The 143,097-nt window shown below is 45.1% G+C and overlaps 4 protein-coding genes, 1 long non-coding RNA gene and 1 other non-coding gene across 19 annotated transcripts; 2 read left to right on the plus strand and 4 right to left on the minus strand.

The window, feature by feature from the left end:
* Positions 1 to 7,799: 7,799 nt before the first annotated feature.
* On the minus strand, positions 7,800 to 37,610 carry HUS1 (HUS1 checkpoint clamp component). Its single transcript, XM_019939623.3, has 8 exons — positions 37,398 to 37,610; positions 36,655 to 36,782; positions 36,378 to 36,554; positions 27,748 to 27,855; positions 26,432 to 26,506; positions 22,122 to 22,221; positions 9,360 to 9,479; positions 7,800 to 8,190 (listed from the first exon to the last, which is right to left on the minus strand). Exons 1-8 carry the CDS (start codon positions 37,447 to 37,449, stop codon positions 8,108 to 8,110), a joined length of 843 nt encoding a protein of 280 aa, XP_019795182.1. The 5' UTR covers positions 37,450 to 37,610; the 3' UTR covers positions 7,800 to 8,107.
* Positions 37,611 to 43,185: 5,575 nt separating this feature from the next.
* On the minus strand, positions 43,186 to 83,311 carry SUN3 (Sad1 and UNC84 domain containing 3). The gene is made up of 10 exons (XM_073809476.1): positions 82,722 to 83,311; positions 78,907 to 78,968; positions 69,972 to 70,075; positions 65,873 to 65,913; positions 64,680 to 64,851; positions 63,306 to 63,390; positions 55,862 to 55,977; positions 54,636 to 54,803; positions 44,423 to 44,515; positions 43,186 to 43,437 (listed from the first exon to the last, which is right to left on the minus strand). Exons 1-10 carry the CDS (start codon positions 82,865 to 82,867, stop codon positions 43,318 to 43,320), a joined length of 1,107 nt encoding a protein of 368 aa, XP_073665577.1. The 5' UTR covers positions 82,868 to 83,311; the 3' UTR covers positions 43,186 to 43,317.
* On the minus strand, positions 68,491 to 68,597 carry LOC117313710 (U6 spliceosomal RNA). The gene has a single exon (XR_004528290.1). It is a non-coding gene; the product is annotated as a U6 spliceosomal RNA (small nuclear RNA).
* A 6,240-nt stretch (positions 83,312 to 89,551) lies between the features above and the next one.
* C9H7orf57 (chromosome 9 C7orf57 homolog) lies at positions 89,552 to 126,634 on the plus strand. Of its 10 annotated transcripts, none has more exons than XM_033862750.2 (11): positions 89,552 to 89,725; positions 89,935 to 90,126; positions 97,239 to 97,424; positions 99,170 to 99,278; positions 99,864 to 100,020; positions 101,063 to 101,160; positions 102,629 to 102,834; positions 103,711 to 103,725; positions 105,628 to 109,216; positions 118,419 to 118,482; positions 126,393 to 126,634. In XM_033862750.2, the coding sequence occupies exons 2-9, from the start codon at positions 90,072 to 90,074 to the stop codon at positions 105,672 to 105,674; spliced, it is 873 nt and encodes a 290-aa protein (XP_033718641.1). In that variant the 5' UTR covers positions 89,552 to 89,725; positions 89,935 to 90,071; the 3' UTR covers positions 105,675 to 109,216; positions 118,419 to 118,482; positions 126,393 to 126,634. The 10 variants fall into 10 exon arrangements, with proteins under 10 accessions (XP_033718641.1, XP_033718642.1, XP_033718639.1 ...); XM_033862751.2 differs by having other exon boundaries at positions 89,958 to 90,126; XM_033862748.2 differs by having other exon boundaries at positions 89,552 to 89,721.
* LOC141279496 (uncharacterized) lies at positions 103,539 to 105,064 on the minus strand. Its single transcript, XR_012333820.1, has 2 exons — positions 104,949 to 105,064; positions 103,539 to 104,008 (listed from the first exon to the last, which is right to left on the minus strand). It is a non-coding gene; the product is annotated as an uncharacterized lncRNA (long non-coding RNA).
* Positions 109,855 to 134,810, plus strand: UPP1 (uridine phosphorylase 1). 5 transcript variants are annotated; one of them, XM_033862755.2, is made up of 8 exons: positions 109,855 to 110,006; positions 118,419 to 118,482; positions 127,732 to 127,846; positions 129,445 to 129,603; positions 130,599 to 130,713; positions 133,311 to 133,520; positions 133,758 to 133,904; positions 134,607 to 134,810. In XM_033862755.2, the coding sequence occupies exons 2-8, from the start codon at positions 118,439 to 118,441 to the stop codon at positions 134,744 to 134,746; spliced, it is 930 nt and encodes a 309-aa protein (XP_033718646.1). In that variant the 5' UTR covers positions 109,855 to 110,006; positions 118,419 to 118,438; the 3' UTR covers positions 134,747 to 134,810. The 5 variants fall into 5 exon arrangements, with proteins under 5 accessions (XP_033718646.1, XP_033718647.1, XP_033718650.1 ...); XM_033862756.1 differs by lacking the exon at positions 109,855 to 110,006 and adding an exon at positions 116,145 to 116,163; XM_033862760.2 differs by lacking the exons at positions 109,855 to 110,006; positions 118,419 to 118,482 and adding an exon at positions 128,871 to 128,957.
* Positions 134,811 to 143,097: the final 8,287 nt, after the last annotated feature.

Here is a 143,097-nt window from a genome sequence, read left to right on the forward strand (position 1 = left end):
GCATGGAGTCTAAGCACACGGGTTTCAGTAGTTGTGGCTCGCAGGCTCTAGAGCACAGGCTCAGTAGTTGTGGCGCATGGGTTTAGTTGTTCTGAGGCATGTGGGATCTTCCCGGACCAGGGATCGAACTCATGTCCCCTGCTTTGGCAGGCGGATTCTCAACCACTGCACCACCAGGGAAGTCCCTCTTTCCATATTTTCATTTCCAGCCCTGATACCTCCATTCCCAGGTTGCTTCCTCTGAGGCTTTGCACATATGTCTTCCTCAGGCATTTCTCCTGAGGCTTCCATATGGGGGAAGGAGATAGGGGAAAGCTTGAAGCCATTTTTTATTGACTCTGAGTACTTTTCCACTCCTAGTCCTTCAACCTCAGCCTCTCCATTACCCTAGTGTCTATAAAGCTGCTGGGCCATATTTTGGGGGCCCCCCTCCACAATGAGATGGCCCTCATGTCTGTGCTGATCCATATGACCCTCAACTAGTGTGCTGTTCTAGGGGGCCAAACTAAATAGAAGCAGTTGGCATTTTCTGCATTTCTGTACTATTGATTACACATCAACAGTACACATCACAGTAGGCGATTAAAGGATTAACTCTTTCATTTTTGGCTTTTTCTTTTAATAAGCTACTGCAACAAAGTGTCCTTGAAGCAAAAGGACACTAAACAACCACACAAAAGCATAAGAAAGTATAAATTTTACTGGTAAATATATAGACAAATAAAAAACAATGCAATACTGTAATGGTAGTGCACAAATCACTTTTAACCCTAGTTAAATATTTAAAAGACAAAAGTATTAATAACTATAACTACAATCAATCATTAGTTTAAATTTAAATGGATTAAACTCACTAATCATGTTTTTTTAAATTTTTCTTAATAATTATTTTTTATTTTAATAACTTTATTTTATTTTACTTTATTTTCTTCCTTTCTTTCTTTCCTTGCTTCCCTCCTTTAGACAACAAATCATCACAAATTGAGGAGGTGGACTTTGAGAGCAAGATTTATGATTTTTTCCCCTTTTCCTCTTTTTGTGAGTGTGTATGTTCATGCTTCAGTGTGAGATTATGTCTGTATAGCTTTGCTTCCACCATTTGTCCTAGTGTTCTACCCCTCCGCTTTTTTTCTTAATAATTATTTTATTTTAATAACTCTATTATATTTTATCTTACTTTATTTTACTTTATCTTCTTTCTTTCTTTTTTTCCTTCCTTCCCTCCTTCCTTCCTTCCTCCCTCCCTCCCTTTCTTTCTTTCTTTCTTTCTACTTCTACTAATTCTTTCTTTCTACTTTTTCTCCCTTTTATTCTGAGCCATGTGGATGAAAGGCTCTTGGTGCTGCAGCCAGGAGTCAGTGCTGTGCCTCTGAGGTGGGAGAGCCAACTTCAGGACACTGGTCCACAAGAGACCTCTCAGCTCCACATAATATCAAACGGCAAAAATCTCCCAGAGATCTCCATCTCAACACCAGCACCCAGCTTCACTCAACAACCAGCAAGCTACAGCGCTGGACACCGTATGCCAAACAACTAGCAAAACAGGAACACAACCCCACCCATTAGCAGAGAGGCTGCCTAAAATCATATTAAGTCCACAGACACCCCAAAACACACCACCAGACGTGGACCTGCCCACCAGAAAGACAAGATCCTGCCTCATCCACCAGAACACAGGCACTAGTCCCCTCCACCAGGAAGCCTACACAACCCACTGAACCAACCTTAGCCACTGGGGACAGACACCAAAAACAATGGGAACTATGAACCTGAAGCGTGCAAAAAGGAGACCCCAAACACAGTAAGATAAGCAAAATGAGAAGGAATTAGAAAAACCAAATCCACATCTAAAGCCACACCAAATACATTATTTGATGTAACTAATATCATAAAATATGAATGAAATCATCTCTAGAAACCTTCGCATTTAAATCAATCTAACCATGTGATGCAAGTCAAACTCTGCGTTTGTCGTTTGTCGTGCAGACTCAGGATGCGGCCACGGTCCCCAGCAGGTGGCCGGAGCTGAAATCGAGCCATCGGTTTCCGGGTCACTTCAGACGCGCCCGGTGTGAAGGGAGGTCGGCCTGAGGCATTAGGAACACCCCACATCACGCTGAGCATGATGTTCTTGATTTGGGAGGTCCGCTTGCTGCAGAAACGGTGAAGCCCTGAGGCAGGGATGCTGCGGAAGCCTGCATAGAAGGGGCTCGGCCCCCTTGGTGAGGTGAGTGAGGCCCTGCACCCCGCCTCCTCCTGCCCCTCTGCCGGGTTTACTCAAGCAAGGAGGAAGGAACAGAAGAGAGCACAGCTCACGAGGGAGCCCCAGGCCCAGTCGGGGTGTCACTGTCTGCTCCTTGGCTTCTCTTCCACCCAGAAAGCCTGACCTGGGGTTCCTCACCCTAAGGAAGGTTTCCCTCCCTAAGGAAGGCTCCTAGGTGCTTTCCAAGCGCCTAAATGTTGAAGCCGTTTAAAACACAGGGCTGGGCAGCAGCAGACTGTCAGGAACAGTACCGTTTCTCGTGTTCTGACCAGATTCCCAGTTTAGAAAAGTGCCGAGAGCTGCACTTCCTCTACACGCCACCGGGGGGAGCGCGTCAGTCACTACTCCAGAGGCTGTTCTCTAGTAAGCCCAGGATGCGGATGCCGGGAAGGGCCGGCGTCTCCCCCAGGTCTGGGCTGTGGACACAGGGCTCCCTCTGCGCTGAGCATGGTCAGAACACGGCTCACTCCGGGGACAGCGACAGCGGAGAGTCCTGGCTCTCAGCAGGGCGGCTCCTATTCCCCTGCTATCCCTGGGGTCTTCTTTCATGTCATCAGGAGTCTGTCTCCCCAAATCCCCTGGCCTGGAACTTCTCCCCAAATCCCCTGGCCTGGAACTTGAACTGTCTTACAAAGACTTTCTTACATACACTGACTCAGCCTCATGCGTGATGGGCCCACGATAAGAGATTATTCTGTGAAGCGATCTTACCATATTGATCCAGACTCGGTATTTCAAACCCGTGGTAATTTCAACATGACAAACAAGTTTAGTTTTCTACTTGTGAATAAGGACGTGCCGCGAAAATTAAGTCTAAAGTCCAATATTAAGGAAACTGTAACTGCCAGTTGATTATGCACTGCATTCAAATAATAAATATTATTACTCAGTCCCTTAAAAATGTTTTTGTCACAAAGCAAATTTTTTTTTTTCAGTAAAAATTTGAGTCTTTTATTGCTGCTGTTACTAATGCTACCTTTTGTTGTTGTTGTTGTTGTTTTAACATCTTTATTGGGGTATAATTGCTTTACAATGGTGTGTTAGTTTCTGCTTTATAACAAAGTGAATCAGTTATACATATACATATGTTCCAACAAAGCAAATTATAAAGGTTTTAGAAAATACTTAATTTACAAAAATTGAAATAAAACATCCAGAAATAACCAAGTTTAACTACTGGTGCCTATCTCCCCAATCTTTTTCTCATACATACACATGTACATTAGTATTCTTCAAACTGGGATCAGATGGTACACACTAATGCCTGGTCTGCTTTTGTAACTTTAAGTCATAAACATTTTGCCATATCAGTATATTTTTTTCTGTAACATTACTTTTATTTTTTTGGTCACACTGCGTGGCATGTGGGATCTTAGTTCCCGACCGTGCATCAAGCCTATGTCCCCAGCATTGGACGTGCAGAGTCTTAACCATTGGACCACCAGGGAAGTCCCTGTAACATTACTTTCACAGTATGAAATAGAGACTGTTTAACCAATCACCTATTTCATGTTTTTTTCAGTATAAGAGTATAAAAAACACCTTTGAATATGTATGTAAATTCCTATAAGGAGTATTTAATGAGTATTTAATCAAACAGTACATACCATTTTAAGGCTTTCCATATATAGTAAATGCCAAACTGGACTCCAAAAAAAGTGCTATCAAGTCACACTCCCATAGCAGTGTCTGAGGGGACGACGTATCTCCCTGATCACCTCACAACAGGTGGTTCTTACCCCCTGCACTGAGAAGAAGCTGTAAAAACACAGAAACGCCCAAGCTTCCTTTCGAACCCCCACTAGAATCCACATAAAGGGACACAACCGCATCTCTTCAAAACGACGCTCTTGCTCATCGGACAGCAATCCGCCAAGGACACGAAGCCATCAAACACCTCCCGCTCCTGGGGCAGAGCCAGAATTCCAGCGCAGGACTGATGCTGAGGCCACATTCCAGGCCGCCTCCACCAGGCCCTGGGGATCACGGTGGGCAGGTGGGCCCCGCATGTAGGTGGATGAGGTGCTTGGATTCTTAGACATCCCGGACCCAATACAGGATGGCCCCCAAACTTAGCCCAGACATGTGCCCAAAGCAACGTGGGCCTGAGCAGGACCACCCAGGACAGCCCTCCACACAGCAGCTCCTTCCACAATCGCAGCCAGCCAAAGCATGTCTCTAAAACCCAGAGAGCAGGTTAAGAAGAGACCTCAACATCGGGAGATGTCAGTCTTGACATAAGTTAATTTCTCAAATTATATTCTTTCTTCTAAACGGACTAAACTGCTATTTCCTGACCTAGTGATATTCTGCCCTGGGATACTTGTTCTGTACAGCAGCACCGTTGTCTCCCCAGGTCGCCACGTCTGCTACCTCCCCCATGGGAGGAAGGGCCACCCTCACTCAGCAGCTCTGAGCAGCTCTGCGGGAGCAACGGCTGAGGCAGACACTGAGCTGCCAGACTTGCTGACAGTCAGAAGGAGACCCGGCTTTGCCACTCCAAGGAAGGCCCCCTTCGGCCACGTCCATGCAGAGAAAACCTAAGCCATCCATAAAACAGTCCAAATCAGGTCTCCCTAAATGAACACTATGCAGAGCTGAGGGAAATTATATCTGGTTTTATGACATTTTAAAAATTGCATGTAGGGCTTCCCTGGTGGCGCAGTGGTTGAGAGTCCGCTTGCCGATGCAGGGGACACGGGTTCGTGCCCCAGTCTGGGAGGATCCCACATGCCGCGGATAGGCTGGGCCCGTGAGCCATGGCCGCTGAGCCTGCGCGTCCGGAGCCTGTGCTCCGCAACGGGAGAGGCCACAGCAGTGAGAGGCCCACGTACCGCAAAAAAAAAAAAATTGCATGTAAACTTACTTTATCATAGCAGATTTAAAACTAAGACATTCTTCACTCTATGACATAAATCACAGCAAGATCCTTTTTGACCCACCTCCTAGAGAAATGGAAATAAAAACAAAAATAAACAAATGGGACCTAATGAAACTTAAAAGCTTTTGCCCAGCAAAGGCAACCATAAACAAGACAAAAAGACAACCCTCAAAATGGAAGAAAATATGTGCAAATGAACAACGGACAAAGGATTAATCTCCAAAATATACAAGCGGCTCATGCAGCTCAATATCAAAAAAACAAACAACCCAATCCAAAAATGGGCAGCTGACCTAAATGGACATTTCTCCAAAGAAGATATACAGACTGCCAACAAACACATGAAAGGATGCTCAACATCACTAATCATTAGAGAAATGCAAATCAAAGCTACAATGAGATGTCACCTCACACCAGTCAGAATGGCCATCATCAAAAAATCTAGAAACAATAAATGCTGAAGAGGGTGTGGAGAAAAGGGAACCCTCTTGCACTGTTGGTGGGAATGTAAATTGGTGCCGCCACTATAGAGAACAGTATGGAGGTTCCTTAAAAAACTAAAAATAGAACTACCATACGACCCAGCAATCCCACTATTGGGCATATACCCTGAGAAAACTATAATTCAAAAAGAGTCATGCACCAAAATGTTCATTGCAGCTCTATTTACAATGGCCAGGACATGGAAACTACCTAAGTGTCCATCAACAGATGAATGGATAAAGAAGATGTGGCACATATATACAATGGAATATTACTCAGCCATAAAAAGAAACGAAATTGAGTTATTTGTAGTGAGGTGGATGGACCTAGAGTCTGTCATACAGAGTGAAGTAAGTCAGAAAGAAAAACAAATATCATATGCTAACACATATATGTGGAATCTAAGAAAAAAAAGAAAGAAAAATGGTCATGAAGAACCTAGGGGCAAGATGGGAATAAAGACACACACCTACTAGAGCACGGACTTCAGGACACGGGGAGGGGGAAGGGTAAGCTGGGACAAAGTGAGAGAGTGGCATGGACATATATACACTACCAAACGTAAAACAGATAGCTAGTGGGAAGCAGCCGCATAGCACAGGGAGATCAGCTCAGTGCTTTGTGACCACCTAGAGGGGTGGGATAGGGAGGGTGGGAGGGAGACACAAGAATGAGGGGATATAGGGATATATGTATATGTATAGCTGATTCACTTTGTTATACAGCAGAAACTAACACAACAATGTAAAGCCATTATACTCCAATAAAGATGTTAAAAACAAAAGAAAAAAACTAAGACGTTCTTTCCAGATTCCCAAAATGGTTGGTTACTGTTAACTCTGAAACGTATTATTCTCTATTCTGGTCACGTAGCAGAAGCGAGGGAAAGGGAAATCAGAATCCCTGTGTTCGAATCCCACCCCTGCCACCAGCGGTGTGGCGCAGGGCAGGTCACTCGAGCTCCTCAGGGTCCATACTGCTCTGATCGGGACAGGTCCTGCCCACGCGTCCTCCTCAGGACCACCATATCTGACCCTGGACAGTGGGAGGCCAAAGGATGCATGTTAAATTCTTGAGAGACAAAACTTGAAGGCATGTTGTGTAATGCAGATGAGATGTGCTCCGTTATTATTAACTTACGCTAAAGAGTCCTAGATTATCTTCATTATACGTTATAAATCATCATTTAAACCATCAGAAATAGCGAGTTTTCCAGATTGGTGAGTCGCTACCACATTTTAACAGAAATCTACGTTTTATAAAACTACTTTCAAGTGTTGCTTCATTGTACGTAATGAGTTTTAAATTTTATCACCGCAACTGGAATTAGTTTGCTATAAGCCACAGAAAGGAGAGAGGCTTCAAAATTCAAATAATATCCTGATTCTGATTTTAAAGTGTTAGCTTAACAGAATATTACATCCCATTGGAACTAACATTAGTGAGCACTGGAAGTCATCCAAATACACTGGTTTTTACCAAACAATAGGAAAAACACATAAAATAATTTTTCAATTTTGCTGATGTTCCATTTCTTCCTCTTATCCTAAGCAACTGCCTCATTTCTCAGTTCTGCAGTGTGATGCTGAGATGGTGTTTATGATGTCCACCCACACAGGACAAGCGCAACTCAATCATGACAGGAATTATGATGCAGGATGCCTTTGGGAGGAGAAGAATGCAGGCCTGCCAGGACCTGCACCAGCTGTGACGTCCAAACACAAATGTGGGTCCTCACTGACTACTGACCCTGACCGAAGTCTCGTTTGCTTCTCCCCTTTCCAGAATGGCAGACTCAATGCACTGTGGAAGAAAGAACTGTGAGATGACAACTGAGACCACACCGGCCTCAGGGAGACACTGGGAGCTGGGGCAGCGGGACCACCTCACGGCACCACAGGGGCCAACTCCAGTGTCCATGGGCGTCATGACAAGGCCGCACCAAGTGCAGCCCGACCCCAAGATGCTCTGCGGGGTCCGCTCTGTGGGACAGAGGTGGCAGGAGGGCCGTCCTCACCTTCTTGAGCTCCAAGCACACGGAAACTTAAGTGCCCCAGGTCTGTTCCCACAGTGACATGCTGAGCTGGAGACAGTGCCTTGGGGAAAAGTGCCAGGCTCAGCAAACATTATCTTTGCCAGTTTTGATTACTACACCAATTTGAAACACAGGAGGATTTTTACAACTTTAATAAGAAAGTTTAAAGTATGAATAAATAAATTTTAACTTTTGTTTTCAACGTCTTAAAGGCAAAACAAAGCAGACATAATAAAGAAATAATATGAAGAAATGTTTATCCAACTGTGTTTCATTAATTCATTAATTCAATTTCTAGTTAAAATATTATAGAAGGGGAAAAAAAGTAAAAATACATAGGATTTCACTGCTGTTGGGACAGAGACAAATGACTTAGAACACATCACCCTACGGCCTCTTCAGGTCCAGACCAAAGTCCCTGAGCTCCCCGATCCCATAGGTGGGGTTACGACAACGCTGGGATGAAATACTGCAGGGAGACGTCTTCATGGAGCAGGTCAAAATGAACAATCTTGTTCTTCACAATATCTAGGCAGAGAGGAAATCCATTACCATCGAGACCCATTCCGCACACACACTTTCAACCCTGAACACTGTAGCAGTTTCTCCCCCAAGCCTCTCCTGGAGCACCCAGGCCCTCCCAAGGTGACTGGTCTCAACTGGCCCAGCCAATGCCAAACCAGGGGCCTGGCCCAGGCTGGCTCACCTGCTGCCGAGGAACAGGCCAAGGTCTCCAAGGAAAAACCCACAGGGCAGACTTCCCAGAAGCCACATGTACCCAAGTCACCATCCTTCCAGGAAAAAAGCAGCTTCCCATCAGCAGGTGCCCTGAGTGTGCTGAGAAGAGCCAAGCATGCAGGGCCTTGTTAGAGAGCAGAAGGCAGCCTGCAAGGGCAGGCACCATGCAGCCTAAGGTGAGCACCGAGGCATGGGGCCCAAGACCAAAAAGAGAAGCCAGACAAGAGGAAGAGGAGTGGCCGCAGCATGAAAGCAGCCCAGCTGCCAGGGCCATACCACCGAGGGCAGGAGCTGCAGGGGGAGCCATGGGGAAGGCCACACCTGAGGAAAGCTGGCTGAAGCTAGAACGAGCCAGGCAGCAGGAGAAAGGCAAACAAAGAGCACATGCCCAGGCTGCTGAGAGACCAGTCCCAAGAGAATGGGAGGTTGGGAAGGGACACAGGGGACCAGCAGAAGGACACTTCAGAAGACATGCTGCACACACAGAGGTGGTGGTGGAGACTGAGGGCGGCGGGGAGAGCTCCCCAGAGGCGGGCAGCAGAGCCAACCACTGTTAAAAGTCAGGAGTCAAGAGGAAGCACAGATGGCAAGACACTGGACTACTGCAACAAGTCAGGCTCAGACACAGGAAGGAAAGAAATGCTTTGAGATGGAAACTTAAATCCAAGCCCAGCGGTATCAGAGACTCCACATACGTAAGGTTAGAGGAACACAGCAAGACTGGGCTGGACGTCCCTGCCCACATGCAGCTTCTCTCCAGGTGCAGACTCACACATGATGCCAGGCAAAGCAGCCCACACCCATTGGCCGGGAAAACCCAAATACCCGACTACCCCAGAAAACTGGAGTCCACCAGTGACCGAGCTGTTCCCTGCATTTACGAAACTGCACACAACGCTTAAGACTACAGCTGATGAAAGTACTTGAAGTGTGAAAAACGAATCAAAATGCAAACTTACTGCATGTGGCCTTTGTAGGATTTACTTGTTGTCCAGCAAGGAACTGTAGGAGCTTCCTAATGTCTATGTGCACTTCAGCCATTTGCTCTGAGTTTCTATCTTGAGAAGCATTTTCAGAAGCTAAAATGACAGAATATTTTAAGATACAATTATCTTCAAGTGGAACAGGGAACCCAGAGATCGTACGATGACTGTTTATCAATAAATCATTTAAATAAATGATTTACATGACCACTCACTTTAGCAGCCTAGAGAAATACTGCATGATATAAATGCAATCACTCACTAAACAAACATTTATTAAGTACTGACTCTTTTAAGGAAGAGGAATTCCCTGGCGGTCCAGTGGTTAGGACTCCATGCTTTCACTGCTGAGGGCCAGGGTTCAATCCCTGGTCAGGGAACTAAGATCCCACAAGAGTCACAGCCCCACAAAAATACTACGCTAATGTAAAGGGAATCTTTGATTATAGGGACCTGAAATATGACCCAATCTCCTTCTTAAGGTCAAAGAAAACAGTTTCTCTTAGAAACATATACAGGACTTCCCAGGTGGTCCAGTGGTTAGGACTCTGCACTTTCACTGCTGAGGGCCCATGTTCAATCCCCGGTCAGGGAACTAAGATCTCGCATACCTCATGGCATGGCCAAATAAACCCCCCCCCCCCAAAAAAAAGACCATATACACCTAAAGCAAGGCCTCTCATTATAAAGTGGAATGAATGGGAAGAAAACATCCTTTCATCTCTGGGAAGGTATCAAAGACCCTCTTTGTTACTTACTAAAATAAACAAAATGAGGAACACCAAAATAAGTCATTTCATACAACTGTTGTCAAAGCTTTATTCACATGGATTTCACTTTGCTCCAGAAGCATGCCCATCACTATGAAGTAAAATTCCCTCACAATGGTAAGCTACAACGTGTCTCTAATAAGCAAACTTGTAGTAACGAATTTTAATTCTAAAAGTGGCAGGAGCCTTACTAGATCTACTTTGGAACACACGAGTGACTAAAACGGCCTTCACAGAGCGAGCACCGTCCCCAGGGCCTCTGCCTCGCTCCCTGCTGGAGCTTCCCTCCCACAGCCTGCCCACCACCGTGAGCTCCACAGCACAGGACTCTGATTCCTGAGCCAATCCGCTCAACCACCCCTCATCCACCGCTTGCTGAACTGATTCCTAGTCCCTTACCACCTTGTATGGGACAAGAAAGTTGATGACGCACGAAAAGCTAATATTTGCTAATATAGTTCTGTAAGTACCAAAGAGAGTAAAGTAGGAAAAGTGGGTGGGGTTGGAGACAAGATAGTGGAGTAGGACTTGAGCTCACCTCCTTACCTCCTCTCATGAAAACACCAAAATCACAACTAACTGCTGAAAAACCATCAACAGAAAAAGAATGGAACCTACCAAAATGATATTCTACATCCAAGGACAAAGAAAAAGCCGCAAGGAGATGGTAGGAGGGGCACATTCACAATACAATCAAATCCTACACCAGCTGGGTGGGTGACACACAAACTGGAAAATAACTATTATCGCAGAGGTTCTCCCAGAGGAGGGAGAATTCTGAGCCCCACATCAGGCTCCCCAGCCTGGGGGCCCAGCATCGGGAGGAGGAGCCCCCAGAGCACCTGGCTTTGAAGGCCAGCGGGGCTTGAGTGCAAGAGCTCCACAGGACTGGGGAAACAGAGACTCCATCCTTGAAGGGTGCACACATAGTCTCATGCACACCGGGACCCAGGGAAAACTGCAGTGACTTCATATCAGCCTGGGCCAGACCTACCCGCTGGTCTTGGAGGGTCTCCCGAGGAAGTGGGGGGTGGCTGTGGCTCACTTTTGTGAGCGAGAAAGAGAAAGAGAAAAGGACACTGGTGGCAGAGGTAACACTGAGTACTCATCGGCGTGAGCTCTCCTGGAGGCAGCCTTCTTGACACCAAGACCCGGCCCCACCCAACAGCCTTAGGCTCCAGTGCTGGGACACCTCAGCACAAACAAGCAACAGGATGGGGGGATGGCCCCGCCCATCAGCAGACAGGCTGCCTAGTCATCTTAAGTCAACAGCCGCCTCCAAACACGCCCCTCCACAAGTCCCTGCGCACCAGATGGACAAGACCCAGCTCCACTTGATAGTGGGCAAGCACCAATCCCTCCCACCAGGAAACCTGCACAAGCCTCTAGACCAGCTTCACCCACCAGGGGGCAGAAATCAGAAGCAAGAGGAACTACAATCCGCAGCCTGTGGGATCGCAAACACAAAAAGTTAGACAAAATGGGACAAGCAGAGGAATATGTTCCAGATGAAGGAACAAGATAAAACCCCAGAAGAACAACTACGTTAAGTGGAGATAGACAATCTACCTGAAAAAGAAATCAGAGTAGTGACAGTAAAGATGTTTCAAGATCTCTGAAAAAGAATGGCGGCACACACCGAGAAGAGACAAGAAATGTTTAACAAACAGCTAAAAAATATAAACAACAGAGTAGAACAATTCAATAACTGAAATGAAAAATACACTAGAAGGAACCAATAGCAGAATAAATGAGGCAGAAGAACAGATAAGTGAACTGGGAGACAGAATGGTGGGAAATCACTGCTGCACAAGAGAATAAAGAAAAAAGAATGAAAAGAAATGAGGACAATTTAAGAGACCTCTGGGACAACGTTAAAAACACCAACATTCCCATTATAAGTGTCCCAGAAGGAGAAGAGAGAGAGAAAGGGTCTGAGAAAGTATTTGAAGAGATAATAGCTGAAAACTTCCCTAACCTGGGAAAGGAAATAGTCACCCAAGTCCAGGAAGTGCAGAGTCTCATACAAGACAAACCCAAGGAGGAACTTGCTGAGACACACTGTAATCAAATTGACAGAAATAAAAGACAAAGAAAAAAATATTAAAAGCAATAAGGGAAAAGCAACAAATAACATACAAGGGAATCCCCATAAGGTTATCAGTTTATTTCTCACCAGAAACTCTGCAGCCCAGAAGGGAGTGGCACAATATATTTCAAGTGATGAAAAGGAAAACCTATAACCAAGAATACCCAGCAAGGCTCTTGTTCAGATTCAGTGGAGAAATCAAAAGCTTTACAGACAAGCAAAAGCTAAAAGAATTCAGCATCACCAAACCAGCTTTGCAACAAATGCTAAGTGAAGTTCTCTAGGCGAAAAAGAAAAGGTCACAACTAGAAACGAGAAAATGAGGAATGGTAAAGCTCGCTGGTAAAGGCAAGCATACAGTAAAAGTAGGAAATCATCCACACACAAATATGACATGAAAACCAGCAATCGTGAGAAGACAAGAGTACAGTTTTGTATATATGTAGCCTGCCATATCAAAACATCATGGGAACTGCAAACCAAAAATCTACAATACATATACACACAAAAAAGAAAAAGGAATCCAAACACAACACTAAGGGCAGCCATCAAATCACATAAGAACAAAAGAGGAAGGGAAGGAAAAAAACCTACAAAAACAAACACAAAACAATTAACAAAATGGCAATAGGAACATACATACCAGTAATTACCTTGAATGTAAATGGATTAAATGCTCCAATTAAAAGACTTAGACTGGCTGAATGGATATGAAAACAAGCAAATAGAGAAAGAACAAACAAAACCCAAAGTTAGTAGAAGGAAAGAAATCATAAAGATCACAGCACAAATAAATGAACTACAGATGAAGGAAGTAGAAAAGATCAATGAAACTAAAAGCTGGTTCTTTGAAAAGATAAACAAAAGTGATAAACCTTTAGCCAAACTCATCAAGAAAAAAAGGGAGAGGATCCAAATCAATAATATTAGAAATGGAAAAGGAGAAGTTACAACAGACACCAAAGAAATACAAAGGATCATAAGAGACTACTACAAGCAACTATACGCCAATAAAATGGACCACCTAGAAGAAATGGAAAAATTCTTAGAAAGGTACCATGTCCCAAGACTGAACCAGGAAGAAACAGAAAATATGAACAGACTAATCAGGAGTACTGAATTTGAAACTGTGACTAAAAATCTTCCAATGAACAAAAGTCCAGGACCACAGGTGTGTTCTATCAAACACAGAGAGGAGGAGAGTTAACACCTATTCTTCTGAAACTCTTCCAAAAATTTGCAAAGGAAGGAACACTCCCAAGCTCATTCTATGAGGCCACCATTACCCTGATAGCAAAACCAAAGATACCAAAAAAAGAAAATTACAGGCCAATATCACTGATGAACATAGACACAAAAATCCTCAGCAAAATACTAGCAAAAAGAATCCAAAAACACATTAAAAGGATCATACACTATGACCAAGTGGGATTTATCCCAGGGATGCAAAGAATTTTCAATATCCGCAAAACAATCAGTGTGATATACCACATTAACAAAAAATAAAGAAACCATATGACCATCCCAACATGCATCAACAGATGCAGAAAAAGCTTTTGACAAAATTCAACACCATTTATGATAAAAACTCTCCAGAAAGTGGGCACAGAGGAAACCTACCTTAACATAATAAAGGCCATATATGACAAACCCACAGCTAACATCATAGTCAACGGTGAAAAGCTGACAGCATTTCCTCTAAGATCAGGAACAAGATACGGATGTCCACTTCTGCCACGTTTTTTCAACATACTTTCGGAAGACCTAGCCAGAACAATCAGAGAAGAAAAAGAAATAAAAGGAATCCAAATTGGAAAAAAAGTAAAACTGTCACTGTTTGCATATGACATGATTCTATACATAGAAAATCCTAAAGATGCTACCAGAAAACTACTAGAGCTCATCAATGAATTCAGTAAAGTTGCAGGACACAAGATTTTTAATACACAGAAATCTGTTGCATTTCTACACATTAACAACGAAAGATCAGAAAGAAAAATTAAGGAAACAATCCCATTTATCATTGCATCAAAAAGAATAAAATACCTAGGAATAAACCTACCTAAGGAGGCAAAGACCTGCACTCCAAAAACTATAAGACGTTGATGAAAGAAATCAGAGATGACACAAACAGAAAAATATACCATGCTCCTGGACTGGAAGAACCAAAATGACTATACCACCTAAGGCAATCTACAGACTCAATGCAATCCCCATCAAATTACCAATGACATTTTTCACAGAACTAGAACAAAACATTTTAAAATTTGGATGGGAACAAATAAGACCCCAAATAGCCAAAGCAATCTTGAGAAAGAAAAATGGACCTGGCGGAATCAGGCTCTCTGACTTCAGACTATAGTACAAAGCTACAGTCATCAAAACAGTAAGGTACTGCCACAAAAACAGAAATACAGATCAATGGAAGAGGATGGAAAATCCAGAAATAAACCCACATACCTGTGGTTAATTAATCTTTTATAAAGAATCCCAAAATATACAATGGAGAAAAGACAGTCTCTTCGATAAGTGCTGCTGGGAAAACTGGACAACCACGTGTAAAAGAATGAAATTAGGACACTCCCTAAAACAGGAGTGAATAGGTGAAGGGGATGGATAAACCAGGAGTTTGGGATTAATGTATATAAACCAGTATATATAAAATAAATGACAAGGACCTACTGTATAGCAAGGAAACTACACTCAGTACTCTGTAATAACCCATATGGGAAAAGAATCAGAAAAAGAATATATGTGTGTGTGTGTGTGTGTGTATACACACACACACACACACACACACATATAACTGAATCACTCTGCCATACACCTGAAACTAACACAACATTGTAAGGCAACTATATTCCAACAATTAAAAAAAAAAATGAGAGGGCTCACGCCAAGGAGTACTTCCCAGAACTTCTCCTCTCAATGGCTTTGTCCCCACGGTGAGCCACAGCCACCCCCTGCCTCTGCAGGAGACCCTCCAACATTAGCAGGTGATTTGCTATTATAAATAATGTAACAGGGAGAGGACTGGGGTTGGCAGCGTGAACACAGCCTGCACAGGGTTAGTGCACCACGGCTAGCCCGGAGGGAGTCTGGGGAAAAGTCTGGATCTGCCAAAGAGACAAGAGACTTTTGCTTCCCTCTTTGTTTCCTGGTGTGTGAGGAGAGAGGATTAAGAGCGCTGCTTAAAGGAGCTCCAGAGAGGGGAGTGAACTGCAGCTAACAGCGCGGACCCCCGAGACGGGCATGAGACGCTAAGGCTGCTGCTGCCGCCACCAAGAAGCCTGTATGCGAGCACAGGTCACTATCCACACCTCCCTTCCGGGTAGCCTGTGCACCCCACCACTGCCAGGGTCCCAGGATCCAGGGACAACTTCCGGGGGATAATGCATGGCGCGCCTAAGGCTGGTACAACGTCAAGCCGGCCTCTGCCGCTACAGGCTCGCCCTGCATCATGTCCCTCCCATTCCCCGGCCTCAGTGAGCCACAGACCCTGAATCAGCTGCTCCTTTAACCCCGTCCTGTCTGAGCGAAGAACAGACGCCCTCTGGCAACCTACACGCAGAGGCGGGGCCAAATACAAAGCTGAGCCCCGGGAGCTGTGCAAACAAAGAAGAGAAAGGGAAATCTCTCCCAGCAGCCTCAGGAGCAGCTGATTAAATCTCCACAATCAACTTGATGTACCTGCATCTGTGGAATACCTGAACAGACAACGAATCATCCCAAATTGAGGAGGTGGACTTTGAGAGCAAGATTTATTATTATTTCCCCTTTTCCTCTTTTTGTGAGTGTGTATGTGTATGCTTCTGTGTGAGATTTTCTCTGTATACCTTTGCTTTCACCATCTGTCTTAGGGTTCTATCCGTCGGGGTTGTTTTTGCTTTGTTTTTATTTACTTTTTAAAAAAATTTTTTTCTTAATTTTTATTTTTTATTTTAATAACTTTATTTTATTTTATCCTACTTTATTTTATTGTCCCCTTCCTTCCTTCCTTCTTTCCTTCTTTCTTTCTACTTTTTCTCCCTTTTATTCTGAGCCATGTGGATGAAAGGCTCTTGGTGCTGCAGCCAGGAGTCAGTGCTGTTCCTCTGATGTGGGAGGGCCAACTTCAGGACACTGGTCCACAAAAGACCTCCCAGCTCCACGTAATATCAAATGGCAAAAATCTCCCAGAGATCTCCATCTCAACAACAACACCCAGCTTCACTCAACGACCAGCAAGCTACAGCGCTGGACACCCTATGCCAAACAACTAGCAAGACAGGAACACAACCCCACCCATTAGCAGAGAGGCTGCCTAAAATCATAATAAGTCCACAGACACCCCAAAACACACCACCAGACGTGGACCTGCCCACCAGAAAGACAAGATCCAGCCTCATCCAACAGAACACAGGTACTAGTCCCCTCCACCAGGAAGCCTACACAACCCACTGAACCAACTTTAGCCACTGGGGACAGACACCAAAAACAACGGAAACTACGAACCTGCAGCCTGCAAAAAGGAGACCCCAAACACAGTAAGATAAGCAAAATGAGGGACAGAAAAACACATAGCAGATGAAGGAGCAAGATAAAAACCCACCAGACCTAACAAAGGAAGAGGAAATAGGCAGTCTACCTGAAAAAGAATTCAGAATAATGATAGTAAAGATGATCCAAAATATTGGAAATAGAATGGAGAAAATGCAAGAAACATTTAACAAGGACATATAAGAACTAAAGATGAAACAAGCAACAATGAACAAGACAATAAAAGAAATAAAAAATACTCTGGAAGGGATCAATAGCAGAATAACTGAGGCAGAAGAACAGATAAGTGATCTGGAAGATAAAATAGTGGAAATAACTACTGCAGAGCAGAATAAAGAAAAAAGAATGAAAAGAACCGAGGACAGTCTCAGAGACCTCTGGGACAACATTAAACGTACCAACATTTGAATTATAGGGGTTCCAGAAGAAGAAGAGAAAAAGAAAGGGACTGAGAAAATATTTGAAGAGATTTTAGTTGAAAACTTCCCTAATATGGGAAAGGAAATAGTTAATCAAGTCTAAGAAGCATAGAGAGTCCCATATAGGATAAGTCTAAAAAGAAACACACCAAGACACATATTAATCAAACTGTCAAAAAGTAAATACAAAGAAAACATATTAAAAGCAGCAAGGGAAAAACAAATAACACACAAGGGAATACCCATAAGGTTAACAGCTGATCTTTCAGCAGAAACTCTGCAAGCCAGAAGGGACTGGCAGGACATATTTAAAGTGATGAAGGAGAAAAACCTACAACCAATATTACTCTACCCAGCAAGGATTTCATTCAGATTTGATGGAGAAATTAAAATCTTTACAGACAAGCAAAAGCTGAGAGTTCAGCACCACCAAACGAGATTTACAACAAATGCTAAAGGATCTTCTCTAGGCAAGAAACACAAGAGAAGGAAAAAGACCTACAATAACAAACCCAAAATAATTAAGAAAATGGGAATAGGAACGTACATATCGATAATTACCTTACATGTAAATGGATTAAATGCTCCCACCAAAAGACACAGACTGGCTGAATGTATACAAAAACAAGACCCATATATATGCTGTGTACAAGAGACACACGACAGACCTAGAGACACCTACAGACTGAAAGTGAGGGGATGGAAAAAGATATTCCATGCAAATGGAAACCAAAACAAAGCTGGAGTAGCAATTCTCATATCAGACAAAACAGACTTTAAAATAAAGACTATTAGAAGAGACACAGAAGGACACTACATAATGATCAAGGGATCGATCCAAGAAGAAGATAAAGCAACTGTAAATATTTATGCACCCAACATAGGAGCACCTCAATACATAAGAAAAATACTAACAGCCAAAAAAGGGGAAATCGACAGTAACACAATCATAGTAGGGGATTTTAACACCCCACTTTCACCAATGGACAGATCATCCAAAATGAAAATAAATAAGGAAACACAAGCTTTAAATGATACATTAAACAAGATGGACTTAATTGATATTTATAGGACATTCCATCCAAAAACAACAGAACACACATTTTTCTTAAGTGCTCATGGAACATTCTCCAGGATAGATCATATCTTGGGTCACAAATCAAGCCTTTGTAAATTTAAGAAAATTGAAATTGTATCAAGTATCTTTTCCGACCACAACGCTATGAGAATAGATATCAATTACAAGAAAAGATCTGTAAAAAATACAAACACACGGAGGCTAAACAATACACTACTTAATAACGAAGTGATCACTGAAGAAATCAAAAAATACCTAGAAACAAATGACAATGGAGACAGGATGAGCCAAAACCTATGGGATGCAGCAAAAGCAATTCTAAGAGGGAAGTGTATAGCAATACAATCCTACATTAAGAAACAGGAAACATCTTGAATAAACAACCTAACCTTGCAACTAAAGCAATTAGAGAAAGAAGAACAAAAAACACCCCCCAAAGTTAGCAGAAAGAAAGAAATCATAAAGATCAGATCAGAAATAAATGAAAAAGAAATGAAGGAAACAATAGCAAAGATCAATAAAACTAAAAGCTGGTTCCTTGAGAAGATAAACAAAATTGATAAAACATTAGCCAGACTCATCAAGAAAAAAAGGGAGAAGACAAATCAATAGAATTAGAAATGAAAAAGGAGAAGTAACAACTGACACTGCAGAAATACAAAGGATCGTGAGAGATTACTACAAGCAACTCTATGCCAATAAAATGGACAACCTGGAAGAAATGGACAAATTCTTAGAAATGCACAACGCTGCCAAGACTGAATCAGGAAGAAATAGAAAATACGAACAGACCAATCACAAGCACTGAAATTGCAACTATGATTAAAAATCTTCCAACAAACAAAAGCCCAGGACCACATGGCTTTACAGGCGAATTCTATCAAACATTTAGAGAAGAGCTAACACCTATCCTTCTCAAACTCTTCCAAAATATAGCAGAGGGAGGAACACTCCCAAACTCATTCTACCAGGCCACCATCACCCTGATACCAAAACCAGACAAGGATGTCACAAAGAAAGAAAATTACAGGCCAATATCACTGATGAACATAGATGCAAAAATCCTCAACAAAATACTAGCAAACAGAATCCCATAGCACATTAAGAGGATCATACACCATGATCAAGTGGGGTTTATTCCAGGAATGCAAGGATTTTTCAATATACGCAAATCAATCAATGTTATACACCATACTAACAAATTGAAGGAGAAAAACCATATGGTCATCTCAATAGATGCATAGAAAGCTTTCGACAAAATTCAACACCCATTTATGATAAAAACCCTCCAGAAAGTAGGCATAAAGGGAACTTTGCTCAACATAATAAAGGCCATACATGACAAAACCACAGCCAACATCGTCCTCAATGGTGAAAAATGGTGAAACCATTTCCTGTAAGATCAGGAACAAGAGACAAGGTTGCCCACTCTCACCACTCTTATTCAACATAGTTTTGGAAGTTATAGCCACAGCAATCAGAGAATAAAAGGAATTAAAAGGAATCCAAATCAGAAAAGAAGAAGTAAAGCTGTCACTGTTTGCAGATGACATGATACTATACACAGAGAATCCTAAAAATGCTACCAGAAAACTACTACAGCTAATCATTGAATTTGGTAAAGTAGCAGGATACAAAATTAATGCACAGAAATCTCTGGCATTCCTATACACTAATGATGAAAAATCTGAACGTGAAATCAAGAAAACACTCCCATTTACCACTGCAACAAAAACAATAAAATATCTAGGAATAAACTGACCTAAGGAGACAAAAGACCTGTATGCAGAAAATTATAAGACATTGATGAAAGAAATTCAAGATGATACAAATAGATGGAGAGATATACCATGTTCTTGGATTAGAAGAATGAACATTGTGAAAGTGACTCTACTACCCAAAGCAATGTACAGAGTCAATGCAATCCCTATCAAACTACCACTGGCATTTTTCACAAAACTAGAACAAAAAATTTCACAATTTGTATGGAAACACAACAAAACCCATATAGCCAAAGCAATCTTGAGAATGAAAAACGGAGCTGGAGGAATCAGGGTCCTTGACTTCAGACTATACTACAAAGCTACAGTAATCAAGACAGTATGGTACTGGCACAAAAACAGAAATATTGATCAACGGAACAGGATAGAAAGCCCAGAGATAAACCCACGCACATATTGTCACCTTATCGTTGATAAAGGAGGCCAAAATGTACAGTGGAGAAAGGACAGCCTCTTCAATAAGTGGTGCTGGGAAAACTGGACAGGTACATGTAAAAGTATGAGATTAGAACACTCCCTAACACCTTACACAAAAGTAAACTCAAAATGGATTAAAGACCTAAATTTAAGGCCAGAAACTATCAAACTCTTAGAGGAAAACATAGGCAGAACAGTCTATGACATAAATCACAGCAAGATCCTTTTTGACCCACCTCCTAGAGAAATGGAAGTAAAACAAAAATAAACAAATGGGACCTAATGAAACTTAAAAGCTTTTGCACAGCAAAGGAAACCATAAACAAGACCAAACGACAACCCTCAGAATGGGAGAAAATATTTGCAAATGAAGCAACGGACAAAGGATTAATCTCCAAAATTTACAAGCAGCTCATGCAGCTAAATAACAAAAAAGCAAACAACCCAATCCAAAAATGGGCAGAAGAACTAAATAGACATTTCTCCAAAGAAGATATTCAGATTGCCAACAAACATATGAAAGGATGCTCAACATCATTAATCATTAGAGAAATGTAAATCAAAACTACAATGAGATATCATCTCACACCGGTCAGAATAGCCATCATCAAAAAATATGGAAACAATAAATGCTGGAGAGGGTGTGGAGAAAAGGGAACACTCTTGCACTGCTGGTGGGAATGTGAATTGGTACAGCCACTATGGAGAACAGTATGGAAGTTCCTTAAAAAACTACAAATAGAACTATCATATGACCCAGCAATCCCACTACTGGGCATATACCCTGAGAAAACCATAATTCAAAAAGTGTCATGTACCAAAATGTTCATTGCAGCTCTATTTACAATAGCCAGGAGATGGAAACAACCTAAGTGTCCATCATCGGATGAATAAAAGAAGATGTGGCACATATACACAATGGAATATTACTCAGCCATAAAAAGAAATGAAACTGAGTTATTTGTAGTGAGGTGGATGGACGTAGAGTCTGTCATACAGAGTGAAGTAATAAGTCAGAAAGAGAAAAAGAAATACTGTATGCTAACACATATATATGGAATCTAAGAAAAAAAAAAGGTCATGAAGAACCTAGGGGTAAGATGGGAATAAAGACACAGACCTACTAGAGAATGGACTTGAGGATATGGGGAGGGGGAAGGGTAAGCTGTGACAAAGTGAGAGAGTGGCATGGACATATATACACTACCAAATGTAAAATGGATAGCTAGTGGGAAGCAGCCACATAGCACAGGGAGATCAGCTCGGTGCTTTGTGACCACCTAGAGGGGTGGGATAGGCAGGATGGGTGGGAGGGAGACTGAAGAGGGAAGAGATATGGGAACATATGTATATGTATAACTGATTCACTTTGTTATAAAGCAGAAACTAACACACCGTTGTAAAGCAATTATACTCCAATAAAGATGTAAAAAAAAAAATGAAAGAAAGAAAGAAAAACTTCTTACTTTTTAATACACACACAAGTAGGAGAAAATGAGTGTCATCTACATGTCTAACTCCACCCCATGTGAGAAACTACAATCTTTGGGAGAAGGCACAGGATGTGAAGAGCTGGAAGGGCTCTTGGAGACTGAGCCCAAGCCCAGGTTTTATGGATGAGGAAATAACCCAGCAGGAAACTTACCTAATGGAGGATTTCCAAGATCTTTAAAATGAGTTGTAACACATACTAGTTCAGTTTCTATTTTCAAGTTCAATTCTCCATTTAGGTTTGCTTCAATAATCTGCAAATTGAGTATTTTACAGTGTTAAGAAAAGGAAAAAGGAAATAAAAAAGTGAACATCAGCTTCCAACAAACCAGGTGACAAGGTAGCCCCCCCAGACGCAGGGCACTCCTGACAGCACCAAGCCCCACATGGCATCAGCAAGAAGACAAGGTCTGAGAGCCAGGGACTCAGAAATCCCCGGAGAGCAGCCCCTCCACGTGCAGAGCGCCGTGGGAAAACCTGAGAACAGGTGAGGCTGGGGGTCCCTGCTAGCAGCTCTGACAACACAGACACTGTGTGACTCCTGCAAAACAGAGGGAGGAGAACCGGAAGAGAACGTGAAGTTAGAAGCTCACCACCTGCCTTATTTATTTATTTTTTTTGCGGTATGTGGGCCTCTCACTGTTGTGGCCTCTCCCGTTGCGGGGCACAGGCTCCGGACACGCAGGCTCAGCAGCCATGGCTCATGGGCCCAGCCGCTCCGTGGCATGTGGGATCTTCCCGGACCGGGGCACGAACTCGCATCCCCTGCGTCAGCAGGCGGACTCTCAACCACTGCGCCACCAGGGAAGCCCCAGGGAAGCCCCACCTGCCTTATCTTTATAAATGGACCAAACCATCTATTACAACTGCCAATTCCACATAATCAGAAAGCCTTCAGAATATCAGGAGAACATAACCATCTACCTGAAAAATAAACTCAAACATTGGGAAGTGAGATTTCCAAATTCAGAAAGGCCCAAAGATGCCGTCAGGTGTCCAGGACTCCAACAAGCTGCGGGGCCCCGTGGCCGCTGGGCTTTCCGTACTCAGAGGACAGCTGGGCTTGGTGACCAATTGCCGTGGCCCCTACCGGCCACACCTCCCCCCGCCCCAACAGTGCCTGGAACTTCTCCCAAGATCAGAGGGGCCCTTTCCTTTCAAGCTCTGCCCTCCACCAACCAACAGGGTCTCTAAACGGGACAGAATCTAGAAATTAAGTTCATAGAAAGATACAGGTACCACGACATGATACAGGTACCAAGATTTGGGCAATCTGCCCAGGGCACGCTGCACTTCGCCTTTTACCATCGGTATCTGGCCATCTCTAAAGCCTGGCAGGTCTTCGGAAAGCCCGTGCAGCAGCATGCAAGCCAGCATTTTGCTCAACCAACAATGCAAGAGGCCACCGAGCCGCCACAGGTGATGGTGGTCGTCTGGCCGAGGAGCCATTCCAGAGGCGTGGCAAGAGGGGCAGAGGCCATGGGTGAGCGGAGCACGGCCTGCTCCGCAGGGCTCAGCTGCAGCTAAATCTCAGACAGATTTACTTTGGAGTGTCACCTAGCAGACCTTATTCTTGTTCCTTAAAATTAGTGAACTCTGAATAGTTTCCATCCTAGTAACAAAATCAAAAAATGTTTTTAACTTGAGTGAGCTCTCATTTCTAAGGCTTTGACATTACACAGAAAACAGCCTCTACATTTCCTTGCTGCATCATCTAGTAAACGTACCTCTGAATGAGAAGAATTCATTATTCTTTCACTACCCAGAAACACACGGTGATGTTTCTAAGCCCGCTCTCTTATCTGGACACAATACTTGACTGAAATATGTAAAACAATCCTTGTGCTTACCGGGACTCTAAAGCTAACACAGGCCCGTCTGCTTTGAGTAAGCACACACTCAGTATCTACCTGTAAATTCTCCCCGCTTTTGAAAAACAGGTTTTATATAAATACAGATTTATTCAAGAAGGCAGCTTGCAAGGTTCTAGATTCACTCCAGACTTCAAACACTCTCGCAACTTTCTTCACATCCCCACCGCCTGAGTGATCAAACAGTAGCTCCACACCTCTGACCACACCCGGTGCCTGGTGTGGGGCAGTGTTCAAACAGAACTTGCCAAGGGAGTTCACGAGCAACACTCTGAACACTGGTCGCCGTGTTTATTTTGTGAGCGATGGCCAGAGTATTAGCCACGTCAACATACTTTGCTTCTTAGGGACTTGGACAAAGTCTTACCTCTTTCGGAGATTCCCCAAATGATAATTACCCACCATTTACGGAAGAGTGGCTAAACGCACTGGGAACCTAACATAAATGATCTCGATTCACAAAAAGTCACAGAGCCACTGTGACAGTTAGGCTGCCATTCTCGTGCTGGATAACACCCAGCACCGGGGCGCACCGCTCAGCAGGGGGCCCAGGGTGGCTGCAAGGACTCGGCTCCTCTGAGGCTGAGACAACGTATAAGGTGTAAGCAACAGAGCACTGCTCCAACCACCAAGCACCGCCGACCCACGTGTCTACCACAGCAACAGCATCCCTGCGCGCCCGTCAGAAACTCAGCCTGACCCCACCGCAGACCTCCTGAACCAGAACTGGCATTTGGTTGGAGGGGAGCCCAATGCCTTAAAACCTGGCGGAGACTTCTGTCAGTCCATGCCTGTTTTTTCTGTTCCTACCTGAGTCGTACACGCAACCCACCCCCACTGGCCACGTCTCTCATTAAAGGAAGTAAGGTAAGGATGGCATCTCATCAAGGGCCGCTGGGGCATCTGACGGGATAGGGATATTTTTAATGTGTTAAGTCCTAGTCATTTTCCTTAGGTCTCTTGCCTGTAATCTTCAGACACAGAATTCTGGTTACTCAAGTAGATCTCGTTATGCATTTGGCTACTCCAGCTTTCCATATGCTTGATAACTTTCCCCTTAGTATTTCACGGTGCAGGAACCACTTCCACAAAATTCTGGCTTTTAAACACTCCAGGGAAGAGAAAAACACCTTTGATGATTTTATCTAAGCGACTTTGCTGACTCATTTCCCTTGGACCAAAAGAACAAACAATCGGATCCTTGACTTACTCGCCCTGCCTTTTCTCTCCTGGGCCTCTCGAACCTCTCTGGAGGTCCCCAGGGTATCCTCAGAGGAAGCTCCCAGCCTGACAACTGGATCAACATCAAGGCAGGCAGAGCAGAACACCCATGTCTGCCCAGGACACACTGCTTCATCTGAAGCCATCCTAAATTAAAGTGAAATCTATAAAGATGAAGTTATGGAAGAAAATTACTCTCAAGCGAGCACACCTGCGGTGATAAAACAGCCCATCAACGTTTTCTAGGCTTCAGGAAACTTTTGTAATTCCAAAGATCTCTTGAAACTAAGTTTCATTCCAGGTCCATGCACAAACACCTATTACCCACGTGCTGACTGGCAACCCCACAGTGGGTGGCTGTCACGCAGAGACGGTTAAGACAATTTCCCTTTTCAGGAAGCTGCCACTTTAGGAGGGGTTCCCAGGTGCTAGCAGGTAACTTATGTAGTGCTGAACAGAGCAGCTCGGCAGAGGAGGGGCTTACAGCCAGTGTGGTGGGAGAAGGTCTGGGAATTCTCATGAGCAGTGAGAAGGGCTAAGTGCTTTCCAGGGGACAACGGGAGAGAAGCAGCCAAGTGTGAACGGCAGAGACGGGGCCTGGGAAGAACCGGTGCTGTGGGGATGGACAAGAGTCTAGAGGAGTTCTGCAGGGAGGGGGCAGCCATGTGGCAGGTAACTGGCCTGCAGACACCGAAGAGCAAAGGTTTCACCAGGTGGACCGGGGTTTCTATAATGAAACATCCAGGGACACAATCGAATGAGTTTTGGGGGTGAGTGCAGAACTCAGGAGAACCCTGGGAGGGAAGGAGAATGACCCACACGATCCCCCAACACTGTCACTGTCACATATAGCGTTTCATGACATTGGCAGAAAACCTTCACAGAAGAAAACAGGGAAGTAAACATGACCCTCGAGCTGACCTAAGAGCTGCCTACAGGAAGAGGGGTGTGTCCTGGGGGATCTCCGTCCTGGGCTCACAGAGACATCTGGCAAGTAGAGAGGCCAGCATCAGTGATCATAAGAAAATATGTACATTATCAGATAAAACATAATATGCTGTCCAGAACATATGGAAAGAAAGCCAAAACTGTTGAATATATCCTTAACATACTATTAATATAGATATGAGGGACTAGGGCAAATGCGAGTGAGGAAAGTTGAGAAGACCTGAGCAGGTTGCTACAGGCACCTGTAAAACTGCAGGCTCTCAACAACCAGCCAGGCCCCCAGAGCCAGGGGGTGAGGGACGCCCCACGCGGACACCACATGGTGAATGGCAGGGCACCAAGACTCCATCAGACGAGGCTCCTCCCAGGACACGCAGCCAAAACCACACACTTGGGAGCTCTTTTCCAAGAAGTTAGGACTTACAAGGTGATTGCTGATGTTTTTCATCTTCTCCACAATGCTCTTCATAGTCTTCAAGACTGGTAAATAAATACTAACCTATAAAGCAAATGAGAAAAATCAGGAGTATTAACACATTGACATAACATAGTCAAGTACTGACAGGTGCTCATTACCTGTTCACAATGTGTGTACGCTTAAAAGCTCTGGAATCTTGTTTTTAAATTGCCTGAATACAGGTCCTTTTTAAAATATAAAAAGAAAAACAAGTTTACAACTTCACTCACTCATGCCTGCCTCTGGTGACATCAGTGACCATGTCCCTGCAGGCATTCCCTGCTTCCAAGACTGCAGCCCTGCAGCCAAGATGCCCTCTGCACGTGCCCCAGGGGACTAAGGCTCAGCACCGGGGGAGGCCGTCCTCCAGGGGTTCACACCCAGGCTCAAGGTCTGCCTCCTACCCTGTGCAGAAACACTGGGGGCCAGTCTCTGCAGCAGTGCCCAGACTGGGTTGCAGCAGTACTTGGTACGATGCTGGCTTTTTCCCAGCAAAGATGTCTTCTAGCAAAAGCCAAGTAAATATTCCATTCACTGTATTTTCACGGTCTCTTCTTCAATACATCGTGAGCAAGAGTTTGACCCTTGGGCATCATCTTTACTTCCAGTGGCTCTGGGACTCCTGTCAGGAGAACTAAAGCAGGCTCTCCCACACACCCTGGGCATCACTCCTTACGAGACAAAGGAAAAAACCACGTTCTGTGAAACCCAAGCTGGCGCCTAGGACCGCTACTCCCAATAAATGCGATGGTCCTCCAAAATACTACCTTAGTTTTACTTAAGCATTATTGGGCAAGACTTTCTCTCTCCTAACTGTAAAGAATGGGGCATTCCTATTATGTAAAACGCTACTTTAGGATGTTTTATGTGAACAACTAAAGACAAATACTGCAATTTTTTTTTTTTTTCTGGGAGTGTCCTTTAAAAATGACTATCTCTTGGGCTTCCCTGGTGGCGCAGTGGTTGAGAATCCGCCTGCCGATGCAGGGGACACGGGTTCGTGCCCCGGTCCGGGAAGATCCCACATGCCGCGGAGCGGCTGGGCCCATGAGCCATGGCCGCTGAGCCTGCGCATCCGGAGCCTGTGCTCCACAACGGGAGAGGCCGCAACAGTGAGAGGCCCGCGTACCGCAAAAAAAAAAAAAAAAAAAAAAAAGACTATCTCTTTTCAGGCACTATACAACTTTCAAATAAAACCTACGGCAAGACTTTATCTAAAGTCAGAGAATTCAAATCACACCATTTAATACGTGGTGAGTGACAGGACGCCAGGCATCACTCACATCAGCGTCCGGGACCGTCGGTTCTTGTAAGTCCTTCCACAGTTTTCGAGGAATAACCTTTACAGGGATGTCATGTGTCACAACACGACTACTGCTTGACACGGATAACTGCCAACAGAAAAATTAAAAATTATTTGTATCATCCCGTCAACACTTAAAAAAAAGAACTGAAAGACTAAAAAAGTTGATACCAAATCTAAGTGGAATGTTCTCAATTCAACAAATATTTATGGTGTGCGTATCCAGCTTGGGGTCCTGTTAGGAGCTGGGAAGTGTGGTGAACAAGAATAAGATAAGGTTCCCTCTGTTCCAGAGGTACAGGTGGGTAAGGAAGGAAACACAAACTATACAAGCTGGGTGCACTACATATAATCACTACAGATTTGAAGAAAGCAAAACAGCAACCAGGTGAGCGTGTGAGGAGGGTCTTAGAGTGGGAAGTCAGGAAAAGCTTCTCCGAGAGGTGACGTTTCAGATAGGACCAGAACAAGGATGAGCTGTCAGTCATGGGAAAATAGAGACGAGGGGGACAGTGTTCTCCCAGGCAGGGAGAAGAGCAGTGTAAAGTCGTGAAGCACAAGTGACTTGCTATGCAGAAAGGACCAAGAGACTGTTCTGTGTGCACAGGACACTCGTGTGCTGCTGGAAGGATAAAACTCGACCTGTCTATGTGCATGGGCTCCTCTGAGACTCCACAGCCCAACATATTCTGCACTTTAAGAAAGAAAAGCATGATATGTTACTCTCTTACTTTTCCCTAAGTAACTTTAGAACCACACCACACTTATATTGTGAGGTGAAATACAGATTAGCTCTGAGAACTGCGTGACTGCAAAGAGCTGAGAAAAAGGAAGAAAGGTTGAGGAAGAGAGTGATCAAGACAGTGGAGGAGCAGCATGCGGGCTCGCCACCTCCCACAGATGCATCAGAACTACATCCACATGCAGAACGGTGCTCACAGGACACCTACTGAAACCTGGCAGAAGACCTCAGGCTTCAGAAAGGGCGAGAAAACCTCCACGCAACTGGGTAGGACAAAAGAGAAAAGAACAAAACAGAGAGGGGAATTGGGATGGGGCCTGCACCCCAGGGAGGGAGCTGTGAAAGAGGAAAGGTGCCCACACCCTGGATGTCCCCTCACAGGCAGGGAGATCAGCCTGGACAGAGGGGGAGCTGTAGAACCTTGGAGGAGAATCCAGCAACCAGTTTACAGAAGGCAGAATGGAGAGAGACCTGCACACACGGGAGATGCCACCGCCCTGCACTGCCCAGCCTGAGACACGTGTCTGCCGGGGTGGGTGGGGGCTGGGTGCTGAAGCGCAGGCTTCGGAGCTCAGACCCAGGGAGAGGACTGGGGTGGGCTGCCTGAAGGGGCTGGAGTGTGGTGTGGCCATGACCAAGGGCGTACCTGGGCCCACCAGAGAGGCAACGTGCCACTGTTGGAGGACGTGTGAAGGGAGGGGCGGGGCCGCCACAGGAGCTTCCTTCCACGTGCACACGCACTTTCAGGCAACACAACACCACCTATATGAGTCCCTGGGGCGGGCGTGAGCCACCGCTGCCGCTGAGAGTGTCAGGAGTGGGCGCCAGCTGCCACTGCCATCGCAGGCTCCAGGAGCACGTGCAAACCGCTGCAGGCTCTGGGAAGACACATGAGCTTCTGTTGTGGGCTCTGGGTGGGCAGGTGCCAGCCGCCACCACCGCTGAGAACTCCAGGAGGGGGCACCAGCTGCCCTCACTGCTGCGGCTCCGGGAACATGCAAAAGCCGCCGCATCTGCACACTCCCCATCAAGGGGGTAGTGGCCAACACGTGCTGAGGAGCGGCAAAAGGCATCCATACTAAAGGCAGCCCTCACACCAAAAATATTAAACCTACACAAGCTACACAGGGACACTCCCGCATATAAATAGCCTTCTAAGACCACAGTTGGTAACTGTTTCTCCTAAGCTCAGAGAAAGAGAAATACAAATAAAATGAAGAAGCTGAGGAACCACTCCCAGTTAAAAGACCAAGAGAGAATTCCCCAAAGGAACAAACAATGAAACAGACTTCTTCAGTCTAACAGAGAAAAAGTTCAAAAAGGTGGTGATGATAATAGTGAAGGTATTAAGAAAGGCTTTTGACAGAAGTGCAGACAGAGTACTGTAAAAAAGAACTAGAGACAACAAGGAGGAGCCAAGAAAAATTACAAAATTAATTTGCCGAGATGAAAGCTGAGCTCAGGGCAACGAATAACAGAATGAATAACATAGAAGAATGAACAAGTGAGCTGGAAGACAGAATAATGGAAATCACTCAATCACAACAGACAGAAAGCCAAAAGAAAAAAAAAAATGAAAGCAAGATAAGAGATCTATGGGATAATATAAAGCATGCCAATCAATGCATAATACAGATTCCAGAAGGAGAAGAAAGAAAAGTGGATCAAAAATGTTTTGAAGAAATTATGGCTGAAAGCTTCCCAAACCTAAAGAAGGAAACATATATCCAGGTACAGGAAGTACAGAGGGTCCCAAGTAAGGTGAATCCAAACAGACGTGCACCAAGACACAATTAAAATGGCAAAAGTTGGGCTTCCCTGGTGGCACAGTGGTTGAGAGTCCACCTGCCGATGCAAGGGACACGGGTTCGTGCCCCGGTCTGGGAGGATCCCACATGCCGCATAGCGGCTGGGCCCTGTGAGCCATGGCCGCTGAGCCTGCGCATCTGGAGCCTGTGCTCTGCAACGGGAGAGGCCACAACTGAGAGGCCCGTGTACTGAAAAAAAAAAAAAAAAAAAAAAAAACTGGCAAAAGTTAAAGAGAGGATTCTAAAGACAGAAAGAGAAAAACAAGGAGTTAATTACAAGGGAACCCCCGTAAGGCTATCAGCTGATTTCACTATGGAAATGTTGCAGGCCAGAAGGGAGTGGCAAAATATATTCAAAGTCTTGAAAGGGAAAAAAATCTGCAACCTAGAATATTCTACCCAGCAAGATTATCATTTAGAATAGGAGGAGAAAATATTTCTCAGACAAGCAAAATCTAAAAGAATACAGTGATACTAAACCTAGCCTAAAAGAAATATTGAAAGGTCTTCTCTAAATAGAAAAGAAGCAACAAGCTATAGGAAAGAGGGAATAACAAATGGAAAGTAAATCACTTAAGCCAACATACAAATTAAAAAGAAAAAAAAATTTTTAAATCTATCTGTGAAAGCGATGATAACCACAACAAACTAAAAGAATAAACATGAAGATGTAAAGACATCAAATTCATAAAACGTAGGGGAGAATTAGAAAATGTAGATTTTTTTTTAAATGTGTTTGAGCCTACAATGACTATCAGTCTAAAGCAAGTAGATATAGAAAGGGGTTAACATACTTGAAAAACAGGGTAACCACAAACCAACAACATACGATAGATTCACAAAAAACAAAAAGAACAGAACACAAGCATAAAATAAAAGGAATCAAACCACAAAAAGAAAAACAAGAAGAGAAATAAAGGAACAAAGAAGAAACATAAAATCAATTGGAAAACAAGGTTTAAAATGGCAGTAAATACATATTTATCAATAATTTCCTCAAATGTCAATGGACTAAATGCTCCAATCAAAAGACAGAGTGGCGGACTGGATAAAAAAGAGCCTGCAATATGTTGCCTACAAGAGACCCACTTCAGGGACTTCCCTGGCAGTCCAGTGGTTAAGGCTCTGTGCTGCCACTACAGGGCACAGGTTCGATCCCTGGTTAGGAACTAAAATCCTGCACACAGCACAGCATGGTGTGGCCAAAAAAAAACACTAGAGACCCACTTCAGGGCAAAAGAAACACAAAGATTGAAAGTGAGGGAATGGAAAAAGATACTTCATGGAAACGGAATTGACAAGAAAGTAGCAGTTGCACCACTCGTATCAGACCAAACAGACTTTAAAACAAAGGCCATAAAGAAGGATAAATAAGGACAGTATATAATGATAAAAGGATCAATACAAGAGGAGGACTTTATACTCGTCAACATATATGCAACTAATATCAGAGCACCCAAATACATAAAACAAATACTAACAAACATAAAGGAAGAAACTGATAGGAATACAATAATAGTAGGAGACTTTAACACCTGACTTGCATCAGTGGACAGCTCTTTGAGACAGAAAATCAATAAGGCAACAGAGATCCTAAATGATACAACAGAACAGCTACACTTAATTGTTGTTTTGGGGACATTACATTAAAAATAAAAGAAAACACATTCTTTTCAAGTGCACATGGAACATTCTTTAGGACCGACAACATACTAGGGCACAAAACAAACCTCAACAAATTTAAGAGTACGGACATTATTTCAAGCATCTTTTCTGACCACAATGGCATGAAAATAGAAATCAACCACAGCAAAAGAAATGAGAAAAAAACAATTACATGGAGACTAAACAACATGCTACTACGAGACCAATGGGTCAAGAAGGAAATCAAGAATGAAATTTAAAAGTACCTTGTGACAAATGACAATGAAAACGCAACCATACAAAATCTAAGGATGCAGCAAAAGCAGTTCTTGGAAGTTCATAGCAATACAGGCCTTCCTCAAAAAAACAAGAGAAATCTCAAATAAACAACCTAACCTACTGCCTAGAAGAATCAAAAAAAGACCACCACCTATCAGAAGGAAGCAGAAGGAAGGAAATAATAAAGATCACAGGGGAAATAAATAAAATAGAGAGTAAAAAAATAGAAAAAATCAATAAAGCCAAGAGCTGGTTCTTTGAAAGGGTAAACAAAATTGACAAACGTCTGGCCAGGATCACCAAGAAGAAAACAGAGAGAAACCAAACAAAATAAGAAATGAAAAAGGAGAACTATCAACTGATACTGCAGGAAAAAACATAAGAGACTGCTATGAACAATTATATTTGAACAAATTGGACAACCTAGAGGAAATGGACAAGTTTCGGGAAACATACAGCCCACCAAAAGTCAAATCAAGAAGAAATCGATAATTTGAACAGACTGATCACTAGAAGTGAAATAAAATCTGTAATAAAAAAAAAAAATTCCCTACAAACAAAAGTCAAGGACCAGATGGCTTCACAGGCAAATTCTACAAAACATACAAAGAAGAACTTTTACAGATCCTTCTCAAACTCTTCCAAAAGACTGAAGAGGAGGGAACACTCCCAAAGACATTGTATTAAGCCACCATTGACCCAATACCAAAACCAGACAAAGATACCAGCAAAAATGAAAATTACAGGCCAATATCTTTGATGAACACAGATGCAAAAATTCTCAACAAAATATTAGCAAACCGAATCCAATAACATGTAAAAAAATCAGACACCATGACCAAGTGGGATTCATCCCAAGTTAACAAGAATGGTTCAACATACGCAAACTGATGTTATACACCACATCAACAAAAGAAAAGACTGGGACTTCCCTGGCGGTCCAGTGGTTAAGACTACATGCTTCCACTGTAGGGGCATGGGTTTGATCCTGGTCAGGGAACTAAGTACCGCATGCCACACAGCACAGCCAAAAAATAAAAAAAATTTAAAAATTTAAAAAAGAACAAAAGAAAAGACAAAAACCACATGATCATCTCAATGGATGCAGAAAAAGCATCTGACAAAATTCAACATCCATTCATAATAAAAACTCTTACCAAAGTGGGTATAGAGGGAACATACCTCAACATAACAAAAGCTATTTATGACACACCCATAGCCAATATAGTAACAATGAAAAGCTGAAAGCCTATCCACTAAAATATGGATAAATACAAGGATGCCCACTCTCACCACTTCTATTCAACATATTGCTGGAAGTGTTAGCCACAGCAATCAAACAAGAAAAAGAAATAAAAGGCATCCAAATTGGAAGGGAAAAGGCAAAACTGTCATTATATGTAGATGACATGATGCTACACATAGAAAATCCTAAAGACTTGACACAAAAACTACTAGAACTGATAAATGAATTCAGCAAGGTAGCAGGATACAAGATTAACATACAGAAATCTGTTGCATTTCTTTACACTAACAATGAAATATCAGAAAGAGAAAGTAAAAAAGAAAAAAAAAAAAAAAAAACTTTTAAAATTGCATCAAAGAAAAATACAATAAAATACTTAGGAATAAACCTTACCAAGGAGGTGAAAGACTTACATGCTGAGAACTATGAAACATTAATAAAGGTAATTAAAGATGATTCAAAGAAATGGAAAGATATCTCATGCTCTTGGATTGGAAGAATTAATATTGTTAAAATGGCCATACTAAGCAAAGCAATCTACAGATTTAATGCAATCCCTATCAAATTACCCATGACATTTTTCACAGAACTAGAATAAATAACCCTAAAATTCATATGGAACCATAAAAGACCCAGAATTCCCAAAGCAATCCTGAGGAAGAAGAATGAAACAGGAGGCATAACCCTCCCAGACTTCAGACAATACTACAAAGCTACAGTAATCAAAACAGCATGGTACTGACACAAAAAAACAGCCATATGGATCAATGGAACAGAACAGAGAGCCCAAAAATAAACCCACACACCTAGAGTCAATTAATCTTTGCAACAAAGGAGGCAAGAATATACCATGGGAAAAAGACAGCTCCTTCAGCAAGTGGTGCTGGGAAACTTGGACAGCTGCATGTAAATCAATGAAGTTAGAACACACCCTCACAGCATACACAAAAATAAACTCAAAATGGCTTAAAGACTTAGAAGTAAGACATTGACACCATAAAACTCCTAGGAAAGAGCATATGCAAAACATTCTCCGACATAAATCATAGCAACATTTTCTTAGGTCAGTCTCCCAAGGCAATAGAAATAGAAACAAAAACAAACAAATGGGATCTAATCAAACTTACAAGCTTTTGCACAGCAAAGGAAACCATAAATAAAACCAAAAGACAACCCACAGAATAGGATAAAATATATGAAAATGATGTGACCGACAAGGGATTAATTTTCAAAATATACTACAATGAGCTACCACCTCACACTAGTCAGAACGGCCATAATTTAAAAATCTACAAATAACAAATGCTGGAGAGGGTAGGAAGAAAAGGGAACCCTCCTCTACTGTTGGTGGGAATGTAAGTTTTGGTGCAGCCACTATGGAGAACAGTATGGAGGTTCCTCACAATACTAAAAATAGAATTACCATATGACCCAGCAATCCCACTGCCGAAAATATATCCAGACAAAACTATAATCCAAAAAGATGCATGCACCTATATGTTCATAGCAGCACTATTTACAATAGCCAGGACATGGAAACAACCTAAATGTCCATCGACAGATGAATGGATAAAGAACACGTGGTATATATAAACATACAATGTTATAATACTCGGCCATAAAAAAAGAATGAAATAATGCCATTGCAGCAGCATGGATGGACCTAGAGATTATCATACTAAGTGACTGAAGTCAGAAAGAGGAAGACAAATACCATATGGTATCACTTATATGTGGAATCTAAAACATAACACAAATGAACCTACCTTCAAAACAGAAACAGACTCACAGACATAGAGAACAGGCTTGTGGTTGCCAAGGGGGAGAGTGGGTGGGGTAGGGATGGACTGGGAGTTTGGGGTTAGCAGATGTCAACTATTACATACAGAATGCATAAACAACAAGGTCCTACTGTATAGCACAGGGAACCATATTCAATACCCTGAGATAAACCATAGTGGAAAAGAATATTAAAAAAAAAGAATGCATACATATGTATAACTGAGTCACTTTGCTTTACAGCAGAAATTAACACAACATTGTAAATCAACTATACTTCAATTAAAAAAAAAAGTTGAGAAATCCTCTTCCATAAAGAGCATTAAACTGAATACAACACTCACCGAAAAATAAAGTCCACAAATCACAAGGAGGAGAGGTGCCAGGATGAGGGAAGGCCAGGGAGGAGGCAGCACTGGCGCTAAAGGAAGTTAAGGCTTCAAAGAGTAAGAGGAGAGACTCCAAGGAGAAGACCCAGCATCCCCAAAGCCTGGGAGTTGGGAAAGAACGGGACACACCTGGGGAACCACTCAGAGGGCAGGTGTTTGCAATTTGGCTCTACAATGGGTTGGGCCACATGTCAAAGGCTTCAGACAGTAAGTTGGAAAAGTGAACTTCATTCTGTGAGCAGTGACAGCCTGTGGGGTACATGTGTCCTGAAGAGAGCTGCGCGTTGGATTCATCTGGTAGTAGCGTGGAAGAAAGATGTATTCCTCAAGAACCAGAGGTCATTTTAAAGGTGTCAGCAACAGAGGCGTGGGATAGGGGAGGGACACACAAATGCTTCAAAAGTGAAAATGGAGAGAAACCATGGTTTCTAGACTAGGTGACAAAACCAGTAAAAGAAATGGAGATGCTGGGATTACGCAGATAGAGAAGAAAGACGCAGAAGTGTTATTTCATAGGAAAAGGAGTATCCTCGTTGAATATTATGGGATCATAATGCTATTTAAACATGAGGAGGACATGACTCCAAGGGAAAACAAATACTGACGTGCAGATCTTTCATTTTAATAAAACCAATTAGCTTTCCACATACTGTTAGAAAGCCTAGGCTTATAACTACTTTTGAATCCTCTGGGAAGTTTCAGAAACGCTCCCGTCGTACTCACCAGCTCTATAGAAACTGTGAGGCAGGGAAAGTGTTTATTAGTCAGCTTGATCTTCAAGACTCGGGCATTCTGGGCAGTTTTCAAGGCTCGAGATAAATTTTCCGATGTTAGCTCTAAATAAATCGCATTGTTTTCTGCGGAGACACCTTCCATTTGAAATTCGCTGAAGAAGTTCTCCTAAGGGAAGAAAAAGGGGGGACATCTGTGCTCTTTCCGGCGGCATTCGTGGCGGGCGAGGGTGGGGGCGGTTTGCAGGCCTCAGAGAGCCTCCGCTCACCTGCTCCAGTTCACACCACATGCTCACCCCTCCATTGGCCACCTTGTCAGAGAGGATGAAATTCAACTTATCCGGGCTGATACGCAGAGTGCAGGTTTTGGCAAGCTTGGCTATCATGTTACTAACTCCTACAGCGAAGGATTCGAGTAAGGAATTACTAAGAAGCACGCCAAGTATCCCAGACGCTAACTTAGCTCGCAGAACTCCCAGTTCGGCCCGACGAGCTTGCCGGTGGGAAAATCACGTTTACGCTGGTACCCACCGGGAAGCCTTTAATGCCGCTGAGGTCACGCCAGCCTCCCACCAACCCTGCGCCGTTCACATCACCAGCCATCAGGGCTGGAATAAGGAAACCGCGATATTCGGAAGTGAACTGGCGCCTACCGGCCGCCTTCAGCCCTCCCACGTCCACTCGGGGCCGCCGGGTGCTGCAGGGATCGGGGCAGGGCCAGGCGCCGCAAGGGGCGGGGGAACCAACGGGGCCGGGCTGTGAAGGGCGGTCTGCGCCAGATAAAGGTGTCTGTGCCGCCAGCGGCCGGGTTAAGAAAAGACACGAGATAGGACTCAATCTGCAGGGACAACCCTCGGCACCTGCGCCCGCCCCATCCTCCAGCGGCCCGCCAGCCCAGCGCGCCCCCATCCTCCTCGCGGGGCCCCGGCCGCTTGCACTGCCCCTTCCGGGCCTCCCGCCCTCCCCTCTGCCCTCCTCCCCGCCGCCCTGGGCCGACGCGGCCCCCACTCACGCGTGAAGTTGTTCAGACAGGCCGCATCCACGAGCTTAGCCCGAAACTTCATGGCGGGACGCAGCCCGTGCGGGGCGCCCGTAGGCGGCCGACTCCAGGGACCCCAGCCTTACGCTGCCCGCCAGAAACGCCACCGCTGGCCTGTGTTCCGCCTGGCTCAGCCTGACGCCAGCCGCTGAGGGGAGGAGGGCTTTCGGGTCGCGCCCCTGGGTGAAGCGACCTCTGCCGGAAGTGACGCGTCCTCCGCCCGCAGGTACCGGAAGTGGTCCTGACGATTTGAAGTTTGACCTCCGTGATCCCTATTTCCAATTCTTTTTTACAACATGAGAAATAAAATCAATCCCTTGTTTATAAAATATTGAGTAGAGTTACCGCTTAAATACACACCTCTCTAGGGTAGGGGGGTTTTAGAACCTCCCTCGGCTCAGACGTTCGCACTAGTACCCCAGCGGTGCGGGACCACGTTGGATGATGCTGTGAAATTGTTTCAAATTTAAACTTTTAAACTGTGCAAAACGCAGGATGTTTAAAGAACACTGATGTTAAGTGGTAATTTTGTAGTCTTATCTCAAGATGAACTTCACTAGAGCCTGTTAAAAAAATCGCACAGCAGAGGGGCTTTCCTGGTGGCGCAGTGGTTAAGAATCCGCCTGCCAATGCAGGGGCCATGGGTTCGAGCCCTAGTCCGGGAAGATCCCACATGCCATAGGGCAACTAAGCCTGTGCATCACAACTACTGAGCCTGCGCTCTAGAGCCTGCGAGCCACAACTACTGAGCCCACGCACCTGGAGCCCATTGCGCTGCAACTACTGAGCCCGCGTGCCACAACTACTGAAGCCCCCACACCTAGAGCTGGTGCTCCGCAACAAGAGAAGCCACCACAGTGAGAAGCCCCCATGCAGCAAGAAAGACCCAACACAGCCACAAATTAATTAATTAATTTTAAAAAATCTCACAGCACAAATGATATAAATAATGTGGTAGAATTTTGAAAAACAAAATGAGAAATAGAACAATTGTCTCCAACTTGGTTTTTCAGAGACAAGATTGTCCCTGTTAAGAATGTTTTATTTTTAATGTGCTTTGCAAATAGAAACCTACAACCTTGTTTTTATCTTGGTGTATAGAATCAAGATATGATAAACAGTAATAACAGATCCTTTTAAAAATGCAAAATACGAAAATTATAAGCAGTTCTGCCTATTTTAAGACTATAGCACAAGGTAGACTCCAATCTACATTGTTACAAGTGTTTGCCAAGCCAAACGTGATTAATGTCACATTTAAATTTTTTAGTAACAAAACATGCTTTTTAGTACTTCACAAGTTAATTTTAAAATAGATAAATCATTAAATGAGGTGGTTGCTATGGAGGTCATGAATATGATTAAATGCTAAGTAAGCTTTGTAAACAATGTTTCATAATATATTGATATTTACTTCAAATCACTTATTTTTTTGCCATAAAATAAAAAACCCGATTTGTTTAGTCATAACAACATCAATGGTGTTGGGTGTTGTGGGGAAAATTGTCTAACCATGGATGATGAGTTGTTTTGTTCAAGAGGAAAAAAATTAAAGCTCTTTGGCAATATTAACCAAAAAAAAGATTTTTTTTAAACTTCCTAAGAAGATACGTCAGTATACATTCTGCACAAAGGCCCAAATAATATAGGGAATTTTGACCCAACAAATATAAAATTAAGTTGAAATGATCTTTTCTTGAAAGATAATAGGAATCTTATGTTTTCTTGCAGTTTTCCTAAATAGGTTTGGCAAATTAATAATTCAGGCTAAGCCTGTCGTTAGGACTCAAGTGCTATTGTTACTTGGTTCCCATTCTTGAAAGAGTAGCAAAGATTGGTGGTCCAGAAACTAGATAATAGTCTTTGGTACAGGGAGAATTGGCAAGCTTAAAGCATTTGAAATGATTATAAATGTATTTGGATCAATTTTACCAAAGTAAACTAATTTATATTTTGATATCTCTCTAAGTATAGGTATTAGTTGATAATCAATACATACTTAATGAACTGAGTTGAATTTCATTACACTAATGAGGCTGTGTCTTGCTTCAATCTTTTGGACCTTTTTGCTGTGGTTTGCTCTGTGCCATACCATCTCTCAGAGAGGCATGCCATCCTGGATCCATCTTTATTTATGAAGGTCATAATCCATACGATAATATTATAAATCAATAAAAATGGACTTTTTGCATGCTTCTTAGAAAAAATAATTCAATAATTTCAGTATTGATAATTAAATATATTGACACTACTTCCTTACATTTCTTCCAAACGTTTTGAAGGCAAGGAATGAGGTCACCAGAGCTCTCTAGAAGCCTGTGTGGTACTGAGTTTTCTAATGCAATGTGTAGTCATATTGTTGTCTGTCTAGCTAATACATAGTTTTCTAATGTATATGATTATAAGATCCGGGGAGCAGTGTTGATGTTATTCATTATGTTTGTTTATTGTGCAAGGAAATGCCCTCATCTTGAAAACGGAAATACAATGAGTGAAGCATACAAAACATCAGTCAGGGTGTGGAGCTGGAAGTAAGGAACTAACCTTTTTATAGCTGCAGAGATGGTAAACTCCACCTAGATAAGTATCATGCATTTAGTAGCTGTCACCCAAAGCTGCATCTGCCAGTGTCTGTCAGGTGCCTGCTTCCCCCTGCAGTCCCAGGGGAAGGCTATTTGCAGTCCTATTGTTACCAGTTAATGTTGGAAAAATTACCCAAGGGGAAAGATACTGGCATAGCTCAGAGATTCTACATCAGTCCTGATGGGCAATATTTGTCTTTTTTTTTTCTTTTACATGGGAAAACTGTAAAATGAGGGAAAGCATACTGCAGGGGTGGCATGAGTGAATCTCTTTCGAGAATTATACTGGTTTAAGGGTGGGTTTTACTTAAACAATTCTTCAAAGACTCTTGTCATCTTTTAGATGTTAAAGGAAAAATACTTCAATACATTTCATAATTTTAAAAAATTGACATCTGTGGAGCCTGTTAGAAGTGTCAGGTACAGTGCTTGGGGCTCGTGCTCCGAGGAGGGGGCTCCTCCACCCAGGAGGGGGAAGACAGACGTTTGTTGGGTGACTCTGTGTTTCGTTTTGATGTAGTAGAACTTTTTTTTTTTCTTTTGTGACATATTCAGAAAGGTGTTCTGAGTCATATTCAGAAAGGTGTTCTGAAGTCTGAGTCATATTCAGAAAGGTGTTCCTCTATCCAATGCCATACGGGAGTTTTCCAAGTTTTCTTGTTATATTTTTATTTTTTTCTATGTTTTTTTTACACCTGTAAATCTTTTCTGAGTCATATTCAGAAAGGTGTCATATTCAGAAGTCTGAGTCATATTCAGAAAGGTGTTCCTCTATCCAATGCCATACGGGAGTTTTCCAAATTTTCTTGTTATATTTTTATTTTTTTCTATGTTTTTTTTACACCTGTAAATCTTTTCCCATATTGGGAATTCATCATGTTTCAAACTGAGAAGTATGGATGCAATGTTCTTTTCTTAATGAGGAGATAATTGTTCCAAGCCATTTGTTTTTTCCCATCCCTTTTGAGATGCCATCTTTATCATATATACTATGTTCCAACATAGATATTAATCTATTTCTGAATATCAGAAACAGAATTTTTTGTTTGTTCCATTGGTCTGTCAATGTTCCAGTGTCACACAGTTTAAATTATTTATATCTATGTCATTAATAATTCTGGGACACCAATTCCAATGTGTGGGGCTTTTTCCCCCACCCCAAGAAATTCTCCAAGACCAGCTGGGTGTCCTATGATTCAAGTCTGACACTACCTACCTGGAGATAGCATCAGACCCCACAGGTCCCACAAGACTGCCCCCCCATTCAGATGACAGTCACAGTCCAGATGTCATCTGTGCTTCTGATCAACTGGCTGTAAATTGGGGTACCATGATCCCCTCCTTGGATTTGAATGTTTTGCCAGAGCCACTCACAGAACTCAAGAGAATCATTACTAGTTACATTACTTACTAGTTACAAGAGAAACATTTTACTCACTGGTTTATTGTAAAAGGATATAACTCGGGAACAGCCAAATGGAAGCAATGAATAGAGCAAGGCATGATGAAGGGGCTCAAAGCTTCCCTACTGCCTCAGAGCTGGCCATTGTTCCCTAATCTCCATGGGTTCACCAAACCGGAAGCTCTCCAAACCCCATCCTTTTGGATTTTTATGAAGGTGTCTTACATAAGCGTGATTGATTTGATTTAATCACTGGCCTTCGGCATTTGATTCAGCATCCAGCTCCTCTCCTGTCCCCAGATGTCGAGGGTTGAGACTGAAATTTCCAACTCTCTAATCAGTGGTTGGTTCTCCTGGCAACCAGCCCCCATCCTTCCCCAAAGTCACCTCACTGACACAACAAAGACGCCTTGATCACTCTTATGCTCAGGAAATTCCAAGGGTTTTAGGAGCTCTGCACCATAAACTGGGGAGAAAAACAAATGTATATTTCTTACTGTAAATCACAGTATAACAGTCTTAGAGCTATTTCCCTTTGTTGATTGTCTTAATTTCAGGGGTTTCCTAGCTTCTCACTAAGTTTATATTTCCATGGAAACTTTAGAGTCAGTTTGGTTGAAAACACAACCCTTTGGTTTCTTATGCATATGTGTTTTAATCTTTTTAAACCTTTCTAAAACTGAAAATGTCAAACATATATACATGTAGACAGAATAGTATTAAGTGAAACCTTGTGGACCAACACCTGACTGCAATGATCATTTCATGACCAATCTTTTTCATTGATCCTCCCACCCATTTCCTCCTATATTATTTTGAAACATATCCCAGGTATATCATTTCATTTGTAAATTTTAAAACATATATTATAAATCTAAGTGATAAGAATTCTTTGTTGTAACAAAATCATAATACCATAATAACCTATTGTTTTTAAAAACAATTCCTTAATATTCCATAATTGTCTCGTAAATACCATACTTTTTTCCTGGCTTTTAATTGAGATCAAATTGAGTTTGTAGATCAATTTAGAGAGAACTGACTTCTTGACAGTGAAGTTTTTGCATCCACAGATGAGTTATGTCTTTCCATTTATTGAAGTCTTTTTTTCATTATCCACTTCTCTTTCATTGGCTCTTCATACAGTTTAATTCTTTCATTTGATTTTTTTAAATCTTTGTTGTGGCGTTTGTAAATTATATCCTCTTACTGGTTGTGGTTTGCATTTATGAATGATTTTGATTTATATATGATAATTTTGTCTCCATCTGTGTTTGTAATGTATTTTTTAATCGAATTTATTGCATTTCAAGGAATTCATCAAGTCATCTGCAAATTAGTCATGGTCGGACTTCCTCACTAATTTTTACCTCTAATTTTATTAGCTTCTCTAATTGCACTGACAGTGTATCCAGATCAGTGTTAAATAACAGTTTTAACAGCAAACATCCATTCCCGGTATGGATGAATAATAAATGAAGGCAAAGATGCTATTATGTGAAAGACTGTTGAAAAATACCATCTTCTTCTAAATGCAAACTCATTTTTCAGTGCTTCAACAACATGATTCATCCTCAGAAGCTACACTAACATGGGACCTCCCTGGCGGTCCAGTGGTTAAGACTCTGAGCTTCCTCTGCAGGGGGTGTGGGTTTGATCCCTGGTTGGGGAGCTAAGATCCCACATGCCCTGTGGCTAAAAATTTTTAAAAAACACAGTAATGCAGAGAGATTGAATTTACTTTTTTATTTTTTTATTAGTAAAATTCATTCACTTTTTACTGGCAGGTAGGAACCACTTGGAGGTTTCTTTCTCACTTCTGATTTTTGATTCCTATAGGTGTGGTGTAAACTAAGGGAATCACTTGAATATTTTGGACATGTGGTCATGGGCTTCTGCACCAGTTCTTCTAGGTGTCATCTCTTGGGGTGCCATGAACCCTGAATCTATATAAACAAGTATACTTCGGGTGTCCCCAATTGCTAAAGATTTTAAGTTTCATACATAATAAGAATTCAGGAACTTCATGCTGAAAATACAGAAAAGATTGAAATTAATGTCTTATAAAATAAACCTTCTCAAAGAACCCTGAGTCATGCTGATGTAATAAAAAATTAAAACACTGTCTTTCCTTCTAAGTCAAGTGCTTTCAAGTACCAGTCTAATGGATGATGTAATGAGCTACTGTAAGTAAAGAGCTCATAAAAAGGCAAATACAGGGGAGGGAGATAACATGGTGGTCTATACTTCGAGGCCTCTCACTGCCTTGTCCAGCCTCCATGGTGCTCCTTGTTGGCTGCCCCAGGGAGGGATGTGGGTAAACAACTGAATGTGAAACTCTACAAGTACGTTCATTTCTGACACATATACTGCTTTCAGCTTAGATTTTCTCACCATTGGCCGAGAAGTGTAGTAACACACTTGTTTTTACATGGTTTGAGATGCCTTCTGCATCTCTTCATTACTTCCTGTGACTAATGAGAAATGATTAAATATATTTCATATGCCTTAATGACTTTCAAGGGTTTCTAAGTTACCAGTTGGTATTCTTTCCCCATTGAGTTAGGGTGAGAAGTGTTACTTATATTATTTGGTATTAAATATTTATTCTCTCCAAGTTCCTCTCTGCCCCCAACCATCTCATTTTGTACCATCATCATCCCCATCCCTTTTACGGAAGGAAGATGATAGTGACCATCACACCTAATCTTATCAAGGGAATCTAATAAGTAAGATAAGGATGAGAAAGAGAATATATATATATATATATATATATAAGTGATAGCAAATGATGACGAATTTGGCTTAGAAATAAATTTTATATTTGCCTATTTTTTGCATTAAAACTTATGTACATGATTGGAGCTAAGAATTTAAATTCAGACAAGCTTTGCTTATCGCATACTTTTGTCAGAATTATTCTCACACACACCACTTTGCATCAAGCAATCCCAACAAATCCCTCCCTGGGATGGAGTCACTGATACCCTATCTTTTCCCAAGGGTCTCATTACCTGGAGCGCAAATGTTTGAACGGTGGTTCCTGTTTTATTATATATAAACTGACCTAGGAAAATTTCTTCTCCTTCACATTGTTTCGAGACGCCCTGTAAAGAAAACAACAGACACAGAGGTTGTAATGAATGGGTGTTCAGTTACAGTAAACGGAGGCAAGTGTCTGTTCAAGTAGCAACTATTCTCCAGACATCTTTGGGTGTCCTCCGGGGCACAGCGCTATGCTAGCTGCCAGTACTGCCCTATAAACCCAAAAGGTGTTTAACTCTGGTGGGGGAGCCCTTAGGCAAGAAACAGGCTAATCAAAGGGCCGAATAGATTCAGATAGAGAGATAAACAAAGAGGTGAGAAAGAGAGATGACAGAGCAAATTCCAAAATTGACTTTGGCCTCATAAATGTATTTGCTATACTTTGAATAAAATAACACCAAATGAGTCCCCATATTGACCCAATATGCGTGAAACTTAACCAGTTTGCCAAACTTTGATCACACAAATAGCTCCATCCAAAAAGTAAGCTTTTGTTAATTTGTGTATGCAATTACCCTTGTGCTTTTGACCTTCCTTCTCTAACCTTTATTTATTTTTTTCCACTATCAAATATTTTTTTTCTTATTTGTCATCCATTTAATACACATCAGTGTATACATGTCAATCCCAATTGCCCAATTCATCACACCACCACCCCCACCCCACTGACGCTTTCCCCCCTTGGTGTCCATATGTTTTTCCTCTACTTCTGTGTCTCAATTTCTGCTTGGCAAACTGGTTCATCTGTACCATTTCTAGGTTCCACATATATGCGTTAATCTATGATATGTGTTTTTCTCTTTCTGACTTAATTCACTCTGTATGACAGTCTCCAGATCCATCCACATCTCTACAAGTGACCCACTTTCGTTCCTTTTTATGGCTGAGTAATATTCCATTGTATATATGTACCACACTTCTTTATCCATTCGTCTGTTGATGGGCATTTAGGTTGACTCCATGACCTGGCTATTGTAAATAGTGCTGCAATGAACATTGGGGTGCATGTGTCTTTTTGAATTATGGTTTTCTCAGGTTATATGCACAGTAGTGGGATTGCTGGGACATATGGTAATTCTATTTTTAATTCTTTAAGGAACCTCCGTACTGTTCTCCATAGTGGCTGTATCAATTTACATTCCCACCAACAGTGCAAGAGGGTTGCTGTTTCTTCGCACCCTCTCCAGCACCTGTTGCTTCTAGATTTTCTGATGCTGCCCATTCTAACTGGTGTGAGGTGATACCTCATTGTAGTTTTGATTTGCATTTCTCTAATAATTAGTGATGAGCGGCTTTTCATGTGCTTCTTGGCCATCTGTATGTCTTCTTTGGAGAAATGTCTATTTAGGTCCTCTGCCCATTTTTGGATTGGGTTGTTTATTTTTTTAATATTGAGCCATATGACCTGTCTATATATTTTGGAGATTAATCCTTTGTCCGATGATTCATTTGCAAATATTTTCTCCCATTCTGAGGGTTGTCTTTTCGTCTTGTTTATGGTTTCCTTTGCTATGCAAAAGCTTTGAAGTTTCATTAGGTCCCATTTGTTTATTTCGGTTTTTATTCCCATTACTCTAGGAGGTGGATCAAAAAATATCTTGCTGTGATTTACCTCAAAGAGTGTTCTTCCTACTCTAAGAGTTTTATGGTGTCCAGTCTTACATTTAGGTATCTAATCCATTTTGAGTTTATTTTTGTGTATGGTGTTAGGGAGTGTTCTAATTTCATTCTTTTACATGTAGCTGTCCAGTTTTCCCAGCACCACTTATTGGAAAGACTGTCTTTTCTACATTGTATATCCTTGCCTCCTTTGTCATAGATTAGTTGACCATAGGTACGTGGGTTTATCTCTGGGCTTTCTGTCCTGTTCCATTGATCTATATTTCTGTTTTTGTACCAGTACCATATTGTCTTGATTACTGTAGCTTTGTAGTATAGTCTGAAGTCAGGGAGCCTGATTCCTCCAGCTCCATTTTTGTCCCTTAAGACCGCTTTGGCTATTCAGGGTCTTTTGTGTCTCCATACAAATTTTAAGACATTTTGTTCCAGTTCTGTAAAAAAATGCCATTGGTAATTTGATAGGGATTGCATTGAATCTGCAGATTGCTTTCTGTAGTACAGTCATTTTCACAGTATTGATTCTTCCAACCCAAGAACATGGTATATCTCTCCATCTCTTGGTATCATCTTTAATTTCTTTCATCAGTGTCTTATAGTTTTCTGCATACAGGTCTTTTGTCTCCTTAGGTAGGTTTATTCCTAGGTATTTTTTTCTTTTTGTTGCAATGTTAAATTGGAGAGTCCTTAATTTCTCTTTCAGATTTTTCATCATTAGTATATAGAACTGCAAGAGATTTCTGTGCATTAATTTTGTATCCTGCAGCAATGCCGAATTCATTGATTAGCTCTAGTAGTTTTCTGTTGGCATCTTTAGGATTCTCTATGTATGGTATCATGTCATCTGCAAACAGTGACAGTTTTACTTCTTCTTTTCCAAATTGTATTCCTTTTATTTCTTTTTCTTCTCTGATTGCTGTGTCTAGGACTACCAAAACTATGTTGAATAATATTGGTGAGAGGGGACATCCTTGCCTTGTTCCTGATCTTAGATGAAATGCTTTCAGTTTTTCACCATTGAGAATGACGTTTGCTGTGGGTTTGTCATATATGGCCTTTATTATTTTGAAGTACCTTCCCTCTATGCCCACTTTCTGGAGAGTTTTTTTTTATAAATGGTTGTTGAATTTGTCAAAAGCTTTTTCTGCATCTATTGACATGATCATATGGTTTTTATTCTTCAGTTTGTTAATACGGTGTATCACATTGATTGCATATATTGAAGAATCCTTGCATCTCTGGGATAAATTCCACTTGATCATGGTGTATGCTCTTTTTAATGTGTGGTTGGATTCTGTTTGCTTGTATTTTGTTGAGGATTTTTGCATATATATTCATCAGTGATATTGGTCTGTAATTTTCTTTTTTTGTAGTATCTTTGTCTGGTTTTGGTATCAGGGTGATGGTGGCCTCATAGAATGAGTTTGGGAGTGTTCCTTCCTCTGCAGTTTTTTGGAAGAGTTTGAGAAGGATGGGTGTTAGCTCTTCTCTAAATGTTTGACAGAATTCACCTGTGTAGCCATCTGATTCTGGACTTTGGTTTGTTGGAAGATTTTTAATCACAGTTTCAATTTCATTACTTGTGATTGGTCTGTTCATATTTTCTATTTCTTCCTGGTTCAGTCTTGGAAGGTTATACCTTTCTAAGAATTTGTCCATTTCTTCCAGGTTGTCCATTTTATTGGCATAGAGTTGCTTGTAGTAGTCTCTTAGAATGCTTTGTATTTCTGTGGTGTCTGTTGTAACTTCTCCTTTTTCATTTCTAATTTTATTGATTTGAGTCTCCTCCCTCTTTTTCTTGATGAGTCTGGCTAATGGTTTATCAATTTTGCTTATCTTCTCAAAGAACCAGCTTTTAGTTTTATTGATCTTTGCTATTGTTTTCTTTGTTTCTATTTCATTTATTTCTGCTCTGATCTTTATGATTTATTTCCTTCTGCTAACTTTGAATTTTGTTTGTTCTCCTTTCTCTAGTTCCTCTAGGTGTAAGGTTAGATTGTTTATTTGAGATTTTTTTTGTTTCTTGAGATCAGCTTGTATAGCTATAAACTTCCCTCTTAGAAAGGTTTTTGCTGCATCCCATAGGTTTTGGATCATCATGTTTTCATTGTCATTTGTCTCTAGGTATTTTTTGATTTCCTCTTTGATTTCTTCAGTGATCTCTTGGTTATTTAGTAATGTATTGTTTAGCCTCCATGTGTTTGTGGGTTTTTTTTGTTGTTGTTGTTTTTTGTTTTTGTGGTATGCGGGCCTCTCACTGCGGTGGCCTCTCCCGTTGTGGAGCACAGGCTCCGGACATGCAGGCTCGGTGGCCATGGCTCACGGGCCCAGCTGCTCTGTGGCATGTGGGATCTTTCCAGACCGGGGCACGAACTCGTGTCCCCTGCATCAGCAGGTGGACTCTCAACCACTGCACTACCAGGGAAGCCCTGTTTGTGTTTTTTACATTTTTTTCCCTGTAATTCATTTCTAATCTCATAGCATTGTGGACAGAAAAGATGCTTGATATGACTTCAATTTTCTTAAATTTACTGAGGCTTGATTTGTGACCCAAGATGTGATCTATCCTGGAGACTGTTTTGTACACACTTGAGAAGAAAGTGTAATCTGCTGTTTTCAGATGGAATGTCCTATAAATATAAATTAAATCTATCTGGTCTATTGTGTCATTTAAAGCTTCTGTTTCCTTACTTATTTTCATTTTGGATGATCTGTCCATTGGTGTAAGTGAGGTGTTAAAGTCCCCCACTATTATTGTGTTACTGTTGATTTCCTCTTTTATAGCTGTTAGCAGTGCCTTATGTATTGAGGTGCTCCTATGTTGGCTGCATACATATTTTTAATTGTCATATCTTCTTCTTGGATTGATACCTTGATCATTGTGTAGTGTCCTTCCTTGTCTCTTGTAACATTCTTTATTTTAAAGGCTATTTTATCTGATATGAGTATTGCTACTCCAGCTTTCTTTTGATTTCCATTTGCATGGAATATCTTTTTCCATCCACTCTCTTTCAGTCTGTATGTATCCCTAGGTCTGAAGTGGGTCTCTTGTAGACAGCATATATATGGGTCTTGTTTCTGTATCCATTCAGCAAGCCTGTGTCTCTTGGTTGGAGCATTTAATCCATTCATGTTTAAGGTAATTATCGATATGTATGTTCCTTTGACCATTTTCTTAATTGTTTTGCGTTTGTTTTTGTAGGTCCTTTTCTTCTCTTGTGTTTCCCACTTAGAGAAGTTCCTTTAGCATTTGTTGTAGAGCTGGTTTGGTGGTGCTGAATTCTCTTAGTTTTTGCTTGTCTGTAAAGCTTTTGATTTCTCCATGGAATCTGAATGAGATCCTTGCCAGGTAGAGTACTCTTGGTTGTAAGTTCTTCCCTTTCATCACTTTAAGTATATCATGCCACTCCCTTCTGGCTTGTAGAGTTTCTGCTGAGAAATCAGCTGTTAACCTTATGGGAGTTCGCTTGTGTGTTATTTGTCATGTTTCCCTTGCTGCTTTCAATAATTTTTCTTTGTCTTTATTTTTTGCCAGTTTGATTACTATGTGTCTCGGCGTGTTTCTCCTTGGGTTTATCCTGTATGGGGCTCACTGCGCTTCCTGGACTTGGGTGGCTATTTCCTTTCCTATGTTAGGGAAGTTTTTGGTTATAATCTCTTCAAATATTTTCTCTGGTCCTTTCTTGCTCTCTTCTCCTTCTGCGACCCCTATAATGCAAATGTTGTTGTGTTTAATGTTGTCCCAGAGGTCTCTTAGGCTGTCTTCATTTATTTTCATTCTTTTTTCTTTATTCTGTTCCACAGCAGTGAATTCCACCATTCTGCCTTCCAGGTCACTTATCCATTCTTCTGCCTCAGTTATTCTGCTATTGATTCCTTCTAGTGTAGTTTTCATTTCAGTTATTTTATTGTTCATCTCTGTTTCTTTGTTCTTTAATTCTTCTAGGTCTTTGTTAAACATTTCTTGAGTCTTCACGATCTTTGCCTCCATTCTTTTTCTGAGGTCCTGGATCATCTTCACTATCATTATTCTGAATTCTTTTTCTGGAAGGTTGCCTATCTCCACTTCATTAAATTGTTTTTCTGGGGTTTTATCTTGTTCCTTCATCTGTTACATAGCCTTCTGCCTTTTCATCTTGTCTATTTCTCTGTGAATGTGGTTTTTGTTCCATAGGCTGCAGGATTGTAGCTCTTCTTGCTTCTCTCTACCCTTTAAAATTGAAGATTTTTGAGAGGAGAGCACACTGGTGGAAGTTAATTTACCCTGTAAATCTAAAGTTTATTGTTAGGTTCCTTGAATCATAGTAACACAACAAAATAAAGATTTCATGAGTTCAGTCATTTTATTCAATATAATGAAAATCATAATATCAACATTTAAACTATTTATAAATTAATTTATTAAAAGAATTGGATACATCATGACTAAATAATGCACTCACAATTTTATATAATATATATTATATATTCAATTATTTCTAATATATATTATATTCAATTATATATAATATATTCAATTATATATATTATATATAATATACACATTCATCTATATATTGACATATCAATATACATATTTCACATTTTATATATATATATAAAGTCTCATATATTTCCTGTAGCCTGTTTAGAGGCATGCTACTTTTATTTCCACCTTCTTTATCATTCTATTTTAATTTCACTTGGTTCATAAATTCACTAATATTAGAGAAAAACAATGAGAAGTAATTTTTCTTACTAAAGGATTCTTGCCTGAAGTATTCATCCATAAAATCCCTCCATAATGAGCAACTGTGCACACTTTTGTGAGACAGGGTTTGATCTGCTCAAATCCAACATAGCTCAACCATAGGTGTCTGCAGACACTGACTGTGGATGGCATCAGGCTTGCATCAAAGGAGAGTAGTCTCTGTGTTTTATAACTCCAGGACCATGGCATTTAATGGTTTGAATGACACACAAGGCAGGCTGAGCACCCTTGTTTAACTCTGAGCCCTCCTTTGGATAGGAACACGAAGGGATTGAAGTAAGGCATAAACCTCTGAGGAAAACATGGGAGCAGACACTGAGAGAAAAACATCTGGAGATGGCCAAATGGTGACTGGTACAGTGGCCTGGAAAAAACCCACGCTACCCTGGCTGTAGGGGGAACCAACAGCATGCTGGTGCTGATGTTTACTGCAAGGGCCCAGAAAGGGCCAGAGCTGGGGCCGTGCAATGGGGCCCAGCATGAGGTTGAGGGGTCCCCACATCTGAGAGTGGGCTAACTGTCTTTTTAAGAAGCAGTTATACCCTGGTCATCACCCCTGCCCTTGTCCAGAAAAGGATTATCTTTTTCCCCCCAGCTCTACGAAAGTTGACCTCAGGAGCACCCTGCAAAACTAAGAGGTGGAGGTATAACCTCTGCATGAATGGTGGGCTGTGCACCTCCACACCCAGCACATTGGCCAAGCTGAAACCCCCTGGGCACAAGGTTGCAGGATTCCTGGGGTCAAACTTCTGGATACCACACTCTGCAGTCTCCAACCAGACCATCTAGCTGTGAAGCTCACTGTTGACTTGACTCTCATGTGTGCAGCAAAAGCCAGCCACCAGACACATGTGGAAAGCAACTAACAAGAAACATGGAGCCCCTGTTAACAAATAGGAAAGGGGGTACTTGGGAGTAAAGATGTGAGGGAGCTAAAAACATGGAACAAAACTGTAATTGCATCCAGTAATATAGGAAAACATATACACTCTAGAAAAAGGAGTATTTATAGAAAAAGAGTCTTAGAATAATCATGACAGCAGAAATGAAAAATTTAGCATAGGGTTTAAAATATAAATTGATAAAATATTCCAGAAGGTGGAACAGAAAACAAAGAAGAAAAATAAGGTAGAAAAGATTTTTTAAAAAGTAGATTAGACAAAACTACAATGAGGTATCACCTCACACCAGTCAGAATGTCCATCATCAAAAAATCTACAAACAATAAATGCTGGAGAGGGTGTGGAGAAAAGGGAACCCTCTTGCACTGTTGGTGGGAATGTAAATTGATACAGCCACTATGGAGAACAGTATGGAGGTTCCTTAAAAAACTAAAAATAGAACTACCATATGACCCAGCAATCCCATTAGTGGGCATATACCCTGAGAAAAACATAATTCAAAAAGAGTCATGTACCACAATGTTCATTGCAGCTCTATTTACAATAGCCAGGACATGGAAGCAACCTAAGTGTCCATCTGCAGATGAATGGATAAAGATGTGGCACATATATACAATGGAATATTACTCAGCCATAAAAATAAATGAAATTGAGTTATTTGTAGTGAGGTGGGTGGACCTAGAGTCTGTCATACAGAGTGAAGTAAGTCAGAAAGAGAAAAACAAATATCTTATGCTAACACATATATATGGAATCTAAAAAAAGTTTTTTTAAATGGTCATGAAGAACCTAGGGGCAAGACAGGAATAAAGACACAGACCTCCTAGATAATGGACTTGAGGATATGGGGAGAGGGAAGGGGAAGTTGGGGCAAAGTGAGAGAGTGGCATGGACACATATACACTACCAAAGGTAAAATAGATAGCTAGTGGGAAGCAGTCTCATAGCACAGAGAGATCAGCTCCGTGCTTTGCGACCACCTAGAGGGGTGGGATAGGGAGGGTGGGAGGGAGGTAGACGCAAGCGGGAAGAGATATGGGGACATAGGTATATGTATAACTGATTCACTTTGTTATAAAGCAGAAACTAACACACCATTGTAAAGCAATTATACTCCAATAAAGATGTTAAAAAAAATAGATTAGATAAGTCAAATCCCCAGGATGTGGACATGAAACCCCCTGACAACAATTGTGCATTAGGCCTGGCCAGCAACCAGGTTGGAGCAGATGAGCAGTGCTCCAGAGGATATCTTTAAAAAATAAAAAAGAAATTATTTATAAAGTATCTGACATGAATGGGCAGAATGGGAGGATATTTACACATCTGAAGAAGAGGTTGGAAATGTTTTCATGATAGAAATATAGATAACTAAGCAAATTAAATTAAAATGAGGCAATTATCCTCAAGAACATCAAAATTTTCATGTAAAGAAAATAGTATTCCAGTGCATTGTATGACTCAACTAAAACAATATTGTTCACAGAGTCACAGTGAAAATGTTGGCTATGGATTGAAACTGAGATAAGCCGTCTGGCAGTGTCTCACACATGAAACACGGATTCATCATGTGATCTAGCAATTCCGCTCTGTGGCACAAACCCAAGATAAATGAAGCCTGAGGTCCACAGAAAACCTTGTACACAGCTCCTCACAGCAGATTTATTCATAATAGTCAAATGGGTGGGAACCATTCAAATGTCCAGCAACTGATGAACGGATCAATAAAAGGGGTCAATCCATATAAGAAAATATTATCCAGCAATTAAAAATATGAAGTACTGACACATTATAACATACATGAACCTTGGAAACATGCTGAGTGAAAAAAGCCATTCACAAAAGACCAGTACTTCCCTGGTGGCGCAGTGGTTAGGAATCTGCCTGCCAGTGCAGGGGACACAGGTTCGAGCCCTGGTCTGGGAAGACCCCACATGCCACGGAGCAACTGGGCCTGTGCGCCACAACTACTGAGGCTGCACTCTAGAGCCCGCAAGCCACAACTACTGAGGTCTGTGTGCCTAGAGCCCACGGTCTGCAACAAAGAGAAGCCACCACTCGCTGCAACTAGAGAAAGCCTGTGCACAGCAACGGAGACCAAAAGCAGCCAAAAATTAATTAATTAATTAAAAAAAAACAAAAGACCACGTATTATATGATTCCATTTTATGCAAAATATCCAAAATAGGGAAAGCTACAGGTACAAAGTAGATTAGTGGTTGTCCGCAGCTGGGGGAGTGAGGTGGGGGATGGGAAGTGACAGCTAAGGGGTGCAGGCTTTCTTTGGAGAATAGTAAAAATATTCTAAAATTGATCATGTTGATAGTTACACAACTCTAAGTTGTGTACTAAGTGTACACTTTACATGACTGAATCACCAGAGTGTGAATTATACCTCAATAAACCTGTTTGGTTTTTTTTTAAGTTAAGACATAAACATTTTGGGAGAATGGGAGAGGCATGGAAGAGAACTAATCTCCATTTTCCATTAGAGGAAGTCAGTAGATAATAATCAAAACTGAAAAATCAAGCAATAACAGTAAAAACAAACATGAAGTCAGTAATGACATAAGCATCTAAGACTGTTGCAAGTGGAAGCTTCCAGAGAGTAAAAATTGGGGTGGGAGAAGTGGGACAAGGGAAAATCATGTTTCCTTATAAACATGGAAATGTTTCTTTTTAAATTACACTCGTATAACTTTGATAAAAGTAAACAATAGAATTAAGTAATAGTAATCATCTGGTCCAACCCTCTTACTTTGTAGATGACAAAACAGAGATCCAGGAAGTAAGTGATTTTCTCACAGTGATACAAATGGTTAGCTGCACAGTTCAGATGAGATCCCAGCTCCCAATTCCTAACCAATCATCTACTATAACCCCTTCTGAATGAAGATTTAGACAGCTTCTCACATAGACAGAAAATTCCTTGGGTGCGCTGGAGATGTTTCCTGAGGGAGACACCTTCTCTGAGATGTGCTCCATGGTGACAGCAGTTGGTATGATCTTCCTGGCAAGCTTGATTAGGGCATGACCCTGGGAACCTGGAAAGGCCCAGCACTTCCCAGGGTGGACATCCGGCTGGAAAGAAAACACTGCATTAATCTTTTATCTGCTTATATAAATCCACTCCTACAATGTTGGCCAGCTAATCACTATTGACCAAAGAACTTGCTTATGCCTATAATATGAAGGCACTGTGTGGGATGTATCAAACAGGAAAGCTTCCATGATACCCATAGTTTTGGTTGTGCTGATGTCAATCAGAGCCTTTTATTGTGTGAGTATGTTTTCTTTCATTGCTCTAACTAGACTGTAAGTTGCTACAGGCAGCTAGTTGGTATGAGTGGTGAAGGCACTGGTGAAGACAGTGCTGGTGGTGGTAATGAAGAGGATGGTGGCAGTCACTGTGGTGACAATGATGGCAGGTGATGATGGTGATGGTGGTGGTGATGGTAGTAGTGGTGATGATAATGGTGGTGATAGCGAAGCTGGCTATACTGGTGGTAAGGAAGAAAGATGATGTCTACCATTTTCTAGATCTAGACTGTACTCTGGAGTGAGATCTATACATTTGCCACTGAAGGTATTTCTAAACTGGAAATAAATTCAGGTGTGTAGTTATAGTTAAGAAGAACTGTACTGTCAGTTGTGTCTAATGCCTTTTGAATTGAACTGAAATGATGGTGAAAATCTTACTTGGAAATTTCTCCTATTATAATTGGACTTTATAAAAACGTGTTGGCCTGAACAGCACATAGCACAGTACTTGCACTTGGGGGTCATGCATCTTCAACAAGTGTTTGTTGAGTGACTGAAGTTTTCAGTGGAAAAGGAAGACCACAGAATCAACTTAAAGAAAAGATATGGAATGTGTATGTTTTATTTGAGAAGTACATACTGTAGTTCAGTGATCTTAGAATAATAAATAATTATTAATTAATTAATTAATCATAGTTCATTGCCCATAAGTAGGAAATATTTCACGTACTTTGATGACTGTAAAAATGCAAGAGTACAGTTTCAGTTTCCCTGACAAGTTCAGAGGTGTTGCCATTTCAGACATTAAAATTTTTCCTGATAAGTGATAGGAACAGAATCCTAAAATATAAACAGGTTATTTTAAATCTAGCTTTTACCTGGAGAATGATATCTGGAGGCGTTTCATAATTTAAGAAGCCAATCCCATGCCAGTAGAGTTTTGCTTTATTATTTTTGTAACTTTCTGAGGTCCCAGCTTCAAGAACAGAGGCTCCTGAAATTATAAAATAATTTTTAAAATTAAAAAATCACACAATTCAAAACACCATTTAGATTTTAATGTTGTTGGGAAACTAGTACTGGGCAACTTACAAATAAGGTAAAATTCATACCAGGAAACTGATAAGAAAAGTATGACTTTCAGCTTTCACTACCACTGAAATTTTGTCACTTTGAGAAAACCATTCTTACTCTGTGTGGTTTCACAAAACTTCTGGAACTGATATTACAATAAAAAATTGAAATCTGGAGCAATTGATTTAGACATGGAAATATTATGTGTACTGTATTTATTAGCTAAGGAGACATATGGATCCCCATATTTCAACAAGTCATGTGATAAATAAGCCCAATTCAATCAAAAACAAAGGCAGAATGACCAGCAATGTCATAAATGTACTAACAAGTTGTATTCATAACAGCCATTCTGCAGATTTATTGAGCTTCCATTTTAATCAAAGAAATATAAAATATACTCATCAAATATTATCTCTTCAGGTTACTTCATTTTAGAAGCAAAATGTATCTGATACGTAAGAAATAAAGAAAATGCAAATCACTTCCTTAAATTCCATCTGGATGTCACAATACAACATTAAAAAGACACATACGTGGTGAATATCAGATCATCAGTGCCTAAGATGGTAGGATTTGAAATAGTGAATGTACCCAGGGATGCAGGACTTAGCAAGTAGAAACACAAGATTCCCAGTTAAATTTTAATTTTACATAAACTATGAATAATCTTTTAGTACAGTTACGTCCCATACAATATCTGGGACATATACTAAAAAATTGTTCGCTGTTTACCTGAAACTCAAATTTCACGGAGCATCCTTTATTTTACCTGGCAACCCTGTGAGTACCTTGTTTTTGAGTGCTGATACGGTCTGCTTGGTCAATGAATTTTCCTGCTGGACTGACTGGTTGGACGGGAATTAAACTTCCACATACTGATGTGAGGACTGACCCCACCCCAGCCATAATCTAGTTCAGAAAACGCTAATTGTGGCAGGTAGGGTTTTTAAGTAATTCAAATTCACTTTTCTCATTCTCATTTTTTAAGTTTCTATTCAGCTTTATTGAGATATACATACTACCCAATTTACTCATTTAAAGTGTACAATTCAGTGGTTTTTAGCATATTCACAGAGTTGCACAACCATGACCGCAATCAACATTAGAACACTTTCAATCAGCACCCAAAGAAACCCTATTGCACTCAGCGGTCACTCCCCCGAACCCCACCTCATCCCTAGGCAATCACTGACCTACTTGCTATCTACATTTGCCTATTCTGGACCTTCTCTCTTGCTGTCTCTTCGTAGTCAATCACAGTAGTAGCCTTTTGAATATGGCTACTTTCACTTAGCACAATTGATACATTTGAGCTTCCTGGCAGGTATAATGAATGTGTTCCTTCTTATTGCTGAGTAACATTCCACCATATGGATACATCACAACTAGCTATTCCTTCATCTATTTCCAGTTTTGGTGATAATGAATAAAGTTGCTATAGACATTCTCAGACAGGTTTTATTGTGAACATAAGTTTAAACTTCTCTTAGGTAAATATTGATACATAGAGGTGGAATTGCTGGCTCATACGTGTTATGTTTAACTTCATAAGAAATTGTCAAATGTCATACCCTAGTGAAGTAAGTCAGACAGAGAAAGACAATTATTGTATGTTTTCACTTATATGTGGAATCTAAATAATAAAACGAGTGAGTGACTATAACAAAACAGAAACAGACTCATTGATACAAAAGAGCAAACTAGTGGTTACCAAAGGGGAGAGGGCTGGGGGGAGGGGCAAGATAGGGGAAGGGGATTAAGAAATGCAGACTACGAGGTATAAAATAAATAAGATACAAGGATATAATGCACAGCACTGGGAATATAACCAATATTTTATATGTAATGACTTTAAATGGAGTATAAGCTATAAAAATATTGAATGACTGTGTTGTATACCTGAAACTAATGCAACATTGTAAATCAACTATATTTCAATTTAAAAAAAAAAGAAAGAAAGAAATTGGCAAATGGTTTTCCAAAAATGGCTGTACCACCGTTACATTCTCTCCAGCCCCGTGTAAGAGTTCTGCTTGCTTTCCATTGCTGCCGCCATTTCACGTGTCAGGTTTTGTTTGTTTGCTGTTCTAATGGGTATATCTACATTTCACTCATGGATACTAATGATGAGCATTTTTTCATGTGCTTTTTTGACATGTATATATCTTCTTTGATGAGGTGGCTTTCAAATCGTTTGCTCACTTTTTATTGGATTGGCTGTTTTCTTACCATTGAAATTTGAGTGTTTATAAATTGTGGGTATAAGTCCTTTGTCAAGTATTTGGTCTGCAATCCTGTCTCCCAGCCTGTGAATTGTCTTTTCATTCTCTTCAATGGCTTTTTCCAAGCAGAAGTTTTAAATTTAGATGAAGTCCAAATTATCCATTCTTTTCTTTTTCCGGATCACATTTTGGGTATTGTGTCTAAGAAATCTTTTCCCAACTCAAAGTCACAAAAACTTTCTCTTATTTTTTCTTCTAGAAGTTTTATAGTTTTAAGCTTTATATTTAGATCATACTTTTTACATTTAACGCATTTTGAGTTAACTTTTGTAAGGTGTGAGCCAAGGTTTATTTTTGCATACGAATGTCCAACTCTTCCAGCACCATCAACTTGCTTTTTCTCCTTTGTCAAAAGTTAATTAGTGTGGGACTATTTCTGGACTTTTTATTATGTTTCATTAATTTAATCGACATCACATTCTCTCATTACTGTAACTTTATAGTAAGCTTTCAAATCAGTGTGAGTCCTCCAAATTTGTTCTTCTTTTCAAAACTGTTTTGGCTATTTTAGAAAGAGCTTGTAGATTTCTACAAACAATCATGCTGAGATTTTGACTGGGATTGTGTTGAATCAATAGACTGGTTAGGAAGAATTGCCAGCTTACCAATAATGGTGCCTCTAATACACAAACTTGGAAGATCTGTCCACTTTTTTAGGTCTTCTGTTATTTCTTTCATTAGTGGTTTTTTGGGTTTTTTTTTTTTTTTGCTTTTAGCATGTTTTTCATGTTTTTCACTGCTGTTGTGAATAAGACTGTTTTTAAAATTTATTTTTCCAATTTCTTATTACTAGCATCTAAAAATTATATATATACAGTTGAACTTACTAACTTCACTTATTAGTTCTAGTAGATTTTTTGATGATTCTCTACATAAATCATCATGTTGTCTGTGAATACAGAGTTTTTTATGTCTTCCTCTCCAATTTGCTTGCTTCTTTCTTCTTTCCCTCTCTTCCCCTCCCCACCCCCACTCTTCCCTCCCCTTCTCTCTCTGATTCTTGTCTTAATTTACTGTTAGGAATTCTAGTACAGTGTTGACTAGGACAGAGTATAGTTCTTTCATCTTCTTAGTTAAATTTATTCCTAGGCATTTTATTCTTTCTGGTGCAATTGTAAATGGAGTTGTTTTCTTTATTTCTGTTTCTGATCATTTGTTATTAGTGTATAGAAATGCAGCAGATTTTTATGTATTAATTTTGTATCCTGCAACTTTACTGAATTCATTTATTGGTTGTAATAGTTTTTTGGTAGAGTCTTTATGGTTCTCTGTATATGGTATCATGTCATCTGCAAATAGCGACAGTTTTATTTCTTTTTCTCCCATTTGGATACCTTTTACTTCTTTTTCTTCTCTGATTGCTGTGGCTGGGACTACCAATACTACATTGAACAAAAATGGTGAGAGTAGGCATCTTTGTCTAGATCCTGATCTTAGAGGAAAGTGCTCAGCTTTTCACTGTTGAGTATGACGTTAGCTCTGAGTTTGTCACATATGGCTTTATTATGTTGAGGTGTGTTCCCTCTGTACATACTTTGTCTTTTTTTAGTGGTTGCTCTGGCAATCTTAATACACATAACTAACCTTTCAAAGTCAATTTAGAGCTAATATTTTACCAAGAGGTCCCTTTAACTTCACCTATTGACCTTTCCTTAAGAGTTGTCCATCTACATATATTAAAACCCCATCAGCTAATGTTATAATTTTTCTTTTCAACAGTCATACCTATTTTAAAGAACTTAAGAAAATTGTCTCATAGTTATAGATATTTGTCTTATCTGTTGTTCTTTCTTCTTTCCTGAAGTTCCAAGTTTCATTTTGGTGTCATTTCCCTTAGCCCTGAAGAACTTCCTTTAGCAGATCTGTTGACAAAGAAGTCCCTTGGTTTCCCTTCATCTAAGAATGACTTCATTTCACCCTCATTCTCTTTTTGTTTTTTTTTTAATTTGGTTGCACTGGGTCTTGGTTGTGGCAGGTGGGCTCCTTAGTTGCAGCACACTGGCTCCTTAGTTGTGGCATGTGAACTCTTAGTTGCAGCATGCATGTGGGATCTAGTTCCCTGACCAGGGATTGAACCTGGGCCCCCTGAATCGGGAGCATGGAGTCTTAACCACTGCGCCACCAGGGAAGTCCCTCATCCTCATTCTTAAAGGATATTTTTACTGGATCTGCATTGGCATTTCCTTTATTTCAGTGCTTTACAGTGTAGTTCCCCTCTCTTCTGGTCTCCTTGGTTTTCGATAAGAAATCTGCAGTCATTTGTATCATTATTCTCCCATATTAATGTGTGTGTTTTGTTCCTCTAGCTGCTTTCAAGACTTCCTCATCTTTGGTTTTGTGAAATTTATGATGTGTCTGGATATAGTTTTCCTTGACTTTATCTTGTTTCTGGTTTCCTCAGTTTCTTGACTCTATAAATTTACTTTTTTGACAAAATTTGGGATGTTTTCAGCTATTATTTCTTCAAATAAATTATTTTTCTGCATTTATCTCTTATTTGCTTCTGAGACTACAAGGATGAGAACGTTAGACCTTTTCATATATGTCCCATAGGTTTCTGAAGCTGTTTCATTTTTTCAAAATTGTTTCCATTTTTTCCCACTTCTTCAGATTGGATAATTTCTACCGATCTTCAGTTTCACTAATTCTTTTCTCTTGTCATTGTCCTATTATTAAGCCCATATAATGAATTTTTTTCAGGTGTTGTATTTTCATTTCTCAAATTTTCATCTGGTTATTTTCTATAGTTTCTCTGTCTTGGCTGAGAGATCATATCTTTTCATTCATTTTAGCTGTACTTACCTTTACCACGTGAAGCCTAGTTACACTACCTGCCTTCAGAGTCTCTGTGTGATAATCCAACATCTGTGTCCTGATGGAGTGGGTTGGCATCTGCTGGTTCTCCTTCCCCTTGCAAATTGGTCACATTTGCCTAGGTCTTGGTATGTCGACTAATTTTGAACTGTATCCTAGACATACTGAATATTATATTGTGAGACTCTGGGTGCTTTTGTTTGTTTCATCACACAATCAACCAGAAATGTTCAGACCATAAATGCCCCTCCTTTTCTATGGGAGGTGGTAACAATCTCAGTTCCATTTTCAGAGCCTTTACAATAGGCATGTTCTGCCCATGTGCCCCTCAGTGGACAGTCTAAGACCCGAGCTGTGGCTAAATCTTTGTCAAAATCTCAGAGCCGCTGCTGTGCTGCCGTGGGTCCATCTCCGTGAAAGAGAAGCAATGAGGCAAGCTGGCAGCAGGCCACACACATGAGGTCAGGGCGTCTGCTCTCCTGTCCGGCCTTCTCAAGCCTTCCTCCTACACTCTCTGGCCAACAGGACTATTTTGTTCTGGTTCTTTCTAGAACGGTGGAGTTTCTCTCATAATTTTAGTCACCCACTGCACTGTCACCACCTTGCGGCTCTGTCACTGCAGCTCAAGCCTCAGCTCAAGCTTTGAGAGAAAAGAAAAACAGTAAACTCACCCCCGCATGGGCCACATTTCCAGTCTTTTACTTCCCTCCACAATCTGCCTTCTTTTGTTTACTTTTCATCATACTCAGGTAGCTGCTTTTTATATTTTGTCCAACTCTTTTAGTTGTATGTCATCAGCAGGGAAGAAAGGCTACCCTGGGCTTTTCTCCATCTCATCCTAACCAGAAGCTGGCTGTGCATCATGCTAACATTTATTCAGAAGCCATAACATTTTCTGCCATTCCTTGTTTTACACAGGGTATCTACGGACCTTTGTCATTATGGTTTTTCCAAATGGAATTGCAAGTATATTTAACAGAATAGGAAGAAGGCATCAAAAGGCTGTATCAGAATGCTAAGACTCGGACTTCCCTGGTGGTGCAGTGGTTAAGAATCCGCCTGCCAACACAGGGGCCACAGGTTCGAGCCCTGGTCCAGGAGGATCCCACATGCCACGGAGCAACTAAGCTCATGCACCATAACAACTGAGCCTGAGCTCTAGAGCCCGTTAACCACAACTACTGAGCCCATGTGCCACAACTACTGAAGCCCACGCACCTAGAGCCCATGCTCCACAACAAGAGAAGCCACCGCAATGAGAAGCCCGCACACCGCAACGAAGAGTAGACCCCGCTCGCCGCAACTAGAGAAAACCTGTGCACAGCAATGAAGACCCAATGCAGCCAAAAATAAATAAATAAATTTATGCCCAAGGAAACAAACAAAAAAAGCATTCTGTGAGTTACCTTCCCACCTTATTTAAGCTCATGCCTCTCAGGCTTCAGGGAATTCAAAGTCAGACGTCTGTCCTCTTGCTCTGTCTCTCAACACACACACACACGCACACACACACACACACATGACTAATAATCATGCTGGTTCAAATGTTCTCTGCTCCATGCAGGACACAAATTTATTTCCGCAATATTAGTTTGGCTTTTGTCACTTGATAAAAATTAGCGCTCCTCTGTGTGCTTTGTATTTCCCCCCTCTTTCTCTTGCATGCTTTCCCCCTCCTCCCTCCCACCCCCACCCCAATGCTTCACTGAGCACATGGTCATACACTGCCACAGGCAGGGGCTTCTAGGCAATATTAAGATTAACGATTCACAGTCTAAGCACTTAAGAATATATTTTTGGAGGATACTAAGAACATTATATACAGTCTTGAGACACTATCACTTAATCGCTAATACTGCATTTAGATTAGTCATTAGTCGTCGTTTTAGTATACAGAGGATAGACTGTTATAATGCTTGTGACGCATCCCCAGCCTCCCTGTGCAGGCGCACCTTCTCTGCGGTGCTTTTGCCTACACATCTGCACTCACCCACAACCATTTCTATTCTCCTCTTTATTGTCTAGGTTTGTTAGTTTTTCCTCCCTCTCCAGTTACCAGATAGATAAACACCAGATAAAGAAACACAGAGCACATAGATGCTTTTGAAGCCTCGACTTTTTATACTGGCCTTGTCACTCCTTTACTCACCTGCAGACTTAAGGGCGTAATCGGCCATCTGGACTTGATCTCCTCTCAACTTTTTAAGTACATAATTTACCAAGTTTGACATTTCCTGTACAAATTTTAAAAAGAGTTTCCTGTTAACAATCTCTGTCAACTGCTTGAGTTTTGACAATTTACTTTGTTGATTTGGACCCAAATTCCCTAACCTGCAAAATGATAACAACACTGAACATTGACCAAGCTGCAGATGGAGCCCAGCACCGCATACAGATTCTTAACATCACCTTCCCAGGTCAGTGGGCTCGGTGTTTCTCAGGCAGCTGAGTTATCCAACCTGTGATGTTCGGCCGTTCACCAAGGCCACAGAGCAAGGCTGGACTCAAGCCCCTTCTGAAGGCCTGACAACTACTCCATCATGCTGTCACGGTGGGGCAGTCAAATGCGGATGCGTGTGACCTGCTGGGTGCCCCTTATAGTGTCTCTGCTTAATAATAAAGACTTGAATGTTCTGTAAATATTTGGTTAAATATATATATATATATATATTTTTTTTTTTTTTTTTTTTTTTTTTTTGAAGCTTGTGGGATCTTAGTTCCCCAACCCAGGATCGAACCTGTGCCCCCTGCAGTGGAAGTGCAGATTCCTAACCACTGGACCGCCAGGGAACTCCCTGTAGGTATTTGGGGATCAAGGCAGTTTACATAGAGTACGTGATTGCTTGTGTGAGAAATTATTCATCATTTGGATTAATATTGAGTTCTTGAGGATGTTCTGAGTCTAGAAAAGCAAGTGTCCTGAGAGAACATAACAGTCTGATTCTAACTGAGGAAGCACTTTGTCCCAGGGCCGTGGCAGTGGGGGCCTTGAGGCAGTGGTGGTCAGTGTCAGCTTTCTGTGTCTTTCAAAAAGCAGAACCTAAGGAAAGGAAAGAAGCTAGTGCTAATAAGGGGGGAGAAGAGGCAAAACCAATCTCATTGGTCTTCATCATAATGTTGCCCGACCTGGTGCTAAGTAGGTCAAATACACGAGCTTTAGGTCCCTGAATAAAAATATTTTACTATTTGAGTATTTGTGTATGGACTTTCAGAGACTGTCATTTCTGAACGAGCTTTTGTTTGTCTTCTTTTGTTTTTAACTGCAAAATAAGACAGAATCAGTTACTTATTTGGGTGGGAAGTCAGTTTTCTTGAAATACAAAATCTTCCCTGTGACACAGCAATTATGAAAAAGTGTGTTTCCAGGGGCAAGCTTTAGTGAATGTAAGCTACTGCCGGGGAAGAATTTTCAAGAGGACACAGACCACACCCCAGCTGTCACCCCATTCCCCACTCACGTAAGCTGTGGATGTGACAACTGAAGTTCGGACGAGCCCCGCCTCCCTGCCAATGCCCACATCACCTCGTCCACAACTTCAGTGTGGTCCCAGCCTTCAGCGGAGTCTCCATCTGCAGTCCAGCTGTAACTGTGCAGACCATCCCGTATATCTCTAAGTAAGGCCTTCAGAACATCTATTTCTTCAATTAAAAATAGAATTTCACGTAAGTTGTTTTCCAAAGTCTGGCTTTCCTTCCTGTGAATGGAGACCCTCACTGTGAAAGGAGGAAGCGGTGGGCTCCCTGCTGCCCCCCAGGGCTGGGCTTCAGGGCCAGCAAAACAAAGAGATGCTTTACGTTGCAGAAGAGAGAAACCCCAAGTGAGGGGCGCTCAGGAGATGCCCCTTCGTCTAAAGCACTGCCCTTCCCTACATGTGAAAAGCAAAGGCTTTCAGGGAAGCTGTCCTGAGGACATCCCAGGGCTTGGGGCGTGCTCTGTGTAGGCACGTCCCATCCCTCCCTTGGTGAGTGCAGCCACCCTGACCTGAGCTGGGTGATCTCACAGTGTGGATCTTAAATCCCCCTCTCACCTCCTTAGGATGGGGAACACCTTGTACTTTGAGTGGGGTACAGAGCTGGAGATTCCCAGACAAGCCCTGAGACTCTGTGGACCAGCCTCGGGCGGGCGAGGCGGGGGGCTGGAGGATCCAGCCATGGGTGGAGGTGGGGGGCAGCTGCCTTTCACCAGCTCCAGGGTGCAAGATTTTACTTTCCAAGTATGGACTCTGCTACTTGTACAGTTTGAAACTTATTAGAAAGGATAAGAAAATGTCAAGCCAATAGGTATTTCTTTATGCTGAAAAAAAATGGAAGCACTACTTATCTAGTATTTTCTCCCAATTTGTGAAACAATATAAAATTTTGAAGAAATAAAAACTTAAATTTTGGTGTGTTTGTAACAGTTTTTATTCCATGCAAAAACATTGTTACAAAATAATTTTGTGTCCCACTGCACTTCCCAGATCAGTAAACATATTTTAGAATTATTTTAATGGCTTCATAATTCTCCATTCCACATGTTTAACCTTCGACCTGTTTTTCTCATCTTGGTTGTTTCCTTTTTTAAAAAAATAATAAATAATATTGAAAGCACCTCCCAGTGTATATTTCCTTAAAGAATGATCCACAGAAGTAGGAATTAGTTTTATAATTTTACAAAAGCATTTCAGTGTTTGGACCCACACCAGAAAGTCCCACACATGAGAACATCTCACTCACTTTAAAAGTTCCAGTTGCTCTTTTGGCATTCGAAGCCTGGCCTGAAAAAAACAAAACAAAACAAAACAAAATCATTCCAAATCCTGCCTACTCAGGTGGAGTTATTTTTCCTATTTGTAAAGGGGAAGGAAATCACACTGCCACCCTCGATAGAGACGTGTGGCAAGTGGGACCCACAGCCTCTAAGACACCTGCATCTTCCTGCAAATAGTTATATTTAGAGGAGATGCGGAGGCATCCAGACCTGGGGTTTGTTCCTGTAAACAGTGAGGGGCATCCCCTTTCTCTGTAAGGAAGCCGATGACTGGATTCCATTAGCATGCCATCAAACACATTGCAGGCCCTTACCTCATGCCGGCAGGGTGTCCCAACAGGACCGTCTCACGTTTGAACAGGGGGTGCCCAGCCAGGCTGACGACGTTGCTGCCGTTTAGGATGCACATGGGGCGTGGCAGAGGAGGTCCACATGGGACAGCGGACAGAGGGTCTGCTCCCAGGCTGCAGCCCCTGCCCACCCAGCTTCCTTCTGCCAGCTCCTCTGTGTGCGAAGTTCCACGAACCTCGTGGGTTCCAGGCTCCCCCACCAATGGCTGAAAACCCAGCAGCTTAAAATGACAGAAGTGGATTCTCTTACAGCCCTAGAGGCCAGAAGTCCGAGATCAGGGTGTCAGCAGGGCCGCACTTTCCTCTGAGGCTCAAAAGAGATTCCATTTCTTGCTTCCTCCACCTTCTGGAGGCTCCCGGGCTTGCTGTGGCTGCACTGTCCCCACACGCCCTTCTCCCCTAGGTGCTTCTCCTCTGTGTGTCTCTTATCAGCTGTGTGACACGTGTCAATGGGTGTAGGGCCCATCTGGGAAATCCAGGATGACTTCATCTCAGGAGCCCTAATTACATCTGCAGAGACTCTTTTTTCCAAATAAAGGTTCCATGCACAGGTTCTGGGGGTCAGGCCATGAAATAGCTTCTTGGGGGTCACTTTCAACCCACTGCAGTGACCAACCATGAGTTATCTGGGAAATAGTTCCATCCTTCTCAACGGACAAGTTTGCTTTTTTGTTTCAAAGACTCTGACTTCCCATCAGTTTGCTCTGCCCAAATGGTGCAAGGCAGGAGGGACATCTCATCCACACTGTTGTGTGACAATGGAGTGGAGTGGAACACAGCACGCCACACAGTAAGCAGTTACCTCGCTTTTGTTTTTCTGCTGAGCAATTTAATTTTAAAAAATATTTTATTGGAGTATTGTTGTTTTACAATGTTGTGTTAGTTTCTGCTGTGCAGCAAAGTGAATCAAATTATACATATACATATATCCCCTCTTTTTTGGATTTCCTTCCCATTTAGGTCACCACAGAGCACTGAGTAGAGATTCCTGTGCTAAACGGTAGGTTCTCATTAGTGGACAATTTAATTTCTTACAGGCTCTCCTCAACATTTTTATTTTGATGTGGATGTGGATGTGGGAGCTTATTTTTGGTAGGGAGAAATTCTTATTTCTAGTTTTTCAGTTTCTGTTTGAATAGGTTTCCTGTCGGTAGAGGAAGTGTGTTGCACTTCTGTTACTTTTTTTCTGTTCTAACCTTAAAAGAACATACAGAAAATATGCCTTCATTAATTTGCTGATAAATAAATTTGAGAGTTCTTTGAAAGCTAACATATTCCGGATTTTTAAAAGCATTTTTATTTGCCTCATTTCCAAAAGGATTTTAGGTGGCTTCCACTATAGGAGCAAATATAGTATAAAAAGCCATCAGACCAGGGCTTCCCTGGTGGCACAGTGGTTAAGAATCTGCCTGCCAATGCAGGGGACACGGGTTCCAGCCCTGGTCTGGGAAGATCCCACATGCCGCAGAGCAACTAAGCCTGTGTGCCACAGCTACTGAGCCTGCACGCTAGAGCCCACGAGCCACAACTACTGAGCCTACACTCTAGAGCCCATGAGCCACAACTACTAAGCCCGTGTGCCACAACTACCGAGCCTGTGCTCTAGAACTCGTGCTCCACAACAAGAGAAGCCAACACAATGAGAAGCCTGCACACTGGAACGAAGAGTAGCCCCCACTTGCCGCAACTAGAGAAAGCCTGTGCACAGCAACAAAGACCCAACACAGCCAAAAATAAATAAAGTAATAAATTAAAAAATAAAAAGCCATCAGACCAAAAAAAAGTAAGGAAATGAACGTGAAGAGAAAAGAAGGACTGGGAAAGGAAGATAACACGTGAAAGATGGGTTGGCATCCACAGGGAAAAATGAAAACCTCAAAGATGCAGCAGAGGCTGCTTTGGGTACGGCTGGTGATCCATCCCTTCCACGAGGGTCCTGTGATAAGAATGGTGCTGGGGCTCCTAAGAACCTTTCTGGAGCTTCCTTCCAGGCAGGTGTACACAGCCCCATGGAAGGTTAGGACAGATGTCCAGTGCCTTCAGTAGGACTGCACAGCATCTCCAACAGATCTCCTGATGAAACACCTGCTGCCTGACCCAAAACATTCCCATTGAAGGAGGACCAGTTGGCATCTGCAGTCAACTGGACAGGTGTGGAATCAACAGCCTCCTGAGAAATGACAGCTGTGGGCAGGGCCACAGCCTTGTTAGTCATTGTTAACTATTTTACTCTTAAAAATACGGAAGCCTTCATGAATCTGCTAGTCATCCTTGCTCAGGGGCCGTGCTGATCTTCTCTGTACTGGTCCACTTTTTGTATGTGCACTGCCTCGGTGAGCACTGTTTTGTTTTTACAGGTAATGTCGACAGAGACCCAAAGCTTTATGCCTTAGAATGTGGCTCCAATACTTCGAGCTGTGACAAATTGGATGCAAGTGTTCACAAATGCCTCACGTGGCCAGTACTTTTTTTTTTTATAACAAAACTGCCACAAGTTATCTAATTTTAAACCTTATAACTTCCAGGGAAGAGGGCACCAGCTCAGGTCCAAGGTCACTGACTGGATGGAGTTCATTGGTCTGTCCCTTCTTTCTGTGGAGCAGTGGTTGACTTGACCGAAGCTCCTGTCCTTCCTCCTTTCTCTCATCTTCAGAGGCCAAAGCATAGGACAGACAAGGTAACATCTGGAGTGCTGGGGTGCACCAGAGAGAGGACACCAGTGTCTGGTCTCAGGCTCAGTCCCTTTTGCTCTAACTAGCTTCAGGACAGATGGGAGGCCATTCTGTCCACAGCTCCAGGCAGTGGTTAACTGAAGTGTTAGTTGCCATTTTCCATGTGCTGAAGCTTCCCTTGGGGTGCTGGCTTAGTTTGTTCAGGCTGCTCCAGAATACCAGAGACTGGTTGGCTTATAAATAACAGTTTATTTCTCACAGTTGTGGAGACAGAAATTCAAGATCAAGGCACCAGCAGATTTGGTATCTGGTGAGAACCGCTTCCTGTTCATAGACAGTGTCTCCTCCTGTGTCCTCACATGGCAGAGAGAGGGCAGGGAACCCTCTGGGGTATCTTTTTTTATTTTTATTTTTTGGCCACACCATGTGCCATGCAGGATCTTAGTTTCCCGACCAGGGATCGAACCCACACACCCTGCAGTGGGACTGTGGAGTCTTAACCACTGGACTGCCAGGGAAGTCCCTGGGCTATCTTTTTTATAACGGACGCTAATCCCAATCATGGGGGTTCCACCCTCATGACTTAATCACTTCTCAAAGACCCCACCTCCTAATACCTGGGGTTAGGTTTCAACATATGAATGGGGGGGGGGACATAAATATTCAGCCTATGACATTCTAACCCTGGCCCCCCAAATTAATGTCCTTCTTGCATACAAAATACATCCATTTTATCCCAACAGCTCAAAAGTCTTTGTTCATTCCAGCATCAACTTAAAAGTCTAAAGTCCAAATCCTCAACTAAATATCATCCAAGTCAGATATGGATGAGACCCCAGGTACAATTCATCCTGAAGCAAATTCCCCTCCAGCTATGAGGCTGTGAAATCAAACACATTAACTGCTTTCAAACATAGCAGCATAGGATAGACATTGCCATTGCAAAAGGGAGAAACAGGGAAGAAAGAAAGGGTAATGAATCACAAATCTAGTGTATTAGATTTTAAATGAGTGACATACAAAATGATTTAACAAAACATCACCTGGTAATTGTAAAGCTGTGAACCATATTCTGCAATTACAGCATAAAATTGTCTGGATTTTTGAGGAAACTCTTTTTCTTTAAGCCTCATGTGATTTCTAAATCCTGTTAAGGAAAAGATTGACTTTGATTAAATAGTTTATCTGGAAACAGTTATAAGATATTTTACATTGATGAAACAAAATGTATATTTTCAGGCAGGACAAAAAAAAATTTAAGTTCTTTCTCGGTGTCCATTTGGGCCTCCTCCCTCCCTCCCTAATATGCAGTGTGCATCTGCATTACACATTAACCAGGGCTCCTCAAAGACGGGCGTGAACTTTATATAAATATCAGCATGTCATTTTGACGTATGAGCTTTTGTCTCAAAAATGTATATGTGCCTTCGACTTCTAACAGGTGGAACAGTTCTCAGAACTACTGAGAGTCTGTCTCCTGAGATATAATCCTCAGTTTGCCTTGAATAAAATTCCTCTTTTTCCTTCTTAACCTGATTGTTAATTGAATTTTTGTGGACAACATATATTAATAGAGATTTCTCTAAGTAGGGAAGCTATATCAGATTCTTGGGTGACAATAATTTTAAATGGCAGCATAAGGGGCTCAAAAACTTGTTCCTTCATTGAAACAATCATAAGCTTGCAAAGACTAACAGGACCAACTTTATTGGAATTCTGAAATCTAATGTCAAACTTACAGCAACCAGAGGACTGAAGAAAAGGGCAGATTAGTTTTGGAAAGAGAACAGTGCGGCATTATTGCTCACCTGCCCTACCATCTCCCACTCCCCAGAATGGTGGCAGTGGCTGTGCAGTTGGCAGCCGATGTTTCTGGTGCAGATGTTGTGCCAGGGGTCTAATACAGACATTGTTCTTCAACTAGTGTGACTCTGAGTTTTGACCTGCCTAGTGTTCCCCTGATTAGCTGGTGCAGAGGCTGACCTTTGTTTCTACCCACTCCCTTGGGCTAGAACAGTTTTCTGGGAGGCTGCAATGTCTGTTGAAAGATTTCAAGACATAAACTGGCCATGACATCTCTGAGGAAGCCCAAACATTGGGCTAACTAGACAAAAACTTTATAACCCATCTGTCTTAAATATGCTCAAAAACTAAAGGAAACCATGGACAAAGAACTAAAGAAAACCAAAGAAATGAAGTATGAATAAAATGATAATACCAATAGAAAAATTATAAAAGGAACCAAATACAAATTCTGGAGCTGAAAAGTACAATAACTGAAATGAAAAAATTCACTGAAAGGGCTCAACAGCAGATGTGAGTAGGCAAAAGAGAGAATCAATGAACTCAGAGACAGAACAATTGAAATTATCAAGTATGATGATGAGGAGGAGAAAGAATAAAGAAAGTACACAGGGCTTGAGAGACCTGCAAAACAGCCTCAAACTTATCAATTACACTATGGGAGTCCCAGAAGAAGACAGAGCAAAAGATATCTGAATAAATAATAGCTGAAAACTTCCCAATTTGATGAAAAGCATAAATCTACACATCCAAGAAGCTCAACAAACTCTAACTAGGATAAACTTAAGGAGACTTATACTAAGACACACTATAATCAGTCAGTCAAAAGTCAAAGACAGATAATTTTTTTTATTTTTTTACATCTTCATTGGAGTATAATTGCTTTATAATGTTGTGTTAGTTTCTACTGTACAACAAAGTAAATCAGCTATATGTATACATATATCCCCATATCCCCTCCCTCTTGAGCCTCCCTCCCACCCTTGGTAGTGTATATATGTCATTGCTACTCTCTCACTTCATCCCAGCTTCCCCTTCTCCACTGTGTCCTCAAGTCCAAAGACAGAGAATCTTGAAAAGAGCAAGATAAATACCACTTGTCAAGTACAAGGAATCCTTAATAAGAATATTATCAGATCTCTGAATATTATCAGAAACTATGGAAGCCAGAAGTTGGTGGGATGACATATTTAACATGCTGAAAGGAAGAAAAACAAAACATGCCAACCAAGAATTCTATATCCACCCAAATTATCCTTCAAAATGAAGAGGAAATTAAGACATTCCCAGAAAACAAAAACTGAAGAAGTTATTGCCAGAATACCTGCCCTACAGTAAATGCTAAAGGGACTCCTTCAGGCTGAAGTGAAAGGGCACTAGAGAGTCAATGTCATCTGGAGAAAATCAATATCTCCAGTAAAGGCAACTATAAGTTTTAATAAGTAAATATAAAAGCCAGTATTATTGTATTTTTGCTTTGTAACTCTTTATATTTCCTGCATGATTAAAAAGACAAATGCATAAAAATAATTATAGATCTATGTTAGTGGATACAAAATATGAGGGCACAATCACCCTGATATGAAAAACAGACAAAGATGTCACAAAGAAAGAAAATTACATCCAATATCACTGATGAACATAGATGCAAAAATCCTCAACAAAATACTAGCAAACAGAATCCAACAGCACATTAAAAGGATCATACACCATGATCAAGTGGAGTTTATTCCAGAAATGCAAGGATTCTTCAATAAATGCAAATCAATCAATGTGATACACCATATTAACAAATTGAAGGAGAAAAACCATATGGTCATCTCAATAGATGCAGAGAAAGCTTTCGACAAAATTCAACACCCATTTATGATAAAAACCCTCCAGAAAGTAGGCAAAGAGGGAACTTTCCTCAACATAATAAAGGCCATACATGACAAAACCACAGCCAACATCGTCCTCAATGGTGAAAAATGGTGAAACCATTTCCTGTAAGATCAGGAACAAGACAAGGTTACCCACTCTCACAAATCTTATTCAACATAGTTTTGGAAGTTTTAGCCACAGCAATCAGAGAAGAAAAGGAAATAAAAGGAATCCAAATTGGAAAAGAAGAAGTAAAGCTGTCACTGTTTGCAGATGACATGATACTATACATAGAGAATCCAAAAGATGCTACCAGAAAACTACTAGAGCTAATCAATGAATTTGGTAAAGTAGCAGAATATAAAATTAATGCACAGAAATCTCTGGCATTCCTATAAACTAATGATGAAAAATCTGAAAATGAAATTAAGAAAACTCTCTCATTTACCACTGCAACAAAAAGAATAAAATATCTAGGAATAAACCTACCTAAGGAGACAAAAGACCTGCATGAAGAAAATTATAAGACACTGATGAAAGAAATTAAAGATAATACAAATAGATGGAGAGATATACAATGTTCTTGGATTGGAAGAATCAACATTGTGAAAGTGACTCTACTACCCAAAGCAATCTACAGATTCAATGCAATCCCTATCAAACTACCACTGGCATTTTTCACAGAACTAGAACAAAAAATTTCACAATTTGTATGGAAACACAAAAGACCCCGAATAGCCAAAGCAATCTTGAGAACAAAAAATGGAGTTGGAGGAATCAGGGTCCCTGACTTCAGACTATACTACAAAGCTACAGTAATCAAGACAGTATGGTACTGGCACAAAAATAGAAATATAGCTCAATGGAACAGGATAGAAAGCCCAGAGATAAACACACGCACCTATGGTCACCTTATCTTTGATAAAGGAGGCAAGAATATACAGTGGAGAAAAGACAGCCTCTTCAATAAGTGGTGCTGGGAAAACTGGACAGGTACATGTAAAAGTATGAGATTAGAACACTCCCTAACACCATACACAAAAATAAGCTCAAAATGGATTAAAGATCTAAATGTAAGGCCAGAAACTATCAAACTCTTAGAGGAAACCATAGGCAGAACACTCTATGACATAAATCACAGCAAGATCCTTTTTGACCCACCTCCTAGAGAAATGGAAATAAAAACAAAAATAAACAAATGGGACCTAATGAAACTTAAAAGCTTTTGTGCAGCAAAGGAAACCATAAACAAGACCAAAAGACAACCCTCAGAATGGGAGAAAATATTTGCAAATGAAGCAACTGACAAAGGATTAATCTCCAAAATTTACCAGCAGCTCATGCAGCTCAATAACAAAAAAACAAACAACCCAATCCAAAAATGGGCAGAAGACCTAAATAGACATTTCTCCAAAGAAGATATACAGATTGCCAACAAACACATGAAAGAATGCTCAACATCATTAATCATTAGAGAAATGCAAATCAAAACTACAATGAGATATCATCTCACACCAGTCAGAATGGCCATCATCAAAAAAATCTAGAAACAATAAATGCTGGAGAGGGTGTGGAGAAAAGGCAACACTCTTGCACTGCTGGTGGGAATGTAAAGTGATACAGCCACTATGGAAAACAGTATGGAGGTTCCTTAAAAAACTACAAATAGAACTACCATAAGACCCAGCAATCCCACTACTGGGCATATACCCTGAGAAAACCATAATTCAAAAAGAGTCATGTACCAAAATGTTCATTGCAGCTCTATTTACAATAACCAGGAGATGGAAGCAACCTAAGAGTCCCTCATTGGATGAATGGATAAAGAAGATGTGGCAAATATATACAATTTAATATTACTCAGCCATAAAAAGAAATGAAATTGAGTTATTTGTAGTGAGGTGGATGGATCTAGAGTCTGTCATACAGAGTGAAGTAAGTCAGAAAGAGAAAAAGAAATACCGTATGCTAACACATATATATGGAATCTAAGGGAAAAAAAAAAAGATCATGAAGAACCTAGGTGTAAGATGTGACACATACCTACTAGAGAATGGACTTCAGGATATGGGGAGGGGTAAGGGTAAGCTGTGACAAAGTGAGACAGTGGCATGGACATATATACACTACCAAATGTAAAATAGATAGCTAGTGGGAAGCAACCTCATGGCACAGGGAGATCAGCTCCGTGCTTTGTGACCACCTAGAGGGGTGGGATCGGGAGGGTGGGAAGGAGTGAGATACAAGAGCGAAGAGATATGGGAAAATATGTATATGTATAACTGATTCACTTTGTTATAAAGCAGAAACTAACACACCATTGTAAAGCAATTATACTCCAATAAAGGTGTTAAAAAAAGGGTGTAATTTTTGACAACAGCATAAAAGAGGAAGGGATGTAGCTGTATAGGAGCAGAGTATTTATATGCTGTTGAAGTTATGTTGGTACCAATTCAGGCTATATTTTATGAATTCAGAGTGTTAGTTGTAATCTCCCTGGTAGTCACCATGAAAACTTCTAAAACATATCCACAAAATGAGAAGAAAATCAAAACAGTACACTACAGGGACGTCCCTGGTGGTCCAGTGGTTAAGACTGTGTGCTTCCATTGCATGGGGTGCAGGTTTGATCCCTTATCAGGGAACTAGGATCCCACATGCTGTGCGGCACAGTCAAGAAAAAAAAAACACAAAAAATAATTAAACACAAAAGGCAATAATGAATAAAATAAGGACCAAACAAGGTATAAGACAGAGAAAACAATAGGAAAATGGCGGAATTCTTTTCTTATCAGTAATTACTTTACATGTAAATGGATTAAACTCTCCAATCAAAATAAAGACTGCCAGAATGGATTAAAAAAACATGATCCAACTATATGTTGCCTACAGGAGACACATTTTACAACCTAGACAGAAAACTATAAAAGAATGCTGAAAGGTATTTTTTAAAGCTGTAAATAAATCAGGATGCTTACTATTGTTAAGATGACAATACTACCTGAAACTGTCTATAGATTCCAAGCAATCCCCGTCAAATTCCAACAATGTGGTCCAGGCATAGAGATAGACATATAGATCAATGGGATAGAATTTCACATCCAGAAATAAGCCCATACATCTATGGCTGATTGAAGTTTTTGACAAGGGTGTCAAGACCATTCAATGGGGAAAATAGTCTTTTCAACAAATGATGCTGAGATAACTGGATGTCCATTTGCTAAAAAATGAAGTTGGATCCCTACTTCATGCTATATACAAAAATTAACTCAAAATGGATCAATGAGCTAAATATAAGAGTGAAAATCATACAACTCTCAGAAAAGACATAGAAGTAAGTTGTCATGACCGAAAATTTAGTAATGGATTCTTAGATATGACACCATTAAAATTAAAACATTTTGTGCATCAAAGGACATTACTCAAAAAGTGAAAGGGCAACCTACTGAATGAAAGAAAATATCTGCAAATTATATATCTGAGAAGGGTCTAATATCCAGAATATATTAATATAAAGGACTCTTACAAGTCTAACCACAAAAAGACAAAAGCCCAATCAAATGGGCAAAGGACTAGAAGAGACTTTCTCCAAAGAAGATATATAGATGTCAAACAAGCACATAAAAAGTGGCTCAATATTAGTCAATATCAATCATTAGGGAAATGCAAATCAAAACCACAATGAGATGGCACTTCACATCCACCAGGATGGCTACAATCCTAAAAAATGGAGAATAACAAGTGTCGGTGAGGATGTGTGGAAACTGGGACCATCATACATTGCTGGTGGGAAAGTGAAATGGTGCAGCTTCTCTGGAAAAGAGTTTGGCAATTCCTCCCTAGCAACTTGCTAGTAGGAATATAACACAAAGAATTGAAAAGAGGTACAGTAATTCCACTACATGTGAACGAGTTCTGTTCTGAGAGCTAGTTCATAAGTCCAATTTTTTCATAAGTCCAAATACTTATAATACTTTTCCCACAAATAATACATAAAAAACAAACACAAAAAATAAAGAAAACATTTAAAATTCTACAGTATAGTGCTTTGAAAAGTACAGTAGTACAGTACAACAGCTGGCATACAGGGGCTGGCATCGAGTGAACAGGCAAGAAATAAAGATACTGTCCTACAGTACTCTATACAGTACTGTATAGTACACAAAAGCACAACCACTTATAGAGGATGCACACACATGACAATGTACACCAGACATGTGAACTAAGTTATGTGATTGGACATGTGAACGTACATTCAAATCTTTGGAAGTCCACAACGTGAAGGCTCGTATGTAGAGGACTTACCGTATTCAAACAAGTACATGTATACGCATGTTCATAGAAGCACTATTCAAACAGCCGAAAGGTGGAAGCAGTGGATGCCCATCCAGAGTTGACTGGATAAACAAGTTGTGGTCTATTCATACAATGGAATATTATTCATCCACAGAAAGGAATGAAGCACTTATTCATCTACAACACGGGTGAGCCTCAAAAACATGATGCTTAGTGAAAGAAGCCAGACAAAAATGGCCATCCATTGTATGGTTCCGTTTATATGACACATTCAGAGCATGTTAATCCTTAGAAACAGAAGCAGATTGGTGGTTGCCAGGGGATAGGGGAGGGGCAATGGGGAGTGACTGATTAATGGGTGTGGGGTTTCTTTTGGGGTTGATGAAAATGTTTCGGAATTAGAAGTGGTAGTTGTACAACACTGTGAATGCACTCAATGCCACTAAACTGTTCACTTCTAAATGGTTAATTTTATATTATGTGGATTTCACCCCAGTAGATAAAAAAAAGGGATCTGAGGGGCTTCCCTGGTGGCGCAGTGGTTAAGAATCCGCCTGCCAATGCAGGGGACACAGGTTCCAGCCCTGGTCCGGGAAGATCCCACATGCCGCAGAGCAACTAAGCCTGTGCGCCACAACTACTGAGCCTGTGCTCTAGAGCCCATAAGCCACAACTACTGAGCCCGTGTGCCACAACTATTGAGGCTGCGCTCTAGAGCCGGTGCTCCACAACAAGAAAAGCCACTGCAATGAGAAACCTGCACACCGCAACGAAGAGTAGCCCCTGCTTGCTGCAACTAGAGAAAGCCCGTGCACAGCAACGAAGACCCAATGCAGCCGAAAATAAATTAAAAAAAAAAAAAGGGTCTGAGTCCACTTTAATTCCATTGAAATCATTCACACATCAGTGGTGTCTAAAATGGATCTGGCCCCTTTGTGGGCAAGTGGGCAAGCTTACAGTGGGGAAAGACAAAGAAGAAGTTTGCATGCACTGTGAAGAGGTATCTTAAAAGATATCAAAGGAATATAGGGTATTCATTTCCAAAACAAGGAAAATCCTGAGCACAAATAGTTCTACCGTTCACATGGCGTGTTCCTGACACAGGCAGGGAGGTGGAGCCTAAGAAGAGCAGACGTGGATCACTGTACAAGGGGCTAGGGTGGAGCTGTGGGAAATCTCATCACAGAGGGTTCATGAGTCAGGGGCGGGCAGCAGCAAGGGGTCAGGGGTGCGGGGGCGGCCCCCTGAGGTTCACAGACTGAAATCAGCAGACATGAAGACCAGACAGCTGGAAGCAGCAGAGCCAGGCAGCATGCAGTTCTCGGTAGGAACTGGAATATTCAAAGTCTAGTCTAGAGGTCTGCTGAGATGGGGTGGGTGCTCAGGGCACTAAGATGCAGCTAAAGGAAGGCTGGTGCAAGCTTCACAGAGCCCTCGGTCCAGGTATCTGCATGCAGTCCCACCTAAATAGCCCCCAGTACCATGTAAAACAGCATTTCGTGGTGGAACTGGGTGGAACTCTTTCATGGGCAGTCTACACTTCAGGTTGTCTGCATACCACAGAGCAGGTTTCCGGTGTGCTAGGGTTTGTGATGGGTGATATTTACAGTCAGAAAACTGCAAACGGCATGCTCCATCATTTCTTCAAGAATCCTATGATAAGCCAGAGCCTTTGGTTGTCAAAATCCCATAAGATGAGTCACCCAGATTTAGAAAAGGTCAATTGTATGTGTTTGCAATAAAAATATAAAGGATTCTTAACTTCACAGCAACTTCTTTCATTTTAAACTGTGATTCTAAGAGAAATAAAGTACTTGCTAAGTTTTCACAAAGATGCCCATATTACTTTTACGATCAGAAATAAAAGACAAAAAAAAAAAGGAATGGTTCAAGAGCGTGCAGTCGCTTCCAGGCTCCTGTGGCTTTTATTACAAATGTGAGTCATTCCACTGTGATGTCTCTCACCACACACATCCTGTGAAATGGCTTCAAGGATCATTATTTAGGAGGACTCACCTAGAAGAAGAAATGTCAGTATAAACACCACACTCGTGACAGTCTTCCATGATCGAGTTAACCTAAAAAGAAGAAGAAGAACAGCAAAAAGAATTTAACAACACGCCACCCTTAACCTTTAATTTGAACTTTAACCTCTACAACCAAGTCAAGAAACAGGACTAGGCTGAGTATGTGAGTTAATTTAATTCCTAATCCACTATCTGTGAAATTGAGGGAAAACAGTATTCAGGCTGGTGTATATACATATTCACACATACACACACACCCCTCTCTTTCACACACATTACTGTCATGCTGTTGCATGTTTTTATGCTTATAAATGCTTATAAAGAAGAAAACAGAGGTCTGTTTTCTTAGAGGTCTGCAATGTAGCGTGAGCCAAAGAGAAAAAAGAAAAGTCAGAGTCTGATTTTGTGGAAATTCGGTATTCAGCTAAAGAACTACGACAATGAGCAACTATCTGATAAAATTCTTGAAAGCAATCCTAACCTTCTTTCCCGCTTTTTATTGAAGTACAACATACACACAGAAAAGAGCACAAACCATCACACAGCTCAGTGGACCTTCACAAAATGAACGTATCCATGTAACTTCACCCAGAACAAGGAAAGAGCACGGCGGCTGGTCAGCAGCCCCTCTGGGCCCCCATCAGACCCTGCATTTCCCGCCCCTGAAGGGCACCTCTCGCCCAGGCTCTGTGCCCACTGAGTAGGCTTCCTGGTTGGGAAGAATCGTAAACGGAACATATGTGTGGCTGATCCTCTGAATGTTTGCGAGCCATCCATGGCCTCACACTGCGTGGCTGGAGCCCCTTCATTCTTATCACTGCAGAGTACCCCACTGTGTGAGTGCACAGACGGGTACCATCCTAACGCTGGTGGGCATTAGGGGCCGTGATGCACAACACCGTTGCAGTCTTACAAACGATGCTGCTGTGAGCGCTCTTGTGTGTGGCTTTTGATGAACGCACCGTGTGTATTTCATTTAGGTGAACTCCCAAGAGAGGAACTGCTGGGTGGTAGAGTCTGTGCACAGTCAGTCTCAGTAGATTTTTTCCAAAGAGTTTTACAATGTGATCCCAGTTATAACCTTTTCACATCCAACTTTAAAGATTGTTTAAAAAGAAAAAAGAAGACAATGGCTAAAATAGGCTAATCACGTTAAGACAGAAGGCTAGGAGCTTTGGGACAAAGTACCCTAAGGTGGCAGACTGAAATTTCTATTTAAAACCCCAGAACTGCCTGAAGCCTTTCAGCAAAGCCCTTTGGTAGGAAAGGTGGGGGATGGGCGTGGTTGGTTGCTGCAGGCTTCTTGGCGTCAGAGCCTTTGTTCTCGCAGCTGTCCGGGAAGGTCAGGTCACGATGTCCCTATAAACCTCCATCAAAACAAATGTTATCCTCTGTCCTGCAAGTTTTTATCTAAAGGTGTAATGCTCTTAAAGGTCGTAGACAAGAAAGAGAAAGACAGGCATTAAATTCCTTCTCCATGCGCCCTTGCGGCATCATCACCCCACATCTTACTTGTTCAGGTCCCATGTCTTGACTTTCGCCCTCCGAGGTCCAGGCCATGGCTGAGGGGACGGGGGTCCCTGTGCGGGCCGGTCACCCTGCCAGGGGGCGCTCATCCAGCACACAGTCTGGGTCTTCCTGCCAGTGCCCAGGCCCCGCTGAGGAATCTCAGCTGGCAGTGCCCTCAGGGCCAGGTTCCCAGACCTGCCCAACCATCATCACTGAGGGAGCCAGGTGCCCAGGACCCAGCCGGCCCTCAGCCTCCTCAGGCCACGCAAATGGGGACCAGGTCCCTCGGACCCTTGGAGACGGACGTGTGCCCACAGTCTGGCGACAACGGCCTGCTGCCCGCCCCGCCCCTATGGCACTGCTGGGCCTGAGTTTCAGCAAGTCCCTTGAGCAGTTTGAGTTTGGGGTTTTGACCTGTTATGAGCTAGTTTCCATCAACAGAAAGGCAGAATTCCCTGCTCCAGGCGAATGAAGAATGGCTGAGCAAGGGACCTCAAGTCTGGAAGCTGCTTCATTCATAGTGCTGCACCCTGCTCACGAGAGAGACCGGGCAAGAGGCCACTGACGAATGACCCGAGAGGCTGCAGTTTACAGTCATAATTTCACACTGCTGCCGAAGTGCACTTTTTAAAAAAGAATGTCTTTCTCTTTCAGAACCCTTGTCCCCCACTTGCTGTAATTAACCTAAAACCCCAGGCCACAGAAAGTAACATTGCTGTTTAACATTATGCGAACCAGACAGGAAACAGATTTCCTGAATTCGTTTGAGCTAGTTGACCAAATGGACAGATTTACTCCCTCAGGGATCTGCTCCTGAGCTGGACTGTCCATTGGGCTTGTAACCTGACAGCTCCCGAAGCAGCTCAAACCCCGCGGGGAGTATAGACTCAGGACTGTCAGGGAGGAAAACATTTTCCTCTCCCCTCCTAGGTTCCTCTGGCTGGTCTAAGAATTAAATGGACCTGAGACAGATTAAGCAAACACAAGTTTTATAACAGGTACGTGTGAGGGAAGCCAGGAAAACGAAGTCGCTCGCCCAGATGGCTGAGACCCTCACCTCAAATACCATCTTCAGCTAAAGGCAGAAGAGGAGGTCAGGGTTGGGACTTCAGAGGGGAGGGAGGCAGTTCACATGGGGATGCAAAAGCAAGTGTCTGGTACATAAAAGCGGAGACAGTGGGACACAGAGTGGACTGTGATGTCTGGGCCCTGCCGGTCCCCACCCCTTGCCCCAAGTCTTTGCAGACATCCCTCCCTGCTGATAGCTCTGTTCCAGGGATGGTCCCTTTATCTCAGTTCTTTACACAGCTAAGGGGAAGGTAAAAAGAACCTCCTGAGTCTTCTGTTTCTTCAAAATAATCGGCCTAAATGAACCCTCATGCCAAAGAGACATATTTTATGGGGGGGGGGAATTTTGTTCCTCTACAGAATGAGCCACCTAATTCCCCCCATATAGAATCTTTAAGTGGCTTATCCATCTACAAAAAGCAATCCTGTCTATTGTCCATCCAGGGTGGTGAGAATGTGCTAAAAGCAAGAGAGGAAGGTCTTCCCAGCCCTCTTCTCCGAACGTGCAGTCTTAAAACCACCTCGAAATCTCACTGGTCACCTGGGGGATCCACTGCCTAAAGAGAGTTACTCAGGTCATGGACCCCTCCCGAGGGACTGGCTTAGTGAAAATCACCACATACCTCATTAACCAAAGGTTAACTAAGCTTTTTGATTAAACCTTAGCTGTTACCATGGGGACGGTTACTTCATTGCTCTTTGTTTTGTTTTCCCAGCAGGCAGCTCCAAGGGGGCAGGTGAAGGGTCTTGGGTCTTTGGGCCACCCAAGTGGCCGGGGCTTTCCTGCTGTCTCCTCACGTGCTCTAACTAGAGGAGACAGTTATTAGCTCAAAATGTGTACCCACTAACAGCCTGTGTAGTCAATTCTCACCCAAGGACATAACAAATGCCCTCTGTGTCCAGAGTCGTAAAGCTCAGCGCTGGACCCTGCACACGACAGAGACCGGGCAAGAGGCCACTGACGAATGACCGGAGATGCTGCAGGTTACAATCACATAATTTCACACTGCTGCCAAAGTGACATTAAGAAAGAATGTCTTATTTTTTATAACCCTTGTCTCCCACTTGCTGTAATTCACCTAAAAACCCTGCCATAGAAAGAAGACAGCAGTCCACAGAAAGTACTGGGATTCAGAGAAACTTCAGACGCTTTCTCTATAAAGGAGGGTTATTTTCCAGGTGAACAGAGCACATAGGACACATGACACATATACCACCAGATCTTACCGAATCCCCCCTGCAAGTATGTACCCGCTGGCGTCAGGGTTTTCCTGCTCGGAGAGCACAGTGCTCCTGCCTGGGCCGCTGCTGTCTTCCTCAGAAGGAGCCCTGAAGAGCCAGGCGCTCCACCTCGACCTGGGACTTCCACTCATTTTCCCCACGAGGAACAAATTGCTGGTAGATGGAATACCGTCCGCTGTCTCTTTGCTACTTGATAGAAAACATGATGCGATCCATAATGCGCTTTGTGTTGGTTTGGGTTTTGTCTTCTTACTTCTCAGGTGGTTGTCCTTCGAGGAGGAAACCTAGTGAACAAACCTTGAGATGCCTCGGGCTCTTCTGTTGCATCACCTTCTGTGACGCATCACAATGGCCCAGCCCCACGCAGCGGGTGCACGCGGCCCCCTCCACCAGCCAGCACACGTCCTGAGTGTACATCGCATTGCTTTACGGCAGCAGCTCCCAAACATACCAGGAAATGCCAGGGTATCCGTACCCACTGTTCTCAATTTTTTTAAATTTTTTTTTTCTTTTGGCCATGCCTCACGGCATGTAGGATCTTCATTCCCCAACCAAGGATCGAACCTGTGCCCCCTGCAGTGGAAATGCAGAGTCTTAACCACTGGACTGCCAGGGAAGTCGCCGTACCCGCTATTCTGCTACAACAAATCAATGTTTCACTGTGTTTGCTTCAGTACTTTTTAAAATTTATTTTTGCTGTGTTGGGTCTTCGTTGCTGCTTGAGGGCTTTCTCTAGTTGTGTCGAGCAGGGACTACTCTTCGTTGTGGTGTGCAGGCTTCTCATTACGGTGGCCTCTTTTGTTGCTGAGCATGGGCTCTAGGCGCTTGGGCTTCAGTAGTTGTGACATGCAGGCTCAGTAGTTGTGGCTCGCGGGTTCTAGGCACACGGGCTCAGTAGTTGTGGTGCACGGGCTTAGTTGCTCCGCGGCATGTGTGATCTTCTCGGACCAGGGCTGGAACCCGTGTCCCCTGCATTGGCAGGCGGATTCCTAACCACTGCCCCACCAGGGAAGCCCTTCAGTACTTTTTTAAAAAAAATAAAATACTAGGGACTTCCCTGGTGGTAAGGGATCTGCACCTCAGCTATCTAGGGCCAGTGTCCTGCTTTTCTCCATCCCAGATCCTCTCCGCAGTAGCCTGATGGTGCGGCAATATTCTTTGTTTACTGCAATGGCTGGCAACATTTTTTGTCCACACATCACAATTCACTCGCCCATTTTTTTTTTTTTTTTTTTTTTTTGCCCTACGTGGGCCTCTCACTGTTGTGGCCTCTCCCGTTGCGGAGCACAGGCTCTGGACGCGCAGGCTCAGCGGCCATGGCTCACGGGTCCAGCTGCTCTGCGGCATGTGGGATCTTACCAGACCAGGGCATGAACCCGTGTCCCCTGCATTGGCAGGCGGACTCTCAACCACTGAGCCACCAGGGAAGCCCTATTCCGCCATCTTGAAGCTCCTCCTCTGTGGCTCTTTTCTTATGATGGCCCACCTGCTGACATTTGTGACTTCCTATTGTTTTATTCTCCATAGCGCTCGACTGTCCCTTCGTACTTGTTTTTGATTTTTTTCTCTTTTTTGGTTTTTCTGTCTTTGCTATGCTGATTTCAGGGTAAATTTGTAAGTGCTACTATATAACTCACTGATTTTCTTTTTTTTGGTTAATTTTTTTGATGTGGACTGTTTTTAGTCTTTATTGAATTTGCTACAATATTGCTACTTTTTAAAATGTGTTTTGGTTTTTTAGCCATGAGGCACATGGAATCTTAACTCCTGGACCAGGGATCGAACCTACACCCTCTGCCTTGGAAGGCAAAGTCTTTACCACTGGACCTCCAGGGAAGTCCCACTAATTTTCTTTTTAACTCTGTGAAGTATAGACCTATCCCAAGAAATCCCAAGATTCCTGATTTTTTACCTAATGGTCCCAAATTCAAAAGATACAAACTAATACATAGCAAAGTGTTGCCTTATTTAACCCACTTCTGCTTTGTAGTTATCAGTTCTCCACCCTCCTTGCATCCACGGGACCATTTTCTTTTCTTTTCTTTCAAAGATATGATATTCATGTACAAATACATATGTAAAATACATATACTTATGTACAAATATATGTGTGTATATATATGTGTGTATTCATCTCTCTCCATCTATCTGTCTATTCATCTCTTCACTTTGTTGAAAGTAAATGGTAGCTTGCTAGGAACCATGCTCTGCATCTTGCTTTTTTCACGTAAAGATATATCTTTGTGACCATGATAATGGTGGTGGTGATGAAAAAAGAAGAAACGTAAATAATAGCTTTGATTTTAGGGTAGTAACTTTTCTCTCTCAGTAAATGGTTTATGAAAGTTCCAAAGAGTCTTTAATCTTTTAAAAATGTATTCTAAAATCTGCCAAGTATAATAAATTAATTCATACTAGGAAAAAATATATCTTGGAAGTTTTTCTGACTCACTTTGAGATGATCTTCCTCATTCTTTCATGTCTTCCTAGGAATTCATTGTACGAATGTGCACTGAACAGTTTACCCTGATGACCATCTTTATACTGAAAACAGTGTTCAATAAATAAGCACATGCTGAAGTTATTCTGAGTGTACGAGTACATCTGCAAGAATGCACAGCCAGAGGAAGAACTGCTAGGTCAAAGTCTCTGTGTGTTTGTAATTTTGTTAAATGTTGCCTTTGTCCTCTGCGGAGACTCTACCAGTTAAGTTTCCACTAGGAATTTATGAGATTTTCTCCTGTTCGCCAACATGGTGTTTTATCAACCTTTTTATCTTTGCCAGTTGAATGGCTTTTAAAAAACTGTACCTCAGGATAGTTTCCTTTTGCATTCTGATGAGTGAGTTTGAGCTTTCTTTTTCCCACATGATTAAGACCCAAATTCTCCTGGGTTCTGCTTTTTTTGTTTTGTTGACCTGTCTTTTCTTTGTTTCTTTTGCTTGGAAATTTATTTTTAAAATCATTATCATTCTTTCATTTATGTCTTTAAGTGTATACTTATTTCTTTAAGTGTGTACTCATTTTAAAACCCTTTTCAAACAACTGGATTAAAAATAAAATCTGGCTGGAGATCATTCATTTCCTGATTAGTCACCATCTTTCCATGGCCTGTTTCCTCAGTGACTTAGAGTTTTGGATGGCAGACTTATTTTGAGTGGGGAGTTTCCTAGTTTCACTCCCATCTCTGATCTTCCGTGTTTATTGGCACCCCATGACTTCCAGACTTGTTAAATTTTTTCTATTTGTATTTTGTCTATTGTTGTTATAAATTTGGAATAAGGAGGTACTTGAGACCACAACCCCAAATCTGATATTTTTCAGAAGACCCCAACATATACATATATATATATATATATATATATATATATATATATTTTTTTTTTTTTTTTTCGGTACGCGGGCCTCTCACTGTTGCGGGCTCTCCCATTGGGGAGCACAGGCTCCGGACGCGCAGGCTCAGCAGCCATGGCTCACGGGCCCAGCAGCTCTGCGGCATGTGGGATCTTCCCGGACCCGGGCACGAACCCGTGTCCCCTGCATTGGCAGGTGGACTCACAACCACTGCGCCACCAGGGAAGCCCCCCAACATATTTTTAAAAGCAGTATTGTGACACAGACCTTTCAGCCTCCTACCTGAAACTGGGTTTCCTTTCTTCTATGGAAACAAGTCAGAAAAACCTCATTTTAAATGGAATCAGAAAACTCCTGAAGGGGGAGCTCTCATGAAGTTGCCGGGAGGAAAAAGAGAGGTAAGAATTGCTGTAACAAGGCCTGTTAGTGTAGAATTGTCTTGGTCTCAACTTCTTATCCATGATAATAAGAACATTACTTTTCTTCTGGCACAAGGAGGGCATTCTTCAACATGGGAATTTCTTCTCCTGATTTTAAGGGAAGGAAGATCCCTCCCCACCCCAGTAACAATGCACTAACCACAACTTGCAGCCAACAAGAAACTGCCACAACCTGGAACTCTTGTTCTTTTCTAATGAACTTTTATTCAAAACAACCCTCCCCAATTTCCACCCAAAACCTAATAAAAACTGACCTTCCCTTTGTCTATTGGGACTTGCCTATGGTTCACCACAGTGTGGACAAAGAATGTCTCCTGCCATGTCAGTAAACAGGACATGTGGCCCTCAAAAGCCATCAGCCGCTGCAGTCTCATGCACTGTGCACCCTGAGGGGATCCAGAACAGAGAAAATCTGGACACTGGCCCTAGACAGCTGAGGTGCACATCAAAGGAATGATTTCAGGGAGCCCAGACTCTTGTATCCTCCAATACATACAAAAGTGCTAAATTCATTAACCTGAGATATCTGGTTTTCTTTAATTAACAGTAATCTTTCCATGTTCTGACTACCTGGTCTTTGTTGCAAAAACTCCTACATATTCTGGCTCCCCCCTTACCTTTTTTGGAGCAGTCCCTCAGAGCGATCTGAGAGGCTATCTTCTCTGCTTAAGTCCTCAGCAAGTCCACTGAATAAAACATAAATTTCGACTTTTAGGTTGTGCTTTTTTTTTTTTTCCAGTCGACAATAGCTTGTTTGTCCCAGATTGCAATTCCTCTGCTATTCCCAAATAAACTCAACCCTGCTTTTATAATTTGTCAATTATTTTATTTAAGATTACAGTTTCTTTGGTTCAGAAGGAATTCTGATTGGCCATAATCTATATTAACATTTCTCTTCCCCAGCCCTGCTTGGGCTGTGCCCTCTGAGACCCTTTCTTTTCAGGACCTTCCCAGCCCAGTTACTAGCTGTTCCCAGCTGAGCCAGGAGCAAGAGAAATATGCCATCCCTGCTAAAAGTTGGTGAGTGTTGAGGCTGGAAGTAAAAATTTGGGAGTCATCTCATATGGGGGGGGGTGGAGCTGGAGGAGATTGAATAACCAGTGAGTATGGATAGCACACAGAGATAGATGTCCAAAGACTGAGGTCTATGGCACTCCAAAATATAGATGCCAGGAAGAAATGTAGGATCCAGCGATGAAGACTAGCTTGCAGAATTAGCTTGCGAGTTATAGTGAAAACAGCAGAGTCCCAGGTCTTGGAAGGCAAGTAAAGAAGGTGTGCGGGACCACTTATCCAAGCAGTTGTAACTGTTAGTCTCCAGGTGCAACAGTTTCAAAGCTGTGAAAGCTATGGGAACTTCTGGTTCAGATGAATGATCCAAACATAGTTCTAAAAGCCAGTTCCTCCTGAAATCCTAAACATGATGCAAAGCCTTTGTCTTAGGCCATGATGAAGGCCACAGACTGGGTAATTTATAAACAGCAGGAATGCACTTCTCCCAGTTCTGGAGGCTGCAGCAGGTCTGGTGAGAACCTACTCCTGGTTCCCAGACACCATCCTCTCACTAACCCTAATCCCTGGGCAAACAATGCTGTGACTTATACAAAAGGAAGCCCTGTTATTCTTAGTGACAGTCTACGTGCCTCTACCTGCAGTGGAACAAACATTTGACATTGAAAAACAAAGTCTTGATTACTTTCAAGACTGGGCCAGCTGAGGATCCTGAAAATATTACATGAGAGCTGGATAAACCTCAGTTAGGGTTAATTCCCATCACAAGAGTTATCCTCTCGTTACCCAATTCATACATCACCTGTCTTCTGCTAGATTTCTAGGGCTTTACCTGTGTAGCAGAAGCAGCACCTTGTTTAATTCAAGTTGCCAAATGACCACCTTTAAAGACATTTTGATTTTTCTTTTTACTGCTAAAGAAAACCTTAGCTCCATACTACTGCCCGGGTGGTGGGAACCACAGGGTCTCCAGCGGCTAGTCCTCTCCATCATTCTGTCCGATGACCACGTTGTGGCCCCTGCTGCGGCCTCTGGGCTCACGGAGCAGAGTGGGGAGCACGACTCACAACAGAGACCGAATCCAGGTGGGACAAAAGTTCGCACTGAAGTCAAGCGTTGGGACTTTGAACACTGTTCCGAGGAAACACTACCAAAGACTTTTTTTTAAAGGATCTCTCAATTTCCAAACCAGAAATACTGAAAAAATAAAGTGTGTGGAAGACGTTTACATGGTAATTTTACTACTGATACACAGTTGGCAGAAATGGCTGTGTGCTGAGTTTTCCCAGGTACTTATTTGTCCTTTTTAAAAAATAATTAATATTTATTTTTGGCTGCGTTGGGTTTTCATTGCTGCGCATGGGCTTTCTCTAGTTGCAGCGTGGGCTTTCTCTAGTTGCAGAGGGCAGGGCTACTCTTCGTTGGGGTGCACGGGCTTCTCATTGCAGTGGCTTCTCTTGTTGTGGACCAGGGGCTCTAGGCATGCGGTCGTCAGTAGTTGTGGCTCGCGGGCTCTAGCGCGCAGGCTCAGTAGTTGTGACGCATGGGCTTAGTTGCTCCGCGGCATGTGGCATCTTCCTGGACCGGGGCTCGAACCCGTGTCCCCTGCATTGGCAGATGGCTTCTTAACCACTGCGCCACCAGGGAAGCCCTGTCCTCTTTTTTCTTAATGCATTAAATGAATGGGAGGTTGACAAGAAAATCTCTGTCGAATTTCTTGGACGTCAGGGAGGGGAAGGCGCACCAGAACTCTGAGGCCGGCCTCGTCCCCAGCACGCCCCATGCCTCGCCCCGCCAGCAGCGCGGCCTAGCCCAGGCCAGCACCGAGGCAACGCCTCTGTCAGCAGCGCAGTCACGTCCCCGCCACGCCCTGAGGCCTCGCCCGGCCAGCAGCGCGGCCACGCCCAGGCCAGCACCGAGGTGACGCACCGGCGCCGGGCAGTTGGTAGTAGGAGCCCGAGTTCTGCCCCTGGAGCTGACTGGCTGGCTGCGGCCCCTCACACTGCCCCGATTGGCTGCCGCTGCTCCCGCTGTGACCGCCGGTTGGCCCAGGCCGTTGCCCCGGCGACGCGGGTTGCTGTGGTTCCGCGCCGCGCTGGGAGTTTGGGGTTGGTCCCAGCCGCCCGCTGGAACAGAGTGGCCTCGGACGCTGCAGGTGGCAATCACCCAGACCCTAGGCCGGTAGGTGAGCGGGGTCAGACGGCCAGTGGGGTCCGGGCAGGGAGGGGGCCACCCGTCATCCGGGCCGGGGGCGGGGTACCTCGGGACCTGCTGTCTACTCGGCGTGTGTGTGCCCCTGCTGTATACCCTGCCTGGACGTGTCCCTGCTGTATACCCGTGTGGATGTGCCCCTGATGTATACCCTGCCTGGACTTGACCGCATGTCCCGAATAGTGAGACGCCTGCATACCTGTCAGGTGGAGGAGGACAGACAGAGCAGGAACGGGGACCCGGCCTCTGCAGCTCAACCCCCGCGTCGGTTCCTGGTTCACCCGAGAACAGAGAACAGCCGGTCCAGCGTGTCTCCCGGCATGAGGAACACGAGCAAGGAGCTGCACGGCGCCGCAAGCCGCTATGCTCCCTGCGGTGAGTGACCCGAAGAGAGGAAACCCGCGTTTGCTCTGCGGTTGGACTGGCTCGGCTGGACTGGCTCACACCAGCGGGGGCTGCCGGGAGGGGACAGGACAACACGGGGTACCCTCAGAGAAAGCTGCGCACTGCCCCTATGCCCCAGTGTGGAAGCAAGGCTTAAAGCGTAGCATGGGGGGGGGGGGGAAACTAGGTTTGTTAGTTTGCTTGTTTGTTTTTTTCCCTATATTCAACAAAAGAAAGCCAGGCTACCCACTGCTGTTGGAGCGCCTCAGTTTTTGGAGCAATAGCTTCTCTGAAAATTTCTCTGTAACAGCAACCCTGTGTGAGTCTCACAGGGGTCTCCCTGTATGTTGGCTTGGGCACTTTCATTTTCAGCTGCATCCCCATGTATTTCATTGATCACCTATCTCTTGCTCCTAATTTAGACCCCAACCAGGGTAACTATGTCTCCTGCTTTAAGCAGTGGGACACAGGAAACAAGCCTCTGGTGGAGGCTCCCACGGCACTGGGCTTCTCACTGTGAAACTGGCAGAAGGGAAGGAGGAAGACCTGGGTGCTGGAGTCTGATTTTGCCTTGATTTTTATGCTGCCCCATCTGGAGAAGGGCTGGAGAAGGAGGGAGGAGAAGAGAGCCCCAGAGCTCGGCTGGGAAAGGCAGGGTGAGGGCTGGCAGGGGGGCTGCGGGCAGAGGGACCAAGTGTGGTCTTCTTCACAGTCTCAACATGCTTCTTGCCTGGAGCTCTGCTGTGGCCACTATGGGTGGGTCCGTGGCTGTGCTGGGAATGGGGCAGGGGACAGGAGGCCTGGGTGTCCGTCTCCACGGTGGGCTCTCAGCCTGGGTCTGACGTCTCAGTGCCTTAGTGTGTGGCCTCTCCGTGTGAGCAGCGCAGAAGACGGCGACACTCGCCAGGTGCTCTGCTAAACACTGTCACACTAACACTGAACTTCAGAACAACCTGCCGAGGGGCCCTTAGCCCTGGTTTATAGGTGAGGAAGCCGAGGCTCAGAGTTTCAGGAGGCTGCCCTGTTCTCCAAGGCTGCGGCGGCCCAAAGGCAGGGCTCCAGAGCCCCGTGGGATGTGCCCTCAGACACCAGAGAGCTGCGGGGCTGAGTCCCTTTGCGGTCTCTCTGAGCCTGGCTCCTTATGGATGAAGCAAGCACGCGAGGGGGCAAGGGAGCCCGTAAAGGAATCTACATGGTAGTTAAGTGATCTGGCGCTGTACAAGTACTGATAATGTTTGAGGACAAGACAGTTCTCGTTCCTTTAACCCTGTGTGTGTGTGTGTGTGTGTGTGTGTGTGTGTGTGGTGACAGTTGGTTCACAGTGACTCGTGTGCTGGCTCTCTGAGCAGGGCACGCAGTGATAAACAGCAAGCTAGGTTAGAGCTCAGTGCCCGCCCAAAACTCCCAGTAATGAGAAGTAGAAGCCACTCTGTTCTCTGTGGATTAATTAGTAATCAAAACACAGAGAGGAAAAATAAAGCTGGAACCGAATGCCTTCCCTCTAAAGGAAAATATTTGAGCTGAATACAATCAGATAAGATGGTCCTACCCATCCTCCTAGCTCTTAAATTTCTTCTCTGTGAGCTTGGGCACACTTCTTTAAAGCTTTCCCAGGGGGTGGTTTCTCATTTTCAAAACTATAGTGTTTCCCCTATACTGTTCATCTAATTACTGTTCTTTAGATATATGAAAGATTTCCCATGAACGTTCATTGTTATGCAGTGAAGTAGCTTTAGTTCCAAGTACAGACTGGGTGGCTAACTTTTAGCTTCAGAGGACGGTGACTTCTTGTTCCTGGGATCCATGTGTGCTTGTGTAAAGGGTCTATTCAGCGCCGCCTTCCTGTGCTCCTACTGTACCAGTCGGGGTTCTCCGTAGCCCAGCGATGTGTGTGTGTGTGTGTGTGTGTGTGTGTGTGTGTGTGTGTGTGTGTGTGTGTGTGTGTGTGTGTGGAGAGAGAGAGAGAGAGAGAGGGAGGGAGATTGACTGGGAGATTCATTTATTTTAAGGAATTGACTCACACAGTTGTATAGCAGGCGGGTCCAAAATCTGCAGGCCGGAGACCCAGGGAAGGGCTGATGCTGCAGTCCTGAGTCCAAAGGCTGTCTGAGGGCTGAATTCCTTCCTCTTCAGGAGACCTCAGTCTTTTCTCCTAAATCATTGAACTGATGGCATCAGGCCCACCGACGTTAGGGAGACTTACCTGCTTTAGTCAGAGTCTATTGATTTGACTGTTAATCTCCTCTAAAAAGCACCTTCACAGTAACGTGCCGGACTAAACATCTGGGAACTGTGGCCTAGCTAAGGCGACACATAAAATTACCTTCACACCTGCCAGGAGCCAGTCCTATGTTAGACCCTGAATGCCATGCTTTCTTTTTTTTTTTTTCCTTTTTGGCAACGACGCACAGCTTGTGGGATTTTAGTTCCCCGACCAGGGATTGAACCTGGGCCCTCGTCAATGAGAGTTCAGAGTCCTAACCACTGGACTGCCAGGGAATTCCCTGAACGCCATGCATTTTTGACAGCTGGTTCCAGTAAGCTCGTAAATGCAAGAGTTACTTGTGCTATGATAGTGGCATCTTTCTTATCTCACACTCCTGGATTTTGTGTCCAAAGTTTTCAATCAGCTGGGATATTTGTTCTTATATTTGGACATGCGGTTAATCAGTTTCTGACACAAAGAGTCACCAGCACACCAAGAGCCCGAGTGTCCCAGGGTCTTCTCTCTGTGGAGCCATAAGTGGGCCTGATCACTACAGGTCCCTGGGCTTCTGCCCACACCTCTCGCTCCTGGCAGGGACCCTCACAGGTGGTCACAAAGCAGCCTGCAGGGCTGTGACTTGGGTGCCCACTGAGGGGGCCTCAGGGCTCTGACAAGGCCAGTTCAGCTCACACACACACCGCCACCCCCCCCCCCCCCCCCCGTGGCCACGCTGGGTGGGGCGGGGGATTCAGATCGATGGGGACGGAGGGCAGGGAGCAAGCTTGCCTTCATTCACCACCCCCGTTTGTCCTCCCACCCTCCTCTTCACGGGACCCTCTCCCCTAGAAATCCCACAGCTTTATCTACACTCACCGCGCTTCACCCTTGTGGGACCAGACTTGATGTTTCCATGGAAGCCACGCGCAGCCCACCCCTGCCAATCTGCGGCCCCAGACGCTTCCCACAGCATGAGGATGCCCGGGACAAAGCCCCGCCCCCCCTGCCCCGCCCCGTTCAGCCACCCTCCTGAGTGCTGCTCTCCTTTCCTGTCTGGTGACTCGTCCCGCTTTGGCCTCAAGCAAAAGGAAAGCGGTGGGGTTCAGATAACATTGTTTGCCAGTGAAGCCTCCCTGATGGCGGCACGCAGTCCTGCATCTTTCTGCTCCTGTCAAATTAGCAAACCTGTTCAGTTAGGCTCTTACTTCTGGTTCAGTGTTTGTTTGTTTTTCCAATTGGAGTATAGTTGATCCACAATATTGTGTTAGTTTCTGGTGTACAGCAAAGTGATTCACTTATAAATATATATCTATTCTTTTTCATATTCTTTTCCATTATAGGTAAATATTTAGTAGAGTTCCCTGTGCTATACAGTAGGTCATGATAGATTATCTATTTTATATATAGTAATGTATATATGTGAATCTCAACCGCCTAATTTATCCCTCCCACCCACCTTTCCTCTTTGGTAACCATAAGTTTGTTTTCTATGTTTGTGAGTCTATTTCTGTTTTGTAAATAAGCTCATTTGTATCTTTTTTTTAGATTCCACATATAAGTGATATATGTGGTATTTGTCTTTCTCTGTCTGACTCTGACTTACTTCACTTCATATGATAATCTCTAGGTCCATCCATGTTGCTGCAGATGGCATTATTTCATTCTTTTTTATGGCTGAGTAATATTCCATTGTATATATGTGCCACATCTTCTTTATCCATTCATCTGTTGATGGACATTTAGGTTGCTTCCATGTCCTGGCTATTGTAAATAGTGCTGCTTATGAACATAGGGGTGCCTGTATCTTTTTGAATTAGAGTTTTCATCTTTTCCGGATACATGCCCAAGAGTGGGATTGCAGGATCATATGGTAGCTCTATTTTAATTCTTTTAAGGAAACTCCATAGTGTTCTCCATAGTGGCTACACCAATATACATTCCCACCAACAGTGTAGATGGGTTCCCTTTTCTCCACACCCTCTCCAGCATTTATTATTTTTTAAATTAATTAATTAATTAATTTTTGGCTGCATTGGGTCTTTGTTGCTGTGCGTGGGCTTTCTCTAGTTTTGGTGAGCAGAGGCTACTCTTCGTTGTGGTATGTGGGCTTCTCATTGCAGTGGCTTCTCTTGTTGCAGAGCGCGGCTTCAGTAGTTGTGGCACGAGGGCTCAGTGGTTGTGGCTTGTGGGCTCTAGAACACAGGCTCAATAGTTGTGGCACATTGGCTTAGTTGTGGGATCTTCCTGGACCAGGGCTCGAACCCGTGTCCTCTGCACTGACAGGTGGATTCTTAACCACTGCACCACGAGGGCAGTCCCCAGCATTTATTATTTGTAGACTTTTTGATGATGGCTATTCTGACTGTTGTGAGGTGATAACTCATTGTAGTTTTGATTTGCATTTCTCTAATAATTAGTGATGTTGAGCATCTTTTCATTTGCCTGTTGGCCACCTGTGTGTCTTCTAAATGTTTATTTAGGTTTTCTGCCCATGTTTTGATTGGATTGTTTAGATTTTTGTTATTGAGTTGTATGAGCTGTTTGTATATTTTGGACATTAAGCCCTTGTCCATCACACAGTTTGCAAATATTTTCTCCCAGTCCATAGGTTGTCTTTTCGTTTTGCTTAGATTTCCTTTTCTATTCAAAAGCTTATAAGTTTGATTAGGTCCTGCTTGTTTATTTTCGCTTTTATTTCTATTGCCCTGGGAGACTGACGTAAGAAAATGTTGCTACGATTTATGTCAGAGAATGTTTTGCCTATGTTCTCTTCTAGGAGTTTTATGGCATCATGTCTTATATTTAAGTCTTTAAGCCATTTTGAGTTTATTTTTGTGTGTGTGAGAGAGAGTGTTCTAACTTCATTGATTTACATGTGGCTGTCCAACTTTCCCAACACCACTTGCTAAAGAGACTGTCTTTTCCTCATTGTATATTCTTGCCTCCTTTGTCACAGATTAATTGACCCTAGGTGTGTGGGTTTATTTCTGGGCTCTTTATTCTGTTCCACTGATCTGTAGGTCTGGTTTTGTGCCAATACCACACTGTTTTGATTACTGTAGCTTTGTAGTTTCGTCTGAAGTCTGGAACAGTTATGTCTCCAGCTTTTTCTTTTTCCTCAGGATTGCTTTGGCAATTCTGGGTCTTTTGTGGTCCTATATAAATTTTAGGATTATTTGTTCTAGTTCTGTGAAAAATGTCATGGGTAATTTGATAGGCATCATGTTAAAGCTGTAGATTGCTTTGGGTAGTATGGCCATTTTAACAATACAGTAAGTCCCCTACATACAAACAAGTTCCGTTCTGAGAGTCCAATTTGTTCATAAGTCCAACAAAGTTCGCCTATGTACCCAAATAACACAATCGGCTATACAGTACTGTATTGTAATAGGTTTATAATACTTTTAACACAAATAATACATAAAAAACAAACAAAAAGTAAAGAAAATATTTTTAATCATACAGTACAGTACCTTGAAAAGTACAGTACAACAGCTGGCATCCAGGGGCTGGCATCCAGTTAACAGGCAAGAAGAATTACTGACTGGAGGATGGAGAGGAGGTGGGAGATGGTAGAGCTGAAGGATCATGAGCAATAGGAGTTGGAGGGCAAGCTGCAATTTCACTCATGCCTGATGTTGATGGCACAGGTTCTGGTTCCTTGCTGGAACCAGATGCATGTTCACATCTTTGAAAGTGTGCAACTTAAAGGTTCATATGTAGGGAACTTACTGTATTAATTTTTCCAACCCAAGAGCATGGGATATCTTTCCATTTCTTTGAATCATCTTCAGTTTTCTTTATCAATGTTTTATAGTTCTCAGCATATAAGTCTTTTGCCTCCTTGGTCAGGTTTATTCCTAAGTTTTTTTTTTTTTTTGTCTTTTTGATGTGATTTTAAAAGGGATTTTTTTTTTTTTTTTACTTTCCCTTTCTGATATTTCATTGTTACTGTAAAGAAATGCAACAGATTTCTGTAATCTTGTATCCTGCTACCTGGTTGAATTCATTTATCAGTTCTAGTAGTTTTTGTGTGGTGTCTTTAGGGTTTTCTATATATAGTATCATTTCATCTGCATATAATGACAATTTTACTTCTTCCCTACCAATTTGAAAACTTTTTATTTCTTTTTCTTGTCTGATTGCTGTGGCTAGGACTTCTAATACTATGTTGAATAGAAGTGGTGAGAGTGGGCATCCTTGTCTTGTTCCAGAGTTTAGTGGGAAGGCTTTCAGCTTTTTACCATTGAGTATCATGCTGGCTGTGGGTTTGTCATAAATAGCTTTTATTATGTTGAGATATGGTCCCTCTGTGCCCACTTTGGTAAGAGTTTTTATCAAGATATCTCAGTGTTTTTAAAGTTCTAAGTTGATCAAATCTTGGCTAACATTTGGTCACATAGTCCAGAGGCTTGCCCACGTTTTAAGTGCTTTGGGATCTTTCAGGAATGTGTACTCCCGGAAATGCAGTCTAGTCCCAATTTATGGAGGATTGAAGGAGAAGAGAGAGAGAGCTGCACATGTAGGGAATTTGGATACCTCACTGGGAGGCTAAAAACCCCAGGGAAGGGCTCTGCTCTCACTGCTTTGGGACAGAGGGGCAGCCAGCAGCAGAGGGGCCAGCAGGCCTTCTAGAAGGTGCTTGTCATCTGCTGGGCGCCGTGGCTGCTGCTCGTGGCCTTTAGGGACTGTTAACTACATGACTGGCAGGGTTATGCCTCGGGTGACAGGCATTTACAAGAGGGCAGTTTCACCTGTGCTGATGCCCCATGTTGATGTCCTCTTCTGGTGTCCTGGGAGGGTGTGACGCCCTCCCTGGTGTAGTTATCTTCTGAGCAGTGGACCAAACCAGCCTGGATTCCGTAAGTAATGACCTGACCCTTGGCCTCCTCTTCCCTAGATTGGTATTACCACCTTCCTGTGAAGCAGTCTGAGAAAGCCGTGGATGCCCCGCCAGCGTCCCAGATCCCAGGCCTCAGTGACCTGAGGGCAGCCCCCAGTGGGCACACGCCCGGGGCACGAAGGTGCTTGGTGAAGGAAACGGACTCAGAGTACGTGAAGCTGGCGAAGCAAGGTGGCCAGCCCGGTAAGCACTGCAGGCTTGTGCTTTGTGGCAGGAGTGACACGGTCGTCTGGTCATTGTGTCCTCCCTGTAAAAATATGTGAAGTGTATGAGCTTTGCCCAAGGCCGTAGGAAGTCCAGGTCAATGGATACAGTTCAGGGTGCAGACTCTTCAGGGGCGTGCTGCCGTTTATGGGAAAGACCTACTAGGCTGTGAGTTCACCGAGCTGGGATTTTCCTTCTGAGTGACACCCCTGTGGTGACTCCCTGTCTAGCTGCAGTCTCTGTCTCTGCACTGCAGTCGCCCAGCTCAGGGCCACCCCTTCCCCAGTCGCCTGTGAAGCATCTTTGTTCCTGTTGCTCTGTCTCATCATCCCTCATCCTGTGTATTAATATCTTCTTGGTAATGGGAGGCCAGGGATGAGTGTCCATGGTGATGTTTATGAACACCACACTTTTACCCATGATGTAACTGAGAAAGGCCTGTTCAGCTGTGCTAATTAAAGTTGCTGGTCAAGTTAGGAGTCACAGCTATCTAGCACACCTTCTGGCTGGCCTTTGTGGTGAACGAGCCTGAGAAACGCTGACCTTTCTCTCTTTCTGACACCTGTTCCTGCTGTGGAGATTGTCACGGGGAGAGTGGGCGACATGGCAGAGGGCAGCACCTGGCTTTAATGGTCAAAAGCCCGGAACAGACCATGTGATTCACTGCGTGTAAAGCACAGAAGGTCCACCACCTCCCCACTCCCCAGCCACCAGTTAGGACATTAGTGGGACTGCTGGCAGAATCTGAACAAGATCTGTAAACTGGATAAAAGGATTGCATCACACTAATTTCCTGATTTTGATCACTACACTGTGATTATGTCATAACTGTCTCTGGAAGCCTCCCAAACGGTCCCCCAAACAGCAATGACAGTGACAATACTAATGGGGGGGGGGGAGAGAGAGAGAGAGAAAGAGCAATAAAGCAAATGGGAAACGAAACGCAGCATTTGAGGAATCTGGGTGAAGGGTTTAGGGGAATTCATACCATTTTTTGGACCTTTTGTCTAAGTCTGAAATATTTAAAAATGGAAAGTTCAAAAAAGAAAAAAGTTATACATGTCTTTCTAATAGTAAGAACAGTCGAACAGTCGATGCTGGCCGTCGCGCCCGCTTAGCAGGCAAGACTAGTCGCTCCTGCTTCCCCGCCTGACTGACCCCTGCCTGGGAAAAGCCCTCAAGCCGGGGGAGGGGGACGAAGACCTGGCAGCAAGTCGGGGGGTCGGCGGGAGCTAGAGCCTGAGCGCGTCTCTGACCCTCTCAGCCTGGCTCCAAGCGGGGCACCGGTTAACACTCCCCCTGCCCCCAGGATTTAGAGGGGCCGGTGCCCCGCTTCCCACCGGAAACCTGGAGGGGGCGGCTCACCCCAGAACTGCCGCGTGGGGGGTGGAGAGCAGACTGTCCTGGCCAGAGAGAGGAGCCAGGGCACAGCCCCCCGGGGGGCCCGAGGAGTTCTGTCCCCGCAGATACCGCCCTGGGGCAAGGACCCCTCCCCCTCCCCCCCAGAGACAGGGAGGAGGTGGCCTGCGGCGGGGCAGGGGTACAGGAGGGATGTCCTCTGGGGACCAGGCAGCACGAGCACTGGCGGGTGAGGACACCGCGGACACCCCGGCGTGCTGTCCCCGGCCCAGTGGAGTCCAGGAGGAGAGCCGGTCCCCTCGTCGCTGCGACCTGCCTGCTGGTAATGCGCAGGCCGCTCACAGCCGTGTCTTTTTGGCCTCGAGATCTGTTGAAGCACTTTGCCCCCGGGACCAGTAAGGGCTCCCCCGTGGCCTACTCCTTGCCAGACTGGTACGTCCACCACAGCCAGCCGCCGACGGCCGACCGGAGGCAGTGAGTATCCTGACCCCCGCGTTGCGGCCCCGCCCAGGCCTGCGTCCCCAGCCTCTGACCTCCGCGCCCGGCCTCTCCGCCCGCCGCCTACCTGCAGCCCACTGTCTCCGGGAGGCTGGGCGCCCTCTTCCGTCCCGTCCTTGCTGGGGGTCGGCTGGTTGCCCAGCTTCTCCCCGCCGCTGCATCCCGGAGGGCCCTTCCCTCTCCCCTCCCCTCCCCTCCCCCCTCCTCCCCCCTCCCCCTCCCCTCCCCTCCCCTCCCTCTCCCCCTCCCCCTCCCTCTCCCCCTCCCCTCCCCTCCCTCTCCCCTCCCCTCCCCTCCCTCTCCCCCTCCCCTCCCCTCCCTCTCCCCCTCCCCCTCCCCTCCCTCTCCCCCTCCCCCTTCCCCTCCCCCTCTTCTAAGGGCCTGGACTTTATCCTAGCAGAACCAGGAGCCCAGAAAGTGAGGGGGGTGTGGGTGGGCGGGGACTGGAGAAGGTCAGAGCTAGGTGCTGGGGCGGGGGGAGGGGGAAGGAGGGAGGCAGAGAGGGGAGGTCAGGAGGTGGCCCTAAGCCGCGGGCCGGGGCCCTTCCGTCCGTTTCTGCAGGGTCCCCGCTGCGTCCATACCGGATTACATGGTTTATGAAGAGTCTAACCGCGATCACGCCAGTGGCAACTACGAGTCCAGAAGGGGGCCCTTCGACTTTGACATGAAGACGGTTTGGCAAAGAGAGGCAGAGGAACTGGTAAAGGAGAAAAAAAAGGTGACTGGAGCCCCACTAGATGGCATGGTTTTGCTTGCCGCCCGGAGCACGCCCCGCGATGTGCTTGTCGGCAGGGTGTGTCCCGTGGCCCCGGGATCTGCATCTTAAGTTCGATCTGCTAAAAGGCCAGAGGCCACGGGAAATTAGCTTCCTTCTTCTCCTTATGAATGCGATCCTTGAGGTAAGATTGCCTTTTACTGAGTGTGTTTTAACCAGCTGACACTCATCTCTGGGAAAGTTGGCTGTCACTTCTCATCTGCCCAGATAGAAAGGACATTATCCAGTTTCTGAACAAGCCCGTTCTGTTTAAGGGTTTAAGTTAAAATTCCCCGGAATACTCTGTACGGACAAGAAGGGAAGAGGAGACGCTGCTTTTCTTCTGTGCAAACCCTGGGTATTTCTATTTGACCTTGAAGGAGCACGGACTGCAGGGCACACACTTTCAAGGCATTTCTGTTTCAAAGGCACCCTGTGAAGGCCATCTCGGGTCAGTGGCTTTCTGGTGGCGGTGTCTCGGTTCATGGGGCTGGCGTGGCTCCTGGGACGTGGGGATCTGTGGGTGAACTGGTGACGTTCATGTTAAAACCGGCAGTGGGTCCTGACGATGAGCAAGGTTGGCCGCCCTCCCCCCGCACGACAGGGGAGCGGCCTCGCTGGCTGGCAGGTTCCTCGCCTGACCCCAGCCCGCTTCGCAGTGTCTGCTTGGAAGAGAAACCCTGGAAGTTTATTCCGGGGCTCGCAGAGTTGAGCACTGTGCAGTGTCAGCTGCGTGCAGCGGGCCGGCTGTCTGTCCTCAAGACACCCTGTCCCAGCCCTGAGCCTGGCTCTGGGGGGTTGGCATGTTCAGTGAACGGGCTGCTCCTGGTGACACTTCCCAGCAATAAACAGAGGCTTCGGATGCTAACCAGGGTCACGGTGTCCATGCCCTATAAAAGGCTGGATGCTGTACTGCCGCCAAACCATTGACAGAGCCATGCAGGGGCTGAGAAAGTGCAGGGAACAAACCCTTCTAAGTCAGGGTATCGTGTGTCTCTCTGTACAGGTGAGGCTACCAGCCATCAAGTCCAAGTATCCGAGCAAAGCCGGGACCCCGCTTGGCCCCAAAGACCCTGCAGGAAGCAAACTATCCTTTCCCCCCATGTAAGTGCACAGGCTGCGCCAGCGTGGTCTGGATTCGGTTTGGGTTTGGTCTTTGGTCCAAGTGACAACAGTGACAACCATGGCTCCAATACACGATGCTGATGCCGGCCTAACAGTATTCGCTTCCCAGCAGCAGGTTGTGGTGATGTGACTTCAATGGCACAGCTTCCCATGGCCTGGCCCTGTCTACTGGCCTCCTCTTCCATTTTCCCTTCCCTCTGGGTGCCCCCTGGGCCCCTGTGGACCCATCCTCCCCCGCCCTGAGCGCTGAGCTGAGCTCTCTCCTCTGTCAGCCTGTGTCACCCAAGCTCACCCTATAAACTTGGGGCCACACGTGTGTGCTACTCAGTCCTGACATTCTCTGTCCCCAAGGCCTGGACCCTGGGGTCTGCGCCTGGTGAGTCCTTGGCTCTGCATTCAGCTGGAACATCTGTCAGGCGCCCTGACACTTCATTACTCGCCCAGCTGGAGCGGGGGTCCCCGAGGCCTTCTGTTTCTCTTCCCGTCCCCAGAATCTCACTGTAGTGCTAGAATTAATGCCGTTAATTGTCTGACTACTTCTTACAATTGCTTCTCCTCTAGTGAGGCTGGGGGAGGAGCAATCAATCAGTTACATTGTGTGACAAATGCCATGAAAGCACCACACTCAGACTGGGAGGGCAAAAAAATTATATCTATCTATCATCCATCATCTATCTATCTATCTATCTATATCTGTATACCTCTATGTCTTTCTATCTATATCCATCTATATTTCTATATCTACCTATCTATCTATATCTATATATCTATATCTATCTATCTATCTATCTATCTATATATATATAGAGAGAGAGAGAGAGCCCGCCAGAGCCATTAGGAAGACTCTTGACAACAGAGTGATTTACAAGTAAGAAACCCAAAGGTTGGAGGGCACAGGTGATATGCGTCACCTGTTTTACATCTGATCTCCCCGCCTCTCCTAATGGAGGTTATGATAAGGTCTGCAACGATGTAAATGACAGAAGACAGAAGTGTGTAAAGAAGCAGCAGATAATCTTTAACATGAACAGGGAAGAACTAATTAAGAAAGTAACAATTTGTTTGAAAGTGGTAGAGTCTGAGTCACTCACCCCTCCCCAGGGAAGGGGCAGTTCTTTCAGAAGAAGGCATCCCTGGAAAATGCTGGAATTCTTCTTCTCTTTGGCTGTTCTGAAGAAAGGTTTTGGAAACTGAACTAAGTGTGCGCTCACTGTGTACAAGGATGCTTGGAGGTTACTTCCTTATGCTTAAAAGTGGAGAGAGATTGAGAAAGAGAGATAGAGGGAGAGAGGGAGAAGCATCTCTGTTGTGTCTTCAGGGACAGTAACGCATCTAATTTACCATCAGTATGTTCGCTGAGAACGCTTCTGGATTACCCTTTGTACTTAAGTACTTAATTTTTTCTTAATCACCTTTGTACTTAAGTACTTAATTTTTTCTTTTTGAGGCCTGGTCAAAAAAACAGTTCACCCACAAACGTTTCCAAACTTATTAGCAATGGATATAACGCTGAGTGGTTACAGCAGCAAGCAGACCGAGACAAGAGGACCCTGCAGACATCCAAGGCCTCTGCTTCGTCTCTGTCCCAGTCTCCGTGGGACGCCGAGCCGCCCCCAGACCCGGAGGCTCTGGAAGGCGCCAAGGAAGGCCCAGGTGAAGTGCACGGCCCCTGAGACCCCTTGTCTCATTACCTATATCATAATGAGTGATCTAAAAACCGCATAAAAATCCTGCAGAGTTATTGAGGTTACAGTTACACATGAGGATAATATATATTGTGCTTCTTTCCTCTTTATTCAGATGAATAGCAAAAGTCATTATTTCTGTGGCTTTACATTTTCTTCTAGTTGTCAAAAATTCTGATGCTTTATGTGTTGTCCCACACACATGATATCAGTTTTAGTCTCCTGGGTCCAAAAGATTCTGATCCCTGCAATGCTTGGTCCTCTCTGAGGCAGCTTCAGATAAAGCCCCAGTTCCTGAAAAGAACTCACAGTTCAAGCTTGTTCCATTATCAGCATTTCTTAAACTTTGTCATTAAACTTTGAATAGCTGAGACATTTCCGTGAAATTAGCTGTTCAAAAAGTTTATTAGTTTGATTTTCAACAGTCACTGTCACAGGGACAATTAGTCTTATTTTGGGCCATGTCCATCTTAAGGTCTATCGAGTATGATATTTAGTTTCTGTAGCTCTAGAACTTATTGACCATTTGCCTTTAGGAAACTTATTTTCACTCCGAGGCTCCATTTCTCTGATTAAGGAGGAAGGAGCTGTGTTGTGTCTCTTCAAGCATCTCAAGTGTTTTATGTGATGTTTTGTAAACATGAGCTCTGCCCGTCTTCCAGGCCAGTGGGCACCACACTGGCCTGGCCAGTGTCTTAATGATACCCTCTCTCCATTGTCATCATGATGCCATTTTAAGTCATACAAACTTTTACTGATTTTTAAGGAATTATTGAGAGTAATTCTTTTAAAATTAGCCTCTTTTATTAAATTGAACAACTAATGCACTTGTCCTTTATTACAGAGTCTTCTCCTCCAAGTGAGTATTTATAGAGAAACTGACCTGCAACCAAGTATAAAAAGTGTCTCAGACACAAAAACAATTGGTGGACATAGTTCTTCAATCTGGAGATGATGCATCTCAGAAGCCTGTGAGGTCCCTCTCCAAACCACCCGTGTTCTAACTACAAAAGCTGGTGATATCTATGTCTTTAAAAAGTCAGAGTTCTAGGACTTCCCTGGCGGTCCAGTGGTTAAGACTCCGCGCTTCCATTGCAGGGGGCACAAGTTCCATCCCTGGTCAGGGAACTAAGATCGGCATGCTGCGCAGGGGGGCCAAAAAAAAAAAGAAAAGAAAAGAAAAAAAAAGTCAGACTTCTAGAAACACAGTTTGGGGACAGCAAAAGAAGGACCACTTACATTATTACAACAGAATTATTCTTTTATGCATATCACACAAGATAAAGCATATTTCAGTTTACTTCAGAGGCATACAGTTTATTAGACACTACGTGAGAAATGTGGGTTTAAATAATGGTAAAGAAGTGAAAGGCCAGGAGAGGCCTCTAATTTAAATACAGGTGCCCCTATATACACTACCAAACGTAAAATAGATAGCTAGCGGGAAGCAGCCGCATAGCACAGGGAGATCAGCTTGGTGCTTTTGGCCACCTAGAGGGGTGGGATAGGAAGGGTGGGAGGGAGGGAGACGCAAGAGGGAGGGGATATGGGGATATATGTATATGTATAGCTGATTCACTTTGTTATACAGCAGAAACTAACACAACATTGTAAAGCAATTATACTCCAATAAAGATGTTAAAAAATATAAATAAATAAATACAGATGCCCCAGGCACAGAGACCCACCTGCACAGGGTCTCTGAGGGTTTTTAGTATTGTTTTTCTGCATGGTCTTAAGTAGATAGAATTTACCTCACCACCACCAAAATATCTGATCTGGTCTAGGAACTGTCGTTGGACATTAAGGTGATACTACTGGGAAATAAATCACTGCAGTGCTATATACTCCACGTGTTTAAATTAGCAGCAAGACCCTCTTAATCTCAGAGGAAATTTTTAACAGCTCAAAATCAGTGGAAGACTAAGTAGGCTTGGTAAAGCCCCTGTAACCTGGAAGAATCACCGTCTGGCTGAGCAGACCTGCCTCTGCGCATGTTCTGGGTCGCCGAGGTGTCACTGCCCGGGTGCCGCCCCGCCCTCCCCAGAACTTCAGATCCGGCCGCGGCGCGCTGGGGCTGACCTCGGCCACTCGCTGCCCTCTGTCTCCCGTTCCTCCTCCTCTGTCCATCCTGGATTTTAACGTGATGAACAGCAATCGCCCACCGGAGCTTGCCTTTTCCGACCCGAGCCGGCCGCTGCAAGTGTCCGGACCTCATCAAGGCTTCTTTAGTGTGTTTTCCCTCCACCTGTCGCAGGATTGTCATTTTTCACTGCAATTTTTGCAGCCGCTCGAGGTGTTTCTGACACGCCAGATAGCTAGCTGGCCTTTTAGATGAGTGGCACCGTTAACGCGGGTGCGCAGGGTGCGGTGTCGGGGTGCACGGTGGGGGCCGGGCAGCATCCCCTGGGGCCGCAACAGCCCGGTGGAGCTGAGCCGCCCCCCTGCCCAGTCCGCGCCCCACTGCGCGTTTAGCTCCGCCCTCCTGTGTCAGCAGAACCTCCCCGGCACTTGCAGGCTTGACTCAGCGATCACCAGCCGCCTGCAAGTTGGAGGCTGATGTTTCCGACGTGCGATTTGTGGCTGCGGGTAGGACCGTGCACTAGACTTTTGTGTAGACTTCAGTAACAATCCTTATAAATAGGTGCAGAGGTACATGTTTTCTTTTAGTTAAAATTAATAGGTTCAATTTTTTAATTTATAAAACGCGCCATCTTTTGTCTCTTTGCCCTTAAAGTGTTATCTCTATTTTGCACTGCAGGTCCAGTAGCACCTCCAACTGCCTCAGCGCCCGCGGAGCGCAGATAAACCCCGCTGTGATGTGCAGCTAGGACCTATGTAACAGCTATAGTTATAAGGCTCCTGTTACAGTTTGTTAACATAGATTCTCACGAAATGATCCATCTTAGAACAGATTTGACGTCGCTGCTGCGTAGATGGTGCCAGTGTTGGGTTTTGTTTCTTGCATCCCTCTGGGACGCCAGGCGCATGGGCTTTGCGCCACTGCGCCTCGCTGGCCTGGGAAGTCCCAGGGTCTCGGAACAGGCCACTTCCTTCCCACCCTCGGCCGACGTCACCACCCGCGTGTGAGCCTCTACTGGCACTACTTCTGTTGAAATCTACGGTTTAGACTCTTAACCGGAAATAACTCACCCAAAAGCTTTTTCACTATTTGGTCCTGTAATCTTTGTAGGAATAATTTTTCTGTTACAAAAAGTATTTAATTCCAGAATATTGTGCAATAGTTTATATTAAGAAACAGATTAATTTATTACGCCTTGAAATTTTAAACATTTAGTATGAAAACATTGTAGCATTTGCTAGTTTTAAATGTTTGAAAATATTTTTGGCATAAACTGAAATCCATAATAGTGAACATTTATTATTTTGTATTAAGTAAAAATATGTTTAATTTAAATATTTAATTTAGTAGTCTTAACAAAAATGTTTTACTACTCAGACAATTCTCTCAGTTTATAAATTTCATTGCTATTTATATGTAATTAGCATAAAAATGTAGTTTTATATTTTGTACATTTAATTCACTCATAAAATAATAATATTCTGCTGGAAGATTTTCAGAGAGGCAAGTAAGTTCAGAGATGTTTTAGCTTCTTTCCCAGAATAAACTTATCATGCATTTGCTCACGTAAAATCTAAACGTTTTCAATTAATTCTTTAAACGATATACTGAACTGAATGCATGGATGCATGTGGTTGGGTAACTACACAGCTCAGAGGACGTGAGTGGCGCGTGCGGTGAAGGGAAAGAGTCTGCTCTAGAGGAAGGTGCCGACTGTCCCTGGTTTCTCCCCTCCCCCTTCCTTTCTCTACTTCAATCCCTACCTCATTCTCAACCCGCCCCCCCTCCCCCAAGAAAAAACCATCAGGAACAGGTATCAGTAGCTTAAGACCCTTCGATCCATTTTGAGGATATTAGAGTAGCAGAAACCCGTGGTTTTAGGGAGAGGACAGAGTTTGGGGCAGGGACCTGTGATCAGATCTCGGCTCCATGCAGGGCACCTGGGGTCTGTTATTGAAAAAGCCAGTCGTGCAGTTAACTTTCTGCTTGGTAATAGAAAACAAATGTTATGAAAACAGAAGATTTGCACATTCCATCTAATTGTTCTGAAGTAAAGCACTTTTGCCAAAAGATCAAAAATATAGCTAGATCATACTAAATATAAATTGTCAGTTAAAACCAGCAAAAGAAGTGTTTAATGAAATAGTACTTTCACACGTATGTGCGTGCATGCACACTCACACACACCCTTCCAGTGTCGTGATGTTTTTCTGACAGGCTCAACACAGCCCAGCTCACAGAGCTTAGCTCTGAGCCTTGGTTTCCTCCTTTATCAAAAGGAGATACTTCCGGGACTTCCCTGGTGGTGCAGTGGTTAAGACTCTGCGCTTCCAATGCAGGGGGCACGGATTCCAGCCCCAACAGGCCATCCCACAAGCCATGTAGTGCGGCCACTAAATACATACATAAATACATAAATAAAAAGGAGATACTTCCTATCCAAGCGCTGTCATGATGATTAATCAAAATAAGTTTCAACAAGGTTCCTGACACAATATCTGACACTGTACTCAATCATTCTCTCAGCTTTCATAAATCTAATATTCAGTTTGGTGGTCAACTTGCCCATGAAGGGAGCCCCAGATACACATAGGAAAGCCAGCATCCCTGGAGAAAGCTGGGATTCTAACCTCCGTTAACTGATTTAGTACAGAGCCTGAGATCTGCCTGAAATGGGCCCAGAGGTCACGCTCTATGAAAAGCAAAGTAGAAGTTAGTGGAAGAGAGGAAAGACGGAGAATAGCTTCAAGGAGGAGAATGCAGAGCAGTACAATAACAAGTAAGGCACCACGGAAAGAAAGTGGAAATAAATGTCAGGAATTAGAGCAGATATGATGACGGAAGAGAATGAGGTACTTCGCACCCTACAAAGGGCTTAACTCGAGCCCAGGAAACATCTTCAAAAATTGGCCAGATTGTACATTAAAAAGCAGCAGAGGAGCTTCCTGGTGGCTCAGTGGTTAAGAATCTGCTTGACAATGCAAGGGACAAGGGTTCGAGCCCTGGTCCAGGAAGATCCCACATGCCGCGGAGCAACTAAGCCCGCGCGCCACAACTACTGAGCCTGTACTCTATAGTCCGCGAGTCACAACTACTGAGCGCATGTGCCGCAACTACTGAAGGCTGTGCGCCTAGAGCCCATGCTCCACAACAAGAGAAGCCACCGCAATGAGAAGCCCGTGCACCACAACGAAAGGCTGCCCTGGCTCGCGGCAACTAGAGAAAGCCCACGGGCAGCAATGAAGACCCAACGCAGACAAAAATAAATACATTAAAAAAAAAATCATAACAGGCTTTTGTATCTCATCTGACCCTCGTCGACCCCTGCAGCAATGGGCATCGTTCGCATGTGAGGGATGAGTTCAGCAAGTCACCGGCCAGCACGCAGTTCGGCCAAGGGCACCAGGGTAATTCACATGAGGGAAAATTCACTACAGACAGCACCAGTTAATGGTTTAGAGCGAAAGCAATGGGGCAGAAAGCTCGTGGAAAACGGCCTGCAGGCAGAGCCATGTGGATAACCCTGGGCTCTCATGCGCCTCTGTGTGTGATGTCCCAGAGGGGACACTGGGGGGTGGGGGGACTGCCCTTTCCTGTGCATCTGCCCGCAGCACTCCTGCAGGTGAAGGCCCAGTGGGTGCCAGCCTGTCAGCAGGTGGCATCCATCAGGTGCCTGGGGGCACTCCTGAATGTTTGGGTGGGCGGCCTGAGAATACCCTGTGTGACACGGAGGTACCTTACCCCCCCTCCGCCCCATCGCGTGTGCCAGGAGGGGTGCTTTTCTCCTCCATCCTGTCTCATTAAGGATCAAATGCTGGCTCTGCCCCATGATGTTGGTTCATGACCTCCTGATGGGTTTCTTCAGGGTCTCCACCGTCGCTCTGAGAGGCATCCAGGAAGTAGGGCAGCCCTGGGCTGGAGAGGGACTTGGCCGGTGGGAAGCAGCAGGAAGCCTCACTGAGTATCTCTGAAATACTCTCAGCTTTGGGAGAATCCGAGCTTGGAATCACTCTGGGGTTTGGGTGAGCCCGACTGAGTTGGTGTCACCACTTGGTGCAGGGCAACCAGTTCTGCAGAAACCTTTGGAGTTCTCTGGTGGGTTGGGCTGGCCTGGGGAGGTGACGGCGGGGTGTCCTTGGCTTTGCTAGCTGAGGGATCCGCGCTGGAGCTGGCCGGGGCTGGGCTGGGTTCACCCGTGTGGTTTAGAGAAGGCTGGACACAACTTGTTTCCAGGTGTCACATTTACCAGGTGTAACTTAACAAATAGGTAAGTCTTTGGTATTTGGTTTTCTGGCTCCTGTGCAGCCTGTTGGAAAGGAAGGAAAAGGAGACCTTCATCCCCCAGGGGTAGCAGGCCAGTGCCATCCACCGCCCCAGAGAACAGGGCTCCCCGCACCTCCTCCCCCCACCCCTGTCCGGGTACGTGACGGGACAGGCAGCTCTGGCAGGAGACCCGGAGGCAGTTCCGCCGCCTCAGCTGGTGGTTCTGAATGAATGAGTCATTTCCTCCCGGGCCTTCCCGGGTGCCGGGTGCTCCCAGAACCAGGATGGTCCCAAAGGGAAACCCAGCGCAGCGCGCCTGGCCTGCCCGGCCCCACTCCTACCCCGGGGCCCAGGGCTCCCCATCTTCATCCTCTCTGCCACTTTCCCCCGGCCCTCCGGCTCGCGCTCGGGGTGGGCCCCGCGGACACCCGGGCTCTAGCATGAGCGGTGACCTCGGGTAGTCACCTCTGTCCCCCACGTCTCTGCTGTCAGGCGGGGAGGAAGCAGCAGGGAGGTGTCGTGGGCGAGGCAACTGGTTTCAATTAGTAACCTGCTGGTCATCCGCCGCCGCCCGCTGCGGAACAAGAAACCAGGCGGGGGTGGGGCGGGGGCGCCGGGAGGGGAGGGGCCCCGGGAGAGGAGGAGGGGCTGGCGGGCGGGCGGGGACCCCCGGGCGGCCCTACTCCACTCGCTCGCCGGTAGCTCTCGGCAGGCGTCGGGCGCAACCCGTGGCGGTCCCTGCACGGGAAGTGTCTGCGGCCAGCGTCCTGTTTTCAGGAATCATCGACCTGCCGGTGAGGCGACTCGGGCTCGCGGACGCGGGGCCATCTGCGGGGAGGCTGTGCGTGGAGGGGGCGCGGGCAGAATGTGCGTGGAGGGCGCGCGGGGAGGATATGTGGGGAGGGTGTGCCGGGAGGGCGGGTGGGGAGGATTGCGCGGAGGGCGCCGTCCGGATGCTGGTCCACCTGGCGGAGGCGATTCGCGCGTGGCGGAGCTGGGCAGGTCTTCCTCAGTCCAAATTGAGCGGGAAGGGAATCGGGAGCATTTGGAACGTCCCCTTCTTGTCGGGGGAGAGGGGAAATTACGTTTTGGAGAATGAGTGTTACCGTACTTGCAGAGTTCAAATGGACTCAGGTGTGCGCCTTGAGCCAACAGACGACAAAGTGTCATAGCGTAAAATACTGGCGTCGAGGTGTCCGGCAGGTCAAAAGAGAAACTTCAGTCACAGAGTATCTGACACAAATCCGATTTGCAGCGGGGAGCGGGTCCATCTGCAGCTCTTGTATGCAGCAGGCTGTTCTTAAGACTGGCACCTGGGGCAGCCTCGCCGGCTCCGGGGTCGGGGCGTGACCCGGGGACTCAAGGTCACCGGCCCGAAGTCTCCCTGCCCCCACCGCCCTTCCTCCAGGACTGGCGGTCTTTGGCCCTCCCCGCCAGAGGTCAGCCGTGCCCTGGGCGGCTCCCCGCCCATGGTGAATTCTAGAGAAACCCCGTCTGAAATCCAGGTTAGAACAGGACCATTTCCTGGAAGGCCTTCGAGGCCGGCTCCAGGCGTGGCGACCCTGCGCTCTGCACTCCCCTCGGCTGTTTTCCGTCCTTCCGTCTGCCTCTCCGCCACCTTGCCCTGACTAGCCTGGCCTCACTTTGGCCCATCTTTCCCCACTTATTCTGTTTTCCGGGTCAAAGAGACCTTCGGTTCTATTCGTTGGCTGTGACCTTGGCTTTTAAAAGACTTGCGATTTCCCTGAATAGAAAGATTGTCTCCATCTGGGTTTCCCACCCTGCCAACCCCTCCCATCCTGTCTGCTTTCACTCTGCCAGGCTCTCAGCACTGGGCTCCACTCTCCCACTTCTCAGCCAGTCTTCCATGACTTTTTTCCCTTTTCAGAGGCCAAACTGACCTTCTAGTTATCTCTCTACTAGACTCCTTAATTCAGCCAGGTTTATCGGGCATGAATTATAGTCTTTTCTAGGACTTTCAGCCCTGGTGGGTACTGAAGTAACACTTTAGTTGAAACAGACAAAGTAGTTTTTCTTTACATTGGCTTTTGTCCAAGTGGACTTTTTCGTTAATCAAAAAATTAATACAAACTCATTGTTAAAAAAAAAAAAAGAACCAAAACTAACATATAACAGAAAGTGAAACTTCCAGCTTTTCCCACTTCTTAAAGGTAAACCCTGAACATTTCTTTCACTTCCTCCCATATACACACACACATTCGCTTTTGAAATACGTTCATTAAAAAAAAAATGTTATGGGCTTCCCTGGTGGCACAGTGGTTGGGAGTCCGCCTGCCGATGCAGGGGACACGGGTTCGTGCCCTGGTCTTGGAGGATCCCACATGCAGCGGAGTGGCTGGGCCCGTGGGCCGTGGCCGCTGAGCCTGCGCGTCTGGAGCCTGTGTTCCGCGGCAGGAGGGGCCCCAATGGTGAGAAGCCCGCGTACCTCAAAAAAAAAAAAAAAAAAAAGTTATAAACGTTTACACACTTAGCTATATGCCAAAGTAACCCACCTGTCTGAATTTGGTTTAGTGGGTTAAAACTAAAATAAAACAGAACAACAACAAAACAAGAAAACCAAAACCAACTGAAGGGTGTTTTGATTTTGCAAAGTTAGTGTTGCTGAGACAGTCTTAAGTAAGGAAGGGGTGGGGTCAAACCAGATAATGTCGTATCTCATGGAAGTAGAACAGGCAACAGAGAAATTGTAACGTGCGCTGACAGGCCCACATTAAGAGCTAGAGTGCGAATTTCGGTTCGCACTGTGTTCCCTTCAATGGTGGTTGGGAGGAAGGTGAGCGATGGCCTCCCGTGTCTCAGGTGGAAACAAAGGGTAGTTCTCAGTAATTAATGATTTAAAAAGGAACAAATAGTTCAGGAACAACCAACTGTTCTCAGGCAAGAGAAGTCACCATAGCAAAGGCAAGAATCAGTCATAAAGACTCCCCGTTTTGTTTCAAAGGGAAGGATCGGCCTGAAGCACATTCTTGAGCTGTTTTGCAGGATCCAAACCCCTTTAAGCACCCAACCACCAGATTAACTGGTGCCTAAAGGATGGTGATGCTGACCTTTGGGACCCACAATCAGGTGCCTGGATTTTGTCAATCTAGAGTGACCTTTACCTCTTTTTAATGCTAAAATATCTGCCCCAAGGGTGGGATTGCCGCCATGTTTGCACAGGCACTGTGTGTTGGGGCATGTTGTCCGCTGGGCAAGGGCGTCCAGAACTCCCGTCTACACGGAAGGTCACGTGTGCCCTTTCATGAGTACGCATGTGCCTTTGGCTTAAAGCATCCCCATCCCGCAGCTGGGGAGACGGTGCTTGGACGGCTAGCTCCCTGTCTCCTTCCTTGTTACCAGCAGTAAAGGCTCCTGCTTTAATCAGAAGTACCTGGTGTGTTTATTGGCTCAGCGCCCCAGGCAGTGGGCCCATCGGGTCCCCTAGCAGTCGAGGAGCCTGAGACCCCAGAGCCAGGATCAGAGTTCTCTGGGAGGTGGCACCTCCCGGCCGGAATCTAGTGAAACCCTCCTGTTTAGAGAACATGGGGTCCTGGAAAGTGAGAGGAGACACCTTTAGGACACCCGCGGCCCTTGGGACAGTGTTTGTTAGAAGGCATGCTTTCTGAGACAGGCTCCAGGTCGGGGGGTCTCACGCCACTGGTCGGCCGGGCTGTGGGAAAGCCGTCAGCTCTCCTGGAAGCCCTGTCTCTGGACTAGGGCTCACCTGGGACCCTGCTGCCCCCTGAATGACAGAGTGGAAAGTCCATGCTTCTCTAGTACTGGACTCGGCCCCAGGCGCCTAGTTCCTACCGGCGGCCCCGTATCCCCCGGCATTTCTGCCTCGGGTGACAGCTGCAGGCACCTTGTGCAGGAACCCAGTGCCTCTGACGAAACGTCCAACCTCACCCCTTGCTTGGAACATCACACTGTGGCCTTCTTTCCCTGTCCTCCCACTCAACACAGGCATCCCTGGCAGCCTCACCCTGATACCACCTTCCAGCCCTTTGGATTCGCCTCCTGGATGTGGAAGGTGCCACACTTTCCTGTTCTGATTGCATCTCTGCTCACGCTGTGTGCCCTTCAAATCCAACTGCAGGGAGGAAAAGCTTCTATCCTCTTAGATTCAGTTCTTGGGGGACTGCAGGTTAAAAAGACAAAAGACAGATTAGCAAGAGAAAAGACAGATTTTTATTTACATGTGTATGGGAGAGTTCAGAGAAAAATGTGATTTCAGGAGGTAGTTGGAATTTGGGGCGTATATACCATCTTAAAAGAGGGGGTGGGGAGGGCTTCCCTGGTAGCGCAGTGGTTGAGAGTCCGCCTGCCGATGCGGGGGGATGCGGGTTCGTGCCCCGATCCGGGAAGATCCCACATGCCGCGGAGCGGCTGGTCCCGGGAGCCATGGCCGCTGAGCCTCCGCGTCCAGAGCCTGTGCTCCGCAACGGGAGAGGCCGCAGCAGTGAGAAGCCTGCGAACCGCAAAAAAAAAAAAAAAGGGGTGGGGAGAGGCAGAGAGGCACTTCTGGGAGAGAAAATGACAGAAGGGGGTGGGGCCAAAAGGGCACTTAGAGAAACACAGAGGACTTCTGAGAGACAAATGGCCCCTTAGAAAAAGAGATGAGATATAAGATAGGACAATATCTATTTGGGTTTTTTTCAGAGAAAAGAGTTTTTTCCTAGGAGGGGTGGTGACATGTTTGGAAGTCTCTAGGTTCAGGCAGGTACGGGCTTTCGGGAACTCAAAGTCTTCAGCTCCGAATAGTTGTTATGTGACAGTGGCTTATTCTGGAGCCCTTTGTGTGGATCCAATATACAAACCTCTGACTGTCATTCCCTGCTTCCAGGTTTTCCGAGTCCCCCGGTCACCCCCAGGACGGTGTCACGTTGTCGGTGGTGACACGCGGCTGTCTGGGCACCTGGCCCCTAACCAGCGCCCGAATCCCGTCTCCCCATGCTGAGCTGGCTGAGCTGTTTCTTCTGCACCCTCCACATATCTCATGGGGTTTCATGTCTCCTTGTTGTAAATACCGTTAGTCCTGTCCTCTCTCTGCCACATCTTTTCCTGGCTATTCCTAGTCAGGGACCACTAAGAAACAACCCATTCCTCACGCTGAACTAGATAGACCTCCGGGCACTGTTTGCACCTTTCCCTGGCTCTCCGTCAGCCGACCTGCATTGGAGCTCATGGTCACTCGTGTTTGCGGCAGTGGACTCCAGCTTCTCAGAGCCCTGGGTCTTTCTCATCTCCCTTCAGATCACACACACCCCAGCGGGTGCGGGTTCTAACCTGAATAGGTACACCTTGAGGAACCAGGACAGCTACCTGTTGGGGATTTGACACATTGGATGACTAATGTGTGCAATGCTTAGCACTTTCTGCTCTCTTACAGATAATACTTAATTAGAAAGGCATTAAGTTACTAAAAAGGTGAACTAAAAGTACCAGGCAAGTGCGCGAATCCCCCCTGGTGTTGCAGCTCCATCCACAGCCACAGGGGCTGAGGCGGGGCAGACAGACCAACCACCTTGAGTCTTTCCTGGTTGGACAGCGCTGCGACGCTAATTCAGTGATGGGGTTTGGCAAGCTGTATTTTCTCCGCCACAGAGGAAACGAAGTGTATGCTCCACAGGTTTCGTCCTGGGATGATGCCCAGGCTAGAAGTCTGCTGTATGATGTCAAGCGTGTGTCCTTAGGAAATGCACATACATATTATCTGTTGGAGGAAACAGGTCCAGGTGCATGATAACATTAATTCAGTAAAACAATTGAAAAAGCGGTTGTCAGAAACATTCCCTAAATTCTCTGAATGAGCTCACCTATGAATGGCCTCTCCAGTTACACTGCACAAGGGCAGTGCTGGACAGTGCCCGCCCTGGGCCTCTGCGTGCAGAGTAGACGGTGGGGCATCCCCCCACGAGTGTTTGTCTATGCCTTAAGTTGTGACCCGGAGTTGAACAGACTGCAGTGGACCCTGGGGGACTCCTCCTCTCCGTGTTAAACCCCAGTGGACCAAACTTGGGCCTTGTTGGTAAAGGGACTGCAGCATCCCCTGGGCCTGTTTCCTGATTCCTTTGACGGTTGGAAAAAATAATGCAGCTTGCTGACTGAAAAAAAAAAAGCACAACCTAACATTTGGGAAGTATGTTTTATGCGGCGGCCTCCCTGAGGACTAGCCCAGCACACAGCCTCTCAGAGAGCTCTGAGGGACTGCTCCGAAGAGGTAAGGGGGGAGCCAGGATAAAGAGGGAGTTTTGCTGAAAAACAAACAAACATGTAAGTAAAAGATTACTACTAATCAGAAAAGCAGGCATCTCAAGGATTTCAGTGCTATTCTGTGTATGGGAAGATGCAAGAGTCTGGGCTCATGGAAATCATTCCTTTGATGTGCATCTTCACTACCTAGGGCCAGTGTCCTTCTTTTCTCCATCCTGAGTCCCCTCGGGGTGCACCATGAGGGCTGCTGCAGTGGCTGATGGAGGTAACATTCCCTGTTTACAGGAATGACTGGTGCCATTCGTTTGCCTACAAGTTTATGCACTTTTTTTTTTAACTTGAAAATTTCTTCTGAGATTCCACCATTGCCCTGTGCCCCTGCGTGGTTATCACTCCCTTCTTAATCATCACCAGGGTCTCCTTTCACAGCAACGGGGCCCGCTCCCCTCGCTAGTGGCCTCTGGAAGAAGGGGGAGTCTGGGTGAGCAACCAGCCTGCCAGTGAGAGTAGAGTGGCTCCTGGGTTCCCCGTCCTGTTCTAACTGGTCTCAGGGGAAGTAAATTGAGAGGTTCACCGCCTCCCCACCTTTGACCTTTTTCAGTGGGCGGGGTAGGGGGTGGGGTGGGGGCGTGGCCATATCATTGATCCTCCACACCCAGGTCCTTCTGAGAATGAAATGTGGCTCTGGTGACTATACCGGGACTCCCAGGCCAACCTGCCTGTGTGCTCACTCCACCTATAAGTGTCTTAAGATATTTAGTGGGGAAATTTCCAATTAGAACATTGCAAAAGTCTGTGATTTTCTCTGCACAGAGTTGGTTCAGTAAAGCCTTGCTGCCCCCAGGATGAGGCTCAGGCCCAAGGAGGAGTTACTTTGGGGGTGGGGGTGGGCGGGGTCGCAGCCTGGAGGGGAGCAATCACCTGGCACTGAGAGTACAAGGGGAAGCAGACCCCGAGCAGACTCAGGAAGGAGCCCAGGTCTGGGGCAGCAGAGGGCAAGACCGAGGCAGGGAAAGCGGTTCTCTGGCTCAGGGGCAGGAGAAGCCACCCGGCCTAGAGAGCAACACTTCTCTGCAAGGCCAGACAGGAGGTCTTCTCTGTGGCTGAGATTCCTTTGGGGACCTTCTGGGGTGCACTGTGCACCTCTGATTCAGCCGCTGCCCCGTGGGAAGGCGCCTCTAGCTCTTCCTCTTTCTGAGCTCCCCACCCCCTACCCACAGAGGAAGAGCCAGCAGCCAGGAGGGGACGGATTGCAGGAGGAGGGGACCCCAAGCCCTACTTCATCTCTCAGTGGACAAGGGAGAGCCGATAATGAGGGCTGGGGGCTGGCTTCGCCGGAAGGCACGTCTGCACTTACTGCAGACAGTGAGGTGGATCCCAGAGGGATAGCGGCTGCTGACTGCAGGGTGGAGGTGCCAAGGGCTGCATTTCCTGGAAGCCAGACATCTTCAGAAGCTGGGCTGTCTGCATCAGTCTGTCTGATGGATGCTGTAAAGGCAAATTATGACCTAAGATTCTGATCACCAAGTACAATTCTACTTTGTTTTCCCCACACTGTCAAGCAATTCTCCACACCAGCCCCTACACCAGGGGGTCCTACAATCCAACTCAATTCTGACACTGTCTACCTGGGGACAGTGTCAGACCCCAAAGGCTAAGGGCTCAGTCCCATAAGACTGCCCGCCTTCCCCCTCCCACTGCCCCCCATCACAAGTCCAGGTTATCACCTGTGCTTCTGACCCACTGGCTATAGAGAGGAGGTTCCCATAACCCCCCTCCTTGGGTTCAGTCAATTTGCAGTTGACTCACAGGCTGACATTTCCTCAGAAGTGTCCTGTAAATGCTAAGGGAGCATGAAGGCTAGGTGAAGAGAGACAAGGCAGCACTGCAGGAAAATCTGTGCTCCAGACCCAACTATGACAATATGCTTTGGTTTTCAGAATTTGCCAAAAATGGTCAGTATCTAAGTGTAACAGTGGCCATCAACCCTTTTTTCCAAAAAGAGGGCTTTGGCTTTTAGCTTTGTGAGGCTGGTTTTCTGGTAAGTGGCTGGTGAGGTAGCAGGTTGAGAACCTGACCTGGGGATGGGGGAGCTAGCTCCACCGTAGACCACTCACCGAGGTCACCCAGCAGGTGCTCGGGCTCAGCTCTGCGGGCACTGGTGTCGGGTCAGTGCTCTGGTGGCTGAGCCCCAGTAAGAACTGTGGTTGTGTCTCATGGTTTTCCCTTCCTCTGGTTCTCGAGTGGGACCAGGGCAGGGGTTGATCCCTACCTGCCCCAGGTCTTTCCCTTCCCTTCATGGCAGGCCCTCAAGAGCTGGTGCCTTTGCCGGGCCCCTCTCTGCCCCCTGAGCTGTCCTTGAGGCCTGCTGGAGGAGAGTTAAAATTCTAGAAGCGTGAGGCACCCAGGTGTGGTCTGTTGGGTCAAGGCAGTCTTGTCTGAGGGACCAGGAAGTGAAGAAGGGTTTTCTAACAGAGTAGGAGACGCCAACCCAGGCTCGCTTTGGGCACATTTCCGCCAGCTCCTCTCTGAAATCAGCAACCCTCCAGGTCTTATATATGTACGTGTATGTGATGTAAATTTGTCGAGTTCCTCTTGATGGCACTGACCTTCCACAGGTTAGTGTGGCCTTGCTGACGGTCCAAGTGACCTTGGTTCCTACTGGGGGGATCCACTAGTGTTCAACTAATTAAACGAGGAGCCCATTGGACTGAGGTGTCTCTAATGCCGAGGCAGCCTGTGTCAGCACACTGAAATCTAAGCTGTACATGCCTCCAGGCTACAAAATCAAAATGCTATGAACAACCAATCGCACAGGCCCCCTGGGCCTCATGCTGCAGCCGTCAGTCATGTCCTCGCTTTGCTTCCACCTTCTCTCCGTCTGCCGCTCCCCTGCTCGCTTGTCAGCCACTGACTCCAATCGAAGTGCGCTCATATAAGCTCCTCAAGTGTTGACTATTACTTCTAACAGACTCTGTGCTGTTTTCTCCTAGGGTCCTGCCTCAGCTGAGGGATGGCCTCGCCAGGGGCTGAAACAGAGAAACCTGGAAATCACAAGTAAGGCTCTGACCTGCATGCTGCTGGGCTCGGGCTCGCTGTGATGACTTTGAGCCACACAGTGTTCTAAGAGCTGACACACGTGGACACCTTGGTTCTCATGTCAGAGCCTGAAGCCTGGAGGACTGACCACTCAGTGGGCATACAGCTGAGCTGGCTGAAGACCCCTGGCACCTGGTGCCAGGGCCGCTGCTCGTAGCCTTGGGATGTTTGTTTCCCAAGGACGTCTGGGCACTTGCGTGGGGTGCCCAGACCTGTGTCCAGTGGGGTTTCTTTACATTTGGACACTCTTCTGAGTCACAGTCCCTGCTTCTTTCCCAGCTCTCTCTTGGTTCTGACCTTTCAATACTTTCCTTATTTCTTTGCAGTTTTTCATTATTCCACTATGTGATTCACATGGCCACTCTTTTATGTATATTTGTGCATTGCTGGTGTTGATGAAAAAAATTACTCAGTAGTTGATCTAAGAAAGAAATGGAAAATTTTATTTGAGCCAATCTGAGGATTATAACCCAGGAGACAGTTTTTCAGAAAGCTCTGAGCATTGCTTCACCCATAAGAGGTCAAAGCACGGTTATATAAGTTTTTGAGACAAAGGGTAATAATACCAAATGATGCGTTACTGACAGTTTACACAATCCAGATCTACATGTACAGAGTAGTGGGCATGGGTCATCATGGCCCCTCACAAGATTAAGAAGGAAGGTTATCTCTTAAGGAGTTGTGACCCTTGATGAGATTAAAAAGGAATGCTGTCTCCTAAGGAGGTCTGGCTAGTACAGATGTACAACCCACACTAAAGGGAAGGGAGGAGATCCAAATGGACAAAGGAAATGTTATGTTTAAATTTTTCTCATTTAAAATTTTAAAATATGAACTTTTTCATCAATTTCCCCCTTCTGATCATTAACCTTTTGATAGGAAGCCTTAGGTGATCAAATATTTGTTCCTTTGATGCCAGGGTGGTTGCTTACCTGCCCTGGGTTCATCATGTCCCTTGATGTCCAGACCTAATAGCCTGCTCCTTTCTTTCCTTTTAAGGGGTTATATTAGTAAGATGTCTGGCAAGGACTGTCAGTTCCAAGTTGTCCAGTAGAAGTTATGCCAATTTAACCTTGCATGTACCTTGTGCTTGTTCATTAATTTATAGTGAGCAATAGATGTGATAAAAATTGACAGTAAAATTAATGTCATTAGTAAGGGTTTAAGCGAAGATCCTCCTAAACCAAAGCATTTTCTTAGTATTTTTACTAAATTTGGAAGATGATCATTCAGAACAGAAATTTGATCCTTCATATGTCATAAGACGAGCTAACAAATATCTTGGCCAAATGGTCATACCACTGGAAAACTGATAGAAACCCAGAGTCCTCATATTAAAGGCAGATTGGCAGGGGTTGTTTTCAAGGATACCTGCAGGTGAACTTAAGCCCAAGGGAAAGCAACTATGCATCTTCCTAACCAACCCAGGGAAAGCCAAGGCCATAAACTTTTCTGTAGGTCTACTGAGTCCTGTTAAGAGATACCCAATATTTAACATCTAGTGAAAAGGAGTATTTATGGCCAAGTTCAGAACAGGTGTCATTAAATTGACCAGGTAGGATGGTCTCACTTAGTGATATTGGTGATAATGTTAGCTTGAATGGTGCTGATAGTGTTGGTCTTAGTGGAAGTCTAAGAAGGCCCGATATGGTCCCTTCCAAGGTGGCTGTAAAGAGTCCTTTATCTGATATCTTTTCCCGTATGCATAATCCCCTGGTTGCAGGTCATGGCACATGTGATCTTCATCTGAAGATAGATGACTGAGATAAGTTTCAGAAACAAACTCTACAGTAATGTAACATAGCAACAAGGAATCATCTGAGAAGTGAGTCTGAGGCAGTAAATACAGACCTCAGTTAACAATTATCAGGTAATTAATTTTATTACCTGATAAAGCTACTGGGAACCCAGGAGTTCCCAATTTCTGGAGAGATCAGGTAGAAAGAAAAGATAAATGTCTCAATTCCACTTACAAGGGAGTAATTTACCCAAATTGCTGTAAGTCATAATTAGCTTGAGGGGAAGAGTTTCCTTATATCTGGAAAACAGATTCAAAAACCACCAACCAGGGAATTAATTCCCTGGTGGTCCAGTGGTTAGGACTCTGTGCTTTCACTGCAGGGAGCACGGGTTCAGTCCCTGATTGGGGAACTAAGATCCTACAAGCTGCACAGCGTGGCAAAAAAAGACAACAAAACAAAACCCGGAAAACAACCACCAACCAGGGATTGAACCCAGATCCCCACAGTGAAAGCACCTAGTCCTAACCACTGGACCACCAGGGAATTCCCAAAAAGTCCTTTCTATGAACCTTTTTGAAGATGAAGCAGTCTATAAATGACAAAAGACTTAAAAAAGCAAGGTTAAAGATCTGATTACAATGCCATTGTCAAAGAAACTTGGTTATTGCTTTGTCATACAACATTTTAAGACAAGAACTAGAATTATGACTATAAACATTTACCAGGACATACCAGATTCTTAGGAGCTCCATATAATTTCTAGAATATGTATATTAATAATATTTACCCATACAATATAACCTAAGAAGGTTTATCACCACTCATTTGACAATGCTTCCCATGTAATTTAACATACCAAATAAGCCTAATTAGTTTAATATTCCTCTCTCTGAGATGCTTCAGGGGTCCTCTCTGAAGAACCCCAAAGTTAGCTAGAGGTCAAAAGAACTTCAGGGAGAATTTGATATTTGGGAGTTTGTCAAAATATCAAAAAAGGTTTAAAACACTTGGTCAAATAGGATATAGGTCACTGAGGAACAATACTTAATTCACTTAACCAAAGTGACAATAAAATATTTCACAAGCAAACACAGCTCACTTAAAAGGCAAAGAGGGCTTCCCTGGTGGCGCAGTGGTTGAGAGTCCACCTGCCGATGCTGGGGACGCGGGTACGTGCCCCGGTCCGGGAAGATCCCACATGCCGCGGAGCGGCTGGGCCCGTGAGCCATGGCTGCTGAGCCTGTGCGTCCAGAGCCACTGCTCCGCAACTGGAGAGACCACAGCAGTGAGAGGCCCGTGTACCGCAAAAAAAAAAAAAAAAAAAGGCAAAGAAACTTACATAATCCATTACCAAAAGCAACTCAATGTTCCAAGAAAACTTTATTCTCTTAACAGAGAGAAAACCAAACTCCAGTCTTGCATCAGCTACTCTTAATAACAAATGTATTTAATTCAATTCAATGCAATCCTAGCCTCACCACACACAGATCTCTTTTCTCAGTGTTCCCTTTTCCACACACCTTCCATAATGTTCTGTCTTTTGTCCCTTATTTATTGATTATGCAGAAAAAAACAGCTCTAGGACAGAATTAATTTCTTTCCATTGAACAAAATGATTTCCATTCCTCATACCTTCTTTGGCTGAAAACATGTCTCCTACTTTCCTTGCATACTGAAATGTTTCCCTTATTATTTTAGTGGCTTTAGTTACATATATATTATAATTCTTAACCTTAAAACCTAGTATCCAGCAGAAACTAACAAATAGGCAATTATGAACTGTCTTTTACATTAGCATCCCAAACATTATCATCCCACACATTAGCAAACGTATACATACTATTTACCATTTCTAGAAAACACATGGTTTTTTTTCTAACAGAAAATGTCTTAGTGTGTCACCAAATATATTTTTATTAATAGTCCTAAATATCTTTAGTTTCTCTGTAAAAGGAAGCTTATGTTCAGTAATTAATGTTTCAGTATCTTATTTGGAAATAAATTCTGGATAGTCATTGAATTCCCATCCTTTAACTTTATCTAACAAAACTCTAAAGTTTCAAGTTATCTAAATCTGGAGAGACTATTTTTAAGCAGACATTCCTAAATCATAATTCTTCCTTTAGAGTTTACACCAAAACTCTCATCATTTCCATTTAATTCACTTAAAAGTTTAGCATACCAAGTCATTTCTCTTGCTGACAAATTTTGTAACAGGAATAATAAGATCTTATGTGATTTCTAGTGAACCTGGGTACAGTAAGAGTATTATACTTAATGTTGGTGACTGTAAAGACATGTCTGTATTAATTAAACCATTTGCTTTCATTAAAATTAATTTTAATGAAATTAAAATTAATCCTAGCTCACAGGATTCTGAAATTCATTCGAGATAGTTTCTTTTATATTTCTAGGTATGTATATAAGTAGCAGCTAACTTCCTTTAAGCCAATTAAATAGAGCTCTTATACAAATTAATTTTGGCAATACTACACATCGACAATACAGTTAGACACATACAGACACACAGACAGAGACCCCGTGGTTCCCAGAGTTCCGCAATTTCAGCCCTGAGTCAGGAATGATAATAGAAATCCCTTCAGTTACAAAAGAAGTTGGATTCAGATTGGGTTTCTGGCAGATGCAACAGGGTTGCCTGTCTAGAAGGCCAAACCCTTTTTACTAATATTTATGAAGAAGACACTTAAGATTTGCGTGTCCTTGACAAGTCAAGTTCCAAATTACCTATCTCTTGTTTTTTTCTCTGGATAAGAGTTGCTTTCCTGAAATCTGCATTTTAAAAAGATTGCAAATCGTTCTGGAGGTGATCAGGTAGAATATTTGCATCTCAAAGGCATAGAGGGAGAAAGGCAAGTTCCTCCTAGGAGGACTTTGTTCCCTTAAGGCCAGGAGTTTTTTTTTTCTTCTTCAATGCCTACAAGCCTCTGAAGATAAATAGGGGAGGATTTTGGAGTGGTGAAAGGATTGGTAAGCTTTGAGATGTTTCTGAAGGCACACCTCAGGTCCTGTAAAGACTAGATTTGTAAAACAAGGGCAGCTGTTTTTCATTCCTCAAAGAATTGGGTGACCTTCTCAGTGTATCAAAGGACTGACATGCCCATTCGTGTATGTTGGAATGTTTGACTTTCCCTCACTTAGCTTAGGGGAGAAACCCCCCAACCCCCCCAAAAAAATTCCTGTCAAGCTCTGAGTATCAGCTCTGGTCAGTTTAGTCAGACCACAGACCAGTGCCCTCCCATCTTGGTAATCCGTTCACAAAAAATTTGAGGATCCTTCCTGGCTTTAAGAAATTCTTTAACTATGGCCCTCAGTTCCAACTTTTTGAGACAAAGGGTTGTATGTCAAATGATGTGTTGCTGACAGTGAACACAATCTAGATCTACAGGTACAAAGTGAGTAGTGGGTCATGGGTCGTCATGGCCCCTCACAGGATGAAGAAGGAAGGTCGTCTCCCAAGGAGGTCTGGTTAATGCAGATGCACAATCTACAGTAAAGTGTGTGTGTGTGGGGGGGGGTGGCGGAAACAGGCAGAGAACAATTTTATATTTAAAATGTAAATATTTTACATTTTTTTTTCATCACTGGAGAAGCAAGAATTTGATGTCTTAATCCCAATTCCTACATGGACTTGAAATCCACTACTTTTCCCAGTTTCCTCCCCACCCACCTCTGCTGGGGTTCCCTGGGAGACCCCATCCTGGGCAGTGGCCTCTCCTGGTTCTGGTGGCCTCTTGCCTTGATGATGTCCAGGGCCGTATGCTGCCCTCTGGGGACCCAGCTTAGGGCTCCTTGGTTCTCTTCTGGGAGGTCCCTCAGGAACTGCTCTGGATACTTGCACGTGTGGGTCACCTAATTTCACACGGACACCTGTCCCCCCCTTTCCTTCCCCATGGGTTCTGAGGTCCATTTTCAAGTTTTGGAGCTGCCCTGAGAATAGTACTTGCAGAGAGAATTTTTAATTGCACTAGTAGGATCGCTGGTGCTTCTTCTTTTTTTTTTTTTAATAAATTTATTTTTGGCTGTGTTGGGTCTTTGTTGCTGCGCGCATGCTTTTTCTAGTTGCGGCGAGCGGGGGCTCCTCTTCGTAGTGGTGCGCGGGCTTCTCACTGCGGTGACTCCTCTTGTTGCTGAGCACGGGCTCTAGGTGCGCAGGCTTCAGTAGTTGTGGCTCGTGGGCTCTAGCGTGCAGGCTCAGTAGTTGTGGCTCACGGGCTTAGTTGCTCCGCGGCATGTGGGATCTTCCCCGACCAGGGCTCGAACCCATGTCCCCTGCATTGGCAAGTGGATTCTTAACCACTGCACCACCAGGGAAGTCCCTCCCTGGTGCTTTCAATCATTGACAAGCAAACACGCCCTGTCCCCACTTTCCGAGCCCCTCCCCCCCGCCCCTCCCTGCCCCACCCCCCTTCCCGGGTTGAGGATCCTGGAGGCTGGCTGAGCGGGTGGTTGAAACGAAGGCTGGAGAAGGGAGGCCTGGCGTCAGGTGCCCTGGATGTGACTCCACTGAGCAGCGACCCCTCCCTGTTGGTTAGTCATTATCTTCCCCTCCCTCCGACGTTTTATGGTCAATACCAGCTTGTATGGTCCACCCTCCAGAGGCCAGCGTGTCCTGTGAGGAGCCCTGAAGTCCAGCTCATGAGCACAGCCTCTTATTAAAGGTGTGACCCTGAGCCTTTATGACGGGGACTGGTAGAACCTAGCCTCTGTGGCAGTTGTGGTGTCGAATGACTTATATGCACCACCACTAATGGCATGGTTTCCACCGCAGTTGAATGTCTTCCACCCTGCTGCTCTCTGCATCCCTTCGGCCTGGCACAGGGCCTGATGCGTGCTTGTGTGAGATTCAGCTGAGGGTCCCCCTCCTCCCTGCCCCAGAGCCCCTTCCTTGTTCTCTGCCAGTCCCTTGAGCGTGCGGCGCAAGATGTCTGGGCCAGTTTGTCTAATGGTCAGTCGTGTTGTCCCTTCCCTGCTGATAAACTCCTGGAATCAGAAGCCGAGTTTCATTCATTTTGCATCTCACCCGTTTCTTTTACAGAGTAGGTGCTCAATGAATATTTGTTAAATGAATAAAGTGACAGAATAAAGCAAGGTAAAGTCACTTGACATCGTGTGTAGACTAGAAAAATAGTTTTCCAAGTAATGTGTCTGTGACTTGTTATTTTAAAATCCTTTAAAAAGTGGAGTTTAATCTATAAAAAATTGAATCACTGTGTTATAGACCTAAAACTAATACAATACTGTAAGTTATCTATACCGCAGTAACAAAAATACTTGTTCTATTCACTGTTACGTGTCCAATTTACATATTTTAAAATCCTTGTTGGTCTTCACAGTTACGCCATATTTCCTTCTCCTCTTCCTGGAATGAAAGAGGAAGGAAACGTTTTCTATTTTGAAATATGACACAAAGTTGTTTATCTCATTCTGTTTCGTCAGTTCCAATGCTCGCCCGTTAGCCCTTCTCTTTGTACTCTTTGTTCATAACATCCTGAAGGAGAACAAGAACCGTAATTACAGTAAAATATTTGTCTTTAAAGGAGTTCAGATGCTCTGGCTGTGTTATGACTTCAGAATTTCAGCTTGGTCTGGAGAACTGGATTTGGTGCCTTGAAAAGAGACCTCCCTGCCCCAGGAGAGTAAGGCTGGTCAGGACCGGTCGGGGTCCAGTGCAGACTCTGGCTTGGGCAGGTTGCTTGCCCCTCCTGAGGGAGACTCTCGCATCCCTGCCCCGGTGCCAATAGCACAGTCTGCTAGCGGTCCTGCTGCCAGTTTAGTGATGAGCTCAGGGTGTTGGCCAGTCCACCAGCACCCTCCCCTTTAGAAAAAGATCTGTCTCTCTTCAGGATTTTGTTCGCATCTTTTCTACATCAGCCTTTTGAGACTGTTTGCCTGTGAGTTAAATTGGATGCCATTCTAGGGAAATCGGAGGGAAATGTGAGAAGCACGAAAGTAGGAAGCGAGGAGATGCAGGAGAGAGAGAAGCAGGTGCCCTCGGCCTGGAGCCTGGGCATCTACGGTTGCTGACCGATGGATCCAGAGAGAATAGGTGTTTACAAATCACAGGCTGCTGAGAACTTCTCTTCCTGTATGGTTTTTTTCTCACAGAGTTAGACTGAGAAGGAAATGTGATCCGTGGGTTCGGGGCGGAAAGTGTGACTGTGAAGGAAGAAACAGCAAGTCTTGATTGCTGGGGACCTATGGCTGCTTCCCTCTGTGCCACTGGCACCTGGCAGCACACCTGTGAGTGGAGTCAGGAAGGCACAGCTGTGGAAGGAGGCGTGTCTAAGGCTGGAGATGCAATCTAGACCCGGGCATCGTGTTTGTAAATAAAGTTGTGTTGGAACACATCCACACTCATTTGCGTGTTGTCTGTGGTCACTTTCATGGGCGAACAGCAGGGCTGAGAAGTGGCAACAGAGCCCCTATGAACTGCAAGGAAAAAATATTTACCATCTGGCCTTTTATGGGAAATGTTTGCTAACCCCTATTGCAGGCCAGCAGCATGCTGTCCAAGAGAAATATAATGTGAGCCACACAAAGTTTCTAGCAGCCGCACCGAGAAAAACCAAAATGAAAAGATGTCTTGTCTCATTACTCCCTTTGGACATTGTACCAGCAAAGTGCTGGCTAGTGAAACAAAACGAAAAAGCAAGGCCTCAGATTGGAAAGGCTATCTCTGGGTGGGAGAATTAGAGGCTATTTTTCTTCTTCTCATCCATCCATATTTCCTGTGATAAATGTATTATTTTTATCCATTTATTTATTTATTTATTTTTTTGCGGTACGCGGGCCTCTCACTGCTGTGGCCTCTCCCGTTGTGGAGCACAGGCTCCAGACACGCAGGCTCAGTGGCCATGACTCACGGGCCCAGCTGCTCCGTGGCATGTGGGATCTTCCCGGACCGGGGCACGAACCTGCATCCCCTGCATCGGCAGGCGGACTCTCAACCACTGTGCCACCAAGGAAGCCCTATTTTTAAATTGAAGCCAAGTTTATATGTTGAATGAACCTGGGTTGGGTAGCAACTGGCTACATGCTTTATATGGGATGATTTGGCGTTTTGATCTTTTTTTTTTTTTTTTTCTTTTTGTGGAGCCTTTCGACTTCGGGGATCTTAGTTCCCTGACCAGGGATTGAACCCGTGCCCTTGGCAGTGAGAACGTGGAATCCTAACCACTGGACCGCCAGGGAATTCCCATGATCTTTGTGCTTTTTTGGTGTTCTTCTGAGTTCTTCCTGATCATCCTCCAAAGAAGCCCTGGGTGTGAAGAGCGGGTGAGGGGAAGGAGAGAGGGAGGAACGGAGAGAGTGTGGGAACCTCTGCAGGCTGGGATCGGCCTGCCCGCTGTGGCCCATGCGCCTCGCTGGCACAGGGTGTCGCTGTGGTCCTACCGGCCCCTGGACGCTGGTTCTCTAAACTGCCTCCTTTCCTGTTTTGGGACAGCGACTTTGTACAGCTTTGCAATCCCCACGTGGCTGCAATGAAAGAAGATGTCCTCTACCATTTCAGCCTTAGCACCAGCACGCACGACTTCCCGACTATGTTTGGAGACGTGAAGGTAAAAGCAGGGGTTTTGATTCTGGGCATTTGCCCCAAGATTACCCCCCTTTCAGGTGACACAGGTAGACTGCGCCACACAGGGCGGAGGTGACAGAGGACAGGCTCTTGCAGTTATATGTTGATCGGATTTTTGCAAATTGTTACCTTTCAAGAATATGAACTATTGAGTGAAAGAAAACTATCACAAAGACGTATTGGTTCCTATAATTGAAACAATGTAAAATAAATTTCCTAATGCTTCACTGAGAGACTAGAAAGGAGCAGACACTAATCCTTTTCTAGGGGAGCAAGGGATACCCAGGAGGGGCAGTCGCATGTGTCTGCTGTCTCTCATTTAAGATGCACATCCATCTGTTTAGCTAGTTTGGTCCTGACTTATCCTCGCAGAGGACTTTTAAAGTGTCTAATCCCCGTGTGGAAAAGTGGGCTAACGTTTAGAATTCAAAACTGAAACAAGCCAGTGACCCTAGGTCCAGGGCTGCCTCATGCGATCGATCGTAAAGTCATAACCAGGTTACATCCTGTCAGCCACCCAGATCTTTTGTGCTGTTCGTTTCAAACCGAGGGACGACTTTCCACGTGTTGTCTTTTTGTTTTTAAATTTTTATTGGAGTCTAGTCGATTTACAATGTTGTATTAATTTCAGGTGTACAGCAAAGCGAATGAGTTATACATATACACATATCCACTCTGTTTTAGACTCTTTTCCCATGTAGGTCATTATGGAGTATGGAGTAGGGTTCCACGTGCTATACAGTAGGTCCTTAGTAGGTATCTGTTTTATATATAGTAGTGTCTATATGTCAATCCCAATCTGTCAATTTATCCCTTCCCCTCCTTTCCGTGTGTTCTTAATTCATTCCGTTTTCATTCTCTCCTTAAGTTTAACCTGTAATTTTTTCTAGGCTACAGAAGTTTTCCTTTTTATGTTAAGAGGCTAATAACTATTTGATCACCAAGTCCTTAAGACTGGCTTATTCACCTGTTTTTCTTTTGACGCTTTCACGTACGACACTTTGCAGATGAAGGTTCTACTCCTCTGAGAGCCACCTGCTCACCGCACAGCTGCGACTCCCCGAGCCCCCACTGGCCCCCGGCTCTTTCCACAGGTTGGCCATTTGGGCTTCTGCCAGCCAGTGAAACGGCAGTTAGAAGCCCGTGTTACAGATGGGCTGTGGGGCCCTGGTTGCACACTGAGGGGCCCGCAGCATCTTATTTCAAACGCCGGCTCTCCAGTGCAGTGGGCTGCTGTGCACACGATGCGTGGAGCCTGGGCTTTCCTGCTGGAGAGGGCGAGGGTGTGGTTGTCCTGGCTTGTGTGGAGCTGATTGCTCTGCACTGTTGGGGCCTCTTGCACTGAGCTGTGAGTCCATGAACGAGTGCTTCTTAAATCAAGGGAGTGTCAGAATCAGCAGGGGGCTCCTTAGTGAACACATTACTGGCTCCCCAGATGCGGGGGGGGCCAGGGAAGGGACCTGCATTTCTAGCAAGTTCCAGGAGATGCTGCCGCCGCTGGCGGGGGACACTTTGAGGACCCCTGCTGTACAGACGGGGTGCAGTGCCTGTGCTGATTGGGGCTCTGTTCTCTGTCTGCAGTTTGTGTGTGTTGGGGGAAGCCCTTCCCGGATGAAAGCCTTCATCAAGTACATGGCCGTGGAGCTGGGCCTTGACCACCCAGGTGCAGAGTATCCCGACATCTGTGAGGGCACCGACCGCTACGCCATGTTTAAAGTGGGCCCGGTGCTGTCGGTCAGCGTGAGTACCTGCCCTCGTGGTGGGCTCAGCCCTTGGCTCTGCAGGCCCCATCCCCGCCCTGCACACAGCCTGACAGAGGAAACAGGAGTCGAGGAGAGCCTGGGGCTGGGCTGCAGAGGTAGTGGAGCCCGTCTCCAGGAGAGACAGATACACACGTACAAATACACGCGCACACCCTCCCAGCTGTGCGCACACAGTGAGCACCCAGGTTGGAGACCCGGGAAGATGGTGCTCTGCCTGGACCAGGGCCACGAGGAGAGCCGGGCACCAAGTGGTCCCCACGCCATCCGCCTGTGTTACTTCACACACATGCGATTGAGCAATGGGTGAACACATTCTCGTTTTCCAGTTTTGGTTCCCTTTGCAGAGGAGAACATTTTTAGAGGAAGTGCTGCCTTACAGTAAGGCTGCCCCTGAGGCTGGGACAGGGGCCCAGCCCTCTGGGCAGCTGAGACGTCTGGTGGTACTAACCACCCGCAGCACACCCAAGAGTAAGACGTAATGCATGGAAGCACTTCCCACAGTAAGACTGCAGGACGGACACGTTCTCCAAAGAGGGCTTGGCCTCAGGGGCAGCTCCTGGCAGACGTGGCACCGGGAGGGCCTCTGAAGAAGGGCGGTTTTGGGGATGCGGAGGTGGAGGAAACGGCACAGGCAGAACCGCGGCGGTGGAGCCACCAGCCAGTTACCGAGTCTGGCTGCGGCAGAGCGTGTGGAGAAAAGGGAAAACGTGTGCGGGGCTTCCCACGCCAGGGGATGTCTGTTACCTAGCAACAGCAGCCTCCTGGTCCTCAGCTGCCATCTGTTCCACGGGTGGTGTGGACCAAAGGGGTCATCCATTCGACAGCTTCGTGCAAACCTTCACACTTCCCCAAGTGTTCGGTTTTTAAATGTACGTTAGGAAGTTCATCTTCTTTACCACCAGTTAGCAATGCAGCACAGAACACACAGAGGTGCTACCAGAGCGTGACGCTGGCATTTCTCCCTGGTTCTAGCACGGGATGGGCATCCCCTCCATCGCCATCATGCTGCACGAGCTCATCAAGCTGCTGTACCACGCCCGGTGCTCCGACATCACCCTCATCCGCATCGGCACCTCTGGCGGGATAGGTTAGTGTGCAGAGTGCCACTGGGACCCGGGTGGGCAGCGTGGGGACACAGAGCTCCTCCCTGAGCCGTGCCCAAGGAGAGCTCAGCAGCAGCAGGCATTTTGTTATTTTTTTCTGGTCCAGCTACTTCTCCCAACCCATACCCCAGAAATAGGCACAGAAAGGCACCAGGCCACGTGCACCTGAAAACCCGTCCTTTTGGAGTTATACAACGTGTGCCTTCTTGTTTGCTTGATTCTCTTTTAATTCTTGCTAATCCCTCTTTTCTCTGCCTTTCTCCTTCACTTTGCTCACTCCTCCTCTTTATTCCTGCAAAGATGTGAAGCACCTTATGAGAAAACCTACAGGAAAATCAAAGGGGGAAGAGACAGATGCAATACAAAATTAAGATGTGTCCTTAAGTTGCGTAAAAGCCCTCCGTTCGCAACATAATTTTAACATCGCAAAGACAACAAAGAAAGAAGAGTATGCAATGAGAAAGTAAAACGCTAAACATCATGTTGAGTTTTCAGCCAAAGTCTTTGAGGCAAACTTGTTTTACTCTGATGTCCCACCTCTGGGCTGGTTTTTCTGCGGAAAACTGGGTGCTAGTAATTCTCGCTCCCGCTGAGGAGCTGGGAGCTGCTGGAAGGAGGTCTGCTGTCATCAGCCTGGCCTCTGTGCGTTTGTTTCTGACTGCCTAGACCTGACCTCCCCTGCATTTATGGTAATTCGAAAATTTAGGTTTTCTCGCTGTGATAGAGGATCGCTGTAGGTCCTAAATCATCTCAATACGTTATCTCATTTTTCTTTTCACTATATAGACAGATTGATGGTTAACATCCGTGTTTGCAGATTGTAATTCAAAGTTGAAAGGAGCTGTTCTCGGGAAAACACCCCAATGCCCACGAGCTCCCAGGCTGTGCACACTTAGTCTGTGATACCATCGACCCAACAGACTCGTGGCTGTGCACATCGCATCAGTGTGGGCGAGGAGCTCCAGCAAATCCTTCCTGAGTTCTTGCTTTGGAGGGATTTTAAAATCAATAATCAGAGAGAGAATTCTGGAGGGAGTAGGGTGGATTCTGAATCTCCCAAAATTGCCCCATAAAAATGGGGAGATCAACTAGAGAGCCAGACCCCAAACCCCCGACAACAGTGTGACATGGTGTCCCCACAAATCCCAAAATAGGAACAGTGGGTGGCTGGCATGGGCTGCCACTCGGGAGAACTGGGTGACTCCAGCGTTTCTGTCAGATGTGAGAATTCTGAAATGGCCAACAGGTATCCGGGGAAAGGGCAGGGCCTGTGTGAGGAAGAGCAGCTGACGCTGGGAGGGGTCCTGCGCCCTCCAATTTGAGGTCTGGAGTGGCTTGAAAGTTCTAGGCCCCGTGAGTTCATGAAAGCCGCCATCTGAGCTTTTTTCCACGTCCACACTCGGTGTGGGGAGACACCTGAGGAGAGCCTACGTTGACCAGAACAGGGACAAAGCAGCAAGGGAGAGAAAGTCCAGATGCACATGCAGGGGGCAAGCAGAGCCAGAGCTTGGCAATTGGCCACGTTTTTTGTTTTTTAAACTAAAGTAGAGACACAATTTATACTTTATTTTTTTAATTTTATTTATTTTTGGCTATGTTGGGTCTTTGTTGCTGCGTGCAGGTTTTCTCTAGTTATGGCGAGCGGGGGCTACTCTTCCTTGGGGTGCACAGGCTTCTCATTGTGGTGGCTTCTCTTGTTGTGGAGCACAGGCTCTAGGTATGCAGGCTCAGTAGCTGTGGCTCGTGGGCTTCAGTAGTTGTGGCTCGTGGGCTCTAGAGCGCAGGCTCAGTAGTTGTGGCGCACGGGCTTAGTTGCTCCACGGCATGTGGGATCTTCCCGGACCAGGGCTCGAACCCGTGTCCCCTGCACTGGCAGGCGGATTCTTAACCACTGTGCCACCAGGGAAGCCCATGGCCACGTTTTTTAATGTTTCATGAGAGCGGCTGACGTGGGGCTCTGGGACAGATCTCCTGGCTCCTTCCTCCTCCCTAAATGTTTAAGAAAACCAATATCACATTAAAGTAAGTAGTAGTGTAGTAGTAGGAAAGGCTCCTGGTCAAATCCCATGCAAAGTTATTAAAAAACCAAAGAGCAAGGAGCAGAGTAACGTCTGTACAATCTTGGAAACGCCCAGGGAGGCACAGGAAGCAGGACCTCCGGTGGGTCAGTCCTGGAGGGAAGCCAGGGTGTCAAGAGCTGGTGACCACAGGAGCCAGGTTTGGGGTGCCCCAGTGTTCCTTACTCAGAACCTGAAATAATAAGGTACAAAACAGGGACCAGCTGAACACATACTGGTAAAGGGAGCCCCAGACAGTTCCAGCAGCGACGGAAAGACGCTGCTCTGTGGGGATGGGCGGCCCATCAATTTCACTTTCTTCTTTGCACTTTTCTGTATTTTCTGCAGCGTCTACGCATTCATTACTTTACCTTCAGGAAAAAATAAAAAAATCTGGTGCTGAAAAGAGAGCCTTACCTATTTCTTTTTAGGGCATGACTGACCCTTCAGTGTTACAGTGCGTGGACGGGGCACTCCCCTCCCTAACCGCCCCTTGCAGCCGGGACACCCGCTTCTTCCTGCAGGTCTGGAGCCCGGCTCCGTGGTCATCACCCGGCAGGCGGTGGACGGCTGCTTCAAGCAGGAGTTCGAGCAAATTGTCCTCGGGAAGCGCGTGGTCCGGAACACGCACCTGGACGATTGGCTGGTGCAGGAGCTGGTGCGGTGCTCCGCGGACCTGGGCGAGTTCCCCACGGTCGTGGGCAACACCATGTGTACCCTGGACTTCTATGAAGGTGAGGAGTGCGCTGGTCTCCCGCCCGGGGGTCCGCACCGCTGTGGGCCTGCGTCTCAGCACCGGTTACCTCGCGGGCCAGTGGGTCGAGGACAGGCGGGGCCCGTCGGGCTGGAAAGCATCTCTGTCTGGGGGCGGGGAGGGCATGCAGTAGGCGCTTACTGAGTGCCCGGGGGTGGGGGGCGGTGGAATGGGAGGTGGGCGCTCCCGGGCCAGCATCGGCTCTCCACGTTCCCAGGGCAAGGCCGCCTGGACGGGGCACTCTGCTCCTACGCGGAGAAGGACAAGCAGGAGTACCTGCGGGCGGCCTACGAGGCCGGCATCCGCAACATCGAGATGGAGTCGTCCGTATTCGCCGCCATGTGCAACGCCTGCGGCCTCCGAGGTTGGGTCCCTAGGCCGCAGCTCCCCCAACTGCCCCCCCACCCCCACCCCCACCCCCCCGTCCTCCCGGGCCCCGCCCATCGCCAGCCTTGGCCTTGCACCCGCCCTGCCCCCAAGGCGCGTTTCCTCCCAGGCCCGCCCAACGTCAGCCTTGGCCTTGCACCCGCCCTGCCCCCAAGACGTGTTTCTGGACCCCTGCGCTGGGACCTCCTTGGATTGTCACGTGGTCCAAGGCAGGGTCCTCAGTGTCTCTGCAGGGATTCACGTGCCACCGAGAGGCCAGAAAGATGAGAAAGTCCCCCCTTCGGGTCTGGGCAGGCTTCGCTGCTGACTCTACAATGAATCTGGCCTTCAAAGATCTTTGGATTTCTGAATTGGGGCTAATCCACCGCAGTTCCTGGCCTCACCCTTCGAGGTCCAGCTCTGCCTTCCGGAATACCTGCCTCACAGCTTTCACGTCACCTTGCCTTTCAAGGCAGTGCAGGGCCCCCTGAGCTGGTCCTGGGGTTTGCTTGGGGATCTGTGGGAACAAAGGCAGGCAAAGATAAGGACAGAACAGGATGGTGTGGCCCCCTGAGCTTTTTCGTGTTCTCCGTCTATCAGAAGCCACTGTCGGCCCCTTCCCTTGAGGCCTGGACACTGGTCTCTGTGAGCTAAGCTAGAATCCCGCTCTTTGCACTGACCTGGTGTTTGCTCTTTGCAGCGGCCGTGGTGTGCGTCACGCTCCTCAACCGCCTGGAAGGTGACCAGATCAGCAGCCCCCATGAGGTGCTGGTCGAGTACCAGCAGCGGCCCCAGCGGCTGGTGGGCCACTTCATCAAGAAGTGTCTCGCGGCATCCTGAGGTCCCCAGATCTCCAGACATGAGCATTGGTGTTTGCAGCAAATAAAATCATTGCCACAATCTCCTTCTGTATGACTTCCTGCATCCTTTGTAAAAGAGTCTGGGGAACCGATTGTGTTTCAGAGGCAAAGAATCCTGCATTAACTACGCAGGAGTTTTTGTTTTTTGAAAGCTTCATGGGAGAATTTCCACCACGTTAGCCTGATTTGGGTTTTCTTTAAGAATGCTCCTCTGAGTATTTGACATATTTTTAGGGAGGTTTTTCAGACTTGTAAATTCTGATAAGTTGTCAGATTTCACTCACTAAGAGAGAAGTCACGTCTGCCCTGGCCTGACACCTCCCCTGCATCTGTGCCCCCGTGTCCCTTGGCTTCTTCCTGGGGAGTCAGGACCCCCCAGCTGGGAGACTGGGGGACAGGCAGAGGGAGAATCCAGGGTGTCCCCTCCTATCTCAGGTGGGTCTGGCAGCTGCTTTGGGGCTGTCCCCGTGTCCCCCCAGCCCGAGGACAGTTGCCCCAGTTGTCTTCTTGGCACGTCTATACCCGTGTGACAGTGTTTGGTGTTCGACTCTTTTAAGTGCCCAAGGCGTGCTATTTACTGATTGCACATGCGTGCTACTTGGCAGGTGGCTCTGTGACTTTTCGGGGTGCGGGGAACCGCGCGGGGACCCTGGTGTTGACGTACGAGTATGGTCCACACACTCTTCAAGAACCCTCTTCCCTGAGATTCTTAGGTTCACCCCAAAATGAGGGTGGGTAATCAGGTCATTCGAGACCCACTGAGCCAGGCACCGGTCCAGATGCTAGAACCCCCTCCTGGCCCCGCTTCTGTGCTGGAGGCTGCAGTGTGGAGAGGGAATGCCTGCGGTTTCTCCCTCGGCACCCTGGAGAGGTGTCTGCTGCACCCCAAAATTGAGGCTGCCCAGGTGGGAGCCGCCTGGAGACGCCCCGGGAGGCTGGCAGGTCCTAGAATGTGTGTGTCCACCAGCTCTTGGCGGCCTCCAGCCCTGGCACAAGCTGCAGGAGCTATGCCCAGGTTCCTGTCACCGGGCTCCCATCTGCCCCCAAAGCCCGAGTGCCCCCACCTTCAGCGAGACATTGCCGGTCCCTCTGGACGCGCGGCTGCCCGGTTGACCGGTGGCCCCTGCAGCCCACGTGTCCGGTTGGGTCCGGTGCTTGTGGTCACTAGGCCCCAGGCCCGGGTGAGGGGCCGTGGGGGACCTGCGGGCTGGTCCTGTGTGCGCCCCTCCCACGCAGATGTGGCCGCGGGGTTCCTCGTGGTGAAGCGGCGGGGTGGGGGGTTGGGGGGAGGCAGAAGCTGGGCGGTTGGCAGCCCAAAGGGCTGTTACAGCCTGAGAACGGCCGGTTCTCCTTCGGCCGCTGTCGTTGCGGCAACTTCCCGGGCACAGCCACAGCCCCGCGTCCACTGCTGGGAGGTACCCCGGACCTGCACACCGACCCCCTCCTCTGGGGCGAGGCCGCGGCAGATGAAGTCTGGACAAGGCTCTTCCTACAGATGCTGAGGCCCCGCGGAGGCGCCCGGGTGGGCCTGCGCCGCCCTCTGCTGGCCATGGCGGGGAGGGGCCCTGCCCATCCGTCGGGGGAGACCCCGCCCTTCCTCACCCCGGGGGGGGGGGGCTTGTGAGGCCACGTGACGGCCCCACGAGGGTTGAATGGTGCCCACCCGCGGGGAACACCGGTCGGACTCTTGTGACGGGATGAAAGTAATGATCACACGCATTTCCACCACGACAGCCTAAGTTGTGGACTAGTGTGGTCTCCGGGAGGACTCCGGGGCTGACGGTGCTTCCCCCGCCCTCACCGCCCGCCAGCAACCGGGTCCGTCTCTCCCTCCATTCTGGGCCAGAGAGAACTGGGGCCGGAACTGAGGACCGGGGCAGCTGGAGAGCTGGTTCAGGAGGTCTGAGAGACGGTGCGGCTGCGCTGGTGTGGCGTGCTCTGCGCACACGTGTGCGCACGTGCACACACAACACACACGGGCCCGCACAGAACACGCCCCCGTGCAAACGGGCACACACAACACATGTACCCACACACACGCAGGCCCCGTGCACACGTGGGTGCGCAGACATTCACTAAGCAGGAAAGGAATGGCACTCAGTTGCCTTGACCTCCCGGGGGAAGGAGAGTTTCGGCACCAATCCCACCCTCGGGGCGAGCCGGGGAGCCCAGCCGAGGGTGGGGCGCGCCTGCTCGTTTTAGGGTCTCCTCCAGAGAGGATGGTTTAAAAAGAAAAGTTTTTAAAGGTAACGTATGACTGTCCTAGAGTAGATACCAGTGAAATGTGCGCTGCGGAAATGAACCGATCCTGTGGCGAGGGAACCTTGGTCCCGGTGTGGGAGGGAGGGAGCCGACTTTGCCTCGGAAGACTCCCCAGGGGCATGTGGCTCAGGAGAGCCGGGAACTGCAGCCTGAGGAGGGATCTCACGTCCTGTCGTGGGCGTTTAGAAGAGGCCTGTGTAGTTCTTTTTAGTCCCAGACAGGAAGGACAGTGCTGAGGCCACAGGTGCTGGTGGCGTCTTACCCACCCTCTTGGGTCACGATGCACCTATGCACACGTGTGGGCCTGGCTCTGTTGTGACCTAGGGCAGCTGCTCACCTGTGACATTAGAATAACGACGCCTTCTCCCTTAGTCATGAGGGTGTCAAGGATCCGCAGGTGAAGGTCACCTGGCTCCGTGGGTGTCGGTTTCTCTCACGCCACCGCGGTGGTGCTCCTCCCATCAGGCTCGCACAGGCAACGAGGGGATCCTGGGATGCTCGCTGCCTCGGGGAGACCTCTGTCGCCATTGGTCCTGAGATGGTGGCTGGCCTGCCTTCCAAGCTTCTCCCTCCGTTGCTGTGGTTGCTGCTGGCCTTGCTTTACTCTCCTCTGCGGATCCCCTGATGCCATGGAGTGGAGCAGTCCCCCTCCCACCGGCACCCCCGGGCCCGGCTCTGGTCTAGGAGTCAGGGATGCACAGATGTCAGTGAAGACATTCATCATCTGGCTGCTTGTCTGTGGCCCAAGGGCTTTCCAGCTCCCCCAGGATCGGAGGTTATGTGACTCCCCTAAGCCATATGGTTTAAAAAAGTCAGTACGGCAGTTCCTCCAATAATTCTACGTAGGATCATCACGTGATCCAGCAATTCCATGTCTGGGCACTTGCACAAAAGAATTGAAAGCAGGGACTTGAACAGATGTTGGTACACCTGTGTTCACAGCAGGCAAAATGTGGAAACGGCCCAAATGTCCATCAACAGATGACTGGATAAACAAAGTGTGGCAATCCATACAATGGGAATGATTCAGCCTTAAAAAGGGAGGAACCTCTGTCACGTGCTATAACGCGGATGAACCTCGAGAACATTGCTGTGTGGAAGAAGCCCATCACAAAAGGACAACTGCTGTAGGATTCCACTTACATAACGTCCCTAGAGTGTCAAGTCCACAGAGACAGAAAGTAGGATGGTGGTTACTGGGTCTGGGGAGGGAGATGGGGAGTTAGTGTTTAATGGGGACAGAGTTTCAGTTTGGGAAGATGAGAAAGTTCCGGAACCCTCCCCCTAGTGTGCTTCTCTGACAATCTCCAGCACTGGGTGTGTGGGTGGCCTACAGATTGATTCGATTCTGACAGTGAACTACCTAGAATTATGTCAGATCCCACAGGTTGAAGGGCATGGTCTTGACTTGACAATACTGCTCTTGTTTTAGACGCCAGCTGCAAACAGGGTCCCCAGGCTACCCACGCTTCAAACTGGGGGCTTCCCATAACTCTTTCAGGTTTGATAGTTTGTTAGAATGGCTCACAAAGCTCTGGAAAGTGTTATACTTACGACTACCATTTTATCGTAAAGGCTGTAAGTGAGCAGCACAACAGGTAGGCCAGGTCCAGGAGGGTCCCGGATGCAGGCGCTCCTGTCCGCAGGGGTCAGTGTGAGCTTCCCTCTGTACATCCACATTTTCACCAACTGGAAGCTCCCTCAAGCCTGGCGTTCAGAGTGTTTAAATTGAGTTTTCAGTATCTAGGCATGATCCAATAAACCATTGACCACAGGATTGAACCCGATCTCCAGATCTGCTCCCCTCCCCTCCCCGGGGGTCAGATACAGTGGAAAGGGGTTTGTTATTATTCAGTTGGCTGGGGACTGCCAAAACAAAATACCATAGACTAGGGGCTTAAACGATAGAAGTCATTTCTCGCAGGGAGGGAGGCTGAAAGTCCAAGGTCAAAGTGCCAGCTGATTCAGGTCCCAGGTGAAGGCCCTCAACCCAGCCTGCAGATTGCTTCCGGTAAGGACATTCATCTCATCATGGGGGCCCCACCCTCATGAACTCATTTAACCCTCATCACCTCCCAAAGGCCCCACCTCCAAACACCACCACGTTGGGAGTTAGGGTTTCCAAACATGAATTTCAGGGGGACACAGACATTCAGTCCATAGCAGTTGTAACAAAAGACATTCCAAGGGTTTCTGAACCAGGATAAAGGCCAGATATATATGCTTATTATCTCACAGCACCACCGAGGTTTTTTTCTTTTTTTTTTTAACATCTTTATGGGAGTATAATTGCTTTACAGTGTTGTGTTAGTTTCTGCTGTATAACAAAGTGAATCGGCTATATGTATACATATATCCCTATATCCCCTCCCTCTTGCATCTCCTTCCCACCCTCCCTATCCCACCCCTCTAGGTGGTCACAGAGCACTGAGCTGATCTCCCTGTGCTGTGCAGCTGCTTCCCACTAGCTATCTATTTTACATTTGGTAGTGTATATATGTCCATGCCACTCTCTCACTTCATCCCAACTTACGCTTCCTCCTCCCCATGTCCTCAAGTCCATTCTCCACACCTGTGCCTTTTTTAATTTTAAAATTTTATATATTTTTTATACAGCAGGTTCTTATTAGTTATCTATTTTATACATATTAGTGTATAGATATCAATCCCAATCTCCCAATTCATCACATCTGCGTCTTTATTCCTGTCCTGCCCCTAGGTTCATCAGAACCTTTTTTTTTTTTTTTTTTAAGATTCCCTATATATGTGTTAGCATACGGTATTTGTTTTTCTCTTTCTGACATACTCCCCCCTTTATGACAGACTCTAGGTACACCCACCTCCTTTATATTGCTCTTTTGCTGAAATTGCTACCAGAATATTGGAGGGAAGATGACAAGATTATCAGAAGGTTAGTCTGGAAGGTTGTTTCTAGGACGGTGGGTTTGTGTAGCTTCTATGAAAAAAAAAAAAATCAAACACCCAAAAATCACAAAACAAGCCGCCTCCTTCTTACTTGGTGGGAACCCTGTTGTTTCCCTGGTTTATTTATTAATAGTTGCTTTCTTTGGCCCAGATAGGCCTGGTTTTTTCAAGTATAAGAAAGGTTAAGAAAACCAAACTAACCTCCTAGTAACAATAACTGCAGAGAAAGAGGCAGAGGACCTCGAGGCTTGTTTGATGAGGTTGTATTGTAGCTGAGGCTGTCTCCTGGGCAAGCTTCTAGACCAAAGAGCACGTTTTCCAGCCAGGAGCTCCGAGGACCGCTTTGCAGGGCCTCGGTCTGAGGTCAGCTCTGCGCTTTCCACTCAGTGTGTACCCTTCTCTCCCCCTGGTTCCCACCCGCTGGGGACCATTGCTTGCTGCAGCCACAACAGTGCTCCCCCGAGGGCCTCCATGGTGCCTGTGCGCCCTGGTCCCCGGGGTGCGCCCACCGGCAGGGGCTGGTATGAAGCTGAAGCTCCTGGCGGAGTCTGACCTGCATACCCTAGACCCCTTCCACCACCAAAGGGGAGGGGAGGCGTGGTACCTGCATCCCATCTTGACCTTTGTCTCAGACTTAGAGAATCACCTCTGGGTGTGGGGCAAGGGGCTGCTGTAAAAGACTGAAAATGGGAGTGGAAGCAGAGTTGCACTGGACCTGGGTGGGCCTGTGAGCATGGAGTCTCTCCACTGCCAGTCCCCTCTCACCTGCGCCTGGGTCACGGCTGCCAAGCCCAGCGGGGTCAGACCATCATCTTCTTTAGACCAGGATCGGGGCTCGCCTGGTCTCCCCACAGCCTGCCTGGTGGGCCTTCCCGGTCCCATTTCACCACCTGGGTCTGGTCCACGCTGCCTGGAGCCCCAGGGCTCTCTCCCAGGTTCCTCCAGGGAAGAGCTTTGAAAAAACACGTGTTGGGTATATTTGTTGAAGACTAGCATGGCTGAATAGGACAAGACGCTACAAACAGCAAGGATTAGGAAACTCTTTCTGGCTGGGGATGGTTTGGTGGTCTCTCCGAGGGGCTGCTAGAGGGACCCATCTCCAGCACAGCCTTGAACTCTTGTCAGTCACGCAGCTGGTGTGGCGTGTCAGCCCCAGATACAGGCGAGACTGAGCTCCCCTCTCGTGGGGGCCGCCTGGTTCCCAGTCTGCTTAAAAGTAATGATCTTAGAATAAATCCGAAATAGTAACGTAAGCCAAAGGGGGCTCAAATTACCATCCATCTCGATGGTTCGTGCTACCTGTCGGTGGCTTCTTTCCAGAAGGGATGTCAAGCCCCGTGATGCCTGCTGATGGTGTCTTCTGGCCCTGCAGTGGTTCTCCAGCTGTGAGGGTGTGTGTGGTCTCTGCTTTTGCAGGTTTAGTACCTGTGCAAGTAGCTTATAGTAAAGCGTATTCAATATTCTATCTTGAGGGCTTAGTGTAAGAAGGAGCATTTTAAAAAATATGTATCGTCCCTTATATTAACTGCACATCAAATTCTCTTCCAATTTCATAATTAGAGGCTTGGCATTTTCTCTTGCTGTTTGGTTATTAAGACCTTGCTACATGTATTACCAGTGTTTCCACAGCTACTTGTTCTTTTTCTGTGTTTCCTTATTTTTATTGTTCAGATAAAATTTGTGTATCTTATCATCTCTCCTTCTCTTTGAAGTACATCTTTAGTAATTCCCAAATGGCAGGAATGATATGCTTCATTCATCCATAGGTTTGACCAATATTCTCCTCCTCTCTTCTAATTTTTCTACTATTCAATTTACTGTTCTGGACTTCTGTCTACAGAGAGTGCACTTCTGAGCACTGTGTAAGGCTTTAGTTTACCTTTGTGACAAGATCCGAATTCAGGTGGCCTGACACCATGGGGGAATTCTTCCTTGCTTCATTGGATCAGAAACGCTATTTTGTCATGTGTTTTGAAACTCAGTAGAGTCTGTTTTTGGACTTCCCATGCTATTTCATTGATCTGCATTTTTGCACCAGTTTCATTTTTTAGAAAGCATCGATACTTTAATATGTTCTACTATTTTGTAGGATTATAATCTTTCATAGCTCTTCGTTTTCATTCAGAATTTTCTCTGCTTTTGGAGCATATTTGCTCACCAATTATATTTTAGTATCATTTTTGAGTTAAAAAACAAGGCCAGTTGGAATTTGGATCAGAACTGTGTTCAGTGTGAGCAGGTGCTTGGGGCGAGAGGGTGGTCTCAGCCCTCCTCTCTTGTGTGCCCTGCGGTCATCTGGGGCCATCTGTGTCCCTATGCACAGAGCACGCCGTCCCTGGACGCTGGTCCCCTTGCCCTTCTCCTCTCCTGTGACCTCAGTCAGCCTTTTGGCTGTAGCCTTCTGTATGATCACTGGACTTAACTGTGGAAGGAAGCAATATCAAAATCACTTTTTTGGGGGAGTACGTATTTTCCAATTGTCTCCTTAGAAACATCCATTGAATTGGAATCTTTGTTTCAAAAAGTCTACACATCTACTACTTTTTTTTTTTTTTTTGCGGTACGCGGGCTTCTCACTGTTGCGGCCTCTCCTGTTGCGGAGCACAGGCTCCGGACGCGCAAGCTTAGCGGGCATGGCTCAGGGGCCCAGCCGCTCCGCGGCATGTGGGATCCTCCCGGACCGGGGCACGAACCCGTGTCCCCTGCATCGGCAGGCGGACTCTCTACCACTGCGCCACCAGGGAAGCCCTACATCTACTATTTTGAAACATATAGTTCACCGACTTCCAGAAAGGTTGTACCAATGTGCATCTCCTACCAGTGTTCCCTTTAACTTGGATGATTGCTTGTTTCCTTCGAGTCCTTGAGGGAAGAATTTATTTCTCATTCAGCGTTACGACTCACTCTGAAGTCCCCCGAGCAGTGCTGGAAAGAGCAAAGTGTTAAATGAATGTTTAATGCATGTTTGTTGAAAGAAAAGCAACTGTTTTTCAGTATAAAGCTCAAAAAAATTAAGGAAAGGGAGAGTTTATTCATGTCTTCCTCTCAGTACCAAACTAACTCCATAACCAACATAAAGGTTTGGAAAAGGTCCTCTTGGGGAGGGAAGTTCGGACTGTGAGGGAGAGATAGTCAGAAGCCCCA

This window comes from Tursiops truncatus, chromosome 9 (genome assembly GCF_011762595.2).
Source record: "Tursiops truncatus isolate mTurTru1 chromosome 9, mTurTru1.mat.Y, whole genome shotgun sequence".
Lineage (NCBI taxonomy): Eukaryota > Metazoa > Chordata > Mammalia > Artiodactyla > Delphinidae > Tursiops > Tursiops truncatus.

Excerpts from the sequence above, each read along its gene's own strand:
- HUS1 (XM_019939623.3), bottom strand. The coding sequence starts at position 37,449 with ATGAAGTTTCGGGCTAAGCTCGTGGATGCGGCCTGTCTGAACAACTTC. Across the intron at positions 27,856-36,377 it reads TCACAGTTTCTATAGAGCTG|TTATCCGTGTCAAGCAGTAG; the intron begins GTGAGTACGACG and ends TTCTGTTGGCAG. Across the intron at positions 8,191-9,359 it reads TCCTACAAAGGCCACATGCA|ATATTGTGAAGAACAAGATT; the intron begins GTAAGTTTGCAT and ends CTCTCTGCCTAG.
- SUN3 (XM_073809476.1), bottom strand. The coding sequence starts at position 82,867 with ATGAGTGGAAGTCCCAGGTCGAGGTGGAGCGCCTGGCTCTTCAGGGCT. Across the intron at positions 54,804-55,861 it reads CTCCAGATATCATTCTCCAG|CCGGATGTCCACCCTGGGAA; the intron begins GTAAAAGCTAGA and ends TTTTCTTTCCAG. Across the intron at positions 44,516-54,635 it reads CCAAGGAATTTTCTGTCTAT|GGCGTCTCGAAACAATGTGA; the intron begins GTGAGAAGCTGT and ends TTTTCTTTACAG.
- C9H7orf57 (XM_033862746.2), top strand. The coding sequence starts at position 89,895 with ATGTATACCCTGCCTGGACTTGACCGCATGTCCCGAATAGTGAGACGC. Across the intron at positions 99,279-99,863 it reads CCGACGGCCGACCGGAGGCA|GGTCCCCGCTGCGTCCATAC; the intron begins GTGAGTATCCTG and ends CCGTTTCTGCAG. Across the intron at positions 101,161-102,628 it reads AAACTATCCTTTCCCCCCAT|GCCTGGTCAAAAAAACAGTT; the intron begins GTAAGTGCACAG and ends TTTCTTTTTGAG.
- UPP1 (XM_033862755.2), top strand. The coding sequence starts at position 118,439 with ATGGCCTCGCCAGGGGCTGAAACAGAGAAACCTGGAAATCACAA. Across the intron at positions 130,714-133,310 it reads CGGCACCTCTGGCGGGATAG|GTCTGGAGCCCGGCTCCGTG; the intron begins GTTAGTGTGCAG and ends TTCTTCCTGCAG. Across the intron at positions 133,521-133,757 it reads TACCCTGGACTTCTATGAAG|GGCAAGGCCGCCTGGACGGG; the intron begins GTGAGGAGTGCG and ends CCACGTTCCCAG.